Source organism: Lepidochelys kempii, chromosome 2 (assembly GCF_965140265.1).
Source record: "Lepidochelys kempii isolate rLepKem1 chromosome 2, rLepKem1.hap2, whole genome shotgun sequence".
NCBI lineage: Eukaryota > Metazoa > Chordata > Testudines > Cheloniidae > Lepidochelys > Lepidochelys kempii.
The window spans coordinates 89468660-89592802 of NC_133257.1; the positions used below are offsets into that span (position 1 = coordinate 89468660).

General features: G+C 42.8%; 1 protein-coding gene across 2 annotated transcripts; it reads left to right on the plus strand.

Moving 5' to 3' along the window:
* The first annotated feature begins 6307 nt into the window (after positions 1-6307).
* RAB31 (RAB31, member RAS oncogene family) lies at positions 6308-105520 on the plus strand. 2 transcript variants are annotated; one of them, XM_073331604.1, is made up of 7 exons: positions 6308-6575; positions 58313-58392; positions 62699-62780; positions 86561-86632; positions 87905-88011; positions 92257-92366; positions 101350-105520. In XM_073331604.1, exons 1-7 carry the CDS (start codon positions 6537-6539, stop codon positions 101445-101447), a joined length of 588 nt encoding a protein of 195 aa, XP_073187705.1. In that variant the 5' UTR covers positions 6308-6536; the 3' UTR covers positions 101448-105520. The 2 variants fall into 2 exon arrangements, with proteins under 2 accessions (XP_073187705.1, XP_073187706.1); XM_073331605.1 differs by lacking the exon at positions 6308-6575 and adding an exon at positions 62233-62390.
* Positions 105521-124143: the final 18623 nt, after the last annotated feature.

Here is a 124143-nt window from a genome sequence, read left to right on the forward strand (position 1 = left end):
ATTTTTTCAAATCTGCAGTGAAAGTGTTCTTAAAACAAACATGTGCTGGGTCATCATCCAAGACTGATATAATATGAAATACATGGCTGAATGCGGGTAAAACAGAGCAGGAAACTTACTATTCTCTCCCAAGAAGTTCAGTCAAAATTTAATTAACACATTATTTTTTTAACAAGCGTCATCAGCATGTCCTCTGGAATGGTGGCCGAAGCATGAACAGGCATACAAATGTTTAGCATATCTGTTCACGTAAATACCTTACAATGCCGGCTACAGAAGTGCTATGCAAATGCCTGTTCTCACTTTCAGGTGACATTGTAAATAAGAAGCAGGCAACAGTATCTCAAGTAAATGTAAACAAACTTGTTTGTCTTAGCAATTGGCTGAAGAAGAAGTAGGACTGAGTGGACTTGTAGGCTCTGAAGTTTTACATTGTTTTGTTTTTGAGTGGAGCTATGTAACAAAAAAAATCTACATTTGTAGGTTTCACTTTCATGATAAAGAGATTGCATTATGGTATTTGTATGAGGTGAATTGAAAAATACTATTTCTTTTGTTTATCATTTTTACAGTGCAAATATTTGTAATAAAAGTAATATGAAGTGAGCACTGTACACTTTGTATTCTGTGTTGTAACTGAAATCAATATATTTGAAAATGTAGAAAAACATCCAAAATATTTAATAAATTTCAATTGGTATTCTATTGTTTAACAGTGCAATTAAAACTGTGATTAATTTTTTAAATCACAATTAATTTTTTTGAGTTAATCGCATGAGTTAACTGTGAATAATTGACAGCCCTAGATGAAATGTATTTGGAAGATCCCTTTTAGGAAATGATTGTGGAGAAATTTCTCATCCGTATGCTTCTATAGAAAACCACACATAAACATGCATTTACCGACTTACCACCTCCAATCTACTTTGAAGCTAAAGCCCTAATTGGTAGTACCCAAACTGGCTGTCTACAGAAGAAATCTGTTATCTCTACTTGGAAGTACACACATTAGAAGATTCTTTGAGAATAAAACTTTTAGCCTTATTTTTATGCCGTTTTCATATTTTACAATGTTTAGTTTAATTAAAAGGAGGAATTGTGGATGCTTTCCTTTCACTTGGCAATAAACACAGGTTTCTACATCAAAAATAAAGCTCTTGGTGTGGGCTGGCTTCTCAGTTAATACTACTTTAATATACTATCCTGAGAAATTTACTTCTAGAAAGTTACTGAGATGCTGTTCAGTGGAATCATCTGTAGTTTACTATGGGATTTTCATTGGGCAGCTCTTTGGGTAGATTGAAAGATGGGCAGATGTTATTGTTTTGTCACTGCTGCAAGGCTTGACATAATACTTGCATATAACTCTGTCTTCCTCACCACCCCAATCCCAGGGCATGGAGTCTGCAGAAGTTGTACATTGCCCTTCCCCCTCCTAACCACTGCCTCACAGAATGTTATGCTACAAAAGCAGTGAGCCGGGCAAAGGGAGGGGCAGAAAGCATGCCAGCCATGCCAGAGATTACCACCCACATATGCCTGATGGACTCTCTTGAGATAATCATTGATGTGACATTTCAAACAGTGCTCAATAAGAGTCGGCTGAAGACTGCTCTAGGAAGGAAAAATAGCAACAGAGAAATCTGGGGCTGCAACCTTGAAGGGTCACTTTTAATGAGACTCCTGATTTAAAATATGCATTGGCTACATTAAATCTCAGCAACTTCTCTGCTTGTTTTGCTCTTTACATTACAAGCATGCATGTGCACATGCACTTTGTATTGATTGTAACTTGAGAAAAGTGGCCAACATAAGTATTTTTATTTAGATTGTACAGCAAAGAGTATTGATAATTGGATGCTGAGCCTTTCACCACCAGGCTGTTGTTCTGAATTCAGCCCACATCAGTAGAGGCTGAAACAACTTAATGGCTGTTTGATGGACTAAGTGAAATCATATTCATTCACTGATTTGATTGGGGTACATCAGCTATGAATTTGGCCTATGATGCCCAAGTCACAGAAATCAACACAGTAATTAATCTAAATTGGCACACTAGAGGCCAGGGACTGAATGGAGACTGAACTACCCCTGCAGCATTAAAAGTAGTTCCTCTAGCTTGGGGCTGAGGCACATGGTGCAGGAGAGTGAGAAGGTTTCACTGCTGGTCTCTAGCTATATTGTGTATTACCTGTTCTGTGGCTTAACAGAGGGCAACAGTCTTTAGTTTGTGAATTTGGCACTTTTCACAAGCACAGCATTTACAAAAGCAAAAATCCACAGCTGCTTTGAGAACTGCACAAACCCTTTAGGCAGTAGCATGAAGCGTCTTCATTGGATTTTATTTAAAGAAAACCCCAAACTGGATTTTCAGCAATATCAACTACTTTGCCTAAGAAAGTCTTTCCTTACTTGAGGGGGAGCTGCCCAGCAGGTTCAGGGGTCTCAGAACAGCACAAAAGAACAGTAGGAGTGGAGAAATTTCTATGGCCCTGGATATGCCCCCTTCACTCCCAAATGCATAAGTGCTCCTGAGGCAGTGGATAAAGGATAGCTTCCCTCTCCCCTGAAGAATGGTTGCAGACGCTTCCTCCTCTCTAGTCCTTTCCCCTGGGTTTTCCTGGTGGACGGAGTGATTGGGCCATATATGTTATTTCTGTGCAATGAACGACAGTGATGTTGGAATATGATGTGATTCCAAAAGAAAAGTAAATTTTGGTAGGTTGGAGCTTCTCATTCGACCAGTGTTTAATGGAAGAGTCACTGGGTTACTGGGCCTAATTTCCCTTTCATTCCTGTGAAAATCAGGAGTATCAGAAGTTAAGAGAATTGCGTAAGTTTCAAACCTATGTAAGTGAAAGGAGAATCAGGACTTCAGATTCCTTCCATGTCTGTGCTGTGTTTCTGTAGTACAAGAGGCTTGGGACTCAGGATGAGGACAATCTGTTTCTAATCAGCAGGAAAATTTAAAAATGTAAAAGAAAACGTCTCAAGGTTATAAACTATAGCTTAACCACTGGATTTTGGATAGTCTGTACAGTCTGAACCACAAGTTGCTCTTATTCCCCTGTTTCTGCTGACCTGAGCAGCTTGCTCTGTTACTGTTGCTCTTCATTTAATAGATTTGGTACTTTCTAGGGATCCCATCTTTAATATTTCTAGCTAAGTCATTATATTGTGCATTTGTGTATTTTACTTGTCCTTGGAAATACATATTTAAAAACACTTATTACTACACATAATGAGTTAACTTGCCTCCTGGTCTATGTATTGGGAACAAGAGCTGGGAAGGCAGCATATAGCAGGATGGCCTGGGAGTTTAACTCACCAGTGATGAGGAGGGAGAACTTTTTAGTGTCAGGAAGACACTTGCCAAGAACCAAGAAGGAAAGCAGCAGTGGGAGAGAGGAGGTCATCAAGGAACTGGGATGGACCACAGCAGTTTAGGGAGCTGAATGGACATAAGGCTGGATTTATGTCTGCATCTGTCACCCACAAAAGAGAGAAATCAGGGGTCCTAGTAAGTGCCTCACAAGTGTCAAGTCATTCTCACACCATCCCTGTGGGTGAAATACTAGTTAGAGAAATATTATTATTCCTATTTTACAGATGGGGAAACTGAGGCACAGAGAAGTTAAGTGTTTTGTCCAAGGTCACACAGCAAGTCTGTGGTAGATTCAGAAAGAGAATCCAGCTTTCTTGACTCTCAGTCTTGTCCCTAATCACAAGACTATCCCTTCTCCTTTCTGAGGGGCTTGCTGCTCTTAATCAGTGCTACCCTCCCCCAATAGCTAGCACTATATTGAATATAAACACAAGAGATTGGCCTGAATCAACCTTCCAAACCCAAATATCCCCCCATGCCCTCACATCTGGAGCCAGATCAAAACCTTGTGGCTTGAGTCCAACTCCAAGGCCCTAGTTCTCTCACTCCTGTGTAAATCAGGAATTCCACGGATGAAATCAGTGGAATTATACTGGTCTAAAACCAGGTAAATGAAAAGAGAATTGGACCTTACTAGTCTATGGAAACTGAGTAAAGGATTTCAGAAGGAGAAAGAAGATTATTTGAAATGCTTAAGAAATACCTCTGAAAAACTGATTTGCTTTTTCATGTAATGTGCAAAAAGCAAAATACAGTAGTGTATAAAGAAGCAAGGCAAGACATTATTTTAAAACACTGGAAATCTTGTAATTATTAATCAAAGTAAGCTGACACAAAAGGAAAAAGTAAACCTTTAGGGTTGTAAGACTTGTTTTCCTTCAGCTTCCCCAGAATTTAAAAACACTGAAACATGACAAATTCCTCAAAAATTTTTCCTGACCACAGCTCCTTGCATGCAGACAAACACAGAGGTTATGCCAGTTCCTGGAAGAGGGAATGTCATTAGCTGTTCTTAATCCTTAAGTATGGGTCTGTATGTGTAGTTTTTTTTTCTCTCTCTCTTTTTGTCCCTATGTAGATTGGCTTGATTTTGATATATTTTAATGTAATCTTTAGTGTTGCATTATTATTGTCAAAACAGATAGTCAAGGATAGAACTGATGATAATCACTTAGCAAAAATAATCAGTTAGATATTACCAGGGTTTTGTGAAAGTGGTGGCATTGTGTTTAAATGTGAAAATGTTCACCATTTTATACCAAGTGAATTTCAGAGGTTTAAACTGATTTGTGTGTCCACTCAGGAGTTTGCACAGATTTAACTAAACCCATTAAAAAAAGCAATTTAAGCTAAATGGTGCAGCTTCTGCAGGTAGACCAGCCCAGAATGTGTACAGTTAAGCACATTTGTAATTCTTTGCAGTAATTCTTACTGATTATTATTCTCATGGCAGTAAATATTTATACAATACCCCTAAGGTTATTCCTACTGATTGTTTTAGTAACAGTAGATTACTGTTTCTGAGGAACAGTTTATGCTAAAAGAGCCACTTTTAGAAAAGGAGAGGATATGACAGAGGTCTATAAAATCATGACTTATGTGGAGAAAGTAAAGAAGGAAGTGTTATTTATTCCTTCTCATAACACAAGAACTAGGAATCACCAAATGAAATTAATAGGCAGCAGGTTTAAAACAAACAAAAGGAATATTTCTTCATACAATGCATAACGTGGAACTCTTTGCCAGAGGACATTGTGAAGGCCAAGACTATAACAGGGTTCAAGAAAGAACTAGATAAGTTCATGGAGGATAGGTCCATCAATGGTTATTAGACAGGATGGGCAGGAATGGTATCCCTAGCCTCTCTTTGCCAGAAGCTGGAAATGGGCGACAGGGGATGGATCACTGGATGATTGCCTGTTCTGTTCCTTCTCTCTGAAGCATCTGGCATTGGCCACTGTCAGAAGACAAGATACTGGGCTAGATGGACCTTTGGTCTGACCCAGTATGGCCATTCTTATGTTCTTAAGGGAATCCCAAGAAGGAATGGGGCCAAAACGTAGATTATATTAATTACATTGTCATTTCTTTTGCAAAATGCAAAAGTTATCTTAAAATGAACCATCCATCTAACTGTTTGCTGTGCTGGAACCTATGGGGCATTACTGGTTGAGAACCCTTGGTGAAACAAGAGACAGGAGAGGAGAAGGTAACAGAACAAAAATCTCTCCTCTACAAAAGTTTCCTTGTGCAAAAAACAAACACACAAAAAGCTTTCCCCTCCCAGTGATATAAAACATATTTTATTCTATTCTTACATCTCGCCCACTCCTGTTGTCCCTAATCTGAATGCCTTGTCATTTGCAGATCTGCCAGCCAAGTCTCAGTGACTGTCGAGGGAGACTCCTGTATTTGGGATTTACTACTCAAGCAGGTTTCAGAGTAGCAGCCGTGTTAGTCTGTATCCGCAAAAAGAAAAGGAGGACTTGTGGCACCTTAGAGACTAACCCATTTATTTGAGCATGAGCTTTCGTGAGCTACAGCTCAGTTCACGGTGAAGTGAGCTGTAGCTCAGGAGAGCTCATGCTCAAATAAATGGGTTAGTCTCTAAGGTGCCACAAGTCCTCCTTTTCTTATTACTCGAGCACTTTTTATAGCTTCTAACTCCAGGACGGTTTTTCTGCATGCATTTGTAGGCTCTCCCCCATCAGTTTTGCACCTCTCCCCCTAACTTCACCCTCGCATTTTGTGACAGCCCCCTGGCTGGTCGAACCCGCGCGGTGCACAATGGTTGGGGACCAGGCGAGGGCACGCCTGGCCCCGCAAATGCGAGCTGCCATTGCCGGGGGGGCGGGGGGGGGAGGTGTCCTGGTGCCCGCAGGGAGCACAGCAGCAGAGTCCCCAAGAGAGAAACCGGCGCTCCTCCAGTCTGCCGAAGTGGAGAGATCTGTGAGCGTGCGTTGGCTTGGGCTGGGGGGAAGCACCAAAAAGGACGAGGAGGAGTTGGGAGGAGCTGCCCATGTGACCGGCGGCGGCTCAGGCTGTGGGGGCTGCCCAGAAAGTGCTGCAGCTGCTTTTCCGTTCCCTGCTCGGGAGAGCCGGCCGGGGCGTGACCCCGCCGGACAATGCGAAGCGGCTTCTCCCCGAGCAGATGATGGCGATACGAGAACTGAAAGTGTGTCTGCTCGGAGTGAGTAGCAGCGCCGCGGCGTGCGCCGGGCGGGTGGAGGGGCTCGGCTGGGGCAGAGCCCGCTTGCCAAAGGGCAGACGCCGCCGGGGGCGGGGGCTCCCCGCAGTACAGGCTCACGAGAGAGAGACCAGGCTGCCCGCCGCCCTGGGAGGCTCCCCGGGAAGTTTGCGCCGAGTTCCCTGCAAACGGACTTTCTTTGTCCCTGGCTCTTCTTTGTGCCTGGCTTGGCTGAGCCCGCGATAGAGGGAGCTGCTTGGGCCCGCCCGCTTCCGCTCTTGGGCTGTGCCCCGGGGAAAGGCATTTGCGGGGAGGTTGTTGTGCTAAGGATGTGGGCAGCTGGGCATTTTTTCCTCCCGATTGTCTGTGGTCTCGCTCCACGGCTCCCTCACCCCCTTCAGTTCCCTTCTGCGCCAGGTGGGGCACTGAATGTTCTGTTTCCTGGAAGACACCATTTCCAGCTGGGACAAGGGCCTGCCGCACACCCCCAAACCCACGGACCGCTGTATGGACCTTTGCCAGCCACTGCCCCGCGCTAAGTGTCTCTCCAGACATGGGTTGGGGTGTGGGTGTGTTAATTATCGGACTTTTAATGCTCCAGAGTTCAATGCACAGCTCCAGGGTGCTAGTGGATTAAGTGGAAGGAAGCTTTGTGGTACACAAAAAGAAAAGGAGGACTTGGGGCACCTTAGAGACTAACCAATTTATTTGAGCATGAGCTTTCGTGAGCTACAGCTCACTTCATCGGATCATACACAGAGATCATACCAGCTAAATAATAGATCCCACTCAGCTGAAAAAGTGCTTGTCTCTCCCTTTTTGAGGGTTTTATTACCTGGCTGTGGTAAATTCCTTCGGACTGAAACTTGGTATACAACATACCAGGTTCCTGGGTGGGATTTTTCTTTCCAAAAGGAGATAAACTTGGCTGTTGAAATGAGATGCTGTTTATAGAGCCATGAAGGTTAACCTCTCTCTCTCTCTCTCTCTCTCTCTGTCATCATAAATTTTCATAGATCATTTGAAGTGAAAGAATTTAACTGCTTTTTGTTTACCTTTTGTCTTTCACTTACCTTGAATGAGGAAAATGATCATTAGTCCATGTTAATTTTTGTTTCTAGTGATTTTCACTTTCTGATTCTTAACTACTAGCCAAGGCTGCAATGTTTGGGCAGGAAACAGTGAAGGAGAAGTTTTAAATCCAAACTATTATTTCCATTTAAATTTTAAAAGTGAATCTCATACATAAAAGCAAAACTTAAAATTTTGCTGGAATCTGTTACTTTTGACAGTGTTCCTTTGAACCTCTTGATTACCCAGTCCTTAATACTTGCCAGATACTGTCTACATAATCTAAACGATTCTTGTGGGACACGGGGCACCTAACAACATCTGATTTACTTTCACAACACACTCCTGGGTTGCTCTTAGAGCTTGCAACAAACTAGGATAGATAAAGAATTCTTACAGAAGAATGTCTCTTCTCTAGTGTAAGCAAGACTTAAGTTAGAAACTTTTGACAAATGGCCTGTAATTATTACCATTTGTCTAACTGAACCAATGTTAACAAGGGTTAACAAGATTTTTCAAAATCATTGTAGTGTAGAGAAGGCATTATTGTTACCCCATGTCATCGCTCGTTTCAGATACCCCTAAACAAGATTTTTCGCTCGTTTCAGATACCCCTAAACAAGATTTTTCGTGGTGTTTGATGTGTGCATGACTTCAGTGGAGTTACTAAAACTTGGTCTAATGAACTCATAACAGAAGTTTCATTCTGTATAATAGTAATTTCTTTTTGCTTCTTCTCTTTCTGCATTTGAAACAATAATGTGCTTAGGTTTGTGATTTTGATCTACTCTCTGCCATTCACAAAAATAACTTTGCATTAAAATGTGCTGATGAAATTACTCTATGAATGTTAGATAAGCACAGCATGCAAAAATTCAGAGCTTTTGAGAGTCTCTGTAATAGCGTTTCATGTAAGTTTTAAAAACAACATGTCATATGTATGGATACAAAGATTTTATATCATATCCCCATGAAACCGAGAATAGCTTTATAAACTTAGATATGTACAGTGAACTATTTTAATGCAATATAAATCAGTTGCCACTTTAAAAAACACTCGCTGGCCAAATTCTTTAGTGCCTTGGTGTTGGCATTCACACCAGTAGAAAGTAGATACTGAAGAGTTTTGCCCAAAGTAGTTGCCAATAAACATTCTTCTGTCCCCAATGAAAATCTCCACATTCATCTTTAAAATTGTATAGATGCAAAAGTAAACGCAGTTTACTCAAACTTGAGAAGTCTGTGTTAGAACAAGCAGATGCTTCTTTCCCCCCACAAACAGCAAATCCTGTAATCTTGGTGTTTATAAAGGCAGAAGCAGTCTTACGAAATGACATTCCTCTTGCAGTAAATTTATTGCTATTTTGTAACATTAAATGTAAGAGTTCTGTAGGATTTTTGTTGTTGTTTTGTTTGTTCTAAAGCAAGGAGAAGATCATACAGAACAACTACATGTGCTGTGAATTCAAAACTATTCAATACATTCACAAAAAACTTAGGGTAGCAGAGGAAACATTTAAGAAAACATGAAGAACTACAGTTACATCAGCCTTGTAGTTACTGAGAGGAGGTTCCCTCCTGAGTCTTAGTACATTTTAGTTCTACAAAACCATTCACTGCTGGTCATAGTCATCTCACTTACCATGGAAGCTGGCAGTCAATTTTTCCAAGACTTCAAAAGGCTTCATCTGACAGATCCACTGGCTAACTGCAGAGACAGATTTCCAGAATTGGCCAGTTGAGTGCCTGCCAGTGAGAACAAGTTCATCCATTAATCTTTTGGTCTACTTAAAAGAGCTCTCTGAAGGATGCCATTCCAAAATAGAGCCTGACAAAAGGAACCTCAGAGTTATCTTTTTAATAATTCCTAGGATCTGGTTTCATATGCGTTATGAAATGGGAGGGTCCAGCAGCAATGTATCCAGTAGGCCATAATAAAATCTGGTAATCAATACAATCTGAGGCGCCTAAATCCTATAAAACAGGCAAATCCTTAAGCAAGGAATTGCAAGAAACTGAGATCCTGGGAGCTTCAAGTCAGATTTTGAACCCATCTTCCTCCTCCATTTGTGAAAATAGCTCTAGATTACATTTCTCAATCAGACTACAGAGGAAGACCTCTCTTGTCCTATCCCAAACCATTACAGCGTACAAACCTAGATAGCGCAACGCATCTGAAATCTGTCTGTAGCTGTCCAGCTGACAATTCCCTTTTGGGAACTTTCAGCTGGCATAGAGCAAAACCAGCTCCTGCACAATTTGCAAACTTTCCACCCCAGTGTAGAAGGTGTGTGTTGTGGGAGAGACCAGAGCCATCCACCAGCCTCAGCTGACCATTAGATTCATAGATTCATAGATATTTAGGTCAGAAAGGACCATTATGATCATCTACTCTGATCTCCTGCACAACGCAGGCCACAGAATTTCACCCACCACTCCTGCAAAAAACCTCTCACCTATGTCTGTGCTATTGAAGTCCTCAAATTGTGGTTTTCAAGACTTCAAGGAGCAGAGAATCTTCCAGCAAGTGACCCGTGCCCCATGCTACAGAGGACGGCGAAAAACCTCCAGGGCCTCTTCCAATCTGCCCTGGAGGAAAATTCCTTCCCAACCCCAAATATGGCGATCAGCTAAACCCTGAGCATATGGGCAAGATTCATCAGCCAGATACTACAGAAAATTCTTTCCTGGGTAACTCAGATCGCACCCCATCTAATATCCCATCACAGGCCATTGGGCCTATTTACCATGAATATTTAATTACCAAAACCATGTTATCCCATCATACCATCTCCTCCATAAACTTATCAAGTTTAATCTTAAAGCCAGATAGATCTTTTAGGGACAACAGCCAGCTATTGTGAACTACAGCAGCATTCCATAGCTGGGGCTGGAGCCACTGTACGAGAAATGGAGACCCGTAACTGGTTCCTTGATGTCCCAGTCCTCCTGCACTGAGCGCATCTTGGCACAGGAGAGAATCTGGCCCAACGTTCTTGATGTGAATGTACTGAAACTCAGATTTGGGGATCCAGGCTATGTTTCACCATTTACTCATCAAAAGTGAGTAGCTCATTGTTTTTAAAACACCTGGGTAGAAGGAAAAGGCTTGATTTCTTGCAGTCTCCACCCCATGATGCTCAGGAACGTGTGCAGTGCAGTACTGTAAGGTGACAGGAGAAATCTCCCTCCTTTTATGAGAAACCTTTAGACCAGGGTTTCTCAACCTGTGGGTGGTACCCAAAACTGGGTTGCCAGAATGTTTCAAAGGGTCACGTAGCAGCTTCTGTCCCACAGAGCTGGCTGGGCTCACCTCCCTGCTCCAGGCACAGCAACCTCTGGGATCCCAGTGCCACTCAGGTTTGGCCCAGCCAACATGGTAACAGGAATCCAGGTGGGCCAAATTTGAGTGAGTGGCACTGCAACTCCATGAACCAGGTCACAACTCCATTCTCATAACTTTGGTCCAGTCAAGGGGCAAGGGCCAAACATGAGCAGCGCTGCAATCCCAAAGGTTGCAACACCCAGAGCCGAGAGCCAAGCCCAGCCAGCCCTCCTGCATAGTAGCTGCAGGAGCTGCCACTGTGGGGTGAGTGCCAGAGAGGACTCATCCTACCTCCCCCACCCAGCCCGGAGGCAGGACCCAAATGAAACCACCCCAGGCAGGGCATCCACCCCACACAATTTACTGGGTTGCAACAGGCCATAAACATTTACAAATTGGTCCTGAGCCCAAAAAGATTGAAAACCACTGCTTTAGACAACGTTTTAAGACTACATGCTACTGGAGGATGGGCCCCCATGTGGTGTCTAATGGAGTGAGAAACATGAGAAATGAACAGAAGAGTGATGAAAGGGAACCACAGGGCAAAGCTGTCCTAATCTAACCCAAATTTCATAGAATCATAGAATATCAGGGTTGGAAGGGACCTCAGGAGGTCATCTTGTCCAACCCCCTGCTCAAAACAGGACCAAATCCCCAATTTTTGCCCCAGATCCCTAAATGGCCCCCTCAAGGATTAAACTCACAACCCTGGGTTTAGCAGGCCAATGCTCAAAACACTGAGCTATCCCTCCCCCCAAATTTGTACATAGGTTAATTTTATACATAGGTTAATTTTAGGATTAGGCTCTGAGCTGCTGGTATCCTTCCTTGTTGAGCACAGATTCATAGATTCCTGTCCCGAAGGGGCCATTATGATTATCTAGTCTGACCTGCTGTGCAGCACAGGCCATAGAACTTCCCAAAATAGTTCCTGGAGCAGATCTTTTAGAGAAACATCCAATCTCGATTTAAAAATTGCCAGTGATGGAGAATCCACCATGATGCTTGGTAATTGTTCCAGTGGTTAATTACCCTCACGGTTAAAAAATGTATGCCTGATTTCCAATCTGAATTTGTCTAGCCTCAACTTCCAGCCATGGAGTGGTGCTTTGTTCCTCATGATTCAGTGAGAAGAAATAATTTGAGGGGAAGCAGGTTGTGCTTGCTGGTGGGCTGTCAAGGACATTGCACCTCACTAATGTTGCAAGGTATTGAGCAGCTAGCTGTGAATTATCCTGTTTTCTTAGAACTCTTGGGGACATTTCAATGTGCGTGGCCCCATGCCCGCCTCTTCTCTTGCTTTCTTCTAAGTAGAGGTGTTACAGCTGAGTATGCTATTACTCCTGGATAGCAGTATGAATAATATAAAATAGCCTTGGCACACATATTTTGCAAATACTAGGTTGCACTTAAGCATGTATGCCATGGTCATGCCCTGTCTTTGCCCCTATAAGCACTTCATGTTCACTTCCTCCTATACACCAGTCCTCAGAGATTTGCTTGAGTTACCTAGTTCTGTGCAGAGAAATCTAAACAATATAGAGGCCGTTCTGCACAGGTGCTGAGTAAATCGTGAATGCTTGTACTTTGGATCTCTACTCTTCTTTCTGCAGCCTGTAGGATTGAGGTATAGCTTCTTGCCAAGTTCTGACGTAACTGCTGTGTGGCAACTACTAACAAGATTTCTAGCCTTTGGACTGAGGCTGTGCTCCTTGACTTTTGTTGCATTTTAGGGAAACTGTTAGCTTGCCCTGGTGGGGCTTCAGGAGGTTGCTTATTAGTTTTCATCTGCTGTAACCTACCTGCTCCTCTGCTTTCTTTATTTACCAAGTTTTTACGTTGTTATGTTTGGGCATGTGTTGCATGTACAGTACTGTACAGGTGTATCAACTTCCAGTGTACACATATGCAGACTATAAAAAAGTGGTCAGAATTCTTTGATAATTTAGGTAATCTGGAACACGTTGTTAATTTTAGTAAGGATAAAATCTCTCTGGCATTCCAAACGCGATGACATGATAAACTAAGGGAAAAAATAGGGCCTGGGCTGCAATCGAATGTGGAGCCGTTTTTCTGTAGCAAAATCTTTCTGTAAAAACTTGAAACAATTAATGTACCTTTTAATTTAGCCATTACATTGAAAGTGTCTCTCTGAATATCTTTAAATTATACTAGTGTTTAAAAAACAACTGAACATATTAACTCTGATCTGCCTCCAAAAACTGTTATGTTATAGAGTTGCCATCCGTGGAGTGAGGGGCCGGGGTGGGGAAATGGGGCACGGGGGGGGGGGGGGGTCCATCCCTGGAGCAAGAGGCCAGTGTGGGGAAATCAGGGCACAACAGGGTGGGGAGGTTGGGGAGGGGAAATCAGAGCACAGCGGGGCAGGGAGGTTGGTTTCTGGAGTGAGGGGCTTGGGAAATCGAGACACAGCGGGGCAGGCAGGTTCGTTCCTGGAGTGAGGGGCTGGGGAAATCGGGGCACAGTGGGGTGGGGGAGCCCATCCCTGAAGCAAGGGGCCAGGGTTGGGAAATCGGGGCACAGAAGGGCAGTGGGGGGCAGACAGGTTACCTGGTTCCCCCCCCCCCCCCCCCGGACAGCGCCAGTATCTACTTTGGAGCCCGGTCTGGGAGTCAGCCAGTTCTCTCTGTCAGGCTGGGGGTGGGAAGAGCAGAGCCGCTCCTCCAGGCTCCAGCAGCAGCTGCTGCTTTTCCCAGATGCTTTTAGTCAGACACAGCTGACCGGACGCTGCCAGTTTCCCTTTTCAACTGGATGTTCCACTTGAAAACCAGACACCTGGCAACCCTAGGTTGTACAACGGTAGCCCAGAGGTCTTTGTCAGGATTGGGGCCCCATTGTGCTAGGCACTGTACAAACATTAAATAAAAGAGTCCTTGCCGGAAAGAGTTTACAATCTGAGGACCCAGTCCTGCAATTGGCTCTATGGAGGCGGATCTTTATGCTGACATGGGATCCCAACGAAGTCAATGGGGCTCCAGATGGGTGCAGGGGTCCATCCACACATAATCAATTGTAGGTTTGTGGCATAAAGAGGAACAAAATGTAACGGATGGGTGCAGAAAACAAGAGTGGAAGTGAAAGGATTCCAAGATTATGTCTATTAGCTAAATGTAGATTTCATTAGGTTTTTTATTTATTTACTGAATAGCAAGATGAGTGAACAAGAGAGACTGAATCACCGATAGGCTATTTTCCAGTCAGTGATTCATCACTACCTTTTGTTCACTCATCCATGGGTGGCGGGTATCATAGGCTGGGGAAGCCTGTGCCTTACCACCAGCCAGGTGTAGCCCCGTCCATACTCCGCCCCAGGCTCCCTCCTACTTCCTGCTCTGGCCACTTTTCCCAGTTCCCCTGTGCCGTGGCCCCGGCTCCTTTTTAATAAGCCTGATGAAACATTTTTATAAAGGGTCAGATTCAAATTTTCATGTCAGTGTAGTGTTGGACATTGAACAATGAATATGATAAACCCAGAATGCTTCAGAATCCAGAATTTTCTGTCTTAAATGCTTTTCTGAACAGGTTCCAACACTTCTTATTATTATTCATTTCTTCCCAAAGTTTTGGGAGGAATTATTTAGTAAAATGACTCAATTACATTATGACCTGAAACATCCTTCAAGGAAAAAATAAACAGAGGCCACATTCTGCTCTCAGTTACACCTGTGCAACCTGACTGAACACACTAGGCCCTGGTCTACAACTACAGACTTATGTCGATTATAACTACGTCACACACGGATGTGGAAAATCCACCCCCCTGAGCGTGCAGTTATTTATACTGACCTAACTCCTGGTGTAGACAGAGCCTCTCGGGGAGGTGGAGTACCTACGCCGATGGGAGAAGCTCTCCGTTTGGTGTAGATAACGTCCTCACTAAGCTTTACAGTGGTACGGCTGCACGTGTAGTTCTGTAAGTGTGGACAAGCTGTAGGTTTGCACCATCATAACAGAAGGCAGAAGTGGGCCCACAAGATTTTTCACCACTTACCAGTAACCAGACTAGAAAAGGGATTCCTTTGTACAGCAGTTTGTTGTTCACAGAACTGTGTGATGCTCAGTGCATAACATGCATTTCTGAGCTCTTGATTTTACTAGTTTACTAGCTGAGGGCCTGCCATGTGATGGGGTTATAATGAATAAATTGTATGCAAGTTGTGGTTATTCTGCATGTTAAATCATATTACTACATTTTGGTTTCCAGATTATTGCAAAGTGCTTGTGTGTTTTTGCTGTTGTACCTTTCCATCTTCTCAGGGTTTGTTGTTTTTCTTTCTTAGTAATTTAGAAACAATTAAATTCCATCTTTCCACCAAAAGGAGGAATTGGAATAAATAGTAAACTCCAGTTTCTAGACACCACTTGCATGTCACCTATGGCTTTGCTAAGGAAACTCATGCTCAGGAAAATTTAATGGAGCAAACTGAAGCATTCCCTGTAAGAAATTATTCTGTAAATTCTCTTGACCATTATGTCAAGATGGTCACCAGATGACTGACTGAAAAACCAAAAAGAAAAGGAGTACTTGTGGCACCTTAGAGGCTAACCAATTTATTTGAGCATGAGCTTTCGTGAGCTACAGCTCACTTCATCGGATGCATACCGTGGAAACTGCAGCAGACTTTATATACACACAGAGATCATGAAACAATACCTCCTCCCACCCCACTGTCCTGTTGGTAATAGCTTATCTAAAGTGATCATCAAGTTGGGCCATTTCCAGCACAAATCCAGGTTTTCTCACCCTCCACCCCCCCACCAGGAGAGTGAGTTTGTGTGTGGGGGGGTGGAGGGTGAGAAAACCTGGATTTGTGCTGGAAATGGCCCAACTTGATGATCACTTTAGATAAGCTATTACCAGCAGGACAGTGGGGTGGGAGGAGGTATTGTTTCATGATCTCTGTGTGTATATAAAGTCTGCTGCAGTTTCCACGGTATGCATCCGATGAAGTGAGCTGTAGCTCACGAAAGCTCATGCTCAAATAAATTGGTTAGCCTCTAAGGTGCCACAAGTACTCCTTTTCTTTTTGCGAATACAGACTAACACGGCTGTTACTCTGAAACCTGAAAAACCAAAGCCACTCTTCACATTTACAGATCAAGAGCTTTTGATTTGTGTGATTTATCCTTATCATTCAATAATACTTTTTCCTTTAAGGGCAACCAGAAAGGAAAATATTTTTTCCCTAAGGACATATCTTTATAATTGTAGAAAGACCTGTCAATCATTCAGTTCTGGTTTAATTCTTTTCTTTAAAACATAGTTACATGTTTGGGGCTGGGGAGGAGGGAGAAAAAAAGAAAAACCTCCAAAAGGCAGCTTACAGAGAGAGAGCAGATCTCTAAAAAGACATAACATTAAAAGACATAACATTAACATTAAGCAGAACTACCCTCACTGATAGGGTGTTTTGTGTTGTTTTTCTCCTTAAAATGGAATCTAAGCAGTGCTCTCGAGCTTTTCAAACGTTCATGCACACCTCAGGGCTTGAATATGTGCAAACTCAGATATGTGCAGGTAAAACCCAATTTGTGCAAATGTATCAGTATGTGCACGTGCAAAGCAAGGGTTGCGTGTGTGCTTTGGACCTTGCCAATGGGCAACTTGGACATGCACACATACATGCATACGGTGTGCAACCCTTGCTTTACACATACACATTCAAGCACAGATTAGGATTCTTTATACTACATTTAAGTTTGCATGCTTGCAAGCCCTGAGGTGCACATGATTGGTTGAAATCAGGACCTTTATGGCCATAATGTTTAGATACATTTTTTTCCTCCTTTAAAATTTTATCAATTAATAGGTGTACATTTAAGGGTGTATTTTCCTATTCAAACTTCTGCATTCACTACACAAAGGAGTGAAAAATGATTTATATGTTAATGAAAATTTCTTCCAAGAAGTTGTTGCCTATTCTTATTAGTGATCAAGCGGCCAGATAATTGCAATGTATGCAATTAATGTGTTTGCCCAATTAGCCTGCGACAAGGGCACAACCCACTGGAATTAGTCATGTTAATGCTAAACCAATAATGGGAAGAAAGAAGTTAAAATTTTGTTCATTTTTAACTGTAGAGAAGGGTCTGTTTAATCATAACTGGATTAGGGCTTTACGGCAAAGACCTTTACTAGCTGAACAGTGTGAAGGGAGCATGCTGCTATGGGATTCCCAGGAGGAATTTATCTGACCGCCCAGAATTCCCCTTAGGACATCCCGACAGTTAATGCTTCAGTGGCACTGGCAGCTCTGCCATAATTAAAACAGATGCATTGTGCGCTCCTGTCTCCCTGGTCAGTGTTATGGGGGTGAGTAGACACGGACCCTTTTCTGATAGGCTCCTGGCAGCCCTTGCAGGGAGTAGTGGCCCCATGCTTCAGCCACATTGTGACTGGCTCGTGAGCTGGGATGCAAAGGCAAGGCTTCTTATGTGCTTCTCTTCTCTCTCTCATACATTTGAGCCCACAGTCTGGTTCTCAATACATACTTTGACAGTATTAATGAACTAACATCTACTGATTGACTGCCTACTATATGATTTTGACAGACAAAATGGCTAACTATCTTATGATTTCTGACTCCTTTACATAGAAGATGAGGGGAATTACAAACGATTTGGTTACTAGATGGGCTTCAGGTACCACATGCTGGGTACTAACGCAAGAGGACTCATAAGTTTCTAAAACTAAACTGGCTCTTTATTAAGAGAATTATCTAAAGAGGGTGACGAGACAGCAAGTATGAAAAATCGGGACAGAGAGAGAGAGAGAGAGAGAGAGTGTGTGTGTGTGTGTGTAAGTAGGTGCCTATATAAGAAAAAGCCCTGAATATTGGGACTGTAAAATCGGGACATCTGGTCACCCTAATCGAAAGAGATGCTGTAACTGTTACAAAGAATACTACATATTTATTCTGGGAGGATGTTACACTTCAGCGTTGTTCTGACAGCTTGGGTTCTACAGTGACAATGGCCATATAAGTACCTAGGTAAATGGACAGAAAGAGGTCACAAAGGAGGCACTAGACTAGGATAACCTTGAGTGCTTTAATCACATGGGAATGAAAAAAAAAACAACTAGGGCTTCTTTTGGTAACTTCGTTGTGTCCGTTCCCATGAGTTTAATATTTCACTAATTTAAATTTTCATTGTTCTCTCTATTCTGTGACATACCAGTAAATACATTATTTAAGATGATTTGGGTTTTGTCTGTGGAAGCTTGGTACTCAAAAGAAAATGAAGTGCCCTCTTGAGACAATGTGTGTGACAGCATCTGCATGGTTTAAGGGTCTGGAGAAGGCAGTGCAGACTTCTATCTGGAACAGTGCCTCAGATGGGCCCAAAGGTCTCAGTGAGTGATGTGCAGGAGGAGGAACAAATGACTCAAAGGTACAAGGTATTATAAGACAATTTCAGAAGAAAGGCTGCGGACTGAATAGGTCTAAAATTAGCAACTCTGTGCTGTTAGAATGGAAATCTAGAAAACCCTGTGTGTCCTTTTTATATGTAGAACCTTAGTGGCTTCTGGAAACTTGTTTTATAATTCCTGTAGTAGGAAGGTGTCAGGTATTATAGTAAATAAATCCCAAATTGCTACTAAGCTAGGATGAAAACAGAGGTAGAAACAAATTGATTGGTAACACTTGTAGGCCTTTGAATAACAATTTGTTGTTTTATAACATGTTATGTGCTAATTCGCAGGTGAAATAATACAAAAATAGAGCCAGGCATGAAAAATACCTTAGAAATCCATTTTTTGCTGCTGAACTTTTGTAAATAATGGCTTAACTGTCTCCTTAATAAAGTTTAATATTTAACTCCTTGCTACATGATGCCCTGTGATTCTCAGTGTTACATGTTGCTGAAGCCACAGATGCTGCATCCTTTTTTCCCCTGTTTGACCCAATCCACCAAAGCAAAAAACAAATCAAGTTCCTAAGAGTATACTATAAATACTCGATTTTTTTATTGTTTAACCCAGTGTTTCTTAGTAGATGGGATTGCAACAGCCCTGGGGGTCATGAGTTAGTGAGTTCTGAGTTCTGTTACAGTCTAAAGCATAGAAAATCTTGCTCCCCACTTCCCACCTTTCCTAATCAAGTATTCTCTGTTAACCTCTCAAAACACACCCACAAATAAATTATATAGGCTAATCATGGTTGCAGTAGCCTGGACTCTTACTTGGGTGTTGCCACTAGCCACGCTTTTATCTGCACAGAAAAACCTTTCCCCTGAGTTAAGCAGTGCTTTCAGCCTGGATTAGCTGGCCTGTCTGGGGTTAGAGCCTAGGTTCCACTTTCACTCAGGTGGTAACCCAACCATTTTGCAGTGACAACACAGGCTAAGTCACCTGAATGCTGATAGTCTTCCAGTGCCTTCCCACAGTTCCCCTTGTGTTCAGAAGGGTCGAGCAGCACCCCCCGGCACTTTAGAAAGTCAGCGCCTGTGTCAAAGAGTGTCCATAATTTTGCATACAGTGTTTTTACATACATTTCATAGTGATATTAATGACTAGTGTGTTATTAGTTTTCAAATGATATATTACAAAACACCTTTTAAATAAATCACAACAGTGTGTGAGGTATATTGAGCTAGTCAGGCCAGCTAAAACTTACTGTTACATACCAGGGAGCCCCTTACCATCTGGCATTGGGTGCTCTTAGGATACCCCTGTTTGCTCTAGTCTGATGTGGGGGTTTGTCCAATCATGCCATAGGATCTGTGTCTTTTACTTTTCCCAAATAACTCTATGATAGAGAGGATATAAAGCACACTTAACCTTACCGTTGGGCTCATAGGAATAATGTTCTTCCCTGTCTGGCTGACCTTTAAAGGCAATGATTTAATTCCATCAATATAAATCCAAGGAGATTTGCAATTAATATTCTAAGATATGTTAGTAAAATCCCACTCTTTGGAATTACTTCTTTGTATTTGAATAATTTAGCATCGACTGGTCTCCCTTTTCCATTTTTTGTCGTCTTCTCACCCCCGAAGTATTCAACAGCTTTTTATCTGTGGGTGAAAAGTGCTATGAGAGTGCAAAATATTTTTTATACAAAATGCATACACACTGTAGGATCTGAATTATAAATGCAATGGGAATTCCTTCTAAACTTCCTTTAAAATATGTCCAAGGAGTCTTGTCAACTGACATAATTTTGCTAAACAAATATGATTAAGTGTTCCAGAAAGCTTGATTTTGCTTTCTTCTCTAAGAGCTTGTCTACACAAACATTATGTTCATGGCAAAAGGGGATGTAGTCTGCCATGTCCGTATGGACCCTGCTGACCCACACTTACAGTACTTTAGTGTGCTTTGATGTAGTCACTTTTCAGAGAGGGATAAATCAAAGTGCACAAAGGGACTGTTAGTTCACGTCAGTAGTATATCACATGGACACTAAGCCCTGGTCTACACTGTAGGGGAGGAGCGATCTAAGTTATGCAATTTCAGCTACATGAATAACGTAGCTGAAGTCGATGTACTTAGATCGACTTACTGTGGTGTCTTCACCGCGGTGAGTTGACTGCTGCCGCTCCCCCATCGACTCTGCCTATACCTCTCGCAGTGGTGGAGTACAGGAGTTGACGGGAGATTGCTCGGGGATCGATTTATCGCGTCTAGGCTAGACGCGATAAATCGAACCTCACTGGATCAATCGCTGTTTGCCGATCCGGCGGCTAGTGTAGACATACCCTGAGTGTGTGGCAGGCTAATGCAGAGCAGATTTACACCCGAACTTGCTACAAATTACATTTTCATGAAGATAGGCCCTAAGGCACCTTCTAGGCTATGAAAACTGAATTTAACAATTTTTGTTAAACTTGGTAGCACCTCAAGCCCATTATAATGCAGGTGAAGTCCACTCTGCATGGATGTGGCTGAGATGTGTAATAACTAGATTTATGTTTCTGTTTACTGAAGAAGAACCTGATTTAGTTTTGTATTTGAAATTCAGTGTTGTGGATGAAAGGAGAGGATCGATTTCATGCTTTGACAGAAAAAAGTCTAATTTTTAAGATGAGAAAGATTTAATGCAATTATGTGTGCTATACTCAATATGCAAAACATGCACTTTCAGGACATTCAGTGGGGCCAGGTTTTCACTGTCGGCCTAGATGACTTATTTTAGATTTAGTAAAACAACAGACAAATAACCAATATAAAATATCCATGACAGAGAAAGGAGAATAGTACGTATTCTCAACAATATTCACTCAACAAGCTCCTCCATCTCAAATCTTCTAACAGCACTACCCAAACACAGTGGTGCCAAAACATTTCCTGTTATGCCCCCCCTTACTAGTAGGGTGGCCAGGTGTCTGGTTTTCAACCGGAAAGTCCAGTTGAAAAGAAAGCCTGATGGTGTCTGGTCAGATCTACTGACTGGACACCAAAAGTATGGTTACTGTGGTTGGGGGAGGTGCCGGTCATCACCTGTGCCAGCCCCTACTTAGCCGTGGCCACCTCCTACCTGCATTGGGTGGCTGCAGCTCCCAGCCCCGGCTCTGCAGGCGAGTCCCACCTGATCGGGGCAGGGAGTGGGGGAGACAGAAAAGCAGTGAGCGACGGAGGGAGGGGGAAAGAGGAGTGAAAAGCGGGCCAGGTCCTGGGACGGGAAGGGGCAGGGCAGGGAGGGGGCAGGTCCTCGGTAGGATTGCCTACCCAGAGACAACGACACAAACCCAAAGACCCTTGCCCTGCCCCCTGCCCTGCTCTCTCCTTGAGGCCACGCCCGTGTCCTGCCCCTTCTCTGAGGTCACGTCCCCCCACTCAGTCCATCCCCTCTCCCTTCATCGCTCGCTCTCCCCCACCCTCATTCACTTTCACGAGGGTGGGGCAGGGGGTTGGGATGCGGGAGGAGGTGCGGGGTGCAGGCTCTGGGAGGGAGTTTGCGTGCGGGGTGTGAGCTCTAGGCTGGGGCAGGGTCTTAGGGTGTGGGAGGGGGTGCAGGGTGTGAGCTCTGGGAGGGAGTTTGGGTGCAGGACGGGGTAAGGGGTCGGACTCTGGGAGGGAGTTTGGGTGTGGGCTCTAGGCTGGGGCAGGGAGTTGGGGTCCAGGAGGGGGTCAGCGCTTATCTCGGGCAGCTCCTGAAAGTGACTGGCACATCCCTCTGGCAGTGGCTTCTAGGCGGGGGGGTCAGGGAGGGTCTCCACGTGCTGCTACCCATGGGTACCGCCCCCGCAGCTCCCATTAGCTGCAGTTCCCAGCCAATGGGAGCTGTGGAGTTGGCACTTGGGCAGGCGGGGGCAGCGTGCAGAGACTCTCCCCCCCATCCCCCCCAGGAGCCGCAGAGACGGTGCCAGCCGCTTCCGGAAGGGGCATGAAGCCAAGGCAGGTAAGGGAGTCTGCCTTAGTCCCGCTGCCGCACTGGACTGTTAGTGCCCAAAATCTCCCGGTTTGGCTGAAGTAGCCTCTGGGAGATAAGAGTGTGATTCCAGTGGACTCCTGGCGAAACTGGAAGGGTTGGCAACCCGGGGGGAAGGGGAGGTTCCAGTACTTCTGCCGGAGTGTCCGTTTTTTAAATATTACAAAGTTGGCAACCCTACTTACAGTAAAGGAATCTGCCTGTGCCCCCACCACCCCGCTCCATTACAGCACAGTTGGCTCAGCAGAGGAGCTTGGGCTGGCTGCAGAGCTGGGCTAGAGGCAGAGCTGGCCTGGGGGTGGAGAGGGAATGAAGGCACAGCTGGACTGAGGGCAGAGTGGAACTGTGACTGGGGCTGGAGCTGGGCTGGGGGTGGAGCAAGGGGCGGAGTGGAGCTGTGGCTGGGGCTAGAGCTAGGCTGGGGGGGCGGAGCTGGGTGGTGCTCCCACCTGGCCTGGGCCCATGCCGCATGCCCCCTGAACCTTTGCCCCACAGTTTGGGGACCATTGCGCTAGCAAAATATGAGGCAGTTCTTACATTTAAAGGTACACTACCCAGAGAATAAAATGTTGTGGCAATCACCATGAGAGGTAAATTACTTTACATGACCCGAATAAAATGATTGTCCTATGAACAGGCCTCCTAAAACAGTGTCATGTTTTAACAAATAGTCCAGTGAGCATGTCCACTGAAGCTGGCACAGGGTAGCAGAAGCCATCTTAAATTTTCCTTAAGGGCTGCTGACAGAGGCTGCCAAGGCTATGCACTGAAAGTTGAAACAGCTCATCCCTTGGCATTTGGACTCTGTGACCCTGCCCTCCAAGAGAAGAGAAATTGCAGCCAGTTTTCCTTCATGGCATTCTCCTTCTAATGGACTTTCCACCACTGAAGGCCTACACCAGGATTTACATTTGCGGAAGCCACTGTAAAACAGTGCTCTGTCTAGCTCTTAACATGCAGATTGCACGTCCTAATCTGTATAACTGCCATTTGGTTGCTTACTAAACTTTAGAGCAGATTTAAAACATCTGCTCAAATTTTATAACATCATTGAATAGCCAAAGAAGGGTGGTGAGAGAGAAAGAAAGAACTTCCCCTGTCCGCTGCTAATCACGCAGATTGGACATCTTTTCCTCATCTCTGCCTGGTTTTTGGACACTGTGGGCCTGATTCTCCAGTGCCCAGCACATTGTCAGGGCTGGATTTCTCATGTTCACTATGGCCACTTTACACACAGTGTAAAGGCAGCATATAGTGGGTGTAAATATACTTTCTCTCCCTTTAAAGTTCTTTTACACTGCTTTAGCCATGTAAATGAGACTAAGACCCTACCATTCTGATATAGTAACATTTTACACCCACTTTGCATGGTATAAATAACTGCACAAGGTACAGGGTAATAAAGAAGCAGAACCAATCAGTGCTGTTTTTCCTCCTTTCCCCTCAACTTCTTAACTTATAACAGTAGAGAGAGATTTCTAAGCCCTATACTGCTGAAACATTTTATAAGCTCTCCCCATTGTGCTTTAAACAATTTTGAACATCAGAAGAAAAAAATATCGATTGAGTTTAAGGATGCAGTTGGTAAAATTGGACAAGAGGCTGATTCATCACACAGCCTGATGTAAGCAAAGAAAATTGTCTAAATCTACAATCGCAAGGCTCAAGGGAAGGCTGGAGCCACCAGTAGTAGTCACACAAAAGCTGCACATTGATCAGCTGAACAAATTACTCTGATTTTGTTGTAGCTATTTTTAAATGTAAGTGCTAGACTGTGGTTTTTTATTTCTTAGATGGTGTAGTATACTGTGTAGGATTTTATTGCTTCTCTTTGGGCTGCAAAACTACTTAGCAGTGCAGCACATAAAAGTAAATATTAAATGTACGTGAATTCCGGCTGTCAAACAAGTTATGTTCCAAAGTTAATGTTTTTTTTTCTTTGTCAGCAGAGTGATAAAATGTTGCTGATGTCATTGAGTGTCTCAGTAGGCCTTGACATTCTTTGCCATCCAGAACTAAGCCAACTGTCAAATTCTTTTGCAGAAAATGGCTCTTATGATAAAACATCTAGTATGATTGCACATATAACTAAAAACACTCTGGGCTGGATTCTCATTCATGCTAAGGCCCCAGTATACTGTCATATTGATGTAAAAGAGCCTTAAAGTAGGTGTTGTATATTGCACTTTTTTGCCCCATGAATTTATGTTTGCTACAGGGTTAAACAGGTATAATTCAGACACCATGGCTTAGATACCAGGCTGTGTTCCAGCTATAGTCAGCCCAACTTGGTGGGAGGTGGGGGTTTGAATGTAGCCTTAAACCACCAATATGTCCTCCTACTGCACCTCTCCAATACTGAGACCTGTTGTGTACCAGGTCAGTCCCTGGCATAGAGCAGAGCAGCTTTAAGACTTCTCTGTGTTATACTGGCCTGGAAGGGACCATTGCAGCCACTAAGGATTGCCTGGCATAGATTCCCTGGACATGCCTACTCCCTGCTCCTGGGGCTGTGTTACCTGAGCATTCCCTTATACAACCGGAATCCTCAGATAACTGGATATGCGGGCTTTATAGCTGCTATGTGCCATCAGAGCAATAAAAATCAGCCATTGCCCTGGTGCAGGATCATACCCAAGAGTGGGGCCAAATTCATCCTTGATGTATCTCCTTTGAAGTAAGTGGAGTTGTACCAAGGATGAGATTCGCTTTTGGCATTTCAATATGTCGTAAGTATTTGATTTAGAAAAATGTTCTCTGCGCTGTTTTCAGTATAGATTTGTTGACTCTCATGCTGGCCTTGAGGTCTACTGTTCGTCAGTGAAGAAGCTGTCCTTTCTATCCCCATTGTTGAAGGAAAGTGGTTTGTGGTTGTAGCTGGGTAGCTACCCCACTCCTAAAATAGAAGGGGTTAAAAGCAGCCCTGGAGAGGGCTGTGGCTGGGGATGGCTGATTGGAGAAGCAGCCGCAGCTGGGCCACGCCCCAGTCAGGCCCCCACTGGTATAAAAAGGCTGTGAGCCAGAGGCCCAAGGAGTTTCTCTCCAGGCTGGGAGAGAGCAGGGCCTGCCTGTCTGACAGGGTACTGAGGGTGGTGCAATGTTGGGAGAGGAGCGGGGGGCACTCCAGGGTGGCAACTCCCCAGGCTGTAGGGCCTGGTCCATCGCCCATAGAGGTACTGGGAGGAAGGCAGCATGTCTGAACCCCCTTGTCTATGATGAGTGGTCTTTACAAGGCAGTCTGCCACAGGGAGCAGGAGCTTGGTGATGACTGGCAGTAGCCCAGACTGAGGCAAGGTGGGGATAGTGGGTTGGGGGTTCCCCAGGATGGGGCGACCCAGAGGCAGAGTGTGGGGATACTGCTGGGGAGAGAACCCCAGAGAAAGGGGCATCGGGGTCTGTGAGGGACACGGGGGCCAGAGCTGTGCGGATCACCGGCCTGGCAGAGGGTGTTCCATGCGGGAAAAGAGCTAATTCCCACTGACCAGCAGGAGGTAACGCAGGGGTGAGTCCTACACTTTTACAATGGTCTAGCACTGTTTTAAAGTAGGAATATGGGATGTGTTTATGCATACCAGGTGAGGGCCCTCTGCCATCCAGAGAAGTAAATGTTCTGGAAATCTTTGCATGAAATCTTGTCTGTTGATGTGAACCACTTACAATACACCAGGGCACAGTTCCAGACTGTGGCTTGGTAGAGGTGGGATGCTGCTTACAACTGCAGGGAATCTAGGAATGAGGAAAGAAAGGGAGAATCTGCCCAGAAAGAACTGATTTCCCTTATTAAACAAGTCTGTTTTTTAAAAGTACATGGAGTCCAAGGTGATCTTTTGTAAGAGTCATAAAAACAATATTTGGAATATATTTCAGTAAGTATGACGTGCACATGAAGCCTCCCACTGCACAGCTTTAATTTAGGGCAGGCAATCAGCCCTTAGGTGGCATATAATCCCCTTTGCAACATTATGCTGATAATCTTCATTTAAACAGTTCTTCAACATACCACAAACAATAATTCTCCCATACGGTACACATAGGTCATTTTCTCTGTTCTCTGCTCTGCCGCTACCCCGCCCCCCCACGACATAGTTATTGTGACCACTACAAGGAAAATCGTACTCTGTTTCTGTTATTAGTCCATCAACAGGAGGGACTTCAGGTTTGTGTTCCACACTTAACCTCTTTAACCTTCATGACTCAAGCAACACAGAGTAATGTGTGATGTTTAAGGACTTTCTCTAACAATTGTTCTGTCTACTGAGCACGGAACTTGTTTTTTCTGCAGGAGTGTGCTGTGTCCCATTGCATAACAGCATACATGGGCACTAGAAAGAGAGCGAGTGGCTCACTTTTAGGCACAAAAATAGATATTCTATAAAACCCTGTGTTAGAAACTAGCCATTTATTTTCACTAGTGTTGATGAAGAAAGGTTTTTGCTAAATGCTAGTATAGGAGTGGAACCATCAATGGATCCGTGTCTAGTTGGCAGCCAGTACCAAGCGGAGTGCCCCAAGGGTCAGTCCTGGGGCTGGTTTTGTTCAGTATCTTCATTAATGATCTGGAAGATGGTGTGGATTGCACCCTCAGCAAGTTTGTAGATGATACTAAACTGGGAGGAGTGGTAGGGATAAGATACAGAGGGACGCAGACAATTTAGAGGATTGACCAAAAGAAATCTGAGGTTCGACAACGGCAGAGTCCTGCACTTAGGACGGAAGAATCCCATGCACTGCTACAGATTAGGACCGAGTGTCTAGGCAGCAGTTCTGCAGAAAAGGACCTAGGGGTTACAGTGGATGAGAAGCTGGATGAGAGTCAACAGTGTGCCCTTGTTGCCAAGAAAGCTAATGGCATTTTGGGCTGTATAAGTAGGAGCATTGCCAGCACATTGAGGGTTGTGACCATTCCCCTCTATTCGGCATTGGTGAGGCCTCATCCGGAGTACTGTGCCCAGTTTTGGGCCCCACACTACAAGAAGGATGTGGAAAAATTGAAAAGAGTCCAGTGGATGGCAATGAAAATGATTAGGGGGCTGGAGCACATGATTTATGAGAAGAGGCTGAGGGAACTGGGATTATTTAGTCTGCGGAAGAGAAGAATGAGGGGAGATTTGATAACTGCTTTCAACTATCTGAAAGGCAGTTCCAAAGAGGATGGTTCTAGACTGTTCTCAGTGGTACCAGATGACAGAACAAGGAGTAATGGTCTCAAGTTGCAATGGGGGAGGTTTAGGTTGGATATTAGGAAAAACTTCCTCACTAGGAGGATGGTGAAGCACTGGAATGTGTTACCTAGGGAGGTGGTGGAATCTCCTCCCTTAGAGGTTTTTAAGGTTGGGTTTGACAAAGCCCTGGCTGGGATGATTTAGTTGGGGATTGGTCCCGCTTTGAGCAGCGGGTTGGACTAGATGACCTCCTGAGATCCCTTCCAACCCTGATATTTTATGATCCTATGAACATTAAAGCCCCGACTGAGCAAAGTACTTAAGCATGTGCTTAACTTTAAACACATGAGTAATCCCTGCTCAGCAAAACACTTGAGCACAACATATAAATTAAGCATTTGAGAACACAGCCTTTGCATTTCATAGTAAGAGCAGCACAGTAACTGAATGGGACAGTGTTTACTACATATAGGTAGTAGATTTAAAACATATATTCAGAGCTCAAGATTAACATTTCTGGTTGGTAGTGTATACTTTCCTTTTTAAGACAGTGTCCAGGTTGTTGGGCTTTAAAACTAATTTTGATAGATGCTACGTATTGTGGGCCTTATATTGGTTGAATCTTCTGAGACATCTTGTTAAACTGATCTTTGTTGCAGAGCTAAATTAAAATATCCGCAACGACCTCCAATTACCCAATATATTGTGTATCCCATTGTACGTGGGCTTTAGGATAGGAGATAACAAGAACTCCAGTTCGCTGAGAATAGATACACATAATATCAAGGTATTTTTAAGGCAACAACAAAGATCTTTGAGAAGTACAAATTATAGGTGTCTGTAAAGATCTGAGTTCCAGTACCTGACAAATAATATGGTATGATAATTTGAAGACCTAACAATCTTGTCTGTGTCCCTTTAATTTTTAAAGTAACATTTGTATCTTGGAAGGGAGTGGAACAATGTAGTCTTAAATTCTTTGATGCTTCTTGGTGTGAAATTCTGCTCCTGTACGTAGAGGGAACATTCTAAACATTAAAGAACAGGACTGGGAGATAAGACTCCTGGGTTTTGTTTCTGATGTGCCATTGATTTGCTGTTACTTCAGGCAAGTCACTTAGGCCAAAATTGTGTCAAATGAGTGGTGCACCTCACCTCTTAAAATCAGGCCCTAAGTGTCTCATGTTGGGCCCCCAGAACCGAGCCTCTCAAAGTTAGAGGATACCGTAGAATATTTTGGTCTTAATCTGCTTCATTTTCTCCATCTGTTAACTGGCTATAATATTTGCCCACATTTGTTGCTTGACATTATTATTATTATTAAATGTTTGACATCCTCAGATGAAAGTTTCTGTGTAAGTGAAAAGAAATATTATCTTGGACTTTGGTTCTTGATAAGGTGCTGAGTGCCCTTAACACCCTCAAAATGAAGTTGAGAGTATTCTAAAAGTTGCAGAATTGACTCTGTGGTCTGTTTGCTCAGCGGGCCAGTCCTCTGTTTGGGCTGCAGGGCCATCTGAGATGCTTGCTTTACCTGGTCTGGTAAAGTGAGGTGAAATCTGGGTTCTCTCTCCATTGCTTTGTCCTCAGAGCCGCCTATACAGGAAAGCTTCTTCCCCTAGCCCCTGTGAGAATTGTGTGACCACGTTTCCCTCCTTCTGTAGGCCAGGGGGAAGGGGAAGGAACCTGAGGCCTGATCTACAGTGCACAATTAAGTTGACCTATATTTGATCGACGTACAGCCACCGCAGTAATTACTGTGTTTTTTCATGTCCACACTACTATCCTTCTGCTGGTGGTGCGCATCCTCACCAGGGGCACTTGCACTGACTTAAGTGGGGCAGTGTGGGGGCCTGAGAGCCTCTCAGTGCTGGGCAGCCGGGCTCCCAGCTGGGAGCTCAGCGTGGAGCTCACAGCCCAGGCTCTGAGTGCCAGGCAGCTGTGCTCCTATCTGGGAGCTTGGCACGGAGCTGGCAGCCGGGCTCCCAGCTGGGAGTTCCATGTGATGCTGACTGGTGATGTAAGTACCGCAATGTCTGCACAGACAGTGTATCACCCTAACTACATCAACCTAAGCTCTATGCCTCTTGTGGAGCTGGAGTTATTAGTGGGGGACTTACAACTGCGGGAGCAACACTGTTGTGTAGACCCTTACAGAATTAAGTTGACGTAAGCTGCCTTCCTCTGTAGTGTAGAACTGGTCTGAGTGACTGACCCTGCCTTGCCACATGGTTTGAGTTGAGAAATGGGGTGTGATGGTAACATAAGCAGAAAATGAGGATATTTATAGAGGCAAAGTGAGAAAGAATGATGGGAAAGGGAGAAACATTATTGGAGACAGAATGTGGAGGGGAGGTGTGGGGGAACTGTGGGATTGAGTGAGGAAGAGAAGGAGCAAGAGATTGAGGGGAATGGGGAATAGAGATGTACATAAAGACTGAGTGCCTGGAGAGAAAGTGTGAGAGAATAGAGGGAAAGGAGAGGAAAAACATCACAGAGCCAAATATCAGAACAGTAGAACAGAGGGAGGAATATTAAGGAAAAATAAGACTGAGACACTGAATAAACAAAGACACATCAAGATATACATTAGAAGGAAAGAAGAAAACAAGTGTAACAGGACAAAGGGAAAGGAAGAATGACATCAAGGGAGATTATTTGCAGTAATTAAACATTCAGACATGATGTTTATATTGCATTAAAATCAAGCTGTATCTTTTGAGTAGCTGAGAACATTTTGTCGTAGGACTCTGCAGAACACACAGATTTGGTACAGAAAGAGGAATTCTGGTACAGTAACTCCTCGCTTAACGGTGTAGTTATGTTGCTGAAAAATGCGACTTTAAGCGAAACTATGTTAAGTGAATCCAATTTCCCCATAAGAATTAATGTAAATGTGGGGGTTAGGTTCCAGGGAAATCTTTTTCACCAGATAAAAAACTAATATATATACACAGTATAAGTTTTAAACAAACAATTTAATACTGTACACAGCAATGATGATTGTGAAGCTTGGTTTAAGTGGTGAAGTTAGAGGGTGGGATATTTCCCAGGGAATGCTTTACTGCTAAATGATGAACTAGCGCTCGGCTGAGCCCTCAAGGGTTAACACGTTGTTAATGTTGCCTCACGCTCTAGAAGGCGGTGCGAATGGACGGAGGGGAGACAGCATGGCAGACAGACACACACACTGTGTGTGTGTGACAGATGTGCATTGCCCCTTTAAGTATGCTGACACCACACTCTAACTACATTGCCTTTAAAAAGATCAGGAAGTTGAGACAGCAGCTGCGGCCAGCTTTCTCCCCAGCTCTCTCCATCCTGAGCCCTGTTGTGTCTCTATCCTGCTCTATATGGAGAAGGGGTGGGCAGGGGTAGGGCGACACCCTGACATTAGTCCCCTTCTTCCCCCCTCCCCTGCACAGCAAGCAGGGAGCAGCTCCTAGGCAGAGGCAGGAGCAGCACATGGCAGTGGTGGGAGGGACAGCTGAACTGCCAGCAATTGATAGCCTGCTGGGCAGCTGCTGCACAGGGAATTTAGGGGAGCTGATTGGGGGGTTGCCGGTCCACCCTGGGTCCAAGCCCCCACCAGCTAGCTCCAATAGGCTGCTCTTTCTGCAAGCAGTGGACAAAGCAGGCGGCTGCCAAACAACGTTATAAGGGAGCATTGCACAACTTTAAATGATCTTGTTCCCTAATTGATCAGCAACTGTAACAAAACAATGTTAACTGGGAAGACTTTAAGTGAGGAGTTACTGTAGAAAGTCATGGGCCCCTCGAGATACTGTCCAGGATACTTGTGCCTGTCAGTCACCTCCCTCCTCTTGCTTGTGGACAGCAATAACTTTGGACTTGATCCTGCAAGGTGCTCAGCACTCTTGCCCCACTCCAAGAAAGCACTTCAGGTGTATGAGTAGTCCCCATTGGCTTTACTGCTGTGCTGGATCAGGCCAGACTGCTCAGCAATTTGCAGGATTGAGTCTATTCTGCTTTGGAGTGAGAGCCAATCCACTTTTTGTTATGGCTTGGGCAAATGTGTCTTTTGAGCCGAGATTCCTAATTGTACTAAATTAAATGTCTTAGCATTGCCATTTGAAATTACAGCCCAGTGTATTTAAGATGAGATCTGTAAAGTCTTTTTACTTTTGATCTTTGGTTGGTCTTGTCTCTTGTTTCAGAGCTCAAAAGAGAAATACTGGCTGGGAATATTCAATCTTTGCTCTGTGAGTCAAATATTCAGTTGTCTAACATCTGATTATTTTTGTGCTAGGTGTAGCAGTTTGGAAGGTACCTCTCTCTGTGTGTGTGTGTGTGTGTGTGTGTGTCTCTCTCTTTATTTAAAGGTATTCCCCTTAAAAACCTAATTCTGTTTTTATGATGGGACCCATTCTGCAAGGTCTTGAACTCTCTCCATTCCTGTTGAAGTCAGTAAGAAGTTGAGAGCACAAAGTTATAAATGAACTTTGTTATAATTACTGCACAAAACCATTCCACTTGATTAACCTTAATTCCTAACATTTATTTAGATTCAGTGTAACCTCTAAGTGTCCATTGCCTGCTCTGGGTATCCATTCTGTAAATTAAAATACACAATATCAAGGACTGCTCCTCTCACCTTGACACAGATAAATATCCACCAACTAATAGGTGGATAATGAAATAAATCCAACGCCCTCTAAGACTGAGCCAACTCCCTCCCCTAGAGCCGAAGAAAAAGGCAGGCTTAGCAGTGTGTCTGGAAGGATGATAAATCCAGGTTCTGGCAAGTGTGGGGGAGCGATTACCAAGGTCATGGAACCTTCACAGAGTACGTCCTACCAGCAGCTCCATCCCATTTACAGCAGTAGCAAGAAGATTCTAGCTCAGGCACCTCCATTGATTGTATCTGTTGGTTTTTTTCCATTGTGGACTCCGGATTTCAGGGCTTGATAGATCAGCTAAAAAGAAATCACTTTGGGTTTTACACTAACCATCCAAGTCTTAGCCCAAGAGCTAATTTGTCTTCGGAAAATATGAACAAAATTATCCATATTGCCACTGCATACAGTTTGCTTTTTATGATTCACATATGTAAATTAGGATAGGAGCTTTGGCATAAAACCATGGACCAAATTCTCAGCCCCTGTTTGTCCTCTAGGTGCTTCCGGAGCAGCACAAGGGGGCTGGAGTCTGGCTGCATTTGGCCAGAAGAGAATTCCTCCAGTACAGGGAAATACTCCTCTAGTGTAAAGCTGGAGGAGCCAACCTCACCACCTGCTTAGCAAAGAGAAAGTCAGGAAGGGAGGGAGTCTGATGAGAGTGGGAAAAGACCATTTCCCTCGGGCAGTTCTGAGCTGGTACATGGTCCCTTAGGGATAAGGGTAGGTCTGCACTTGGAGATAGAGGTGTGACTCCCAGCTTGAGTGGACGTACATGCGCTTGCTCTCATTGAGCTAGTGTACTAATAACGGTGTAGCCAAGTGTATGTGTATGTACTTGGGTGGCTAGCCCAAGCCCAGGCCGTGGCTTAGGCTAGCCACCCGAGTACATGCTTGGGGGTTCTGGCTGGGATTGTACTTGGGGCAGTGAGCCTGTGCTTCTGATTGCCACTGCCGGTGCTACCGCAGCTACTCTATTTTTCGTGTGCTGGTTCAGTGAGGACTAGTACAAGTATGTCTTTGGGAGTATGTCAAACACCACCCATTTGTGGCACCAAAACGAGAAGTCACTTGAGAAACACATCCCTAGCTCCAAGGGTAGACGTATCCTAAGGGCTCCACTAACTCATGTCAGGGCTGGGGCTTGAGTAGCTTGAGAATCAGGGTGCCATAACCAGTTCTGTTTTTAAGGGGAATGCCTTTAAATAACCTCACGGTGATGCCCCTCGCCCCCACCTGCATACCTTGGTGCAGAAGAGAATCTGGTCTTTCATTTTCAGATAGCACTTGAATAACTTCTAATGATATGAATTTTTCCCTTTTGTTCAATATTGAAATATCAGTTAATCAAATTGATGGCAAGTGCTCGACTGCAGTTTTTATACTGAATTATTTAAAGTTCATTGGACATAGTGTCCAGTTTTCAAATGTTGCACTTACAAAATGTGCATGGAGTTTACTGTGAAAAACCCACTTTGCTCTTCGAAGCAGGGACAATGTCTTCATATGTGTCTGTGCAGAGCCTACCCAGTGGGGCTTTGATCCTAACAGAGGCCTCTGGGGACTACCTGATATAAATGTTTAATAATAATATAATAATGTATACATATTGATTAAGTAATTCATGCAAAAGCCCTCAATTTTTCATATCAGTTTTCATGCACTAAAGCTGTTTTGTGCACAGAGCAGGTGTTTACTCAATTTTTATTCAGCAGGTGAAACTTAGGAGCCTATGTCTTAAAAATTTGGCCCATGATTATGAGATTTGACAATGAAGGAGGTAAAGTGGTGCACTTTAGAGAAAACTCTTGTCAGGCTGCAAGTCAGAACAAAAGTTAAACATTTGTCAGGATGGTGGTGTTCCTTAATGTGTGTTAATGGCTTTGCTAACTTGAAAGACTCAGGTTGTGTATGTACTTAGGCCAAAACCTTAATTTAGTTTCTGTGATCACTGTAACAAATGCCAATTAACTAAATAGTTATGCTTGTGTGCGCGCACACTGGAGAGATAATAAACTACAATCAATATTAATTAACATTGGAAATGTGAGGTAGCTTGCAAGTTGCTTCACAGCACATTTTCCTTCCTTACAGTTTTCAAATTCAGGACCAAATACAGACGTTCTTCAGCAGTTTTACTCAGTGGTTACTCACATGAATTCTCATTGAATTTAATGGGAGTTGGCCTGAATAAGATCCCGAGGGTGAGTTTTTGGGGAATAAAGATGGTGGTACTTTTCACAACAGGTAGTGATCAATGGCTTCATGTCTAGTTGGCAGCCGATATCAAGTGGAGTGCCCCAAGGGTTGGTCCTGGGGCCGGTTTTGTTCAATATCTTCATTAATGATCTGGAGGATGGTGTGGATTGCACTCAGCAAATTTGCAGATGATACTAAACTAGGAGGAGTGGTAGATACGCTGGAGGGCAGGGATAGGATACAGAGGGACCTAGACAAATTGGAGGATTGGGCCAAAAGAAATCTGAGGTTCAACAAGGATAAGTGCAGGGTCCTGCACTTAGGACGGAAGAACTCAATGCACCGCTACAGACTAGGGACCAAATGGCTAGGCAGCAGTTCTGCAGAAAAGGACCTAGGGGTGACAGTGGACAAGAAGCTGGATATGAGTGTGCCCTTGTTGCCAAGAAGGCCAATGGCATTTTGGGATTATAAATAGGGGCATAGCCAGCAGATCGAGGGACATGATCGTTCCCCTCTATTCGACATTGGTGAGGCCTCATCTGGAGTACTGTGTCCAGTTTTGGGTCCCGCACTACAAGAAGGATGTGGATAAATTGGAGAGAGTCCAGCGAAGGACAACAAAAATGATTAGGGGTCTGGAACACATGACTTATGAGGAGAGGCTGAGGGAACTGGGATTGTTTAGTCTGCAGAAGAGAAAAATGAGGGGGGATTTGATAGCTGCTTTCAACTACCTGAGAGGTAGTTCCAGAGAGGATGGTTCTAGACTATTCTCAGTGGTGGTAGAGGACAGGACAAGGAGTAATGGTTTCAAGTTGCAGTGGGGGAGGTTTAGGTTGGATATTAGGAAAATCTTTTTCACTAGGAGGGTGGTGAAACACTGGAATGCGTTACCTAGGGAGTTGGTAGAATCTCCTTCCTTAGAAGTTTGTAAGGTCAGGCTTGACAAAGCCCTGGCTGGGATGATTTAATAGGGGATTGGTCCTGCTTTGAGCAGGGGGTTTGACTAAATGACCTCCTGAGGTCCCTTCCAACCCTGATATTCTATGATTCTGTGATTTTTTTTTTTCCAAGCTCTGCCCATGCAAATAACTCTCCCCAGGTGAGTTGCAGTAGATTGTAGAGATGTTCAGAATATGATTATATGTGCTCTCCAAGCTCCACTGGGCTCCTTAAGGGTGGCTTCCCCTTGTGGGGGTTTGAATATACCTACAGACTCATAGACTGTAAGGTCAGAAGGGACCATTATGATCGTCTAGTCTGACCTCCTGCACAACACAGGCCACAGAATCTCACCCACCCACTCCTGTAATAAACCCTTAACCTATGTCTGAGCTATTGAAGTCCTCAAATTGAAGTCCACCTTCAAGGTGCAGAGAATTCTCCAGCAAGTGACCCGTGCTCCACGCTGCAGAGGAAGCAAAAAACCCCAAGAGCCTCTGCCAATCTGCCCTCAAGGAAAATTCCTTCCCAACCCTAAATATGGCGATCAGCTAAACCAGGGGTTCTCAAACTGGGGGTTAGGACCCCTCAGGGGCTCATGAGGTTATTACATGGGGGGGTTACGAGCGGTCAGCCTCCACCCAAATCCTCGCTTTGCCTCCAGCATGTATAATGGGGTTAAATATGCAAAAAAGTATTTTTCATTTATAAGGGGGGGTCGCACAAAGAGGCTTGCTGTGTGAAAGGGGTCACCAATACTGAAGTTTGAGAACCACTGAGCTAAACCCTGAACATGTGGGCAAGACTCACCAACCAAACACCCAGGAAAGAATTATCTTTAGTAACTCGGATCCCACCCCATCTAACATCCCATCACAGGCCACTGGGCATATTTACCGCTAATAGTCAAAGATCCATTACCGGTAACTGCCAAAATTAGGCTATCCCATCATACTATCCCCTCCATAAACTTATCAAGCTTATTCTTGAAGCCAGGTATGTATTTTGGCCCCCACTGTTCCCCTTGGAAGGCTGTTCCAGAACTTCACTCCTCTGATGATTAAAAACCTTGGTCTAATTTCAAGTCTAAACTTCCTGATGGCCAATTTATATCGATTTGTTCTTGTGTCCACATTGGTACTAAGCTTAGAAAATTCCTCTCCCTCCCTGGTATTTATCCCTCTGATGTATTTATAGAGAGCAATCGTATCTCCCCATAGCCTTCTTTTGGTTAGGCTAAACAAGCCAAGCTCTTTGAGTCTCCTTTCATAAGACAGGTTTTCCATTCCTCGGATCATCCTAGTAGCCCTTCTCTGTGCCTGTTCCAGTTTGAATTCATCCTTCTTAAACATGGAAGACCAGAACTGCACACAGTATTCCAGATGAGGTCTCACAAGTGCCTTGTATAATGGTACTAACACCTCCTTATCTCTACTGGAAATACCTCGCCTGATGCATCCCAAGACCACATTAGCTTTTTTCACGGCCGTATCTCATTGGCAGCTCATAGTCATCCTGTGATCAACCGATACTCCAAGATCCTTCTCCTCCTCTGTTACTTCCAAGTGATACGTCCCCATCTTATAATAAAAATTCTTGTTATTAATCCCTAAATGCATGACCTTGCACTTTTCACTATTAAATTTCATCCTATTACTATTACTCCAGTTTACAATGTCATCCAGATCTTCCTGTATGATATCCCAGTCCTTCTCTATATTGGCAAGACCTCCCAGCTTTGTGTCATCTGCAAACTTTATTAGCTCACACCCACTTTTTGTGCCAAGGTCAGTAATAAAAAGATTAAATAAGGTAGGTCCCAAAACCGATCCCTGAGGAACTCAACTAGTAACCTCCCTCCAGCCTGACAGTTCACTTTTCATTATGACCCATTGTAGTCTCCCCTTCTACCAGTTCCTTATCCACCTTTCTATTTTCATATAGATTCCCATCTTTTCCAATTTAACTAATAATTCCCTATGTGGAACCGTATCAAATGCCTTACTGAAATCGAGGTAAATTAGATCCACTGCATTTCCTTTGTCTAAAAAGTCTGTTACCTTCTCAAAGAAGATCAGGTTGGTTTGGCACGATCTACCTTTTGTAAAACCATCTTGCATTTTGTCCCAATTACCATTGACCCCAATTACCATTGACCAATGTCCTTAATCACTTTCTTCTTCAAAATTTTTTCCAAGACCTTGCATACTACACATGTGAAACTAACAGGCCTGTAGTTACCCAGATCACTTTTTCCTTTCTTAAAAATAGGAAATATGTTAGCAATTCTCCAGTCATATGGTACAACCCCTGAGTTTACAGATTCATTAAAAATTCTTGCTAATGGGCTTGCAATTTCATGTGCCAGTTCCTTTAATATTCTTGGATGAAGATTATCTGGGCCCCCTGATTTAGTCCCATTAAACTATTTCAGTTTGGCTTCTACCTTGGATGTGATAATATCTACCTCCATATCCTCATTCCCATTTGTCATCCTGCCATTATCCCTAAGCTCCTCATTAGCATCTCTGAGATGCTTAGTCTACAACTCCTGCCTATGATTTTTTCCCCCTTTCTTGGGATGCAGGCTTCTCATAGTTTCTTCAACTTTGACTTGAAGTAATGCCAGGCCTCCTCTGCCTTTAGATCCACAAGTTCTTCAGTCCAATCCACTTCCCTAACTAATTTCCCTAATTTTTTAAAGTTAGCCATTTTGAAATAAAACCCGAGTCACAGATCTATTTTTGTTTATCCTGCCATTTAGTTTGAACTGAATTAGCTCAAGATTGTTCAAACCAAGGTTGTCCCCTACAACCATTTCTTCTGCAGTCCTCACCACTCACCAAAACCAAATCTAAAATGGCATCCCCTCTAGTCAGTTCAGCAACTACTTGATGAAGGAATCCATCGGCTATCGCATCTAGGAAAATCTGAGCCCTATTATTATTACTAGCACTTGTCCTCCAGTCTATATCTGAGAAGTTAGTCTCCTATGATCACACAATTCCCATTAGTATTTACTCAATTAAAAACATTAAAGAAGTCTCTATCCATATCCAAATCAGATCCCGGCGGTCTACAGCACACCCCAAGCACTACCCCAGGGGAGGCTCTAGTAGCTTTCTTCCCCGATGTGATTTTTGCCCAGACAGACTCTGTCTTATCCATTCCATCTGTCTTTATAGTCTACCTCATCATTGATATACAATGCTACTCCACCACCTTTGCCTTTATTTCTGTCTTTCCTAAACAGCACATACCCTTCAATAGCTGTACTCCAGTCATGACGACTATTCCACCATGTTTCTGTTATCCCTAGAATACCTGGTTTCACTTCCTGCACCAGTAGCTCTAGTTCCTCCATTTTGTTACCTAGGCTCCTCGCATTGGTGTAAAAACATCTTAATTTTTGCTGTTTGGCCTCGCTCACATTCTTCACCCAATTAGGCACAGACATTCTACTGCCAGTATCACCTATTAGACTGGTATGTACACTACCCTTCCTCCTTATGTCCATTCTCCTACCCCCAGCTGTATCCTTTCTTACTTCGTTTTCTTCCCTCTCAATGCTAAAATCCGGCGTGGAGATTACCTGGACATCTCCCAACCATCTCCCCCAAATTTCTTGTTTAAAGCTCTCTGAATCAGTTGTGCCAGGCTCCATCCTAGAAGTCTATTTCCCTCCCTACTCAGGTGAAGTCCATCCCGAGGGAACAGTCCTCTGTCCATGAATGCCTCCCAGGGGCCATACATCCCAAAGCCCTCCTTATAGCACCTCTGCCTGAGCCATCTGTTGATCATCATAATCTTGTCCCACCTTTGTTGCCCTTCTCTAGGAACAGGCAGAATCCCACTGAAGGTCACCTGAGCCTCTATTTCCTTAAGCATCTTCCCCAGCCTGGCATAGTCTCCCTTGATACGTTCCAGCAAGAATCTAGCTGTATCATTTGTTCCCACATGAAGGACAATCAGTGGATTCTTTCCTGCTCCCGTTAGGATCCTCTTCAGCCTCAGGTCCACATCTGTATCTTAGCACCTGGCAGACAGCACACCCTTCTGTTCTCTGGATCAGCTCTGGTTACAGGCCGGTCTGTCCTTCTCAATAAGGAGTCCCCAATCACGTAGACCGGCCTTTTCCTGGTGATGGTGCGATTCTCCAGTCTATCCCCTGTTCCCTCTGGCTGCAAGTTCTCTCGATTCCTATTCTCCCTTGTAATCCTCTTCAAGTTCTGCTTAGCTCCTGGGGCTTGCTCCTAATTTTTTGGGGAGGAAAAATAAATGATGGAGCTCATCCAAACACCACCCATTTGTGGCACCAAAATGAGAAGCCACCCACAGTGAATTGTGCAGATCTGTAACCCTCCCTCTCCTTTCTTATATGAGAAATTAACTATTTAATGTGGACATTTAAATCATCATTGGACATCTGAGTTAACCCCTCAGATTTTCACACCTCTTAGGGCTAGTATTTTAGGCTTTCTGCCAATTCACATAGACAGAATGTGCAATGGCTACATGTTAGTTTTCGTGTTTTCTTTGCAACGGTAACAACTAGCAACTTCCTTTTTTTCATGAAAGCTGAGTGTCTGGAGAAGAAGATAGTAGCTTCAGAGAGGTCTTGGTGTGATGTATGGGCATGTACTGACTGTTTCTGAGCACTAGTAAGAGACTGAATAGCTACTTATTAAGGATATCAGGATTTGGCCCTCAGTGTACTAAGGACAACTATAAGACTTGGAGGTTTTAAACTAAAAACAAAGAGCAGAACTTTGATCTCCTTAATGGTCTGGAAGTCACATTTGGCAAAACCAGGCAGAAGACATAAGAATGGCCTTACTGGGTCAGACCAAGGGTCCATCTAGCCCAGTATCCTGTCGGCCAACAGTGGCCAGTGCCAGGTGCCCCAGAGGGAATGAACAGAACAGGTAATCATCAAGTGATCCATCCCCGGTCGCTCATTCCCAGCTTCTGGCAAACAGAGGCTAGGGACACCATTCCTGCCCATCCTGGCTAATAGCCATTGATGGACCTATCCTCCATGAATTTATCTAGTTCTTTTTTGAACCCTGTTATGGTCCTGGCCTTCACAACATCCTCTGGATGATATAAGCCCTGGTGACCACCTGCTGCCATGGTGGCCGCATTTGAGAAACACTAGGAGCCTGGGGTCTGCCATCATATTACATCATTGCGAGGGAAGGCTCATCACCTTTTAATTAAGACCAATATAGTTATTTTCATTGAGACATCCATCAAAGACACATAGTTGCAAGAGAGCAAGAGCACAGGAGAATGGGCGAGCTTTGGCTGAGGTTTTGCTGGGCAGACCTTGCAATGAGCAAAAGAGTTAAAGGACTCCAGGGTGATGGAGTATGTGGAGTGGAGAGATAGAGAAGAGGGGACTTAGAGCAGTGAATGTTGATGGATTAGAAGTAATGGATTGGGGAAAAGGAGGAGGCAGGTGAGAAATGTTGGAAGACACAAGGTGGTGGTCAGATGGGGAATTCAACAGTGCAGAGCCAGTGGGAGAGCTGATCCAGGGTTGCAGGTTAAATGAGGAGGTGAGTTTAAGAAGACAAGAGGCTAGGGTTCAGATGGTAACTTGGTTTGTATAAAGTTTCCACTTGTTTATCAGACCCTAGATAACTAAAATTTTTCATGTTCACTCTCTTGACTGGTACATCTCTGTATGTCAACAGGGACCTGCTTTGTAGAGAAGCTCAGATGATGAACCAAAAAGATCTGATTCTTTTGTGAACGTGATTCCACAAAGTGCAGCAAGTGTACAACATTGTTACATTTTGATTTTGTTTCCCTCTGATTGTGTTGACACGCAGAGTAACCCTCCAGTCAGCAAACTTATGTTTGAGGATGTGTGACATCCCTCCACAACCACCAGGTGCTATTCACAATCACAAGGTCCCCATGGCAATTACAACAATTGCTCACATGGAAAAATAGTTAGGAAAGTCAGAGTTTTTAGCTGTCTTGTAGACAATAAGTGATTTGTCCTTTCTGGAAAAAGTTAATTGCACGCTCTCCTTGTACTTTTATTTTCATCTCTACCTTACATGTGGCCCGATCCTCTCTCTTCCTTTACCCCCTGTTCATGCTTCCTTACTCTTTGTCCCCTTTTCCTGCTATCTCTATGTACATGCTTCCCTGACACTTGGTTTCTTTTTCTCCTGAATACACTGTATGTTGCTGGTCCCTTTACTCACCTTGCTATCCTGGATGTACTGTCTAGCTGTCTAATTTCCTCCATTCTTTGTGCTGTTATGGCAGGTGTCATGAGGGAGTGCTAATACACAGTTAACAGTTTTTAGCTGTTTTAGCTGGGGAAGCACTGTCCAGTCTTTGCAGAAGTGCTGCATTGTTAGCTTTGTGATGGAGTTTCTTTTGTAGGCAGCTGTGGCAAGCAGCAGGAGTTAGCTCTGTGCCTTCATCTCTAACTAGAATCAATTCTTGAGGCAGAGTTGCTCACTGGGAATCAGATGTTGGTGTTTTGTCTGAAACAGAGGATTGCTTGTGTGCTGTTTGTGACCACCTCTGTTCAAGGACTGGTGTATATAGTGCAAAATAAACAAGTTGAGCTAAGAATATACCCAGATTTCATGTCACTACTTCTGATGGAAAGCTGACCTGCAAGGCACTGGACATCTGATATTGAATGGGTAGCAAGATTCTGCTCTTTATTTTCAACTTAAAACTCTCTAGCAGGGATGGTTATTGCACTGAATTTGCAGTATGTGTGGGTGGGTGGGAAGGGAAATGTGTAAGAAAAAGTTCCAGCAAATTAGCTGGAAATATGCAATAGCTTGTAAATAATGAATATGCAATAGCTTGTTAATGAATATTGATTGCAGACTGTCTCTCGGGTCCACACACAGCTTAGCAAAACAATTCGGTAAACTGGCATTTTCTACAGTGCGTTGCAGTGCTCAAAGAAATATAAAATTGAAAAAAATAGGTTTTTGGCTGTAATGCATGAGTTTTATAAATTGCTTACTTGGGGCATTCCAAAGATGTTACATCCACAGACAATCTGCAGTGCTAAGTTGTGAAAAAAAATTTTAATATCTGTATTTTACATTGTTGCTGTTTTTGAGAGATTTTTGAAGAAGTTTGTTGAAGTAGCCCGGGCATCAGTCCATAGGCCACGTCACCTCCATCTATCACGCTTCTGTTTTGACTGGTCTTTATTTTACACTTGGAAGGCTTTAAAATGGCCTTACAGGTAACGCTGGTCAGAAATGTTGCAATGAAACAAGGTTCATTGGAAAATACAGGTCTTTCAAGCCCAGAATTTCTCGCAAAAGCAAGTAGTGTTTGATGAACCACAGAAACCTGACTGGTTCCCTGTCCGTTAACTTGGCGGACTCTGGGACAGCCCCAACGTGTAGTCTGTTCTGGGGCTAGGAACCTAGCGCTTTGAAGATCTGAGGCTCTGGAGCAGTCCCACCGTGCAGATTGCCATGGGTTGGGAACTCCAGGGCTTCCAGGCTCTCGCAGCAGAGCAGGGAGCATGACACCTCTGGCTCTAACTCGGGTTTGGCTTTTGGCTCTGTAGCTGGAAGCCCGAGAAGTACCATCTCAAGTTATGGCTCTCAGTTTATGGCTCCAGCCCAGCAGTTTCCAGTGAATCATTTCAGTGAGCAGCTGCTGGAGATTGGGAAGCACACTTTGTTTTGGTAATGAGAATTTTGTGAATCCCTTGGCTTTTAAGACATTTTAAGAATGTCATAGGTCCATTGCAATAGACCTCTGCCAGTTGTTGCCAGCTGAGGATCTGGCCGTTGGTGAGTAGCTTCCATTTCTATGTAAGCATGTAAATCAAAGTAACCCTTCACTTTGGAGTTAAGACACAGTGACAATCTCCTTGGGTCAGGGAGTAGAGCTGGGCTGGAAACACTTTTTGAGATTTCATAATTTCTCCTTTTCCATCTCAGGAGGAAACCAAAACCTTTTGAAGTCATTTTTTTGTGAAAAATGAGACACCATGTGCCCCTCCCTAGAATAGCCAGGTTGTCAGGGCCCTCTGGTGGCATATTGGAGATCCAAGTTTAAGTCTTTAGTCTGCCTCATTTGGACCAGGGACTTGAAGCTACATATCTCAGGTGAGTATCCGAACCACCAAGCTATTGGATATTCTGGGGTGGGTCTCTCTTTTTGACCAGAAATTCCTCCCTGGACCCGAGAAACCTTTCTCATCAAAACTGGCATGTTCCTGTGAAAAATTTCAGTTTTGACGAATTGATGTTTTCCAATGAAAAACCATTTAATCAAAAAATTCCTGACCATCAGGGAGTAGGAGTCTGCATCTCAACTGTTAGTTTTGGTTTCTCTGTTTTTAATGTGTGCATCTTAAAATTAAAACAAATCTGAGGACTCCTAGTTTATTTAATCAGAATGCCATAAGCTAGCAGGACCAGATGGATCAGAGAACACTGCATGGAGAACTGCTTGTAAAAAAGAGTGACTGCTTCCAGAAGCCTGTTAGTCCACCTAACTATTTTCAGTCTCCCAGTGCAACTCCAGATGTCTGCCATACATGTAATACAGCTAGCAAGCATGGACATCTTGAAACTGATGCCTCAGTTAAGATTTTAGGACAATGTTAGGTAACCTTAGAAGCATTTTGAACAGAAATTTTTGCATTATGTGTCCATCTCTGTATACCCTGCAATGAACGCTGCTAGGAAAGTGAATTTATTTTTAATATTAGCTGTTGAGCCAGACATCTTCAATAGTTTCCATCTCTCTCCCATGGACATTACAGGTTGCAATAGGATGTCAGAACAGTTTAAGGCTTAGTGGCCTGAGAAGCAGAGGGGCACCGTTGGTATTTATTTTTTTATATTTATAATTTTCAGAAAAGATTGCAAATGTATATATGGATATAAAATGCACAGATACTAGATTATATCCGTTTCCTCCCACCTTTTGTATGTCACTAGTTTTTAAGTTCTTAGTGTCAGGGTCTGTCTTCATATTTGCTTATACAATTCCTAGTACAATGGGGCCCCAATCATGCTTGAGGTCTCTGGGCATTACTTTAATATATAACAATGAGATGATGATAAATAACATTGCCATATTCCCAGGAAGAAGGAAAGATTATTTTTCTCTATGGGAGAGCAAAAGACACACAAGTATTAAGGAATGTCATAAGTGAAGTTATTGTCCCTCAAGAGATTCCCTGACTAATGAGAGGGATATAGTGATGGGAAGATATGTAAGCATTTCCTGAGAGATTGTTAAAATTACAAAATAAGCCACACAAACCTGCAACATGGCAGAACAGACAAAATTATCCATACTACTTCTAAGTAAAGAAGATAGTCAAGAAACTATACATGCATGAGTTTACTCACATAGTGGGATGTACAGATTGTATGTGAAAGAAAACTACATGTTGAATAATCACACACAAGAAAGGGTGCCAAAACTTTGCAACAGATGTCCAGCCTAGAGGGCTGTGTGAGATCTAGAGATATGGACATGCATATAGACACTATCCAGCACTCAGGCAAAAATGCCCGATTTGCTCTAAGTGTAACCATTTTGCTAACCAGTGCAAATACTGTAAAAGAAAAACACAGCAAAGGAAACCAATGTGCATTGAATCCATATAGCAACTGCACCAGTAGACAAAGGCTGGTCTATATCAAATGAACACCAATGGCTTACAAAATGGCCTTGGATGCTGACTCCCCAGCTGTGTATTTAGACCCATATATGGTCCTCATCACTGTAGAAGTGGAGTACTTTACTATTATTAATGGATTTTAGTCTCACAACACTCCTGACAGGTAGATTTATAATCCTCATTTAACACACAGAACTGAGACACAGGAGGTTAAGAGCAGGGTCGTACAGAAACTCTGTAGCTGAGTCAGGAATTGAACCCAGTTTTTTCAAGTCTCAAGCCACTGACTTAACCACAAGACCATCATTCCTCCCTAGGGTACAGCTGGACAGATGACGAGGCAGACAAATGTGCTTGAAAGCAAGAATTGCAGTTCCTATTTCTACAGGGAAAAAATATCACTTCACTCTGCAACATGAGAGAGAAGTAAGCTTGGCTTTGTAACTATTACAGGGCATAGAACACCTATTTCAGGCCTGGAATCAGGCCAGCAATTGAAAATAATAAATACGTGGTTTTGACTCAAAACTTTACTGAAGAAATATACAGACTTAGTTGAAGGACAGGAAAAGTGATATTATATACTAAATTACTGTAAACAAAGATATACAACATATCATACATGCAGCCAGGAATGTACATGTGGTGCTGATGGACAGACTACTGAAAGAATTACAGTGTTTCTTGTCAGGAGATGTAATTGAATAAGTGGAGGAACCTACAGAATAAGAACATCCTCATTGACACAGAATCAAATCTGGATCGCTGTGCTTGTACTTTGACCCCCCCAAGGGATTGAATGCCAGCATTAGAAGGGAGCATTATCACATACCAGCTAGACATGAAATCCTGGGAGAGAAGGCATGTGCCAAATTTTTCATCATTTTTGATGCATCAAATGGCTTTGGGTAAATCCCTCTTACATAGGAGAGTAAACAACTGTGCATTTAACAGGCCATTAAGCAGGCACTGTTTCCACTGCCACACTTGCAGCCAACTGTCCCGGGATTGGAGCGGAGTCCGAGAGAGCAAGAGAACTGTGAGAGACAGCGAGAGCCCAAGAAAAAGCTGCAGAAGCAGCAGCATGAACTGGCGGTGGTGGAGTGGAGAGGCATAGGGGACTTCCCAGGGGTGAGGGGGGATAGACCCTGGGGTGCCAGTTCCACAGGGAACCCCGACCAAATCTCCAGCCTGCTCAAAGGCAGTGAGGTAGGCATCCACATCTCCTCCCCACCCTTAACCACAGGCAGCAATTAGAGAACTATGCAGCAACTCTTGCACAGCATTGGTGGTGTAAGACCGTGCCTAATCTGGTGTGGCACTCTACATACCAAGAATACAATGCCAGGCATGTACAAGTTCTGCAGAGTGCCAGGGATAATGAATAAAGTGCCAATTCCAGAAAATAGGACTCTTATTTGGAAGAAATTCTGTCAAAGTATAAAGATGGTTCTTTTTTATAAAGAGGTAAGGACATGCTGAGTAATTAAAGTTCTATGTGAGAGATGGCTATAGAGATAAAAGATCATCCTCCACTGGGGAATGCAGAGATTGCCCCACTCCCAGAGTCGGAGCAGGAGGTGCTGCTCAGTGAGTAGATTCTTGTCTGTTTCACACAAGCCACTCAAAAATAAATAAATAAAATAAATCTTCTCTGAGAAGAGCACGACATACTCTTAAATGTCCTTTGCATCCACACTGGGCCAGATGGAAAAATGAACTTTTAAAAAATAAATAAAAATAACCCTCACTTTGAAATATATGTTCTTTTGACTGTGGAAGCAAAGAGTTAGGGCACCTGAGCATAGGTTCTCCTCATGATGGCAGACTCAGTTTAAGGGCATAGACTCCTTTTACCTTCATGAGTCAGAGGTGAAAGACAGCAGGTCAGTCTAAAGGTTGCTCTTGGATTTTCACCTGTCCATTTAATCTGTAGTGGTATTTGCTGATTTGACACATCTACAGATGGAAGCACTTTGAATGCAGCAGAAGCTATTTCTAATTCTCACTAAGCACTACTGCTAACGACCGCATTCTCTCTGGGACAGTTCCAGAACACACCTGTTGAATCCCCTGGTCTCCTGGAGGGTGGTAAGTTACGCCTCCAGTAGAGCCTTCAGACCAACCAGTAAAACAAAATTGTTTGTGAACAGAGAGGCTGTGTTTAAGACTGGTTTCAGAGTAACAGCCGTGTTAGTCTGTATTCGCAAAAAGAAAAGGAGTACTTGTGGCACCTTAGAGACTAACCAATTTATTAGAGCATAAGCTTTCGTGAGCTACAGCTCACTTCATCAGATGCATATCGTGGAAACTGCAGCAGACTTTATATATACACAGAGAATATGAACCAATACCTCCTCCCACCCCACTGTCCTGCTGGTAATAGCATTGGTTCATATTCTCTGTGTATATATAAAGTCTGCTGCAGTTTCCACGATATGCATCTGATGAAGTGAGCTGTAGCTCATGAAAGCTTATGCTCTAATAAATTGGTTAGTCTCTAAGGTGCCACAAGTACTCCTTTTCTTTTTGTGTTTAAGACTAGTGCAAGTTTACTGGGCAGAATGGTTCTTTGATTAAAAAATTGTGGTCAGGAGTCTATAGTGCATAACTCATGTATTTTTACACAACCGATAAATATCCAGTCAGGTTCAAATGCTCTTCAAGTTGCCTACTAGAGCCTTTCAAAGTTTCTCCAGGAGCACAAGTGTATTAGTAAAAAATTGCAATGCTGCCTGTTTCTGCTCATCTGGGTAACCATTAAACATTACTGCTAATGTCAGGCATAGAGTACTAGGGCAGGCAGCAAATGGAAAAGCTTTATTTTATTATCATTTGGAGTGGGAGTTAGAAGGTATAGCAGCTCCATGAGAGAAAAGGTAGCCATGTTCCTGACACTCCTCTCAGCTGCTGTGTGGTGATGGATGGGCATCTTTGCAAACAGGATGCAGAATGAGTGACTCAAGAATATTGAGTGCCAGAAACTGGATAGGAAGCTGTGTTCAATATGGAAATCAGCCTTGATCAGAGCTTAAGATGGGTTTCTGGAAAAGTCTACTAATGCTTTCTGATGTGGCATGGCAATTTGCTTGCTTGTAGCTAATAAGCTGCTAATCAGCCACCAATATTACAGTGTGATTGCACTCTACATAGTTACAACTACTGTGAATTTTTATATGCCAGAGACCATTAAAATGTTGCCATGAGCTAATGGGAATGGCTTAGGGGTTGCAATAGAAGCTATAAATCATAGGCTAAAGTACAGCCAAATTCCACAGTGGAAAGAGCAGATATTTTGATGTGCAAAAGCTCAACTGCCAAGTCTGGTCTAGCTGTATTATATAACAGCATCTGGTAGAGCAGCTAGAATGAAAGGTCTCTCAACATTTCCATTTTTGAAGAAACTCATTGATTTCCCCCCCTTCCTCCACAAGGTTAAATGCTGTCCTTCCATATTGTAAACTTGGCATACAGGTTGCCTGTCCAGAGGCAGATTTTGTTTCAATTTAAAAATGATGTACCGGTAAATTGTCTTGAAATTATGGGTGGCAAATGTTGTCGATAGCTACCGGTGTGGTGCTCCGCTCTTGTTCGATGATAACAGTCGGCTGTGTGCGTGTTCCCTCTGTGTGCTGTCCCAACTCTGCGCAGATAACTAACACAGCAGACCCCGAGAGAACCCCCAAAAACCACAAACTCTAGTAAGGTACAAAGGAACCTGAGCCAGGTTTATTGTCATACGAAGCACGGTAATAGTTCCCTATAGACTCTACAGGGCATACTACGAATTTTTGCTCCCTGGTAATAGACATAGCTCAGTCAGTGGCGGGACACTCCACTGCCCCCTAGGCTGGTCAAAGATATGCACTCCGGGACCTACTTTTATACCGTTGCAGGACTGGTTACTCATCATAGTTCAAACGAATCTATCCATCATGTTGTCCTTTTGACCCTGTCTTTAAGATGAACCTGCCTGTTCCTTGTTATGTCTATGGAGTGTCTTGCCACCGTCTTGGCACAAGTTCCTCTCATTAGCACGTGTGTGTGTGTGCCTCTAACAACCTTTTCTTGCCAACTTCTGTGAGTGGGACCTGCCTCTGGCTCACAGCCCAGCTTTGCTTATCACTGCCTGGAGGTACTTTGGTTCAGGCCTCAGACTGGGCCTCTGATACAAGAATTTGTTTCAGGGCCTCCTCTTACTACAGCAAAAAAGGGTTGTTTTTTTTTCTTCTGACAATTTCAACTTTTTAATATTTGCTTTATGTAAGAAAAATTTTACCTAAATAGATGAAATTTTACCACTTAAAAAGAGGGCCACCACTCCCTTTATCACATTGGTGAATGAAGCTCCAGTGGTGTGACAAAGAAGAGAATTTGGTTTAAACAGTCTACAGAATAGACTAGTGGCTCTGTTATTTGTCAATCTGTATTGAAACTGCCAAGATGGCATGAACATGAGACTGAAAACCAGGAACTCTTGAATTCTAATGCCAGCTTCCACGCTGAGGTGTGGGCCCAATCTGGCTCCCATTGAAATCAATGAGAATGCTGTCAGTGGGAGCAGAATCGTGTCCTCACTCTGATGTTGGACAAGTCACTCAATCTCTTCATGTCTGAATACGGTAACAATACTTACTTGACTCCAGGGTTTGTCATGAAGATTCATTAACACATTTGCCACAACCACTGCTGGTGCAGATAGGTATATTTTGCACTTGTCTCTGCCAGCCTGGTCCATTAACCCCCAAAGTAGGAGGGCAGATGGCTGTACTACCTCAAGGTTTTGACTGGGGTGGGCAATGCTAATTTCTACTTTGGGTGCGATGGGAGCTACGCCAATAGAGTCTGCCTAAGAGTTGCAATGAATCAGCTCATCACCTGCGTACATTAGCCACACTCTTTCCTTGGCCAGTGTAAGGTAATGTGTCACTCGTGTAGTAGGCTCCCAGCCAATCCACAAGCCAGGAACTGGTCAAGTGACTCCCAGAAGGGGTATATGAGCACCACAGGAGGACCAGCAGCTCAGTCTGCTCAAGGCTACTCCAGGGCTTGGAACTCTCTCCTGTCTGATGATGGCAACAGACTCCCCAGGCATTAGCCTGCTCTCAGCCCTGCTCTTGCTGGGCTCTGCTCCCAGTCCTGTTCCAGCCCTGCTCCAGCCTTGCTCCACCCTTGCCCTGGACTCCTGATTCTGGCTCTGACCACTAGGTCTGACTGCTCCAGCTTGGACCACTAGGAATGATCATCGCCCATCCCAGCTGCTGATAGCTAGTGCCTCCTGCTTGTAGGGCTAAGCTGGTTGGCTGCAAGCCTCCTGATGGAGGGGAGTACAAAAGCTCCTTGTGCCCTTGCAACTGTGTCATTGGCCGGACTTTAATCCGCTGAGTTGGCTGGACTTTAATCCACTGAGGTGCCTCGTCCAGGGAACACCATCATAGACTCTCCTTGAGAGTATAATCCAACTGTAGAAATCCATAGAGAGAATCCTATTAACTTCAATGCAAGTTGGGTCCGGCACTGAATTTGGCTCAGTGTTTGTAAAGAGCTTTGAAGTGCTCTCTCATTTCAAAGTATTACTAATGTTGAAAAATAGATGCTGTATATGTACTCTAGCTGCTATTAGTAACTATTACTAGGCATTAACATCCTCTGATTTTTCAGGGTTTGGTACTTCAGCTTTTTCAAACTGAAATTTGCTAGATTTAATTTGTAGGGCCAAATTCTGCCCCAAGTTAAAACAGAGGTGGGGTGTGGGGGGGGAGGGATGCAGGGTCTCATGCCTTCCCCCCCAGATTGCTCATCACATCATGCTGCAGGGCCCCCTCCCTTCAGAGCAGCTGAGTCAGCGAGCTGTGTTGTGCAGGGAAAGGCAGAGGCAGGAGCAGAGGAACTGCTTGGAGCTGCACAGAGGGGCTGCTGCTTTCCCAGAGGGGTGGGGTGGGGCGGGGCTGCTTTCTGATAGGGGAGGGTTGCTACAAGGAGGGGCATGACTTGAGCTGTACTGGGGTTGTGCCCTCCCACTGTCAGGAGGCACGGGTCATTTACCCAGTGCAGAATTTGTCTCTACAAATCTTGTGGCACCCTGTACCTCAAAGTAGCACCCTGGAGCCCCCGTATTCACCACTGTCACGTAATTATGATATGTTTTGTACAAAGTATGCCTTTTGAGTACTTGTTTTGATCTGTTGAACATTATTCTGTTGGATTGTGTGTGCTATCTTTATATGTGAAGTTATAGAGCATTATATGTGTTGCCAAAATATGTTGGACAGCCAAGCTTTCAGTTGCAACAAAGGACCCGCCAGACATGTGCTGATGGCCCATTAAAGGGAATCCACTCTCCCAACAGCCATCCCAGAGACTTCTCAGAGAGAACACATGCGCAATGGAGACTGTTTGACCTAGGGTTGCCAACCCTCCGGGATTGCCAGGAGTTTGCCAGAATCTGCCTCAATCTCCCAGTTGCTATTGAAAGCAATCCAAGAGATTTTAATAGGCCAAAAGTCCAGTTAGTGGTGCAGTAGGGCTAAGGCAGGCTCCCTACCTGCCCTGGCTCCGCATAGCTCCCGGAAGCGGCCAGCATGTCTGGCTCAGGGGTGGTCAGGGGGTCTCTGTGTGCTGTCCCTGCCCCAACTCTGCAGCTTCGTGGCCAATGGGACCTGTGGGGGCAGCACCTGCAGGTAGGGGAAGCGCGCAGAGCTGCCTGGCTGCCCCTGAGCCTAGGAGCTGGATCTGCTGGCCGCTTCTGGGAGCCACTTGAGGTAAGTGCTGCCCGGCCGGAGCCTGCACCCCTCATCCCCTCCTGCATCCAACTCCCTGCTCCATCCCTCAGCCCCCTCCTGCACCCAAATTCCCTCGCAGAGCCCACACCCCCTCCCACACCCCAACCTTCTGCCCCAGCCCTGAGCCCTCTCTTGCTCCCAAACTCCATCCCACACCCAAACACCCTCCCAGAACCGGCACCCCAAATCCCTTCCTGTACTCCAACCCCATGCCCCAGCCTGGTGAAAGTGAGAGAGGGTGGGGGAAAGCGAGCAATGGAGGGAGGGGGAATGGAGGGAGTGGGGGCGGAGCCTCAGAAAAGGGGATGGGCAGGGGCATGACCTTGGGGAGAAGTTGGTGTGGGGCAGGGGGCAAGGGTGTTTGGGTTTGTGCGATTAGACAGTTGGCAACCCTAGCTTGACCAATGTGGAGTGCCTGATTCCCTACATCACAACAAAGATCTTTCTAGCAAGCTGGAAGAAAATATAAGAGGAGAAAGGCCCAGCAATGATGTCACATCTACTCCCCTACCGCAACTCAACACCTGGAAGAACATCTGGAGGACAAAGACTTTGAAATGGGGAAGGGTGGTCCCAGGCTGGAATATAATCCCAGCCTGTGTATTAAGGAACTGTAACCTGCTTGTACCATCTGTCTGGGTGAGAGAAACTGTATGATTCGGCTCTTGCTTAGACTAAAAGTTTTAGATTTAGAAAGCGGGTTTACGTTCTATTTTCTTAAGGTAACTATCTCCAGAGGTGAAAGTAAGCCTCCCCCCCCCCCCCCCGGACCCCTTAAGTTACTTTCACCCCTGACTATCTCTGACCACTTATAATCACTTAAAATCTGTCTTTCTGTAGTTAATAAATCTGTTTTATATTTTATCTAAACCAGTGAGTTTTGGTTGAAGGGCTTAGGAAATCTCAGCTCAGGTTAACAAGGGCTGTTGCACATCCACTACCCTTTTGTTGGAGTGGCAAACTAGGTAGTGAACTTACGCTGGTCAGGCTTCTGACCAAGGGGTGCCGGAATAGGGGGAGACAAGGGGCCATGGCCTTCCCACTTTTGAAAGTGGACTGTCCTGGTCCATCCACTTTTTGCCTTGGGCCCAGCCTCCTGCTCCTTCTCTTTCCTCTGCGGCCCTGACCACCAGCCTGGCTGGAAGCCGGAGCCTGGCCTGGGTAAGTGTGGCCAAGGGAACCCAGGCAGCTGTTGGGAGCTGCGGGCCCTCCACCTGCTGGGGATGGGGGTGGGGTCCTGAAAGCAGCCCCCAGCCTGTGTCCTTTACTCCCAAGGCAGATGGAGAGTCTGTGGCTCCGCATAGCTGCCTGGGTGGCTCTTACTATGGCCTGGGTGTGGCTCTTTGGCCCCTGAGGCCCTGTCCACAGGCCAGGCCAGAAGCAGGAGTTGGGTAGGGGTAAGAGATGTGCAGGCAGCTGTGGAGACCTGCAGACCCTCCACCTGCCCTGGGCGAGGCACCCAAGGGGCAGAGACATGGGCTGGGGGCCACTCTCAGGGCCCCCCACCACCACCCAGGGCAGGTTGAGCATTCATGGCTCCCCAGCCCCACTCTGGTTTCCAGGTTGGCTGGGGGGGGGCAGGGCAGGGCCACAGAAGGGCAGGGCCTGCCCCCCCACCCCCCACCTGTTAGGACAAATCCACTGCCCCTTCTTCTGACCAGTGCAAGGCTGGGCAGCTGGGGGGGATTGGCTGGAGCCTCCCTATTGATGGTTCATGAATGGCAAGGAGATCATTTATGTAACTCAGTTGGATGTGTCCCTGCCTGTGGATGTCTGTGTAAGTGCAGTACTTGCCAGAGGTTTGTAGCTTGCCATCAGCATCACAGTGTGAGGGATATCCCAGGTTGGTCGGTTTTGGAGGGCTCTGCGGTACTACAGACCAGGTTGCATCCCAGTCACACCCATATATAAAGCTTTTTTTAACAATCCACGTTTTTTAACCAAAATGGGAAGTTAGTCACAGGATCTCCTGTGGTTCCAAAGCAAGCTGTTTTTTCAATGTGTGTGTTCTTATGCAGGTTCTTTTATGTAAAATATTGTGCAGTATTCTTGTGTATTTGTGTTTGCAAAACCCCATAGTCATAGATGGATTCTTACCTAATTCATCTTCTATAAAAAACCCACCCATTGCTTGGAAAGAGACGGTAGTCAAGAATAAAACAATTGCTACTGCATCTTATATAATTATGAGACTGCTGTTTAGTGAGCAGTCATATGTGTAGTTTCTTTGTGAGATTGGTGCTTGTACCATTTCAGATGGAAGAATAATTAAGGTAAACTCTTTAGGCTCTTCAGTATATGTTTGTAAATTGCCCAGCACACTAGGCCCTTCACCTGGCTGAGGTCTCTGGATGCTACTGCATTATAAAGGTTAAATAATAAGGCCCCACTTATGCAAGTGAGTAACTCCCTAGTCCAGTTGAACTCCTTGGGCTACTCACATTCTTAAACATTTGCAGGATTGAGGCCTAGATTTATGTTTTAAAAAAAAAACCTCTCTCTCCTCCAAATTTAAACTAAGGAAATAGAGGAAGTCAAGGTTTTTTTTAACTTTCCTTGCCTCTGTATGGAGACTTAGTACAGTGGATGGTTACACCAATCAGCTGTCCGTCCTTGGAATGTGACTTCAGAAATATATTGGACTCTTACTTTCTCTAATCTTCACTTATACTTGTGATATATTATAAGCAATTTATGCGTAAATTCCTGTTAGTTTGTAAATTGGCTGCTAAAATCCAGTAATCCTACTTGAGGCTGTATATTTCCAGCATTTTCCTTTACAGTGATGTGAGCATAGAGGAGCCAGATTGTGTGGTGTTCTGTGTATGTTTAAGTATCAGGGTACAGAAGCTTCCGGGTATGTCTGTTCAGCAGCTGGGAGCACGCCTTCAACTTTGAGAGAGCAGGATTCTGTGAGTCAAGTTGAAGTGTGTTCAGTATGGGAGGGTAGCAGCCAGGAGCTATCCACATTTTGAATAAAAACTGGCCTGTCTCATGAGATTTCCAGATCAGTTTTGCAGAGCAGAGGGAGACTTGGATAAAATTCTGAACTCTGTGTACTTCTCCCACTGAACAGTGAGAGGTTCACTTGATGCTATTGAACCTCTCCTTTCTCCTGTTTGCTTATGTCCATACATCTTAGTTTATATTTACATTATGGATGTGTTTATGCTGGGGTGACTAGTGATGACTAAGTATTGTGAAAAAGAAGCAAGGTAAAAAGCAAAACATGACATTAATCCCATGAGCCATGCACCTAATATCCTTCCTTAAGCATAACTTGTTAAAATGAGAGTAAATAAATTCTGCATGCACCCCAGGCATGTGTCAAATATCCCTTTAACTAGAACAAACTTTGTCCTGGATCCCTTGTCACATGGAGTTGTATTTTTTTGTGATTATTTTAAAGAACAAGTTGCCTTTTCCCCCCTCATCAGAGCTCCCCTATTTTACAAGGATGATGACTTCTGAGTAAGTACAGACTCCATTCCTTAGGGTGCAGTTTGATTCCTGGGGGCAGATGCTCAGCTGCTGTAAATTGTCCTAACTCCATCAAAGTCAATAGAGCTGTGGCAGCTTACACGAGCTGATGATTTGCCATCTGGTGTGCGTAGTATGTTTTAATATGTATAGCCACACAGTCTGTCTAAAACAACCAGATTACATGAGTTATGAAAATTGGCAAAGTGCAGAGCTCAGTGAACTGAAGAATAAGGTTGTTGGTGTTACCTGCTTGAACAAATCCTGTTTAGGGTCTGTCCCTGGTGGCAAGACAAGGAACATCCTCAGATCTGAGGGAACAAGGTTTATGGACAGAAGAGCAATACAGCAGGGCAAAGTCCTAAAGCAGATGGTAGCAGAAGTATTTTCTACTGCTCTAGTCTTGACACTATTTTAATGGAATGCATATTACTTGCCAGTAAGCAGCAGATGCCATCACAAGCTGGGACTTCTCCCACCTGCTTCGTTGCAACAATCCTGCCTTCTTTAGCCTCTGCAAGGTTTGTCTGAAAGGCGATGGTTACTCTATGTTTAGTAAACTTGATTGACTCTGCTTTGCAATAAACTATTTCTACTAGTTTTCCAGAGTGGTGTATGGAATGTTCACACATCCCAATCCACTTTCCAAGTGTGGTGGAGCAGGAGGGTGCCCCATTGGACAGGTGCATGAGAATATATTAAAAATTGTCCAGATAATTTTAAAACTAGCTATGGAATGATGGTCAACATTTTATTCCCCTCCCCCACAAATGCTGCTCTAAATATATTCTGAGGGCTAGTCAAAGCAGTCACAAGGGTACAGACTGAGAGCAAGTGCCTTTAGGCTGGAGGCTACTTGAATGCAGTCTGGGTGGCTGGACACATATCTAAGTTTAGCTGCAATTGCTGTGAAGGATGTAAGAGAAATAGAAACCACTAAAGCTTGGTTAATGTAAATGAGAAGTGGGGAAAATCTAAGACTTTAAAATTGGTCAAAGAACTAATTAACATCCTCTTACAAAATGAGACAAGCTCCAAATTCAGCTTGTAGATGCCACAGCCCTGCCAAAGACCAAATCCCTCTCTTTTGTGAGCTGTAATTGGACTTGCCACTGGCCTATTAAGGCAGCTGGAAATAAATATGTATGGCACTGAGGTGGCATCAGGTCTAGTGTCTAATTTTAAACTCTGGAGAGGAAACAACTTAGCCACAAAAGGGAAATGCAATTCCGCTGTGCTCCGTTTGGTTTTCTAAAGCACGGTTAAAATCTGGAATAATTATATTATTCAGTAAAAAGAAAAGGAGTACTAGTGGCACCTCAGAGACTAACCAATTTATTTGAGCATAAGCTTTCGTGAGCTACAGCTCACTTCAGCGGATGCATTCAGTGGAAAATATTATTCAGTGTTGCCACGGAGGACTTCAGTGTGCTGTGCTGTCCTGGGTTTGGTGACTCTGCAGCAACATCAGATGGAAATGATAATGAAGGTGAATTCTGGGGATAATAACAATGTTTGTGGCTATTGACTGGAATCTGCTAGGCTAGTTTTAAATACTGTTGCTCTCTTTTGAACTTTGTATATCGATTGCACATTGCAGATAAACAACAATCTGTGCTTAGTGAATATTTATTATGACTTGGAAGCAGACTAAGTAAGGACAGCCTTGGATTAGAGATGAGAGTTTAAATGATGCTTTTCTAGTAAGCAAGGTTTTCCCACCCTTGATTCTTATACTTTTATTTAAACAAGTGAGAGGGAGTCTAAATATTTGGATTTCTTTTTTCCATCTTTGAAAAAGAAGATCTAGGTCTGCAAAAATGATTACAGAAAAAACACAGCCAAGTTTTCTGTGTTATTTCTATGGTGCCAATAGCATTGCCCTGCCTCAATTTGGAAACCTGTCAATTATATATTAAATGGTTTTAGAAATCTGGACACAAATTGAACTTATTGATCATGGGACTGATTCAATTTCAATGCAATCAGTCGGAGTCTTTCCCACTGACATTTTAATGAGTTGGATTGGGCCTTGGCTCTCGTTGTTAATGTCCATTCAGTAAATGGAAGGGTCTGGATTAATACCTTTTCAACCTCTAGAAAAAGCCCTGTACATTTCTACTGTAGCCTAAGGAATCCCCCTATTTACTTACATCTCCCTGTACTACTTAAGGTTCTATGGAGTGGTCAAGAAGTACTGGAAAATGCATTTTTGGCAGGAAGTCTTGCTGCAGTATAATGCAAGGAACTTCTTTCCTTCCCTATTTTATCCAGAGGTTCTGAATATGCTTCATATGCAGTACTCCTCATATTTATCCCTACTGACTGGGAAGAATGATGAGACTGGTACCCAGTAATGAAAACAGGCTCTCCCACATAGCAATGCAGACAGCAACCACTGAGACACTTGTCCTTCTGTTTTTATTAATACATTCAGTTTCATAGACTCCATAATGCATCCTACAAGTGCATTTCTAGGGGATTATTGCATATCTTGGGTGGTTAAAGTCACTCAGTCCTTGGCTTCGTACCTTATTAAAAGCACCTGAGAGATTCTGTAAATGCTGAGAAAGGCACTTATTTATCTCATAATAAATAGCTAACAAAGTCTTTTCATTTTGGAAGTATACTTACTTGGGCCATCCTTCCTCCAGCCCCACAACTAATTTGCTGCAAGTTGGTTTTGCTCAGCAAAGTAACTATGGATTTTAACATGCAGTGTTTATTTTATTTTGAATGAGTAAATAGCTAAATGTAAACTTTTATAATCAGTGACAATTTATGAATGTAAACTCCCCCACCCCCCACCAAAAAAAGAGTTGAGGTTGTAAAAGGATGGAATTTTAGAAATGCAGAAGAGTTAAATGAATAACTCCAGTTATGATGATGACACTTACAAAAACAGTTAATGAACTATTTTCTTTTTAAACGCTTAACCTGCTCCACTTGCCTGTAGAGTAAGTTTGTTTTTTTGGTTGAAGGGAAAAAAAAAGTGCTGATTAATAATTCCTATTACCACCTGAACAGTGAATTTTTCTACTGAAGTTCAGATATCTGTACCTTGTGAATTTATTGTTCTTCCTTTCATTTGCAGGATACTGGGGTTGGGAAATCAAGTATAGTTTGTCGATTTGTCCAGGATCATTTTGATCACAATATTAGCCCTACTATTGGGTAAGTACCCTGTATAATCTTTTCCTTGGAATGTTTCACTGCTGCCAAAATCATTGTCATACTTCTATCTCAAGTGTCTTCTCCTCCCCATGTTAAGTTCCCTACATTTCCCCCTCACTTCTTTGATGCCCTGTTCTGCACTCCACTAACTTCCCTTTGTGTGTGTGTGTGTGTGTGTGTCTTGCCTCACTCTCTGCTTACGTTATTCGTTACATTTAGAATAGCCTCTCCATTAATATTGACCAAGTTTTTCTTCCTTCTCAACAACTCCTGAACACTCACCTGATTTGTGAAGCTGTCATGAACACACATCACCACTGTGTTTTGTATTGTACAGACTCATGACTGGAAGCTTTTTACCCTCTAAGCTCTGAGTACAACTATGAAGTAATATAAATAATGCTAGGTTTGGGTCTGCTCTGTGGGTGATGATACATATGCCACTAAATGTCCCCTTTCAATGTGCTAGAGTGACTAGGAAACCTGAGTAATTCAGGACCAGATTGTTCAGTTCTCACGGAAAGCAGAATAGGACGTGAGGCCAAATTATGCTCTTATAACTAAATATGGAGTTGTTCTAGATTTGCACCAATGTAAATGAACAGAACCTGAGTTGTTGTTGTTTCCTATTCTAGGGGCCATGGACCCAGTAAATTCAGATAAATTAATTTGTTACCACTCTCCTTTTAAGTTATCCTCCTCTTTATGGTAGCACCAATCCCTCACCAACAGCCTCTTAGCTCCGGCTGTTGCACTGTGTAAGTTTCCTTTTTACTTGTCAAGAGCTTCTAGTTTCAAATGATGTCTTGGACTGTACAACACTGATGTAGGTCTCAAAATATAGGACTAAATTCAGCCTTGACATAAGTGTGTTCAGTTTCCATTGAAGTCAATAGAATTTGCACTTAACTCCAGGGCTGAATCTGAACTTTTGAATTTAAGAAACCGTGACCTATTCTAAATGATGTTCACCAACACACCTACAACAAAGTAATGGTATTAAGAATTTTACTATTGAAGGATTCCTTAGAGTTCTAAAGTGTAGGTACTGTCAGACAAGGTATAAGTATTAAAAGTACCTACTTTCACATGCAGCAAAGCTCTCTTCTATTCCTGAGAATTCTGCACCAAAAAATTAAAACTTTCTGCAAATTTTATTTGTCAATAAATAAACGTGGAGGCTCCAGCATGGCAGTGGGGAGCATAAGGCCGCTGGCTGCACGAAGGTGGGAGATCACCCTGCAATTGCCCCCCCCTCGGGAAACAATCCTTACACAGCACAAGGGCTGGTCCTGTCCCTTTGCACCAGGCATGAGCAGGCAGGCTCAGCCTGGCAGGATCTAAGTGTGGAGAGGCTCAGTGTGGGAGGATCCAGGTGAGGGGTCAGAGGGTTCTGTGTGGGGCAATCTGGGTGCAGGCAACTCAGTGCGGGGGCCAGGTGTGGAGGAATCTTGATGCAGAGTGGCACATTGAGTGGTTCCAGCTGCAGGGGCAATGGGACGCTGCAGGGGGATCCAGGTGCAGGTGGTTGGGGCTCAGCAGGGAGGTATGGGTGTAGGAGGATAGGGCTCAGCAGTGGGGGGTCTGGGTGTGGGGGAATCAGTAGGGTGGGTCCAGGTGTAGCTGGTTGGGGCTCAGTGGGATGGGGGTCTGGGTGTGGGGGGCTCATGGGGTGATCCAGGTGGAAAGGGGGTGGGGCTCATCAGAGTGAGGGTTCAAGTGCAGGGGGTGGTCTGGATTCAGGAGGTGAAGCTCGGTTGGTTGGAAGGTGCGGGGGGATAAGGCTCGGTGGTGGGTTCTGGATACACATTTAGTGGATATGGGAGCAGCTCCCCATACAGTGACCCTTCCCCCTGTGGTTGAGGAGCAGTGGGGGAAGGGGGGTCAGTGCAGAGCTTCCTGAAGCCAGGGAAGGTTTCTAGGGGTGGGTCTGACCTGGCCCTGGCCACTTCTTGCAGGGAAGAGCAAGTTCTGACCTCCCTCACCCCCAGCGAGCTAAGACTTGCAGCTGAGTCCGGTGCAGGATAGAAGCCACTGGCAAGGGCGTTCCCAGCCCTACCCCCAGCAGTAATGTACCACTCCGCCAGCTGCTCCAGGCACCCAAAATTATGCGCCCGTGCTGCTGGGGAGGGGCACGTGACCAAGCTTGTGGCTTCCCTTTGTGTCCCCATCAGAAAGCTTTTTTTTCTGTGAAGAAAAGAAATCTGCTGGGCACATGAATTCTGCATGCACGCAGTAGTGCAAAATTCCCCCATGAGTAGAATTTTTTCTAGGTTTATATTGCATCACATTCTCAGGTTTTAATAAGACCGGACAATACATCATAATCAGACCAAATATAATTCATCTGCATCTATTTTTCACAGAAACTGCAGAACTTCTAAACCGAAAGCATCACAAGCTAGCTCCTGTCAGTCATTTAACTGGGTTTAATTCAGAGTTCTCCTCTTTCCAACACTTATCTCCAAATCCTCAGCCCTGCATCAATTGGAAAACTTTGAAGACACTTGACTTCCCTACGGCTGAGGAAGCTAATACACCTTGTCCGTAAAGGAATTATTTGGGTGTGAACAGTTGCTCTTGTTTTGCAATTTTATTTATTTCATATCTACTTTAATATCATTATGAAAAGTAAGCTTTTTTTGTGTGTGATGTTGAGGTGGCTAAAAGCTTTCAGCTGTAACCCACTGACCTTTGCCTTGGGATGCACAATTGGAATCTCAGCTGGGGATTTTATGACCAGATTCCAATACAGTTTTGGATGACTGAATTTAGCAAATGGAGGAAGGTAGGCGGAGAGGAGGGGGCAAGGAAGAACATCATCACTAGCAGTATTGATTAGGAAGACATTTGCTCATAGTGATTAAATTAATGGGAACCTGAGTGGTCCTTTAGTTCTAAACCACTATCAATCCTTTATCAAAGTAAAGATATTCTACCCATATGAGAAGAAAAGACAAATTTTTCATAATTGTCATGTTTAGGGGAAAAAGATTTTATATTTGGAAAAAAAAACCAAAACCCACTTTGGCCCATTAGTGTACTGAGTTAAATATTACTAATGTGTTTTGTTACCTTATGTTTTCTAAGTAGGACAACTACGTAGGTAAGGGTTTGTGTTTTTTTGCCAAATGAAGTAATGTTCTAAATCCACAATTCTAGTAACCTCCTGTAGCTGCTGGTGTTCTGAACTTCCTGTTTTCAAAGCTGTGAAGTGTTGCATAATATGGAGAGCAAAAGAGTGATAGTTGGAAACATACAACCTCAAAATAACCAAAGAAAATACTGTTCTTCCTGTGTTACTTCATCTTTTTGTATCCAATGGAACACTGTTTGAATTGAGCAATTTACAGATGGCCATCCAGGGAACCTCTTGTGTATCTTTCCTAGAAAATGTTTCGAAAACACATGCCATGTGATGTAATCTGGTGTATTTCTAATGCAAAACACATCCTATCAGATGCATCTTTATACATCAGGGATAAAAGTTATCTTTGCAGGAATGGTTCAGCAGTGTCTAGAAAGAAACACAATTCTACCAGAGCCTGGGCAATCTCTTTCAGGCCTCCTTCAGCTCAAACACTGTTGTACAGAGCAAACCTATAAATGTCTAGCCTTCTTTCTTAAAGGGATACAATTTTGAAAACATCACATTTCTCTCTGAAAAAATTCTACCTATTATTGTTAGAAGTAACAACTAACATTACGGTGCCCAAGATTGGAGGGGATTGGGGCTAGGACTTTTTGGTGTGTTTACTTTGTACTTTTGGCAACACTTTGTGTATAGTCTGTTCAGCTGTTTTGTTGCTAGTCACTTACTTTTCCTGTCTCCTACACTAGCATGATGAAATCACTCATTCACTGCTTGGTGGGGTGATAACATGTACACTCATCCCACTCCTTGCAAGAGGATGTTCACCAGGATCAGCAACAACAACAAAAAGAACCTGAAGTGCCAGCTGCCCAATGGACAGGCATGTGCACAGAGAAGAAAGGAGGTATGGGCCCCAGGCACGTTTGGTGCTGGTGCTCTTGAGCCTAACCAGAAGGATCCCTCTAAACCTCACCAGAGGAACAGAAAAATCCTAATTTGCATAAGCATAAATAAATCCAGGGGATATTACTGAACGGACGCTCAACCAGAAAATGACTTTTTCCCACTCTTAGTGGCATGGCCTAACCAAACAAACCTGCCCAAAGTCTAGAGTTGATATATATTTGGAATATTGATCCAGTGAATTTCATTTGTTAACCTCACAGTGAGTTTGGATCTGAACAACAAACAGTTGGTACTTTCTCATTTCAGTGCATCCTTCATGACTAAAACTGTGCCTTGTGGGAATGAGCTTCATAAATTTCTGATCTGGGATACAGCTGGTCAGGAGCGGGTGAGTATCACTGTGATATGTTCTGTTAAAATATTTAATACTTGTATGCCACTTCTCATCTTCACAGGTCTTTAACAAACATGTTCAATGAATTCTCACACTACCTTGTGAAGTATGTCTCAGAAACTAAGTATTACTATTCCCATTTCACAGATGGGAAAACAGAAGCAAGCAGGTTAAGTGACTTGCCTAAAAGCAGAGACCACTGGATCAAGTTTAAACTCCTGCCCTCTTCTACAAAGCCCTGTGGAACTCTGCTTCTGCCTGTATATTGATTTACAGGCTGATTCTGATCTTACTCTGGAGGGTCACATTCTTTGACCGCACTTGCACACACCACAGCCACGACTCCCTGCAACACCTCCCTTCATCCCCGCCATTCTCCCATCTACCACATGTCTGGAGCTCTGTGTGGTCCTCCATTTCCCCCTTTCTTGAATGCCCCTGCATTATCCATTTTCCCCAAGGCAGGGGCTTTGTGTGTTTTCCCTCATTTTCCCCCTCTGCCAAATGGCAGGGGTTGTGTGTGCTCTCCATTTCCTCTTCCCCACATGCCAGCAGGGATGCTGGAACAATTTGTATAGTGGGGATGCTGAGAGATATTGAATCAAACTGTAACCCCTGCACATGATGGAAACCACTTCAAGCCAAGGGATGTGGCAGCATCCATAGTTCCAGCACATATGCATACCAGCAACCCACATTTTCCCCTCCCATTCTGTGCACCCCCATTTCCCGCCACTATTGTTTGTTTTCTGTCTGGGAGATAAATCATTCAGGGTGTCAGCATTTTAAAACTGTACTGGGACCTTGATCAGAGCTGAGATGAGGAGCATTGTTATGCTGGATGGCATTAATGGCTGTCATCAGCCAGTTATTTGATTTATAAGCCACGACAATGGTGGCTGAAGCTGTGTTGGTTCTGCTAACCAGATGCCAGGGCTCCACCTGTCCCCCATTTTCTCCTTCCTGTTTTCTAGTTTTCACCAAAATCGGTAGAATTCTGCCTTCTCATGTTTATAACTTCCCTTGAAGTTTTGGAATTTGATGGGATGCAGCATTCCAAAGTTTTCACATTATGTACAAACACAATCAGAAAAATGCCATTGAGCATCTGGTCATACTTGATATGACCACTACCTAGGGAGTTGTGAAAAGGGGATATTGTGTATGCCAGGTCTATGACTCCTGGGAATTCCCCTATACTGGGCCAAAATCCAGGTAATCAGTTAAGCTGGCTTCACTGAATGCCCTCTGTGCACTGTCAGAATGACACATAAGAGGGATGGGAAGCAAGCTGAAGAAGGGTTTTGTGCAGCAGGATTTGGCCCAGTGGATTTATACTGGTAAGAAGCGATCAAGCTCCTAGCTTCTTATCACACTATCCCATTGCCTTCTCTGCTCTGCTAATAATGCCAGTTTAAGCCTTGATGTCCTGTTTGTCTGCCTAAAATTGTCTCTTTGCCCTTTTGCATGCTGCCTTTATGTATAAAATTTCTTGCACCCTGGAAATGAAGAGGGGAATAAATTATCTGTAGAATCCCACTATCCCTACAAACACTCTGATCTACTTCTTCCTTACTGTTTGAGGCCAACTTTGTATCACCTCTGACTTGTTCAGCTGGGATTTTGCTACGCTTCTCCCTGTGATGTACTCAAGGTATATGGCTTCAGCTAGCCCTGCTCCACATTTGGATGGGTTATCTGTGAAACCCATTTTCCTCAGGGTATCCTGCTTCAGCCTCTTCCAGATGTGTCCCCTAGTCTTGGCTGTGTATGATCACATTGTGCAAGTAAGTGTATACCTGGCACGTGGGCGTAATAGCTTATCAATGAGGCATTGGAAGGTTTCTGGTGCCCCATGCAATCCAAAAGGGAGGAACCTGTACTGGTCTAGGCCTTCTGGTGTAGAAAAAGCAGTCTCCTCCTTGGCAGCTTCTGCTAGAGGGATTTGCCAATAGCCTTTGAACAGGTTGAGGGTAGACAAGAATCTTGCTTTTCCCAACTGGTCTGAGCTCATCTATCTGAGGTACGGGGTAGGAAACAAACTGGCACAACTCATTTAATTTTCAGAAGTCATTGTAGGACCTTATGGTACCATCTGGTTTAGTTATCAGAATGATTGGGCTGGACCACTAACTATGGAAAACTTTGAAACGCTGCTCCAACATCTTAATTTCTGTACTTATTTCCTCCCTTTTATCCTCAGGGATCCGGTATGGTTTAAGCTTTACATTCACTCCTGGATTCGTGATGTGCTTCTGTGGTTCTGGCTGGCTTCTCTGAAAACATACCTTGGTTTCATTCAATCATCTTGACAACTTCTAGAAGCTGTACAGGGATAACTCTGGAGATATTTTGACTCATTCCTGAGGCTTATCTTCCCGCAGTAGTGTCTCTAGGGTGACCATATAAGTTTCTATGCATTGCCAGGGCTTGAATAGGTTAATGTGATAGTTTGCTCCTGCTTTGGCCTCTATTACTTTGTATGGCCTCTGCCATCTGGCCAGTTGCTTGCTTTCCACTGTGGGCACCAACACCTTTGTCTGATCAGAAGTCTGGAATTTCTAAACCCTTGCTTGTCAATTATAATAGACTTGTTGGTCTTCCGTGGCTTTTTCCATATGTTCCTGCCCTACTGGGATGACTTGGGATATTCTGTCCTGCATCTGCATGACCTGTTCAATGACATTGGTTCCTTGATTAGGCTGTTCCTTCCAATCTTCCTTGGCAATGTCCAATATGCCACAGGCACGATGACGATGTAAGTAGGGTGACCAGATGTCCTGATATTAGGGGTGCATTGTCTTATTTAGGCAACCTATTACCCCTCTCCTCCGGTCCTGGTATTTCACACTTTGTATCTGGTCACCCTACTGGTTACTTCCCTTATAGCAAACATTGGGTAGAGTAGCAAGATATCCTAGTTTTTTCCATCTTGACTTGCTACTTTCTGTATCATGCTCTTCAGTGTTCCGCTGAAGCGTTTGACCAGGCCATCAGTCCGGATAGTAAACTGAAGTGCATAGGGCCTGTATTCAATGTATCACACACAGCTCCTTCGTCAACTTTGATACTAAGGGAATCTCTTAATCTATCAGAATCTCCTTGGATATTTCCATTACCATCTCATAGTAGGGCTTCTGGTCCTCTCCACACAGGAGTGAGGCCAGGAGTCACACAAGGCTGTTTTTCCAAACATGAGGTGATATGCCTTGATGTCATCTGTCATCTTCTGTAGGTAGCTGCTAGCCTTTAAGGATTGAGTTCCATCATGACCACCTCCTGTAGTAGTCAGGGCGTTAGCGGTCTCACTACTTCCTGTAGGGTGGCTTGGTCCTGTGTTGCCTGGTTTATGAGCAGTTAGTTTGTCTGTTATATTTGTACAGACTTCTGCTGTGCAGCCACCTGGACTCTGGTAACATCCTGTTGTGCTGCAGTGCCCTGCACCAGCAGCTTCACCGTGTCATCCATTCTCCGGAATGGTTTCTGGGATAGTCTGCTGTGCCAAATCCCACCTCTGATGCCATATGTGGCAACACACCTTTCACAGTGTCAAAACTCAGTGTTTCTCTCTCTGGCGTTGAGGGCAGAGGAGGGGCCTGGAGTAAATCACACCTGCTTCAGAGGTTTGATTCTTAAGGTTGGTTTATTGACAGGGTAGGCCCTAGAAGTTTCTTTAAACAAAAAATGTTTCCTAACTTCCCTGGAGTAGTGCCTCCAATAGTTCTAAGGCTACGTTTGTCACGGGTATTTTTAGTAAAAGTCACGGACAGGTCATGGGCAATAAACAAAAATTCACGGCCTGTGACCTGTCCATGACTTATCAAAAGTACCAGTGAATAAAACTTGGGGGGGCGGGCAAGGGCAGTGGCATGTGGCCTGGGAGCCCAGCAGCAGAGGTTGGGTGTGGGAGGGGGCAGAGGGTTGGGGCACAGGATGGGATGAGGTGGGCTCTGGTCAGCGCTTACCTGGGGGGCTCCCTGGAAGCAGTAACATCCTCCTCGCTCAGCTGCTAGGTGGAGGCGTGGCCAGGGAGCTCTGCATGCTGCCTCTGCCTGCCGGCACTGCACCTGCAGCTCCCATTGGCCGCCTCCCAACCAATGGGAGCTGTGGGGGCAGTGCCTGGGGCAGAGGCAGCATGCAGAGCTGCCTGGCCACGCCTCTGCCTAGCAGCTGAGCGAGGGGGATGTTGCCACTTCTGGGGAGCCCCCCAGGTAAGTGCCAATTAGAGCCTGCCTCACTCTCTCGTGCCCCAACCCCCTCCCATACCCAAACTCGGCTGCAAGGGCCCAAGATTGTCCCAGCAGCAGTGCCTGGAACGGGGGCTGCCTGAGCTGCCCCTGAGCAAGTTGCACCAGCCTCTGCAAAAGTCACAGAGATTACAGAATCAGTGACTTCCGTGACAAACTTGCAGCCTTACTGGTAACCAGTTGCCCACTCTGGGCCCAGTTATTGTGGGAACCAAGGCCCCCTTCCCAAACAGAAATGCAAGATTTCCTTTATAGAGAAAACAGCTGTTTAGAAGCCTTTTTCCCCTTACTGCACACAACCCTTCTGCAGCTTGCTTCTCTTCTCTCTCTCACTGGAAGAGGTTTTCAAAGATCAGAGGCTGCCCTTAATTGGATTCAGGTGTCCATGATTAACTTGAGGTAACCTCTTTCAGTTCATAGGAAAAAGGGCTTTGACCATTCTAACATTAATATGTCTGCTTTAGCTACTCTTTTAGAACTGTCAAGTCTGACTTTGTCACAGCTGATAAACCCCCAAACAACACAATCCATTGTTCCATCATGATGTATGCCTGCTCTAACTGGGAAACTGCATACTTTTACTGGTGTCACTCCTGATTTTTCTCCTCCATCTTCTTTATTGTCCCCTGTGTAGTAGCATGTCTGAAACTAGATGGTAAACTCCTCCACGCAGGTATCTTACTTTTTTTTAAAAAAATTGCATCATAAGGCACCTCGCATGCACTTTTTCTAACTGTTCAGGCTCACTTCCTGTTCTTAAGAACAAAATTACTTACATATTTTTCTCAGTGTTTTGGTTTGGCTTAATTCTTCTAAATTTAAGTCCAAATGTGGGAACACGTGTGTGCGTACATTATAATCAGGGCCTGGTGCCTTCTGCATTTCCACAGCTGCCCAAACTGGTGCCACATCTGCGCCCTGATACAGAAAGCTCTTCTACTGCTTTCCCACTCACCCTGGTTTCAAAAAAAGCAGAATGGTCATGTGCTGACCACCACTTGGTTCACTCTGACTCTAATCAGAGGTCTATTCACCCTGCCTTTCACTCTACTCCACACAACCCCCAAAGCCACCACGCCTTTTCACATGTGGACGTGTAATAGGAGAAAATACAAGAAGATGGACTGTCCCTACATCCCCCAGGGGTGCTGGAACAATTTGTATAGTGGGGGTGCTGAGAGCCATTGAACCAGACTGTAAACCCTGCATACAATGGAAACTACTTCAAGCCAGGGGGTGCGGAAGCACCCCTAGTTCCAGCACCGATGCATCCCCTGAAGATTTCATGGCAAGGCAGGAATAGAAGCAGCTGCACTTAACTCTCCTCCCCCTAGCAGAGTAAGTAGTGGCAGGAGAGGGGAGGACGCCCCCAGTCTCTATCAACTAGAAGGATTGAGTTCCTTCTCCCTCACCCCTCCAGGCTCTGCAGTCAGAAATGCATATGACTGCAGAACAAAGCCCTTCCGGGGGGTTCAGCTAAAGTGACAGTTAAGACCTACAGACAATAGTTCTGACAGGAGCTAATAATAACAACCATACTTAATAGTTCCTCATCCATCCGTCTCACTGTTCTTTACAATGAGGCATAAGTAATATCTCTATTTAACAGGTGGAGAAACTGATAGAGAGCTTCAAGTAAAAAAAAAATTCAAAACTTGGGCAGACTCAGATAGTCATGCAAGCACTCCGCTGGGGCTCAAGTCTGTTGGGCTAATTAGAGCTGGCATTTGGCTGTGCCCAAGTTGTCTGAGCAACTAGTTCTGGCTACACCAGGCCACTGAAAAGCTTAATCTAAAAGTATAAATATAGCATAGATTAATTTTCTTCCTTAGGAGTTTACAGAAAATGTAGCACATCTTAAAGAAGTAAACAGCAGGCCTGTTCCTCCATAACATCTTCAGGAGCAGTTCTGTGTTTGTCCTTCTGCACCCCCAACTTCTTTCCTTCTCTGCCTTTGATCCTGCAGTGGCATTTGAATCAATATTTGGGCTTCCTCTTGTAGGGTGACCAGATGTCCCAATTTTATAGGGACAGTCCCGTTATTCGGGGCTTTGTCGTATATAGGCGCCAATTGCCCAATCCTGATTTTTCTCACTTGCTATGTGGTCACCCTGTCCTCTTGCCTCCTCATCCTCGCCCATCTTCTTCCCATCATGTCTAAAACTAGCCTGCATTTAGACTGCTTACCAGTAGGTGTCCAGACCTCATTAGCAGATGCAATTTTGTCATGTGTAGTAACATTTAGCATCTGGTGGTAATTTCCAATCACCTCTGAGAAGCCAGGATGCTTGTATGGATGCTTTAGGAAATCCCACTGAGCACTGGAAACTCAGATGGGCATCCAAATGGCTGTTTGTATCAGCTCAAACTTTTGGAAACTTTGGCCACAGTGTGTATGAAAAACTGGAGCAGGAGAAGCAGTTCAGCACAGTCACCCCACAGGCCGGCCAGCCAGAGCTTGGTCACAGAAAACCAGATTACCGCAAAAGTCAACACTTAACAAAAGCTATTTCCCTCAACCACAGGGTGTTTTACTCAGACTCACAGCTACAGCTATATGGGAACCAGAATTTCCTTTTAGCAGGAAATCCTGCAATTTCAAAATTTATTTTAGTTCCGAATCAGAACAAATTGCCAAATTTCAAACTTTCCCACAAAGCAAATTTTTTGAAAAATTTCATTTTGGGTCAATTGAAGCATTTCCTTTCAAAGTGGAAATGTTTCATTACAATTTCAATTTTTAAAATTTATATTTTAGAATATAAATTACAATATAAAACATTTTCAAAACAAAGTCTCCATTCCAATAAGGTCCAACCTTATCAAAATGCTTACTCAGTTTTTTTCAAAACAAAAATTTAATCAGAATAAACACATTCCTGTGGCAAGGTTTGAATTGGACAAAACGGGCATTTTCTGTTGGAAAATTGTAACAAGCTGTACTTGCAGCCTTTCCCCAGACATCTTTCTTCCTGTTCCTGAAGCAATTACTTTTGTAGCCCTGCCCTGGAGTGCCTGTGGGAGCCTGAGTTACTATTAACTCCTCATTTGACAGGAGTGCCAAGTGACTGCTTCACATTCCACTTCTGCAGCATTTAAGCACAAAGTGTGAAAAGCTGCTGTAGTTTCCCTTTTCAGAACCCCTGACCAATCAAAGCAGCTGCCTAAGAGGAAAGAAGTTTTATCTCTGCATTTCTTCAGGGGTGGAGGGAGGAGAGAATGGTGTAGTCAGAACAAAGCAGCTTAGAAAAAAGATGGAAAAAACAAACAATGAGAAATGTCCATGCCTAACCTATAACAATCTGCCCCTGAGCTTGGACTGAGTATTAGCAACACAGCTCTGCCCCTAATTTATGAAGTGGATTTAAAAAAAATAAAAAGAGCCTGCATAAGTAACGCTAGATGGAAAATTCCAGTTCCTAAATCTGCATTTCTAATATAAAATGTTTTAATAAAAGCCTACAACAATTTTTTGCAGTATGATGTGAGTGTTAGAAAATGGGCTTCAGAAGCAGACTTCCTGCCTTGACAGGGGTAGGAGTGAATGCTCAGTTTGTTGTACAGTGGATGCGCTGAGCTTCCAGAGAGACTTCTGGCAGCGCTGCATGACTTCCAGTACCACTTATTGAGGAGAGTGTAGGTTGTTTTGTCAGAAAAAAAATGAGCTGTTGCACCATCCTTCCCTTTCTAGTGAGGAGGATTTGAAACCTCAGCAGCATATTTAAAAACATCCCTTTGCTTCTCCCTGTTTAAGTATCAATCTCTGATGTCCCAGTTTCTGTGATCACATGCTGTCAAATGATCCCACTTATTCCACTTTCCAGAGTGTCACTTTTCCTCCAGCTTGCCTTTTTTCCTTAGTGCTTTTCTTCAAATCTGCAGTGCTGCCCTGAACTGCATGGCTAAAATTCGTGACAGTTTTGTTATGGTGAGCAAATATTACAACCTACAACCAATCTCATCTCAAGTTAGCTAAGGATGTTTTTATTAGTGTGTATTTCAGTTTGTGATGCCATAAGTAGTTTCTAATTACAATGCTTTTGTCTGTATGCCTTGGGCTGCTGCTAATTTTCCATTTTGCCAGCCTGACGAATATTGTGGCAGCCAGAAGGCTATGTTTCCAAGACAAGGAAATGTATGTATACACTTTTTTGCTACTGTTTTTTAGTAAAAGGGCATCTAGGTGTTTGAGCCCAGCTAGAACTCATGCGCAGGGGTTTTTTCATAATTCCATATGCAATAACTTCATAAGTGGCTAAAAAGACCAATCCAAATGGATGTAGCTTTTACTCACGCTTTTACTCACAGGGACTTCTTCTCCAGTCTCTCCCACACCCACAAGTCGCTATCCACGCTTTGTGCATAGATTCCAAGGCAAGAAGGGACCATTGTGATTATCTAGTCTGACCTGCTATATAACTTAAGACAAAAACTTCCCCCAAATAATTCCTAGAGCAGATCTTTTAGAAAAACATCCAATCTTGATTTAAAAGTTGCCAGTGATGGAGAATCCACCAAGACCCTTGGTAAATTGTGCCAGGGGTTAATTAACCTCATTAAAAATGCACTCCTTATTTCCAGTTTGAATTTGTCTAGCTTCAACTTCCAGCCATTGGATGCTCCCGTCACTTAGCAAAATTCTATTCCCTGATTTCGCTGCCAGCTCATGGACATCCAGCAGGACGTGCTCAAGAGAAACTGTACCTTTCTAGTCCTCCCTTTTCCCTGCTTGAGAATCAGAAGCTAGAACCCTGCTTTCACTCAGTTTCCTTCCTAATAATGCAGCACTATGCACTAAACAACTACAGACTTTTCCTAGCTCATTTGAATTCTTTCCCACTTGCTGAGACACTTCTGGGTTTCTTCTGAACAGAGAATGAGATATTGTCTCTTGCCCTCCTTTACAGCAACAGGGTTTTTGCCACAGGGTTCTTGCTCTGTCAGAGCCTGGAAAGTATAAATCTAACTCATTGAAATCAGTGTTTAAATACCTTTTAAGATGTGGGCCCTAGTTAATAACTTATCCTCAGAATACACAGACCTTGAGTTAGAGTTCAGACTTGTCCTATTCCTGGACTTTAGCTTTATTGGAACTCAAACATAATAATACAATGTAGCATAATCTAAGGGCTTGTCTTCAGTGCAGAATTAACTCAAGTTATAAATGAAGTGTTGCCCCTACCTTGAATTCCATTCTCAAGCAAACCCCTTAGCTTGAGTACTCTCGTCCTTTAAACATAAGTTGTCTGGGTGTAAAGGCTAAAGCTCAAGAGAGCACTTGTCAGCTGCTAACACAATCTGTGATGTTAAGCCAATTTGTTTAGCTTCAGTGCTATTTCATGACCACTCTCACTCAAGATGGCCTAACTCAAATGTAGATAACTCAAGTTAACTCTTCAGTGAAGACAACCTGAGCCCTGTCCCTAGGGCTTCAGACTAGGACCTCTTCTACCCTTTCTCTAGAAAGCAGCTCTCACCTTCTATATACCTTGCATGTTGTTAATTGTTAACAAGCCATATCTGCCATAACAAATATACAGATTTATGCAGGCTAACAGCTGGTGCTAAGGTAGGACAACAGATGAGTTCTGTCACAATTTCATGTTTGTTTGTTTTTGTTTTATTTTGTTGGGGTGGGGAGGGAATGTCATCAGAATAAATAAGCAAATAAAGGCAACATGGCATTTCCACTTGTAAGACTGATCATAAAACTAGGTAACTACTTTGAAGTGTGTGTGTGTCTCTGTGTGTGTGTGTGTATATATATATATATTCATTAAACAACAACCCAAAACCTCACATGCAGCCTACGAAAGAACAATAATTCAGAATAAAGATTTAATGTCACTAGATGTTTCACTTAATGACTGATCTTGATAAGGGCTGAACACTGTCATTTCTACAGTATTTCAAAGCTTTGTTTTCTGCTTATTTTAAATATCCTCTCCTAAAATGCTGGTATATTTTTTTTTCTTTTGCTGCAAGAACTCTTATCTTTTGGAGGCAATGTATATGAGTGAATAAGAGGCTTTTTCAGTCAACTCTGACAAATGAATAAGAAAACGCTGGACTGGGTTGATAGACTAGCAATCACCTATAAAGATTTCTTAAATAAATTTTTCTGTCCTATTGAACTTTGGGTCCAGAAGAAGATGAGTAATCTGTACATACTTGTGGGAGTGACATCTACTGATTTTCAAATCTTTGTAAAATACTGATATATACAACTATTTTTAAAAGTTTCCTTAGTACTAGAATTACAGCCCTGTGTTGTATGGAGGGAAAACTACTCAAGGTTATAAAATGCTAAATCATATCTGTGAATGGCATGCATGCATAACATTTTCCATTCACTCTTTGCCAGCTGGGAATGTTAGGAATTTCCCATCTCACCAACCCCTCCACTGTCTGTGTGAGAAGCTTACATTTCAGGATAATCTACTTATTGTTTCTATTTCTTTTCCATAACTCCTCTCCAACACCTAAGATTTTAAACAGTATTTCTGTGGTAGGCCATAGCATCAGAGAAGATAAGACACTGCACTAAAACTGATCTGGGCAATGTCTGAAGTATAGCTAAGGCGTCTGGCCTAGCCCCCTTGGGTAAGACATAAGTATTCAGAGAATAAGTTGACAAGAATGAAAAGGAAAATCTAGGCCCGAGATACTCCACCTCTGATTCTAGAAACATTTGCAGATGCTTAAAAGGGCACCTGCTGAATTTAGCCTCGTTTAGTTTGCTTCAAGCTCCTCTGTTTGGTCTTAGATGCAACAAAGATCAAAGAAGTGATCACCTACTGCCTGATGCAGTTTATAATGGGGTGGCAAGGTCTTATGCTGCCCCCTGCTAGTTGGAAGTTGTGTGGAAATGCTGACTGGCTCCTGCTGATTATGTGGCTGTTGCAAGGGTTTTCCTCCAGGGCCTCTCCGCCCAAAGTGCCACTCGTATCTCCCATATTATCCACGGTGTGATTCACAAGTTGCACCTGCCACTGACACTGTTATCAGTAAGAGAAAACTGAGTGCTGTTCTATGCTACACCGATTGTTAACAGTTGTAAAAGTCCGAAACGGCAGTGCAGGATTAGTGTAGAGTAGGGGACATTCCAGCAATATCTCTTTTGCTCTAGCCATGTCCCCATCAGCAGGGGGTGGCATAGGAGTCTCTACTTTGGCTGTGTGCTTCAGAAGGATTCCCCTGGCACAGGCTGGATACACCAACTCTATAGACAGAATTACCTCTGTATCTGGCATTCATCCAACTGCTACTGGAATACTGTATCCAGGTCTGGTGTCACAATTCAAGGACATTGATAAATTAAAGAGAGCTCCCAGAAGAGCAAAGAGAATGATTAAAGGACGTGAAAACATATCTGAGTGATAGACTGAAGGAGCTCAATCTGTTTAGTTTAACAAAGAGAATATTAAGGGGTGACTTGATCACAGTCTAAGTACCTATATGGGGCATAGTAATATGCTGGTGATGATGATGATAAAAGGCTCTTCAGTCCACTCTAGACAATTTCAGACTAGAAATAAAGTGCAACATTTTAACAGTTTGGTCAATTAACCATTGGAACAGTTTACCAATGGTTGTGGTAGATTCTCCATCAGTGGAAATCGTAAAATCAAATTGAATGTTTTTCTAAAAGATATAGAAGTGTAGAGCTGGAAGGAACCTTGAGAAGTCATCCAGCCCATCCCCCTGTACTGAATCAAGATGAAGTAAACCTCCTAGCCCATCCTGAACAGGTCCAACTGGTTCTTAAAGCCCTCCAATGACAGGGATTCCACAACCTCCCTTGGAAGCCTATTCCAGAGCTTAATTGTCTTTACAGTTGGAAAGTTTTTTTCCTAATAGCTAACCTAAATCTCCACTGCTGCAGATTAAGCCCATTATTTTTCCTCCTACCTTCAGCGAAGAACAATTGATCACCATACCCTTAATAACCACCATTAACATTTTTGAAGACTGTTACCGGATCCCATACCTCACTTGTCTTTTCTCAAGGCTACACATGCCCAGTTTTTTTTAACCTTTCCTCCTCGGTCAGGATTTCTAAACCTTTTATCATTTTTGTTGCTCTCTTTTGAACTCTCTCCAGTTTATTCACCTCTTTCCTAAAGTGTTGCTCCCAGAACTGGACACATTATTCTAACTGAGGTCTTACCAATGCTGAGAGTTCTGGCCCCTTGGAAGAGTGGGACAGTTATACAATACACCCCATGATGATATTAGTCTTTTTTGCAACTGCATCACATTGTTGGCCCATTTAATTTGTGATCCACTATAACCTTCAGATCCTTTTCAGCAATACTACAGCCTAGCCAGTTATTCCCCATTTTGTAGTTGTGCATTTGGTCTTTCCTTCCTAAATGAAGTACTTTGCTCTCGTCTTTGACAGGTTTCAGAGTAGCAGCCGTATTAGTCTGTATCCGCAAAAAGAAAAGGAGTACTTGTGGCACCTTAGAGACTAACAAATTTATCTGAGCATAGCTCACGAAAGCTTATGCTCAAATAAATTTGTTAGTCTCTAAGGTGCCACAAATACTCCTTTTCTTTTTGTCTTTATTGAGTTTCATCTTGTTGAATTCAGACCAATTCTCCAATTTGTCAAGGTTGTTTTGAATTCTAATCCTGTCCTCCAAAGTGCTTGCCACCTCTACCAACTTGCTGTCATCTGAAAATTTTATATGTATACTCTCCATTCCGTTATCTAAGTTATTAATGGAAAAATTGAACAGTGCCAGACCCAGGACTGACCCTTGTGAGACCTCACTAGGTACGGCAGTTCATATGTAATATATTGCAGTTCAAACAGGAATTAATTCAGGGAAGTCCTATGGGCTGTGTTATACAAGAGGTTAGACTAGATTATTACAATGGCCTCTTCTGGTTTTATAATCTATGAATCTATAAATTAGTCACACTGGAGAATCTGGCCCTATGCTTCTGTCCCCCAACTACCACATTGCTGTGCAGATACTACAGTGAAGATTGCAATAGAAATGCCTATAAATAAATATAAAAATGGTCCATAGGGATGCTTGGAATTGCTGTTAGTGGAGTCAGTACCTCACTGACATTCAGCATGGAAGAAGCTGCGGGATAACAGAGACTGAAGGAGCTCTACAAAGCTACTGTTGTACTCTCTTTCTGAGCTTTTTTAATCACTGCTCAGGGTATGCAGCAAAGCTTGTATGGGATTTAGGAAAGCCACCTTTGCTCCCCTCTTATTCTGGGCTGATCTGCACTGCACAAGTTAGAGCCGCCTTAGTGCTGCCCTAAATTACACAAATTGCCAGCAACACCCAGGGGCCAGAACCGCAGCTAGAGTGTAGGAAACCACTGGCCACTCCCCTTTTCCCTGACCACTCCATGTGAGAAGGGGTGGTGGTGTAGGAACCATGATAGCAGCTCTATGCCACTGGAGGAGAGCTTCTGATGACTGGTTAACAGAGACTGCTTAAGGCAGTCTGCAGCCCTAGCATAACAGAAGGGCAGCGGGGCCGAATTTAAGTGAGTGGTGTTGTGACCTGGTGCACAGAGTCACAGCACCACTCAGGTTTGGCCCAGTCGTCCCTCCATCATGGCCAAATCTCCCATCCTAGGCAGATCCCTGGCTTGCCTGTAGCTAGAGTGGCCTCTACTGGTCATGTTGTCTTTGGGGCAGCTTTCCACCAAAAGGAGCAGAGATAAAATTACCCTAATGCATTGCAGGATGTGGCCCCTTGTAGTTTTCAACTTTATGGTAAATTATTAGAATCAGAAATGCAGAATCATAAAATCCTGGTTATAAAAATGCTAATTTCCAATAGTTAATCCCACATGATTTAAAGTTTCATACGCTACTATTTTTCTTGTCACTCATTTTGGGCCTCTGTCCCACATTTGGTCCTTGGCAGGTTGCACATTAGTATTTTGTATTCTCATACTTAGTTTGGCACGAGTATTTCATTTGGGTAATTAAGCTAGCAGAAGATCCAATAAGACTTTTTTAAAGTAATTTCTGGAAAGGTTAGTATTAGAAAACACAAAATTATTTGCATAATTATTAATTATATAGTGTAAGCTTTTAAAATCAGTGCTTCTGATAAAATATTTACACTTTTTAAAAGGTCCATTATTGCATAAAGTAATGAAGATTTTTTCCAAAGAACCATTTTTTAACTCTTATTGATTTATTTATTGTTACACGGTGTCTTTTCATGTTTTCTAGTGGAGAAAAGCACATTCTGTTAATTTGTGGAGAGAGGGAATCTTGGTTTCCTAATAGCTGAGTCTCATTAGTGGTACTATGCCATAGTGTTTTTATAACACTTTTATAAGGTGATCTGAAAGCAGTGACAAAATAAGTTTAGGTTAATTTTCTTTTCATCTGTTAGAGTATTCTGTGCTGTGATTATGATGGTATGATTACTAGCCCATTTCAGTTTCTTAATGAAATGGTTTAAAGGTAGCTTTCTCTCACCGATCTTGGGAAACTATAATAAGGTATGCTATTTTAATAACTTGAGCTAATGTGAAACATGATAAAATCACCAGGCAAGATTTTCAAATAGGAATTTAAAATTAGGCCTCTAAATCCAATAAATAACCTTATTTTCAGAAATGCTAGAACATTAGATCACTTATTTAGGTGCCTAAATAGGCCTTTAGGATCCTAAACTTTAAGCTTGTGGTTTTTTTAAATCTGGGCCACTGTTTCTTTTTTTTTTTTTTTTAACTGTTTTATGTCTAAAAAATATTAGTATAAAATAATGAAGGAAATAACCATATTGTGAGCTGAGAAAGCTGGCAAGCCTGGAAGTTCTTAAGAATAGAAGGTCACAGCTGAAATATAAGGGTGGGAATTTCAGAGGCAGTGTGCACTTCTCTGGCACTTTTGGAGCGCTCAGCCTTGCAAGAAATGGGAGTATTAAATGAATGAATTTACCTTAAAGAGTAGTGGAAACTTCCTGCTATAAACTGTCTCTCCAGTTGCAAAATATATTTTATCAAGCCACCTTTATCATTAAAATGTCATGATTATACAGTTGACTAATTCATATGAATGGTATTTTCAAAACGTTTTTCAGGAATCTTTTCAAAATGGCAATTTTTGTAACTTCCTCAGAGTCTAATTAAGTGAATTTTTCTGTAGTTAAGGCAGTAGCAAAAATCACTGCAGATTCACATTAAGAAGATCTGTCTAGCAGAGATGTATACTAAAATAATTGTGAAGGTATAGAATGGTCAGTTTCCTAACACCGGCCCAGTGAATAAGTAGGTTTGAATGTCTCAATGGATTTCTTATTCAGATATAGGTGAATTGTTTTACGTCCACCATTGATAGCCTAAGTGCTGATGGCTAAAATGTACACTAGAGCACTCACCTTCTAATTTGAAACCCACTTTTTAATAAAAAGTGGCACCTAACAGATGAGAGAGATATTAATACTCTTCAGTGTGACCTGCAGAGAAAAAAGTTTGAACTTGTGCTTTTTTTATTGTGTTTGGACGTACAAAGACGGCCGGAACAGTTTATTGCAAAAACAAACTAACAAAAAAAAAGGGGTGGAGAAGAGTTCTTGGTTTTTACATTTATGAATTCAGGTGTTGGTCTACACTTGAAGACTCTGTGGTGACTGTAGAACTAGTGAAATGATGACATCACACGAGACTGAGGGATTGAATGCGGAAGGGATTTTTCATTAACCAAAAGCCTAATGAGCTTTTGAAACAAAAGATGTCTTTGTTAAACATCCAACTCTTTTGATGAAGGTATGGCAGTTCACAACAAACACAAGACCTCTGCAAGAAGTCCTCCAGTGAAACTAGGGGAGACCAGTCTTGACTTTCTTGGTATTTTTGAAGTAAAAGATGACAACACAGGGGCCCCTCTTAAAGAACAAACAAACTTTGAGGCTTCCTTTATATTATGAGCTAGGTGACACCTTGTTATGGGATTGTGAACTGATAGGTGTAGACTCACCCTTCAATTAACATAACTGTTAGTCTAAGCCCTACCTAGACAAAGTGTGTGTGAACCCACCCAGGAGCGGTTGTCAAATATTGTTTTGGGTAGGATGTGTGTGTGTGTGTGTGAGCGAGAGAGAGAGAGATTGTGATGGCAGAACACAAAGAAACTGAGGAGAGACAAGAAACCCTAAGCTGCTCCTTTAGGCTATGTCTACACTGCAATTAAAAACCTAGAGCTGGCCCATGCCAGCTGATTTGGGCTTAGGGGTTGTTTAATTGTAATATAGCTGTTTGGACTTAGGCTGGAGCCCAGGCTCTAGGATCTTGCATGGTGAAGGGTCCCAGAGCTTGGGCTGCAGCCCAAGCCTGAACATCTATACTGGAATTAAACAGCCCCTTTTTCAGAGCTAGGGTGACCAGATAGCAAGTGTAAAAAAATCGGGACAGAGGGTGTGGGGGGTAATAGGTGCCTATATAAGAAAAAGCCCCCAAAATTGGGACTGTCCCTTTAAAATCAGGACATCTGGTCACCCTAGTCAGAGCCCCACAAGCCTGAGTCAGCTGGCATGGCCACCCTTGTCTAATTGCAGTGTTGACATACCCTGAAAGCATGGTGGCTGACCTGAAAGAAACCTGAGGAGGAGTTTTTGGGTCAGGGTGAAGGCCGAAGAGTGCTTTTGATGCTGTAAATAAGTGATCACCAGTCGATCACGATCAACTGGTCAATCCTGGAGACTCTCCCAGGCCATAGGTTTTCCTGGTTTCAGAATGGCTACAACCTATGCTCTGTGCCAGAATTTTAGGATGCAGTTGTCCTGGGAACATTGGTTGAAGAACCAAAGCAGCCAGCTTTTGAGCCTCACTGAAGTAGGACCTCTATATGGATATAATTCAGATGTGGAGCCTTTCTATTTTCAAAAGCATTATGGCGGTGTCCAGCTTTTTGTCTGAAAAAGGAGCATCAAGTGTGAATCCACACTAGAGCATAACTCTTTTCTGTAACCTCAGTTTTGATTGCATGACTGAAAGACTTATCCAAGTTCTGTGTGTGGCCATTAGCCACTGGTTGGGATGTGATAACATTTGCAGTGACTGGAAACTCCTTTTTGCTGAGGCTGGAAAGTCTTTTGATGGTCTGCTAAGCTTTCCAGCTAGAATGAGTAAAGACCACGTTTGTGACTCTTTCTCTCTCCATCGAGTGCACTGGGTTTGATCCAGCAATTGAATGAATGTTATTCTTACTAACAGCCTCCTGTTCATTACCAGCAGATTTAAATTCCTGATAGAGCTTAACTGCTTCTGATGATCACCCAGGTGTATGCGGTCAGTGATAGCTTCTACAGATTGATTTCTTAGCAGCTACCTGAATTAATTTGCAGAAAACTTGATAGGAATAATTTATATTGGCTGGTCATGTCAAGTCCAGGTCAACCAGTTTGTTGACAGACATTTCTAGTTCTGCTTGAAAGACCTCCCACCGAGCTTTCTGAAAATTCCACAGGGCTTTCTGTATACTATTTGTTATTGATATTCACAGGCCCATGGTGATCAAAGACAGCCAATGGTGAGCGTTTGAAAAAACTTTAAGCATCTTCTCCTCTATGATCACTGCTGGTGGTTGCCCATGAGATGAAAAGGAGATGCTGGATGAAAAGCCTGTTGGCCATCTGCTACTGTGAAAGCTTAGCCTTTGCTTTGGGTCACAGAGGAGTTGTAGGTCAGTGACAATGCCCACTCCATCAGACTCTGTCCATCTGAGTTGTTGTCAGAGTATCCCCAGTTGACATGGCAGGAATTAAAGTTGTCATAATAGGTCAAAGGACCTGGAAAGGTGGGCAGCATGGGGGTTGACCAGTTAACTGACAGAGGCTTATGGCCATTAATCAGTGTAAGCTCATTCACCTTTTATAGCATTCTATTCTACAATGCCATTCGGACCAGATGTCAATACGGTGAGAGCGGCCAGCCCTTCTCTAACATAAAATGCCATCCCATACTGGTTGTGATGGGGATGAGCCAGGAACTGAAAGATGCATGTTGGTGGTGGAGTGTATCTCCTGAAGCAAGATTTCATTTGCTTCAAAGTTTATAGCTAGATGGATGAGGATATCCCTTTTCATCACCAATATCCCTCAATATTAAAATGCAGGATCTTGAGAACTGGCCCCAGTGCTAGCGTCTGCATTGAAAGGGGTCTCATTGGAGGACAGCTCTTTGGGCTTATTGTCTTTTGGAACTTGAGCCTGTGTTCTGCATTTTATCTGCTTTTATTTCACTTCATGCCGCTCACCCAGGGATTGCCATGAAAAGACAGTAAACATATCCTCCTGGATTAGGCTTAATGGGCTGCTGACTGGCATGGCCACAGTAGCTGCTACAATGCAGAAATTTAGCTCATCCTTTTTTTCCCCACAATGTGACCATGAGGCAACAATGCAGACGGTCAAACATGTGGTGGAGGAGTGCACAATTAGAAGATAGGAGGGTGGACGGCAACACCTTGCTACCTCTGATGATGTAGCAGTTAGATGGCGGAACAACCTAGATACTGACTTGTGACACTTACGAAAGACGATGATGATCCGGGTTCCCACTGTGTCTCCTGGGCTAATTTTCTGGAATGCTAAGCATTTGAGATTAACTACCTGGCTTCTGGAATTAGTGTATTGATTACTAGCCAAGAACTGTTTCCAAGCTTAGGCATATTTTGTTATCTAGATAAAAATGAATCAGCATGTATATAGACATGTAGAGTTTCTACAAGGGTTCAGACCAACAAGGCCTTGTGTATTCTCTGTCAGGTTGGACCTGCATTCTGCAACAAGGCCCCCCTAGTTTCTGAGATGCTCTAGTGTTTTTTCATGGGAAAAAACAGACTGGAAATTCTGCAGCAGTGTCAAGAAAATGAAAATTGTGGAGGGGAGATACTGAATTAAACATGAAAACAAATCCAATCTGTAGAAGATCAGACAGCCCCCCTCATCTGTTACAGGTGTCTGGAGGGAAGATGAGAGTATGTTGTATCAGATTGGAAAATCTTTGGGCACAGAATTTGGGCCTGATCCTCCACTGCCTTGAACATGGTTTAGTTGGTTACAACTTTGCAAAGAGAATATAAAATCTGACCAAATCAAAATTTTACTTCAACTCTGAGCTAGGGCTGGCTGGAAAACAAGTTCCATTTGTGAAAAAATTCACAATTTGTTTTTGTTCTGCATCTAAATGAAATGGAGACCTTTTGAGGCTTTTTTTCACCAATTTTTTTAAAAAAAGAAAATCGAAGCCCCACCAACCCCAAAATAGCCAATAGCACAGTGGTTAGGATACTCCCCTGGAATGTGTGAAAACCAGAAGAGTGCCTAAGCCACTGGACTATTGACTATTTTAGGATTTCTCTCTCCATCTCTCTTTCCACCCCACAAGAAAGGTTATGCTGAACCTGAGAAACCTTTGTATGAAAACCAATATGTTCCTGCAAAAAGATTTGGTTTGGACAAATTGGTGTTTGAAAAAACATTTCATCAAAAAATTCCCAACCAGATCTATCCTACTAATAGTACCTTTTTCTTATATAGTGCTTTTCATCAATAGATCTCAAACCGCTTTGCAATCTTTAACTTATTTATCCTCACAACACCCCTGTGAGGTAGGAAAGTGCTCTTATCCCTGTTCTTATCCCCATTTTACAGATGGGAAGCTGAGGCACAGACAAAGTGAGTTAACAAAAGCCACACTGGAAGTCATGGGAATTGAACCTAGCTCTTTCACAGTCTGGGCCTGTGCCTGAACCACTGGACAATACTTCCTCTCTACTCAGTTTTTTAGAAGTGTAAATGATACAAGACATAGGAAACTGGAAAGATCAGACCTTCTTGTCCTCTTGTGTGTTTTTAAAGTGTTATATACACTGCAACAAAACCTCTGTCCTTGTCTCCGTGGGTCCCACATTTCCTGGCAGATTTTGCTAGCCTCAGAGGCTCACTGTAACCCTCCACGTAACCCTTCTCTCGCTAGAGACAAGGGTCACAGTCTACTGAGCCATTTTCATCATAAGCCCGCAAGGGAGGTGGAGGAGAAGCTATCCTTCCTTGCACAGTCTCTGTTGTCTCCCAGTCTCAGTGATTAGTCGGGTTGGGGGGCAATGGGGGAAGCTTGGGCCCACCCTCTACTCCAGGCTCCAGCCCAGGGACCCTAATAGTATCAGCTATGGTAGCTCTGACCTTTTAGAAATATGACACGTACTATTCCCTGGGCTACTTCCCACAGCAGCCCCTACTTCCTCAAGTTCCACTTCACCCTTACCTCAGGGCCGCATTCCTTGTGCCTGATATGGTGTGTACTGCTCAGTCTCTCCAACAGCACAGCTTCCTCCCACAGCTCCTAACATCCACCCCCACCTGACTGGCTGGGAGGCTTTTAACTAGTTTCAGACAGTACCTGATTGGCTTCAGGTGTCCCCTAGCATTCTCCCTGCCTTCTGGAAAGTGCTTAATTGGCCCCAGGTGTCTTAATTGACCTGGAGCAGCTGCCATTTAACTTATCCTCATACCAGGGATTTGTTTAGCTTGGAGCTAATATATCAATCTCCCACTACTTTTCTATAGCCATCTGGTCTTGCCCCGTAACAACACCTTTGTATTATATTAACCTTGCAAATTTTCCAGTCAAGGCACAAAATTGGCTTGTCTGCCCTTGACCATGATGCATGTTGATCATAAAGATGTGTCTTACTTGTATGTCAAAAAAATTACTCACCTGGGAGAGTGAACAAGCAGTAATCTGCAAGATGATGCTGGATAAATAAATAATACATTATTTTGTGGCTACAATGAGATTAAAAAGACTGAACAAATTTTTCAAGGAAGATTATTTTAGTTATATATAAGAATCAGTCTTAGGTGAATAAGCAAAAAGGCTTCCTTTCTCTGTACTAGCATAAGTTTAAATTCTAAACCAGCTATGTTGTGTTTACTCTTGTAACCAAATAAAAGTGTAGCTGTTTTTGTACAGCCATTTTATAGTAATCATTTTTATCCTTTCTTTTAAAAAAGCTGTTCCTTGAAATTAAAGCTGTAGTGAAAAGAAATTAAATTTAAAAGAACTTGTATCTTCTAAATATAGATGCAGTGCAAGATGACTGTATGTCAGCTATTTACAATAGAGGCTCAAATTAAATGTATGCCCCAAATTAACAAACAGAGTAAGAGGACCAAAAAAAGATGGGTTAGAGGCAAAAAGGTCCTTTACAAATTGGAAGTTAAATCCTACTGAGGAAAATAGAAAGGAGCATAAACTAGTCAAGTGTAAAAGTATAATTAGGAAGGCCAAAAAAGAATTTGAAAAGTAATTAGACAAAGGTTCAAAGCCACAAATGTTTTAAGTACAGCAGAAGCAGGAAGCCTGCCAAACAATCACTGGGGCCACTGGATGATCGAGGTGCTAATGGAGCACTCAAAGATAAGGCCATTGCAGAGAAGCTAAATGAATTATTTGCCTCAGTCTTCGCTGTAGAGGATTGAGGGAGATTTCCACACCTGTACCATTCTTTTTAGGTGACAAATCTCAGGAACTTTCCCAGATTAAGGTATCAAGAGGAAGTTTTGGAATAAATTGGTAAATTAAACAGTAATAAGTCATCAAGACCAGATGGTATTCACCCAAGAGTTCTGAAGGAACTCAAATATGAATTTGCAGAACTACTAAGTGTGGTATGTAACCAATTATTTAAATCAGCTTCTGTACCAGATGACTAGAGAATAATAGCTAATGTGACACCATTTAAAAAAAAAAAAGGCTCCAAAGGTGATCCTGGCAATTACAGGCTTGTAAGCCTAACTTCAACACCAGGCAAATTGGTTGAAACTGTGGTAAAGAACAGAGTAATCATGACACATAAATGAACACAATTTGTTGGGGGAAGAGTCAATATGGCTTTTGTAAAGGGAAATCATCCCTTTGAGGGGGTCAACAAACTTGTGGAAAAGGGTGATCCAGTGGATATAGAATACTTGGACTTTCAGAAAGTCTTTGACAAAGTCCCTCACCAAAGGCTCTTAAACAAAGTAAACAGTCATGGGATAAGAGAGAAGATCCTCTCATGGATCAGTAACTGGTTAAAAGAAAGAAAACAAAGGGTAGGAAGAAATGGTCAGTTTTCACAATGGAGAGAGGCAAATAGTGGTGTCCCCCCAGTATCTGTACTGGGACCAGTGCTGTTCAACATACTCATAAATGATTTGGAAAAGGGGGTAAAGAGTGAGGTGGCAAAGTTTGCAGACAATACAAAATTACTCAAGATAGTTAAGTCCAAAGCAGACTGCGAAGAGTTACAAAGGGGTCTCACAAAACTGGGTGAGTGGCCAACAAAATGGCAGATGAAATTAAATGTTGATAAATGCACAGTGGAAAACATAATCCCAACTATACATACTAAATAATGGGATCTAAATTAGCAGTCGCCACACAAGAAAGATCTTGGAGTCGTTGTGAACAGTTCTCTGAAAACATCTGCTGTATGTGTAGCAAGAGTCAAAAAATCTAACAGAATGTTAGGAACCATTAGGAAAGGGATAGATAATAAGACAGAAAATATCATAATACCATGGTACACTGACACCTGGAATACTGCTTGCAGTTCTGGTCATCTCATCTCAAAAAAGATATATTGGAATTGGAAAAGGTACAGAGAAGGACATCAAAAATGATTAGGGGTATAGAATAGCTTCCATATGAGGAGAGATTAAAAAGACTGGGATTTGTCATTTTAGAAAAGAGATGACTACGAGGTAATATGATAGAGGTCTATGAAATTGTGAATGGGGTGGAGAAAGTGAATAAGGGAGTTTTGTTTACTCTTTCTCATAACACAAGAACCAGGGTCACCAAATAAAATTAATAGGCAGCAGGTTTAAAACAAACAAAAGGAAGTACTTCACACAATGAACAATTAACCTGTAGAACTCATTACTGAGGATGTTGAGAAGGCCAAAAGTATAACTGGGTCTAAAAAAGGACTAGATAAGTTCCTGGAGAATAGGTCCATCAGTGGCTGTTAGCCAAGATGGTCAGGGATGCAACCCCATGCTCTGTGTGTCCCCAGCTTCTGATTGCCAGAGGCTGGAAGTGGACGACAGGGATGGATCACTCAATGATTGCCTGTTCTGTTCATTTTCTCTGGAGCACCTGGCATTGGCCACTGTTGGAAGAGAGAATACTGAACTAGACAGACCATTGGTCTGACCCAGTATGGCTGTTCTTATGTTCTTGAATTTCTCCCCAAAGCCTTTTTCACACCGATCATGTACTATGCTTCAAAAAACAAAAAAAACAAAAGAACCCAAAACACGGCAAGAAAAATATGTAGAACTCAATGTGCTAATTGTATGAGTCCAACAGAATAAAGAACAGCCCTTTTTAGAGGTCTGATTGAAACTAAAACTGGGCAAACGTTCAAGAAGCTCACTCTCTCTCTGATGAAAGAATATGATGCAATCATGGCATGTCTTTGTGACCTGGCACCATGCAAAACTTTAATTGATTTATGATGTTTTGTTGGTCTTTTAACAGTTTCATTCCTTGGCACCAATGTACTACCGAGGATCAGCAGCAGCTGTTATAGTATATGATATCACAAAACAGGTAAAGCTTTCTGTTTGCAATTCCTATATAATATATAGTTTGGTTAATGACTTAATGTATTGGCAAAGCTGTGGTGGAAGCGCCATTCCCTGAGTCATTTAAAAATGGACTAAACAAAACTCCGGAAATTATACTGCAGGGGAAAATTCTGAATTTGCCTCTTTGAGATGGACAAGATGACCTACTGGATTTTTCCCATATCTAATTTCTACTACTAAAAAACATCAACTATTTTATAAACTGGAAATTAATCTTTTAAAAATGTGGCTACAAGCTTGCATTTGCAGTCTGAGAGCTGAATTCTTCTAGGGTTGCTTTACTTTGAAACAAAGCAATGAAATAATCTTTGGCTCAACATTATTAATTGAAATGGAAGTGTATTTTCAGCTGATAAAGTAGCCCTGTTCACATGTCATCCAGCTGCAGATCCTTGCCCTGCCCTAATGAGAAATTGCTACTCTTAAAATCCAAAGAATAAAATTTTGATTTTAAAAGAAATCCCAGGTGATGGAAGCTGAGTTATAGAATAAGCATTAGTGGATGAATGGTTGCAATATTTTACTTATCTGTTTCTTCTCTCCTGCCAATTGAATGATTTACTTTCAGCACTGAAGGCCTGGCTCTGTTCACCAGTGCATTAGTGTAATGACCCATTGCTGCATTAGGGTTGCCAACCCTCCAAGATTGTCCTTGAGTCTCCAGGAATTAAAGATTAATCTTTAATTAATGATTATGTCATATGATAAGACCTCCAGAAATATGTCCAACCAAATTTGGCAACCCTAGCTGACACTGGTCATGGCTGCATAGCAGTACCATAGGTTGTAATTTTTAACTGAAATGACTCATAGTTGGTCAGAAAGTCTGTAGACCTTGTGAAGGTGGAACTTAGTCCTGAGTCATCCTTATTCAGAATGTGCAGCAACTTTCATTCTCTGTAAGGTTAATATTCAAGTATTGCATAGTATTGTGGGATGTACCTTATTTCCCAAATGCTAGGCCATACTCTTCCCTCAGAGGTTCATGCACAACTTCCATTGATTTCAGCAGAAGCTACACATGCATTTCTGAGGAGAAAATTTGGCTTGATGGATTAATGCAGTTGAGAACTAATCTGAGGTTCAGTAACATCAATCATGCCTTTTAATGAGAGCCCTGGAAATCATTGTCACATGAGGGCTTTCTGTGTGCCCTTCCTGTAACTTCAAAAAAATGACTGTGTCTGTCAATCAAGGAGATCCTGCTAGATGTTTCTTTATGTATTCGGTTTAGGATTCATTTCATACTTTGAAGAAATGGGTAAAAGAATTAAAAGAACATGGTCCTGAAAATATTGTCATGGCCATCGCTGGAAACAAATGTGATCTTTCTGATCTCAGGTAATGTATCTATTTGGTATTAGAATGCTGTTTGGTATGCACTGCTTTCCTCCCTCATCAACCATGTTTGTATCGTCATCTGTAGTTAGGGTTGCCAACCCTCCAGGATTATCCTGGAGGCGCCAGGAATTAAGAGATTAATCTTTAATTAAAGATTATGTCATGTGATGAAACCTCCAGGAATACATCCAACCAAAACCCTACTGCTACTCATGGTGGAGGCCCCCATTGAAATCAATATCTTTTATTTCAATTATTCAGGATCAGGTCCCGACGAACAGCAGCATCACATCCTCCAAAATATTTTACTCTGAATTCCCTTTTTTGCTGCACTTCCGCTGCTTTGACCAGAGTTGCAGGATGTCAGATGTTGCTTCTGTGCAGGCTGCCGCGGGCTCTGGCACATTACACTGATGGATACAATACGGGACTTTTCATTCTGTTGTACTATAACTAGTTCCAGCGTATACCGCATGCATAGCTCAAAAGTGCTTGATTAACACTGGAGTGCGAGAAATTCTGTGTTTTAATCAAATGAAGGGTTAGTGCCAGGTGCAGGATGATAGCCTTATTGCAGAAAATACATTTGCAAGAACATAAGGGCTCTTACGATCCTCAAATAACGGACTTATGTCCTAGGTGTGAGGAGAAGGACTCTCCTTAGAGCGGGGTCTCAAACTCAAATGACCACGAGGGCCATGTGAGGACTAGTACATTGGCCCGAGGGCCACACCACTGACCACCCCCCCACCAGCTGCCTCGCCCCCACTCCACCCCTTCCATGAGGCCCCACCCCAACTCTGCCCTCTCCCTGCCCCCAGGGGGTGTAGGAGGGGTGCAGGGTGCATCAGGGGACTCAGGGCAGGGGGTTGGGGTGCAGGAGGGGTGTGGGGTGTAGCCGGGGGCACAGGGCAGGGGGTCAGGGTGCCGGGTGCAGCAGGGGGCTCAGGGCAGAGGTCAGGGTGCAGGAGGGGTGTGGGGTGCGGCGTGCGGCAGGGGGCTCAGGGAAGGGGTTTGGGGTGCAGGAGGGGTGTGGAGTGCGGCAGGGGGCTCAGGGCAGGGGGTTCAGCTGCAGGAGGAGTTTGGGGGCCTGCCCTGCCCCCACGCTGCTCCGGGAAGCAGCTGGGACCTGGGGGTGGGGTGGGGCACGGGGGTCTGTGTGTTGCCTTGGCCGCGCCTCCAGGTACCTCCCCTGAAGCTCCCATTGACCGGGAATGGGGAACTGCGGCCAATGGGAGCTTCGGGGGAGGTACCTAGAGGAGCAGCCAGGGCAACACACAGACCCCTGTGCCCCCCTCCCCTCCCCAGGTCCCAGCTGCTTCCTGGTGCGGCGTGGGGGCAGGGCAGGGAGGGAGCCTGCCCTGCTCCCGGTGCGCGCCGGGCCGGAGCCGCTCTAGGTAAACGCTGTGGGGGGTGGGGTTTTAGTCTTTCGTGTTTTAGTCTTAAGGTTTACTTCATTAGAAATGGCTTAAGGTAAAATATATGTATCAACCTATCGCATTAATTCCACTGAATAGAAAATACAAATACTTGTGTGCAAGGGGATTTAAAAAATATAATGTAACTAATGAGGGCACACATGAGCAACCTGCTATTTCTACATGACTTTTGGCAGCTCTGTTTATCTTTATGGAATTTTTACCAGTTACTTTGCCAAAAATGGTCTGCCAGACACTAGAGTCTATCAGCCATTGTTATGGCAAATGTGAATGGAGGCAAAAGAGGACAGGCTGAACAAAGTTCCACTCATCTTGATTCATCTGCCTCCATTACCACAGGCGCTAATACGGGAAGAAATGACTGGGGAAAAATAGAGGAACAGATTTGACTTCCACTAGCAAAGGGCTAATATAGTTTCCTCTGGTACTTCTAACAATGACCACGTTACCCTTCTGTGGTGGTGGTTTGTTTTGTTTTATTTCTTTTTTACAGATCTCTAATATATAGGTGCTAGCTGCCAACCTAGAATCAAGACATCCAAAAGACATGTGGTTATTCTTTGTATTATTATTATGTGGCCATCAACAGTTCTTGGCACTTTGCTGAAATAAATTCCTTCCCTCTGGCTTCCAGGGAATATTGTCTTTGAGAATGGAGATTTTTATTAAAATCTTTACAATTTTGTTATTGGCTTTAGAATTTAGAGTGGATTTGTTTTTTAAAAATATTTTATATTGGAATTTCTACCCTCTGATTGATGGATAATAACCTGGACACAATCACAGAATCTCTGTTGAAAGAGCTCAGATCAGAATGTTATTTAAATAAATAAGCTACTTTGCCCACCAGTGACAAAACCACTGTTAAATTTTTGGGGTAATATAGATACCAAATGCCATAACCTTCCACTGATACTGGGTTTTCCTCTCTAAAAATTGAGATACCTTCTGAAATTTTGGTTCTCTGGAGTACTCCAAATGCCAGGTCAGGAAATCCCAAGCTTTACATTCAGGCCCTTTACGCTGTCCATAGAAAACATTTTCTATTTAAATAAATATTTTTAGAAGCTTTAAACTGTATATGCTGAGGTTTTTTTAACTGCAAACAATTTAGTCAACATCTTTCAAAACAGGTATTCTCTCTCCAGGGCTCCTAAGTCCAAACCTTCTCAACTCCCTTCTAATCCTCTGCTCATCTCTTGGCTCTTGCTCCCACTTAGTTTATGTTTACTCACCTCTTCACTTAGAATAAATTGCTTGAGGAACAAACTCTCATATTTTGGACAAAGTAAAGTCATTGCAATACTGACACCTAGATTATCATTGTAGAAAGAAGCAACTGACAGACCTTATGTCGATGTAGGATCAAGCATAGTGGAGCATCCTCTCCTCCATGCCCTCTCCCCTTACACCATGGCTGGGGGAGCTGGCATAGGAGAAGGCAGAGCTGTATCCACCTGCTTTCCACAAGTGGAGAGTTCCTTGCACAAGGGGAATTCTCCACTGGCTGTCACCAGCTATTTTAAAGCCTCTTTGCACCATTTATGTGGCACAAACTAACCTTTGTGGACTGGAGAATCTGGCCCTAAGATTCTTGTTTCCAGTATGGAAACAAGTGGCTTGCATGCTTCTGTTAAAATCAACCACAATCTGCTGCCACTTATAAACAGCTAAACATGTGATCCTTTCAATCCAACTTCATTTACAATAGCCAAAAACCATCCTGTTTGTGTGTTCACTTTGGACAATCCTGTTTGTGGGCTGAATCTTCAGAGCTGGATGCGCTTTCTCTAATGTTTTATGCAACTCTTCTCATGCATTTTTGTCAATTGGGAGGGAAAAAAAGATGGACAGCAGTTAAAGATCATTTCTTTTCTGTGGGTGGGTGAGGTTCGGTGGCGTGCCATGTGCAGGAGGTCAGACTAGATGATCATGATGGTCCCTTCTGACCTTAAAGCCTATTAGTCTTCAAAACTTGGTCTTGGCACCAGTCCCCAAAATCCTTATCAACGATTCAGATTGATATCTTGATATTTGAATGTGAACAACTAGATAGAAACCACCACCACCACCACCAAAAGTATGTTTTTTATAGAATCAAAACATGTTAAATCATTTCTATCTAGGCTGTGTTTAAGATTTTTTTTATGCTTTGTGAGAAGAAGTTTTAAATTTCTGCAATATATATTATTGTAATAGGCTGGCACTATTTGCCTGAAACACCCCCATCCTGTTAGCAGTGTTTTGGTGAGAAAAGGTTAAATTGATTATTCTGTGACATAGGCAGCTGGCTCATAATCCCACCTGAATATAAGAAAAGTAGCTTTTTGAGAGACAGAAGAATTAGGGTGTGTGCTGCGCAGTCCTGAGGGAGGAACCCTGACAGTAGCCATGCCTAGGGAGGTGATAAATGTTACGACTATCAATAATGTTATGCTGTCGCATTCAAAAATTCATACAAAAATGTGGAAGGAAACAAAGGATTACGATTTTGAGACTACATCACCACATCTCAGGGAATCAAGCCCTATGTTGTGAAATATTTTGCAAAAGATTTAATGAGCTTTTACATCTTGGGTCTGCTTATACTAAATTACATGGCAAAATTCACATGGACTTCAGTGGAAGCAGGACTGAGACTCTTAAATATTTATCATTTGAGAAGCAAGGAATGTCAGCACCAGGAGAAGATCCAAACTTGTGCAGTTGAAACTAGGAACAATGTGAATTAAGATGTCTTTCAGAATGATGTTTGTTTTTTTAATAAATAGACACTAATTTGTTTGCTTTCAAAAACTTTTTTTAGGGAGGTACCTATGAAGGATGCCAAAGAATATGCAGAATCTATAGGTGCAATTGTTGTTGAAACCAGTGCAAAGAATGCTATTAACATTGAGGAACTCTTTCAAGGCATCAGTAAGTACATTTACAAGTTTCTTGTTGATGTTGTTTGGAGTCCTTTTGAAAATGATCGTCCATATATTCATGCAAAAATGTCTTTCTCCATGAAGAGGAAAACACCTGAGGCAGTAGTGTGTCCACTGCTTATGAAAATATAGAACTAATGTGACTGGGGTCCCAGTGGGGGCCAGCTGAAGTCACTTAGTTAGGGTGAACTGTAAAGAATGGCACAGATAATCCCCAAAGATGGTGGATGTTTTCAATACTTAAATTTATCAAGACAGAATAAAAACAGCTTCTTTATTACCTCACTGTTTGTCCAGAAACCAACAACACAGTTCCCTTAAAGTAACCCAGTCTCAGGCCTCCATTCAGGTACCCAAGTCAAATATGATGATTTCTGAAAAATTTATTTCGTCATATAAAAGAAAAGGTTCTACCAATCCCAAAGGATCAGACACATTACCTCCCAGGTTAATGAATATTCCAGATCCCACCCAAATACAGACTACAGCCAATTCTTATTAAGTAAACTAACATTTATTAAAAAAGAAAAGGGAGAGAGTATGGTTAAAAGATCAATATACATACAGACATGAGTTCAGTCCTTGAGGTTTAGATACATAGCAGAGATGGTGAGCTTTGCAGTTGCAAAGAGTTCCTTTAGAATTTAGTTCATAGGTTATAGTCCAATGTCCAATATGATATCCAGGGTGTACCAGCTTAAGTGGAATCTCATCTTGTGACTCAAACTTCCCCTGATGAAGCTTAAGCAGATCTGAGATTAAAAGGATCAGGACCCAAGGATCTTCTATACAATTTCTGGTCTTCTTTGACAAGTTGGAGTCCCTTGGGGAAAAATAGGCCCTTATTTCCTAAGCATCATTGTTAGTTATTCACAAAGATTAACATAAGGCAATTTATCCATCAGGCAGTCTATCACCAGTACGTAGCTATACGAAATAACATAAGACAATTGCCTGTTCCTCCACCATTCACTGATGATTTGCTTCCTTTTCAAAGAGAGATGAATACAGAAATATCCCATGCTTACACTTAATTTAAATGCTAGGATGTTCTTTTGATCTTTGAATGATCAGAATACAGCATAGACAGGAACTGTTGATTACATTGTTGACCACTGCCCATATATATGTAAATACACAAAAACACAAACGTTATCTCCCCACATGTCTTTAAGGGTTGAATTTGAGTAATTTATTCTGCAGGATGTTTAGCCCTTTCTAGCCATGTGTCACAACTAACAATAACTTTGACTAGACTAGAATAGGACATAACTTGGGTAGGTGCTATATAAGCATCTCCCACATAGCTCTTTCAGTGTATCTAAATCCTAACCTGTATCCATGCATAAACTGCTGTAGGGCAGGTAACTGTTGATCTAAGGGCTTGTCTACGTTACCCGCTAGATCAACAGGCAGCGATGGATCCAGCGGGTGGAGTGGGGGGTGTCAATTTATCACACCTAGGCTAGATGCGATAAATCGACCGCCGAGCACTCTCCGGTCAACTCCGGTACTCCACCGGAGTGAGAGGCACAGGCGGACTCGACGGGGGAGCGTCAGCTATCGACTCACTGCAGTGAAGACACCGTGGTGAGTACATCTGAGTACATCGACTTCAGCTACATTATTCACGTAGCTGAAGTTGTGTAACTTAGATTGATCCCTACCCCCACAGTTTAGACCAGACCTAATTGTCATTTTGTTGGGGTTTTTATGTGGAGGCATATTTCTGGGTGACTAGGATAAGTAGAAATAGTCATTTTCATTGGATCCAGCACAAGTTTTCTCCCCAGGATTGTTAAAGGGGAAGAAATTAATATTGCTAGAAAGGAAAGGAGAACATCCCATACTCATTTTTCATTCCAAGAATTCCACTGTCATCAGCCCCTGAATAAAAACAGGATATAAAACATATTCCACCCCACCTCATCTCTCTCTGTTGCCTTATGACCGCTTCCTTTTTTCTCTCAATCTGAGTATAGGATAAATAGATGTGTGCTATGTTTCTTTGCTCCTCGCAAATCACACCATCCACTAAACATTGCTGGAGAAGCTATTGACCAATTATTTCACTTGAACAGGATGTGTCTGAAAATGTTAACTGATGAGAACTGAAATTCCCAGTACAATGATTTTTGCCTGTTATACCTTTCAGAAGGTTTGTAATTCATCTGGTTTGGAGAACCAGTCCCTGACCCAGTTTAGTTTGCTTGATTGTCTATGTCCAATATAACCTGTTATCAGTAGGTATGAATGTGCTAATACAAAAACTCACACCTGTTGCATAATTTAATCATTAATAATTAGTTTATCCCTTTGATAGGTAATGCTACAATGGGTAGCAATGACAACCCCCTAATAACAGCTATATTTGATGTAGAAAATCAGTTAAACTGAAATTAACATCTACTAGTTTCCAAGCATATGCATTAAATATCCTAGATAATCTTTTGGATACATGGAAAGATTGTCTCAGTGGGCATACTTGTGACCTTACCAGAACTCAGAAGAGAGAAAGGAGAAAGTTTGTAGGTGTTTAGTATATGAATGTGGAATCGATAGCGCATATATATGTGAACACAGCAAAAGATGGTATATTGCCATAAATAACATGCTAAAACAGCTGGATAAAACAAATATTGTCATGGCGTACAGGTCTCAAACCCAGCCTATAGGGTTCATAGGAACAACTACACTCCAACCCTCCACCTGGCAGCCTGCTGTTAAGGGCTTATCTGGGACCCATGAAGTCTAGCCCCAGTGTGAGGTTCTGCCCCTGAGGTCCAATTGGTGGTGGCCCAGAGTGGCTGATTGGTCCACTGGCCCTACTTAAGCCAGCAGCAGGAGCAGGAAGCTGTTTGAACAATCGGGCTCCACCCTGCTCCTGTGCCTTGATTTCCTGGCATCTGATTTGTGGTTCCTCGTGTCCAGTGTGGCTCCTGCCTCTGACTGTCTGGCATCCCAACCTACCCTGACTTTTATTCCAAGACTTGTGGTTCTGATCTCCAGTTTGTCTCCTGCCTCTGACCTCTAGGTATCCTTACCTTTTCAATTCCTGTCTCATGGCTGTGGGCTCTGGCTCTGACTACTAGTTCTGGCTCCCCAGAACCTGGCCGTTGCCCACATGTTTTATGACCCCTCTTTTTGCCCATTTCTTCCTCCCATGGTTGTCCTTATTGAACTTGTGTGTTTCAGCTAAATGGGGGAATACAATGAACCTATGCATGGGGTCCTTACTCCCTCCCATGGAGCTGTGCTTGGTGCCTGGCTCCAGTGCAGACTTGCTATTTAAGGTGATGACTTTAGTTATTGTGTCTGCTACCGCAGAGGTTCAATTTCTAAACTTCCCCATTGAGGTGGGCCACAGCACCCGTGCTCCAGTCCTAAAAGAAGGAGTGTCAGAAAGTATTGGAAGTGCAATCAGAAGTATTGCAGTGCCATTAAGAAGTGCTGGAACAGCCTTCCAAAGCATTCTGGCCCCACTTGAGCCCTGCCCAGCAGTCATGTAGCCGTAACCTGCAACAGCAGTTTCATATCTATTCTGCAGCCTAGCTGGGATAATTCTGTCTGTCTCTGCACATTTTCAGTGCACAACCCATTTTCCTGCACCATGTGCTGGGGAAATTACTCATCAAAAAGCGTTATTAAACAGAACAAACCGTTCAAACCATAGTGTTTCTGTAAAGAAGGTACAAGGGAGGTGAGCTGTAAAAACTCCCACAAAAAAACATGCACACATTTATGTTAATTAAACCAGCTATGTACAAAGACACAAAACTAGAGTAGAGGCCGCACAAATCAGGAGTGAGGAATGCTCAGTAACGTAATAAAAACCCAAACCCTATGAATTTCCAAAAATACAGTAGGAACAGGAAACTCAATAGACAGCAACAGAAGAACTAAAACAGGTATGAACAAAAAAATATTTAGTATTTTGTTCCGTGTAAAAGAACTGTAACAGCTTATATCCAAGGCAGTGATGAAAATCCATAATTTTAGGGCCTGTGTTTAACACATGGGTTGTGTGAAGTAATAGCTATTGTACTCGTGTCTTTGCAAGGATGTAAACCTTTTTTCCTTAAATTGAACTGTAAGGAACTTTCAGCCTTCCACAGACAGAGTCTTGCACAGTCCCATGTTACAATCTATAATCTTATTACAAATACCCAGGGGTTTATACTTGAAGCTAATTATTGGGCTTATTTTGCAAGAGCAGAACCTTGGATAATTCTCTGGACAGCCTCATTCTTAAATTTCTGTGTTTTAGTATTTTTAAAAATGTACATGTATTATTATTTTGGTAACACTGGCGCAATACTGTTTACAACTGAGTATCAGATTCAAAAGGGAGCTTTATTAGGTCTACAGGGCATCTTTGGGAACTGATTTTACTCATGCAGCTGCTCCCTCCAAAGGGGACCCTTTCTCTGTGTTCCTGGCCCTTTTGTTGTCCCCCAGTCCTTGTTCTCTCCCTCTTGCTCCCTGCCCTACACACTAGAACCTCAGAGTTAGGAACAGGCCAGTCAACCACACAGCTCATTTGGAAGCGGAAGTACGCAATCAGGCAGCAGCAGAGACAAAAAAAGGCCGAAAAAAAAAAGCACACACAGTACGGTACTGTGTTAAACGTAAACTACTACAAAAATAAACAGAAAGCAGCATTTTTCTTCTGCATAGTACAGTTTCAAAGCTGTGTTACGTCAGTGTTCTGATGTAATCTTTTGAAATAACTACTATAACATTTTGTTCAGAGTTACGAACATTTCGGAGTTACGAACAACCTCCATTCCCGAGGTGTTCATAACTCTGAGCTTCTACTGTATTTCTTTCCTTTCTACACCATTTCACTTTGCCCTCTCCCAGCCCCTAATTTCCCCATCTCTTGCCTCTTGCACCCTCACATTGACAGCCTCTGAACTTAAGCTCCCAGAATTCTGGCTCTTTACCCTGTTAGTCTGTAGTTCAGGAGTAGAAGTCAGAATGTTGTCGGATTTTGGAGTATACCCTGGACTGTCATTCTGGGCAGCTCCAGCCCAATTCCAGCACACTTGAGAACGGAATAGAGTTGATTTGATGCTCCCCCTTTGCCAAACTGAGGAGTTACATGACAGAGGCTTAACTATGTTAACATTCCTGCTCCTGAACTATCTTTGGTTGCCTCAGTTTTTCATGCACCAAGCCATGCCCACTTGAGGATCTCAAGACTCAGGCATCTGTGTCTAGAAGTGCATGTTTATAAAACAGCCTGAGTGTATAAAATAAAAAATGAAATAAAGCTGTTTGTCTGAAGGCTTTTTTATGTGTACTACTTCTCCACATATAAAAAATCCTCTAAACGCTAATCAAATATTCCAGTAATTAAAATGACAAAACCTACTTTTAAAGCAGAGCACTTAGAAACAGCAGTGATGCAAACTACAGAAAACTTAAGGTTGATTGGATCACTCCAGTAGAAGCATACAAAAGTTCCAGATTTCTCCAGTTCCAATTCAAGAGTTCTTGGACAAATGCATTTATATTTCTTCTTCTCTGTGAACCTGTTTGTTTCATCTGGACTTCTAAAGCATTATATCTATTTGGTCCAGCCAACTGGTTACACCATGGTAATATATATTCTTCTCTACAATACTTGGAGAGGAGATGAGGTCTGTGGTCTGGATTGATATTTCTGTTTAAGGAACAGAACAGTTCCATCTCTTCTGATGGTATATTGTGAACAGAAATGACCAAGCAGGGCAGTTCTGGTTTGATGGTAATTAGTCATTTTTAAAAACTGTTTCAGTGAATGCATTTGTCCATGAGACTAGTGTTACTAGATTGCTAGTCCAGAATATAGCTCTCTTAACATTATCTACAGAACATCTATAGCATAGATGGCATCAATTTAGGCTTCCCAACACATGTAATGTGCTTCACCCCTGTTCTGGAGGGGCAACCTAAACAGATAAGAGAGTAATTTATTCTGTAAACCAATTCAGTTCTTGATTTCTCTGCTGATCCTGCTTAGTATCCAAACTAAATCCAGTTGGGGTTTTGTGATATGGACACTATGTCTATTAAGAAATGAATGGAGACCACCAAATATCTTTCATATAGTTAAAACTTGTGGTCACCACTGACTTGAATTTGCAGCTAGGGCTCATCTTTCCCCTACTAATCATCTGGATCTTTTTGTCAGCTCTCTAAAACATTCATTATGTGTTACTGCGTCTGCTATGAGATTACCAATTAAAGAGTCCTGAAATAGACAATGCTATGAGCCCAAGTATCTTATTTTCTTTCTAAAGTCTGCCAAACAGATTTCAGGCTCTAATCATATTCTCCAGCTCATCTACTTTGTAATGGAGAGATGTTTTCTCTGATTAACCCTTGCTCCATACTCTGAATACTAGAAGAGACTGACCTCAGTTTATTTCTCACATTGTGAGATTGATTCTATCTCAATACATTGAATTTTACACTAGTGTAACTCAATTGACTTCACCGTTGTTACTCGTGATAACTCACTCAGATCCTAGGAGTCCCTTGAGCAGAGACAAGTTTCTTGATAAGATTAAAAATATTTAGTTCCACAGTATCATCTGGATTTAACAAAATCTTGGCAATAATGCTGATGGGAAAACTTGCATACCAAAAAAATATCAAAACCACAAGACTGAAAAGGAGTTTGAAACTTTGTTGCCTTTTATTGAATTAACAGAACAACAACAACAACAACATAGATTCTCCATAAACTTACTCTACTTGTTGCACTTTAATTTATGACAGCACCAATCGCAGCATGTGTAGGTATTTATTTTTTGTATTATTTCCAATTGTTATTGTATTTTATATTGATATGAAAAACCAATAATAAAATAAAGGCAATTCCAGCTTGGAGTATTGTGTCCTATTCTGAACTGGACAAAATAATTGCTAACTTTGGTCAGCCTGCAACATTCTCCTCCAATGGCTTCTTATTGGGTGTGATAGTTCAGGATACTCACAGGTTTAAACTCACTAGTACTGTGAAGCTCAGGCTGAAAAATAGATAGAACCAACATAGTAAAGTGTTTACAGTGGATTTCTGAAACTGTCTCTAAATGAACTTCCACCTCTACACTCTCCTCTTCAACTTGTTGTTCAAAGATCCAAACCTTGAGAAAACATTTGCTTAATGGTATATTATGGAAATTAAGTTTACACATTCCAACATTCTTAACTGTATTAGGCTCCCAGAAAAACTGGCAGGGCTCCAGGGTCAACTGGAACCAAGTTCAAATACTTTAGAAACATCATGAGCTCAGTGCAGTTGTTTTTCTCCATGTTTCCAAAATGTTATTATCGCCCTCTTGGGAAGCCTTTCTCAAATATTAAGCTCTTCTTTTTATAACACCTAGAATACCATCCTCAGTGCCACCATACACTAGCCAAACTCATTCATGTAACATTCTTACCTGCTGCCATGAGAGCCAGCAGGTTCTTACTTTCCCTAATTCTAGACCCTAGTTTTCACACGAGTCACTCCTGATATGCCTGCATTGAATGACCAGGCTTGTTAGTTGCAACATAGTTAATGGGCATATTCTGTCACCTGTATGCAGCTCGCCGAGAAACAGAAGTCACAGCAGAATTGAAGAGGCATACAGGAAGAGACTTAAAGCAGCAGGCCCTTGCCATGCATTAGAACCCCAGTTAGGACTGAAACTTTTGTTGTTGTTGTTAAATTCAAATACGTTTAAATAAGAATCAAGAACCTGGGCTTATTAGACAAGAAAAATCATCTGCTGTGGGAGCTGAGGGGACCAAGAAACAGAGGGAGGGATTCTATTAAAAGAATGGTTTTGTTTCACCTTTCCATTTATTGTTCATGTTTGCTTGTTTACAATGCTTTTGTGCTTTGGAGAGCTCTGGGGTACAATAAACGTATGCATTGAAAACGTAGATGATTTAAACTCTTGCTAAACTAGAACTATTTTTGTTCAAGTGGGAGAGATAACAGAACCTGTGCCTTTTAATAGTCTTACAAGTTCTTAATAAAATATCTTTCCTCATTGAAGTAAATGTGTAACAATTATAGTGTTACAAGTGCTTGCCTCTATATATATCCATGGTACGCCCACACCTTGAATACTGCATGCAGATATAGTCACCCCATCTCAAAAAAGATATATTGGACTTGGAAAAGGTTCAGAAAAGGGCAACAAAAATGATTAGGGGTATGGAATGGCTGTCATATGAGGAGAGATTTAAAAGACTGGGACTTTTCAGCTTGGAAAAGAGATGACTAAGGGGGGATATGATAGAGGTCTATGAAATCATGACTGGTGTAGAGAAAGTAAATAAGGAAGTGTTGTTTACTACTCCTCATAACACAAGAACTAGGGGCCACCAAATGAAATTAATAGGCAGCAGGTTTAAAACAAACAAAAGGAAGTATTTTTTCACACAACCCACAGTCAACCTGTGGAACTCGTTGCCAGAGGATGTTGCGAAGGCCAAGACTATAACAGGGTTCAAATAAGAACTAGATAAATTCATGGAGGATAGGTCCATCAGTGGCTATGAGCCAGGATGGGTAGGGATGGTGTCCCTAGCCTCTGTTTGCCAGAAGCTGGGAATGGGCGACAGCATGGCTCACTTGATGATTACCTGTTCTGTTCATTCCCTCAGGGGCACCTGGCGTTGGCCACTGTCAGAAGACAAGATACTGGGCTAGATGGACCTTTGGTCTGACCCAGTATGGCTGTTCTTATGTTCTAAATGTCCCCAATTGACAATCAGTATATATTTTTTAAAATGGGACAAAGCCTCCTTTTACATATCAAGATATAAACTAAAGAAATAAGCTAGAAACTACATGGAAAACAGTTGTTTCACATTCAAATCTGACTTAAATAGTTAAATTGCAAACTAAGCAATTATTTACTAATATCTCTGTGTGTTTTTCTACAGCAGAGTATTTAATTCAGTATTTTCTTTATATATTTTAGGTCGACAAATTCCACCCTTGGACTCTCATGAAAATGGCAACAATGGAGCAATCAAACTTGGAAAGCAGACTACACAGACAACTAGAAGGTGCTGCTGACCCAACATGGCTTGTTTTGATTTACTTGAAAAAAATAAAATAAAATGCCATTTGCTTATTCATTGAGCAAAGGGCTTCACAACCTCAGAAGCATGGCACCTTGCCTTGAAAGCAATCGTTTCAATACTGTGTGCCAATAAAAATGCAAGGATCATAAGCAGAAAGGATTTTGCAAAAATGGAAAATCCTCCCTAGAATCCTGCCAAAATTCCTGAGTCAAATTACTCCAATTCTCTGTTTAAACCAATGACTGTTAATTTTTTTTAAATAAAATGGCTTTTTACATAGAAACGTTAGATTTGCTGTAAAATCTCTCCTCTTACATGAGAGTGGACTCAATGTGTTTTAAATTCATCTTTAGAGGAATATAGTGCATACGATTTAAAACCTGAACTTTGGGCTGCATACTTCTCTGCCTTTGCTTTTAGCCAGGCTCCTTTTCTGTGACTTTTCTCGAGCTGTAGTTTTGTCAGATGGTTTGATCAACCATCATCAAGAAATGGATTGAAGTTGAGAACTAGAAAAATGGATCCAACATGAGAGAGAGCCCAGTTTTTACAGGTTGTGAATCAGGACAGAATTTGGCCCAACAGGTGATGGCTAGCCTGGCAAAATGTCAGCTGAGAGACACACTTTCTGCAATCTGCATGTACCTGAAGGATGGAATTTCCACCGAGGAAGAGGAATTGTTTAGGATGGCTGTAAGCAGATGGAGCTCCCGTTCTGGTCCAGAAATAATCTACACCCCACCCACTACATTTAGTCAAAATGTACTCACTTTCCAGGGCTTAGGTCTTTTTAATAACAATTGCAACAAAATGCAAACAGCAACCTAAGCCTGTCTGTTGCTAGGATTTCCTGCAGATACTTCACTCCCCTAGGCCACCATGCCGTCTGCCCAAAGAGGCATCCCACCTCCTTCATCTCCAAGATGGAGTCACACCTGCCACAATGAGTCAGCAGAAATCCATTCTTGTTTCCCTCCAGGGTTCCATCAATGGATTAATCCTGCCGCCTGCTGTTAGTGTTATAAGAGAGTACGGTATAGTCTGATCTCATGGGGATGAAATTATGTAGATTTTTCTAAAGGTGCAGTGTGTTCAATTGTGGAATTGTCTGCCCAGGTGGTTTGGAAGTGGTATGGAACACTCTTTGCTTGAGACATTTAAAACTAGATTGAACAAAGCACGAGAAAACACAGTGCAGAGAAAAATCCAGTATTTGGAGTTATGGACTAGGTGACCTAAAACTGTTGGTCTGTTCTATCTGTAATGTTTTGGTTCTGTGATTGATAGAGTAAGTAAATTATTTTTTTCTCTTCTCCACTAAATTTAATGATGAGCTAAAGCAGAGTAAGAAATTTAAATTATGGAATCAAAAGCCAAATTCATTGTACAACATGATACATTTTTGCTTGTTAGAAACATTTGACCTTTTAGCACATTTGTTATACAACAGTGGAGGAGTTAATTGAACAGTAAACACAAGAGAAAAATTATGTCCAACTAAGGAGAGAGAATATATATCATTTACCAGCAGGATGTAGCTGGAACTACATACTTATAAAGAAAAACAGATTCTTATTGTTTTGTTGTGAGTCAATGCAGTGGCAGAGGTAGTCTGGGGGAGGGAGGGTGACTGCTACACCGTAGTAGCTGATAGGTGTATGGGTGCCACCTTTTAAAGCCAATGGGAATAATTGAAAGTGGCACCACCAGTGACTCCCTAGCTCCACCACTCCTTAAAGCTTGGCTCTGCTACTGAGTGAAGGTGGTGGTAAGATAGTATTGATTATTTAGGGCTTGGTCCAAACCTGATTGAAGTCCATGGGAATCTTTCCATTGACTTCAGTGGGACTTGGATCAGGCCCGTAGTCATTGTAGTGCTAACTTATTTACTGGGCTAAAGAAATACTGAACTGATCAACAACACAAATTAATGTTACTTAAGGGACTAATGTTCATCTTGCTACAGGCAGCTCCGCTTACTAAGCATAAAAAGGCAGAGTCTACAGCTAGCTACGTATTAGGGAAAGATGGCAACGCTATTTACAAGTGTTCATTTTTTAATAAAATGTATATTGGTTTTGTGCTATATTAGTCATGCATAAAACTGATTTTTAACTTGTTTTCATAAACCTAAATGTGGTCAACTTCATTTTCACATGACATCTCAAACCCATTAAAATCTGCTTGAGATGGCTGTAAGCTTCTTCAGGCAATTCTACAGTTGCCTTGTAATCTCAGATTTAAATAAGAACTGGGAAACGATGGCAATCTGTGTGATATAGATTTTGTATTAAAGTGCATAACCAGCTTTCACAGCTAGCATTGAGTTATATGTGGATCAGAAACAGATCTGAGTCTTCTTATGTTATATAGTTTGAAGTTAGAAATTGTGGAGAGAACTTTCTGGCTGATACAGACTTGCAAAATTCTAGCATTTCCAAAGCAGGTTTACATTAGATATTTTTACATTTCAGGAGGCCAAATCCTGAAGTCCTTATTCTGTTTTTATTCAATCAGATCTCTTAAGTCAATACAAGTTTTGGCTGAATACTGTTTCAGAATTTGGGCTGTGGTCAGTTTCAGTATGAAGGCAGAGATGAGAGAATAACAGGTCACTGTAATATACAGTGTACCTATGGTTTTCTTTGGATGCAAGAGTAGCCCCCAACTGTTATTCCTAACAGCCAGTGTTTTTTCAGTCTTGAAATGTTGTTTTATTCTGTATTTTGGAATGAGGTTATGGCTTGGTTTAGGAGCGTATATGTTTGATAAATCATGATGTTAGCTTTTTGTGGTTGCTCTTTTTGTTTGTGAAATGTTGCCATTCTTTTTAAATACTTGGAAAAATTACAGAATACCAAAAATTAACTCAGAGTCATAAGTCTCAACAGCAACTATAATTCTAACCGATCGTAGTTTAAAAAACTGGCTAGTTTAAAAACTAAAAAAGCTACTATACAGAAGATCTGAATCTATAACGAATCTCCTCAATAATAATAATGCAGCACTTCTGTGTGAGCCAGCTAGACTGGACTTGTCAAGAGACTGGCTTCAGCAGGACAGCCAGTAGCGGGGCTAAAGCATAAGCTGCAATTTGAGTATGTTATATGGAGTCTTTGTATGCACCATAGCTCAAGACTGTGACCATCCAGTTGCAAAGTGGCATGTTTTCTGGTATGTCATGAATAAGTTACTTTAGAAAAATTGTATTAAGGAATAGTTTCCATATATGCTGTGTGTATGTGTAGATATATAAATATAGTTTTATATTTTGTTATAGTGACACACAGTACTTTTTTCACTGCTATATCTGGTTCACATATACGGCATATTGTATTCTGTAATTATGTATATCATTAGTGATCATTTCACCTTTATGAATTTAAGGTTGAAGATAGAAGGTAGCAATAAGAGGGAGATATATGTAGGTACATTGTTGACTTGCCATTTTAAAGCATTAAATGGCATATTACTGAATATAAGTTTGCCATGCAGGACAAGGAAATCTGGAGAAACAATTATGATCCATTAGCTGGCACCAGTAGGTGCAAAAGTCATACCCTCAAAAATGAGATTAATTAGCTGATTATTTTTATTTGTGGTACAACAGGTCAGTCTGAAGTGCTGCATCGTAACATACGTCTACATTATTTAATAACAAAAACTACCTATCATTATTTCCCAATTTTATGTTGCTCTTCAGTGTACGTGGTATTTATCATGACTAGATAGCTTGTACATGAAAGCACTCTGATTCATTATCAGACCTTGATTACATTGATTATATATGTTACTATCCTACCCTTAATTATTTAAACCAGATCCAGTGACCAAATGTCAGTGTAAAGTTGTGTGCTAAGTACTATCACTCTGTTTGTTTATGTAAGGGCTTTGACTGGGCTGGACCCACTCGCTGCATGTATGGGATGCTGCAATCTGTTAATACTTTATCTTATGTTTACACATTAATTGTATAATATCTAATAAGATTTTTGCCTAAAATGTAGTTTTGTTTTTATTTAACCTACAGTGATTAATACTAATAAATATTTTAAATACTTCTGATTTTGAAACATCTCTGGGTTCAATAGAACAAACAAAAAAGTCACAGATCTCCAGAACAACATGATAAAGCTCTCATGTCTTTTTGTGGCATTTGTGAAGAGGGCTATCACAAAGTCCATGCGCTGCTCAACTCTCCCTCCCTGTTCTTTACCAGGACTTTGGAGCAACAGAAGTAACACTGCACACCCCTACAGTCAATCCATCCATCCATCAATCAATACGTAAATATATCATAGATTTTACATAAGGCTCATTGCATTCTGGACAGGATATTTTAGCTAATTCTAGTTAGGCAGTTTGGATGCATATATCAGTAGTCCTTTACATTATTACAGTCCTGTATTCTAGGACTTTTTATGATCTGGGATCCTACATTTGTTTGTGAAGTTTACTAACTTAAAAAACCCCCATATTTCCATATGAACACGACAGATTTTATTCCCTGTGTTTGAAGCAAATTGTTGACATTTCATACTTCAAAAGTACTCCAACTTCAATCTCCTTTTGCAAGGAGTGTCATTCTGCTCATAGCTGTGACCTTGTAAGAGATCAGGACAAAAAGTCTGATGAAATACTTTGTGTTTACTTCCGACCTCCACCCCCTCATTCTTATCTGTTAAAGTGTTGAGGCTATTACCAGGTTGTGAAATGTGCATACCCCTGAAAGGCAAACCTTAAGCTCAGCATCAGGCATTGTTTTCTCCTTGACTATGTAATCTTCTTAAAAGCATTAAAACATGAGTGGAAGGGTAAAATGGCTAAAAGTAGTTGTATAAATGCCTCTAATAATTAATGACGGTGAGTTCTTAAGGATTCAGTTTTAATAATAGATATATTTGTGCATAGCAGTGTTCTTGATCATTACTAAGATCAGCTTTTGTTTAGGTAAATTATTAAACTTCTGGACCAGTGATGACTTGATTGCTTATTTGGACATTGTCTTTCACTACAAAAATTAAATTCTTTACTGGAAACCATGTTATTAGCGGCCAGGCAACAAAGGGTGTGAGAGTCAAAAAGGATATACAGTAGTCAATATACTAGTTTTTTTATGCTGAAAAGCTGAATTCAAATGTTCTCTCCATATTAAGTATTTTTCATATTGCAAAAATGTTCATATTTCTACTCTCTTGATTCTGCAAATCTACCATGCAGTTTGGCTCACTACGTTGGCCCCCCCCACTGTTCCTCAGACGTTCTTGTCAACTGCTGGAAATGGCCCACCTTGATTATCACTACAAAAGGTCCTCCTCCCCCCCCCACCCCCCCCCGCTCTCCTGCTGGTAATAGCTCACCTTACCTGATCACTCTCGTAACAGTGTCTATGGTAACACCCATTGTTTCATGTTCTCTGTGTATATAAATCTCTCCACTGTATTTTCCACTGAATGCATCCCATGAAGTGAGCCATAGCTCATGAAAACTTATGCTCAAATAAATTCGTTAGTCTCTAAGGTGCCACAAGTACTCCTTTCTTTTTACATTGGCTCTGTACCTTTCCAAACTGTGTCTGGTCAGCACTATGTGCTTCAGCCAGTATGAGCACTAATACATTATAACAACGACAGGGCCTGGGTGTATTTTTGTTTTTGATAATAAAGAGTAATTATTAAGGATTAACCATAACCAGCTGACAAGATTTGAAACACAGCAGTCCTAGTCTACCTTTAATGCTAAATTGTGTTTAACATCGTGTTTCTTAACACATGGTCTAACACAGTGTCCAAGTGTAGACAAGTAGGGTAATATGCTGGAAGGATTTGTGGAAGCTCCTTGGTAAATTTCTGCTGCCAAATTAAAAAGAGGGTTGAGGTGATTTGGCAGCCTTTGACGGATTTTCCTTCTCTGAATATTGCTAACATGCCTCTGAACAGGGATTACTTTTATCCCTGAGGCTCATAAAGGTGATTTAGAGAAGGATGTTTTTCTTTTGAAAAGTACCAGACTAGTTTTCTGAGCAAGGATACACCAGTTGCCTTAAAAGGTCTGTGCCCCCCTCTCATTTCCAACAATACATGCCAAACACTGTGCTGTACTGTTATACTGTTGTATACTCTGTTGTATATTGTAGGGGGAAAATATAAATGTTTCCAATGAAGTGCACTTAATTGTAAGATTATTTGCCTAGTGGTGTTGCCCCCTTGATTATTTTAAATGTTTTGTTTAAATTGGAAGATAAATTAGTTGCCTCCCCACTTCCACCGTCGTCGTCTTCTCTTCAAGTACAGCACTCCTGGGACGTAGGATTTATTACATACTAAGAGGGGGACATTTTTGTGGGAGTTTCTTGATTCCCTCCCATTTTGTGGGAGTTTGTGGCAGACTTGATTGGCAGAGGTAAGTTACCACTTTGATGCCTAAATATTCAGGGTTGGGAAAAGTGGGCATATTCTGCTTGTCCAAGCAACCTGATTGTTGGGGGGTAGGGTTGGAGTTGCATAACGTCTTGCTTTTGGTAATTTTTGTCTCTGAAAATTAATGAATGAATGAGTTTATGTCAAAATTTCTGCTTTGGTGTTTGAAATATGGTGAAATTTCGGTTGAAACAACTTGTACAATTAAAAGTCTACACTTGTGATCTTCAACGTGTAAATATTTTGCTGACAAACACCCAATGAAAGACGCAATGTGTATCTGAGTGAAAGAACAATGATTGCAACATGGATGACATGGTGCATTTCGAAATCCTTTCCCAGTCTGCTAGCTCTGTAGAAATTAAGTTATCAGCAAGCCTAGAATTATTTCTGAATATCACAAATGTAATCCCTGCTAACATTCATCATTAATTTACAGTGTAAATATTTACCACAAAAAACATTCAATGAATGCTAAGGATCTGCTGTAAACCCAAAGAAAAACATACATTCACAGTTAAGGCTTAATTTCTGTTGTGCTAGATATTCTTTGCAATGTGCAAGATATTCCTGGGAACGTTCCTTTTAGAGACTCCATTAGCCTCCTAGGTTTTGCTGCTGCAGCCATTATTCATTGTTCTGAGAGGGCACTTCCCCTCTGAAGGCGGCAATGTGGATGTTATGTGGGCATCTAAACCAAGACATCTTCCCTGTGTTGGAGTCTTTGAAACTAAAAACATGATCAGTCTATCTGGGGCAAAGATTCCTCAGTACGAGACGTTTCTTAAAGGAAGATGGCATGGTTTTGTGACCATTTTGAATACGCAAAGGAATTTTAAGGCTTCCCAGTGAGGTGGATAGGTGAACTCAAAATGATCCAGTTTTATTTGAGTCCAGAAAAAGGCCTCTCAGCAGACACATTAGTTTCCTAACATCACCAGGACCTAACCTGCTGAAGTGTTTTTTGTTAATTATGCTTGAGAAATGTTTTGTTATTTTGTTTCAAAATGCCAAAGTTTTGATTTTTTGGGGGTAGAATTCCTGGAGAGGGAATGCTTTGCATGGAAGCAGGACAAAATTGGAAGAGTCACTTTTGCTAAAAGAAAACCCTTGCACTTGCAAAGTGTCGACCTGCAGAAGAAGAAAGAAACGGTGATGCTGTAGAAGGTTTCCTGTGCTGTGTGTGGCAGTCCATTGGAGCGGGGGATGTGGAGGGAATGCAGGGGTGTTGTGCAAAACGTAAAATTTGGGGCTGAATAAAACAAGGGAATTCAAATTTTAAATGATAAAAAAAGAAATGGATACAAACCTGACAAATATGTGTCAAATGGATTTGCACTGACTGATTTGAAACCACAGCATGTAGTGTATTCTGAAGTGCTGGCTACTGAGGATATAAAGGCTTAAAAGTAATGAAATGGCCATCACTGAAAAAACCTGAACTGAAGGATTTTTTTTTAGGGGATATCTGATGCCTTGCAAAATCAACAAGACTTGAGTCCTCAGGCTATCAGTGCCAGCATGTAGGCATTTATCTGGTATCTATTCGAAGCACAGAACAGTGAAAAGTGCATGTCACTGCAGAAAATTGCATCCTTCCCTGTGTGATAGGCATGGTTTAAAAAAATGATAGGGCCTGGAGCAGCTACCAGATTGGAAACAGAACCTTTGTCAACTGACATTATTTCACATCATGTCAGAGACAGGGATGAGGATGTCTGAGGGCAATGGCTTTCAAAACTCAGCAAAAATGACTACTGTACTTAGCAAATCAGCTTGATGAGTCAGCTAATGTCACTGGTGCTTCACAGGATCTAGAGTTTGTGCGGTCTGTTTCTGATAGCTCTGTTGGAGATAACTTACTTTTTTGTAAAGCCTTGCCAGAGTGCACAAAAAGAAACTCTTATTTAGGCCATTTCAGGGAGCAAAGATTTCCACATTCAACCTGCATTACACTGGAGATTTTCTCACCTCCTACATCAGGGGTTCTCAAACTGAGGGTCGGGACCCCTCAAGGGGTCGCGAGGTTATTACATGTGGGGTTGCGAGCTGTCAGTCTCCTCCCCAAATCCCGTTTTGCCTCCAGTATTTGTAATGATGTTAAATATACAAAAAAGTGTTTTAATTTATGAGGGGGGTCGCACTCAGGGGCTTGCTATGTGAAAGGGGTAACCACTACAAAAGTTTGAGAACCACTGTTCTATATGGTACTGCGAGGCATAATTAAATCCTGACTGTAAAAGTGCTAAGTAAGTGAAAAGCATTATTTAGGCAAAAGTGGCTTTTTTGATTTCACAAACATTCACATAATAGAAAATGTGCAGTGTGAAAATGTGTCACTTTTTTTTAGTCTCCCAAATGTTGCCATGTATGGAAGTTTTAGAACATTTAAAACAGGCACATTTTTATCAAAATGTTTATTACCATGCCTATTTTCCCAGAAACTGATCTAGTTATTAAGGGGCCAGATCCAGAGGTGTTCAGAGCAGTGCTAAGATACCTGGAGGTACGGCATAACTCCTTTGGCCCTGATTCTCCACTGTGTCCAAGCCAGGGCCAGCCCTAGACCAACTGGCGCCCCAGGTGAGGAGCATCTTTGATGCCCCCCCTCCATTTGTTAAATGTTTGAATACCTTATTTTTTATTGCATTTGTAGCCCATTTCACGACTTTGATGCACAATTTGCATGCATGATTTATCCCTGTCAAATAAGACTATAAATTTGCACACTAGGATCTGTAAATCTGTATTTATTCATGCCATATATAAGCAAATAAAAAGTCATTTCCTCTAAACTTATAGAAACTTTTTAATATTAAGAATAACTGAAATGTACTAACATCAAGAAATTGAACTGTGCACCAACATTAGGTGGACCAGTATTGAATAGTGCTTTCTGTACTGGGCTCTGAAGGCTTCTTTGGGGGCATCTTTTATTTTCTATGTGGGAAAACAGACAGTATTAGGGAGCTCAAAAGACTATGTTCCGCAGTCTTAGAAAGTCATCAAACATTACGTGGTAAGCATGGCAAAAGAAGTAACAGTATATCTTTTATATTGTTGTGTAAATAGGAGTTTGACAGATATCTCTGGAGTATCATTAAATATGTCCTTTGTTAGTCGCTACTTACACTCTTCAAGTCGTAAAACAAAAGTACACTTTCACAATTGTACACTAAAACAAGGTTCATGATATCACAGCTGGGCTGTCACTTCAATTCAGTTCGTTCTGATATCTCACTGACTGACTGGCGATGTCCCGCCCCTTATATACCTGCGAGGGTGTGGCTGACACTGCATTCTAGGAAGTTCGAGGAAAATCTAGTTCTCAGAAAGCTGGAAGGTTCCACGAGATTCTACAACAGTCCAGAACATTCTAGGAGGTCAGTGAAAAATGAATCCAGATACGAATACCTGAAACATTTTACTTCAAACATTCTAGTCTCCCTTTTGTCGCTAACAACAAAATCAGCACCCCGAGCCCTGCACCCCCAAAGCCTGTCACCCCAGGTGGTCCCCTGCCCCTAAATCTGGTCCTGGTCCAAGCTGCGGAGAGTAGCAGCAGCAGCAAGCCAATTCTGGCTCCTTGATCCTTACCAGCCCAGCAGCAGATATTAGAGCAGCAGAAAAGACTGGCTTACGATCCCAGTAAAGGATCAGGTGCAGTGGAGTTACTCTGACATATCCTCTCCTTCTTTTTATGCCTCTGCAAGGGGAATACTCCATCTGCTATCTGAGATACAAAGTAGCCTTATTTCAGAGGAACAGCCGTGTTAGTCTGTATTCGCAAAAAGAAAAGGAGTACTTGTGGCACCTTAGAGACTAACCAATTTATTTGAGCATGAGCTTTCGTGAGCTACAGCTCACTTCATCAGATGTTTACCGTGGAAACTGCAGCAGACTTTATATACACACAGAAATCATGAAACAATACCTCCTCCCACCCCACTGTCCTGCTGGTAATAGCTTATCTAAAGTGATCAACAGGTGGGACATTTCCAGCACAAATCCAGGTTTTCTCACCCTCCACCCCCCCACACAAATTCACTCTCCTGCTGGTGCTAGCCCATCCAAAGTGACAACTCTTTACATAATCAAGTCGGGCTATTTCCTGCATAGATCAAGGTTTTCTCACATCCCCCCCACCCCCATACACACACAAACTCACTCTCCTGCTGGTAATAGCTCATCTAAACTGACCATTCTCCAGGTTTAAATCCAAGTTAAACCAGAACATCTGGGGGGGGGGGTAGGAAAAAACAAGAGGAAACAGGCTACCTTGCATAATGACTTAGCCACTCCCAGTCTCTATTTAAGCCTAAATTAATAGTATCCAATTTGCAAATGAATTCCAATTCAGCAGTTTCTCGCTGGAGTCTGGATTTGAAGTTTTTTTGTTTTAAGATAGCGACCTTCATGTCTGTGATTGCGTGACCAGAGAGATTGAAGTGTTCTCCGACTGGTTTATGAATGTTATAATTCTTGACATCTGATTTGTGTCCATTTATTCTTTTACGTAGAGACTGTCCAGTTTGACCAATGTACATGGTAGACAGTAGACAGGACAATTTGGCCTACTAGGTTTTCCTTTCCTACTTCCTTTTATGCTGGTTAATTAAGCCTCCCTCTAATGTAGACTTTTGAAGGCAAGATTCTGATCTACAAGACGACCTGTTTATTTTTATATAATTTCCTTCTTAATCTCTGTGCTTCCTGATTTCAGTTAAGAAATTGGAATCAAGAATGTGACTGTATTCTTGTATATCTGTATTTTGTATATCTTCTACCCCCCATAGCTCTGTTCCCGTGGCCTGATGAAGAAAGGGAATGTTTGATTCAACAGTAGGTGTAAATTGCAACCACTGCTCCTTGGGTTTAGTGTGCGGATGCTGGGCAAAACTGGTGACCTGTGATATGCAAAAGGTAAGACTAGATGATCTGTGTGATGTTGCACTCCATATGTTTATGGAAATATGCTTATGAGTATAAATATAATGTAACTGGAATATGCTTAATGCAAAAGGTCTCTTGTAAGGTATCATTACAAAGCTTATAATCTACTGAGTGTGTTCATCCTATTTGTATGAATGTATCGTTCTTGTATCTGAAGCTAGAAATATGAAGTGTTACTCTGAACTCCTATTGTAACTCTGCAAAGTGTGGGCCATTAATGGTGGCTTGGATGCCTGATGGCTCCCATCAACTAGGACAATTGGTTGTAAATGGCTCTGTTTACTTGGATGCCTTCCTGTGCGTCAGGCCAGGAAGAATGAAGGCTTGGCATCTCACAGGACATGTGACCATGTCATCTGGTACTGGAATCCATCTTAAACCTGGTGCTTTTCCATTTAGAAGGAGCGGTGGGGATCCAGAGAGACAAAAGATTCCCACCTTGTGCCATAGCTATATAAACGGTTGGAACAGAACAAAGGAAGTTCCAGTCATGAGAAATCCCCTAGTTACCACCTGAGCTGGTGTTAACAAGAACTGTACCGGGGAAAGGAGTGGGACCAGACTAGGAAGGAGTCCAGTCTGTGAAAGAAGCTTATTGGAACATCTCCGAGGATGAGATTTTATCTGTAATCAGTTTTTTAATGTATTAGGCTTAGACTTGCGTGTTTTGTTTTACTTTGCTTGGTAACTTACTTTGTTCTGTCTGTTATTATTTGGAACCACTTAAATCCTACTTTTTCTACTTAATAAAATCACTTCTGCTTATTAATTAATCCAGAGTAAGTAATTAATACCTGGGGGAGCAAACAGCGGTGCATATCTCTATATCAGTGTTATGAGTTTACCCTGTATAAGCTTTATACAGAGTAAAATGGATTTATTTGGGGTTTGGATCCCATTGGGAGCTGGATGTCTGGGTGCTAGGGACAGGAGCACTTGCAGTTTTCAGTTAAGTCTGCAGCTTTGGGCGCGTGGGTCAGACCCTGGGTCTGTGTTGCAGCTGATTAGTGTATCTGGCTCAACAAGACAGAGTTCTGGAGGCCCAAACTGGCAGAGAAAATGGACTCACAGGTAGTCTCCGCACATCAAGTGACAGTCCCAAGGGGGTTTCTGTGACCAAACCCATGATAATCTGGTGATCCCTTCTGGTCTTAAACTCTATGACTCAAACCAGGGTAGCTGTATCCCCATGTGTGTCCACTTGGGAGAGTGAGAGTACTTGAACTCCCATACTCCAGTGCTTCTGTCGGAGAAAGGCAGTTTTAGCTGTTGGTCAGGATCCGCTGGGGTCTTGCTGGTGGAGGTTGCAGAGGGCTCTGCTGAACCGGCACATCCCATTCCCAATCCCTTCAGACAGCACTGGCCACTTTTGGGGCTGCAAGAAGGGTGGGTTTCACGGGTACCTTATGATGGTCCAAGCCTCCCAGTAAAGCAACTGTAGAAAAATTTAGTTTCTTTATATGGTTATCTAGTATCTGCTGATAGCAAAACAGAGTGATTGATTAGATTTCACTAGCTACTCAAATCCTATTAAGGGGACATGTGGGACCAAGACAGTTACACTTTAAAAGCATAAAAGCCCATGTTGTCTTAATGTTTTAAGCTCCTGGCTCTTTATCTTGGGTTCATTCCACTTGATTTACCACTGTACAAATAAAGAGTTGGGAACCCTGAAGGTTACATTATGGTGATCCACTCAAGTGAGCTAATTCTTGAATTTAAGAGGCATTTCATTTAATATTCTCCCCAGTCAGATTTCAACAGAACAAAAGCCTCATGAATTATAAACTGGCAAGGCCTACACCTCACACCAATAGCAGGGAAATAGAGGTTACTGAACCCTATTAAAACTATTTGAATCAGTGGCCCATATGAGACATGCAGAAACCTCCATCCAGCTAAATTTTCCCTCCAGAATATGAACGTAAAAGATTTAAAATATAATTTCTCATTGGAGACAAACTTAAAGGAAAATACCTGAATATATGTCCTATCCTGTGTCACTGAATTACTAACGATTACTCACACCCTCTGAAATCATGATCTAGGAATTTTGGAGACAAGTCTCCTGAAGTATGGGCTCTATTCTAAATAGTGAGTCTGAAAAAATGGAATAATGGGACTCTGTTTTAGGCAGTCTTCATTCTGGCATTACCTAGTTTATGAGTGCTTGACTTTGCAACCTTAATAACGATCTTTCAACTTTTTTTTAAAAGTATAATAGGCATGTAGGCTTAGAAACAATGTAGTGTATGTTGAGTAAACGGAGTCAATGTATAGGAGTGAAGATTGAAAGGGTTTAAGAGGGAGCATGAAGGGAACTAATGGTTGTGGACTGGGAGGCAGAGTTTATGGCTGCTATCCTAAATAAGTGTTCCAAAGCTTTGTACACATTCCGAATGCCTGGCCACACAGAAAGAACTCTTATGGAATTTTTTTTTCTGTGACTCCGCAACGCATCAAAACAAAGTCTCAAGGAAGAATACGCTAGTCCTCGCTTATGCACAATATATCAATTGCATGTTTCAGCCTAACAGGTTCTCAATGGTATCACTTGCACAGTAGCTCCATAAATAATTAAACCCAAGGTTGTCAAAGATCCCATCAATAAAACTATACAGGCTTTTCCCTGGCTGCCTAAGGAATGAACATTTCATAAATAGTCTGTCAGGTAAAAATGCAGACCTATAAGCCTAGTCAATGACTAGTTAAATGCAAACATGGAACACATTTGCAACAAACCGAATTTGGAAAATTACAGAAACCTTGTCTTTGGCCCACAATGTATTGACTGAATTTTAAATTAAAAGCAAAGATATTACCTGTAACATTCCATTTCTAGTAAATTAGTAATATTGGCCAACAACTCATCCTGCACTTGTCTAGAACCAGCCTTTCTGAATACCTGTCTGTTTTTTACCACAGCATAACTGTGACAGGATCCCCGGGTGCAACCTGGGACTGTGGGACTGCTGTGCCCCCTTAACTCTTTAGCCTGGGCTGTCTCTCACAATGCTTTGCTAGTGACAAGCAGCAAACCCCTCCAAGTGCTATTGCTCAGCACAACCGCATGTGGAGCCCAGGGGTGAAAGTAAGTTAAAGGACTTACCGATACGTCGGCATGCTGAGCAGGGGGCGTGGCCTCAACCGGAAGAGGCAGGGCCTTAAATCCCCGGGCCCTTTAAATCTTGATTTAAAGGGTCCGGGGCTCCAGTTGCAGTAGTGGCAGCTGGGAGCCCTAGGCCCTTTAAATCACCTCCGAGCTACCAGCTGCAGAGGCGGCTGAGAGCCCCGGGGCTCGGGGGCGATTTAAAGGGTCCAGGGCTCCAGCTGCCACTACCGCAGTGGAACCCCAGGCCCTTTAAATCACTGAGGGCCCTGGGGGCTCCCAGCTGCCACCGCTACCCCGGGGCTCTGGCAGAGCTTTAAAGGGCCTGGGGCTCCGCTGTGGTAGCGGCTGCCAGAGCTCTGAGCCCTTAAAATCCCCGCCTGAGCCCTGCTGCCCGAGCCCTGGGGTAGCGGTGGCCGGGCTCCATTGGGGATTTAAAGGACCCCAGGGATCCAGCTGCTGCTACCGCCCCGGCCCTTTAAATCCCCTCCGGAGCCCTGCTGCTGCTACCCCAGGGCTCGGGCAGCAGGGCTTAGGCGGGGATTTAAAAGGTTTGGGGCTCCAGCAGCTGCTACCGCCCCAGACCTTTAAATCCCCACGAGAGCCCTCACTGTGTTCTGTTTTATACCGTTAGTCCATGTGTTTGGAGAACATAATCCCAGGCATGTCTGGTGGGCATTGCTGAGTCACCAGGCAAGGTTGAGCAATTTCCCTGGTGTGGACTTGTGCAAGTGAGTCATTGAATTGTAACTCCCTTGCAGGACAATTGCTGTTGATGGTTGTTTGACACTCTGCCCGGGCACTGGTTAGCTCCCTTGTCCTTGTCTCGGGGGATCTAATATCTGGGCAATTCCCTAACTCACAGCATATTTTAGTGACAACTATAAAACACATTATCATAATGTCATATACATTAATGAATAAATATTTATATGGAACAGTGGGTTTCAGCAGATCATAACCTTTCCCCTGATACCTCACATAGAATCACAGAACTGGAAGGGACCTTGAGAGGTCATCTAGTCCAGTCCCTTTGCCTGCTTTATGTTCAATATCACAATTAGATATAGATGAGGAATATGGGGGCTACAGGATGCTCCCCCGAGGTATAGAGTGTTACAACAACAGCGACAGAATAGCCAGTGACTGCTTACAATATTATTGAGTGTAGAGTAATAGTAGAGATACCTTTTTAGGCTCTGATCCTGCAAATAGGCATGTTTAACTTAATGCATGTGACTATTCTTACTGGCTTCATTGGGACTACTCACATGTACAATTAAACATGCACATAAGTGTTGGCAGAATTGGGGCCCATAGATATCATAACTGTTATTGATACAATTGACCAGTCAGTTTTTCATAAAATCATTAAATTAGTTGGTATAAAACTTGGATGAAACTGGTCTTCCTTGGTCAGCAGTTATTTAGCCAACAGTTGATCTGTCAGCACAGGCTAATATTTCATTCATATGCTGATAATATATATTTATTTTAAAATGATCTCTGTATGCATTCTGCTACCTCTGTGCCGTTTGTTTGCCTAAGTGATGTCAGGGCCTGGCTTTCCACAGTTTTCCTACAGCATAAAGTGTAGTGAGAAGTTGCTTTACTAATGGTATGTTTTACTCAATGGATCTGCTCCCCCTATATATTAGGTCACAGCTCTGCTTAATTTAGTGACAAAAATAAGGGCTCTTTACATTTTTGTTTGTCTTCTCCTGTAAGTACTGCAGAGCCTACACACTTTTGGGAGGGAGGTTGTGATTCCACTCATTCTCAAATACAATCAACAGAATTGGTAACTGAACTGCAACCGCAGCTCCATATTACACATTCAAATAAGGCCTGATCCAGTGCTCATTGAATTCAATGGAAAGACTCGTTGATTTTAATACGATGTGGCTCAGACCCTTGGGAATGTGCAGGCCACGGCAGATACTTAGTTGCACCTCTGCAACCCCTTTGACCACTAAGGAGGACTGTGGACATAATTTGAAGACAATCAAACTCAGCTGCACTAACTACTTGTGAAAGCAGAATGTGACCCAATACACAGGTGAAACCAAGGGCAGAATGAGCATTACAGATTATTAGATGTCGGAGAAGGAAATCTGCAGCTTGACTTCCAGACACCAGTGTGAGTTTTCAAGGTTGCCACTTAGAAAAAACAGAGTTTTATTTGTTAATATATCAAATTTGTTAAGAAAATTATATGTTTGGACAGTACCTGGCACTGTAGAGTCCTTGTCCATGACCTTGTCTGATCTGGATACCAGCTTCACTCACCTACTTATTTTACTTTGTCTTTTGGTTGCTCTATAATCCTGCTTTTATTCATTGTGAGAAATGTAAGCGTTTGGCCAGAGTCTAGTCTAGCAAACTGCTTGTCTCTGCGCAGATTAAAAGAGTGGGAACCGAACTCCAGTTTTAGCTCTGTTATGCTAGCTGCCTATCAGATTCAGCATTAACCTCAAGTTGCTCCTCTTAATTTATAAAGGTCTTCAGAAGGTTGATCCACACTATCTGGTTGAGCTGAGAGCTTCGATCTGGTCACCCTTTAGGCTGTGTCCACCCTAGACTTATTTCCTTAAAATTTTCTGACAAAGCAACTACCAGTAATTTTAACCCTTGTATCTAACACTACTCAGAGTTTGACATGGTGGTTAAAATACTGTTAGCCACCATTGCTACAGTCGTAGTGGAACTAAACCAGTAGTAACAAAGTGAGAAATTTTAAGAAAAAAGCTGGTAAAGACAAGGCCTTCGACTCTCAGTTGCCAACGGAGTTATTTTGATACTGGTCTGCTTGTTTCATTATTACTTTAATTGGCTACAGTGCATGGCTATTTCTTCACCTATTTAGCATGTTCTCCTCAGAACACCGTGCAGAGTGCCAAGTATCATAAATCTTGTGTAATACTCATGCAGTTGGCAGCCCTATTGCACATTCCCACACCTAAGCCCTCACTCCCTAGTTGTAAGAGCCCAGGGACTAAAACCTGTGTCTGCAGAACATAGGACTGTTGCTATTCCCACACAGGGGTGGTGAGTTGTGTGGGCCGTGGTGCCCGGGCCCCAGGAATATTCAGGGCTCAGGGGCCTGGCTTCACCAATGTTCGGAGCCAGGTCTCTCCGCTGGCCCTGTCTGCCACCCCCGCGCGGCTCCCCCGGAGTGTCCCCTGGCCCCTGCCTGCAGCCCCTGCATGCCTCCCCTGGGCCCCAGAGCATCCCTGCCTCAAGTGGGCGGCTGCCCTGCCGCTCTGCACTGCACTCCCTCGCCACTGCCCGCTGCTGCCTACTACACAAGAGCGGCGCCGGCGGCAGGCTGAGGTGGCTGCTGCACCTGCGGAGGGAGGCGGGAAGAAGGCGAGCACATGACTGGCAGCCCTCCCCTCCCCCGGCACCCACCACAGGGGGGGCGAGGGGGCTTCCTTGACCTGAGAGGGGCCCAGCCACTAGGAGCACGTGCAGTGATGGTGCCGGGTGAGTGTGCTGCCAGGGGGGAAAAGGGGGCCCCTCCCCCGGAGCTCGCTGCTGCCAGCGAAGGAGAGGGATGGGGGGACTGTGGAGTCCTCCACTCTGGTCTCAGCCCCGGGGCAGCCTGCCTGCACCCCAAACTCCTCATCCCCAGCCCTGCTCTACGCCAGAGCCCTCACCCCCAGCCAGAGCCCTCAGCCCCCTCCTGCACCGTGAAATCCTCATCCCTGGCCCCACCCAGCAGCCCGCACCCCAACCCTCTGCCCTAGCCCCAGCCACAGCCCTCATCCCCCCACACCCCAACCCTCTGTCCTAGCCGTGAGCACCCCCCCCACACCCCAAACCCCTCATCCTCAACCCCACTGCAGAGCCCGCACCCCCCAGCCAGAGCCTTCATCCACCCCACCCCACATTGTGCAATATAGGGAAACTATTAAATGCTAACTGTTTCCAGTCCATTTTTGCATGATTTTAAAAAATATATATTGGCTTACAAGGCAGGTGTGTGTGTGTGTGTGTGTATCGGGGAGGGGACAGCTTGGACCCATTCTGGACAGCACCAAAAATTATACAAACTTGCTGCCTCTGTTCCCACAAGTGCCACTGGGAGTTCATGCAAAGACATAGCCAGGGAACACTATGGAGAGTAGGCGCAGCAGGATGTATTGCCCAAGAGAGCCAGGGTGACAGTACCCTGAGGTCCTCTGATTGGCCAAGCACCTGAATTAACCCCACGGGTTGGCCCAGAAAGTTGTCTGAGAAACCACACAGACTTTGGCTTGCCTTGTCTCCTGATCTCTGGCTCCAGCCTGTCTTTGAGCCTGATTTCTGCCTCTGATGTCCAGTCTCCAACTCCAGCCTGACTCTGATTCCTGCCTCCTGACCTCCAGTCTCTGATCCCGGCCTGAGTTTGACCCCTGACCCTTGTTTATGGAACCTGGCCCTTGTGATTCCTCCAACTCCTGCTGGGTGACTGTCATCTCTGGGAGGCAGACCTCAGCTTAGATGTGACCATTAGGCCATACTGCCTACACCTTCATCCCTTACACTAGTTATACCAGCAGCCCCAGAACTCACCACTCCCACCTATCCCAGCAGCTCTAATAGCCCTTCAGCTACATCTAAATACCTCTGAGCACCCCAGCAGCCACAGATGATCCAGCATCCATCCTACAACAACCCCTCGTAACCAGCAAATATTCACCACACAGCTATCCCAGGCACTCTACCACTCACAGGTAGCCTTGTACCTCTAGCTACTACAGCACCCACTCACCCACCTATCCCCCACCCAGATGCCAGCTACCCTCATACTCCCTTCAGCACACACCCACTTACCAGTGTTTGTGCGGCTTCATGTCTTATGGAGCAACTACCGGGAGGAAGGATGTGTAGACCATAAACTCAAATTTATGGCCATATGCAAATTATCTTATTAAATAATTTTGCATGAAGTGTTCCTCATGGCGCCGTGCAAAAATTGGCAGCAATGACTATCCTGCCCCACAGGTTTATGAGATACAACTGACATTTTTTTCACCATTTAAATCCAAACTAAAAATGAAGGGCTTAATTGTGCCAGTGGTAGCTGGCAGTTTTGAAGACTGATGTCAATGGGAGTTGCACCCATATGCAGGAAGGCTGCATTGGGCCCATAACCTATATCCTCTTTAGAAAGAAGAGAATGCAAAAATTCCTACGGTAAAACCTATGGTTTCTGCCATCGGAACTAAATGAGAATCTCCAGTAATTAAAAGTGGTATTGAAAGACTTAGATCCTCTTTGTGATTACCAAAAAATATTTAATGTGATCTGATAATCCAGGGATTGGCAACCTTTGGCCCACGGCCCACCAGGGTAAGCCCCCTGGTGGGCCAGGACGGTTTGTTTACCTGCCGCTCTGCAGGTTTGGCCGATCGCAGCTCCTGCTGGTCACGGTTCGCTGCTCCAGGCTGATGGTGGCTGCGAGAAGCGGCAGCTAGCACATTCCTCGGCCCGCACCACTGCCCACAGCCCCCATTAGCCTGGAGCGGCAAACCGCAGCCAGTGGGAGCTGCGATTGGCCGAATCTGCGGACGCTGCAGGTAAACAAACTGGCCCAGCCTGCCACGGGGTGTACCCTAGTGGGCCGCATGCCAAAGGTTACCGATCCCTGTGATAATCCATCCGGTGCACACAGGGAAGTGGTGCACAGCTAGTAAATTACATACTCAGTAGTCAATTGTCTATTTCCATCCGCAAAGCATGTGCAATAAAAGCATCAGTTTCTGAACATCTGGCTAACAATGTATTACCTCAACAACTTTCTCCTTTTTTCATTTGACAAACATGGATGTATCCCTGACTTTCTAATGACAGGTTTCAGAGTAGCAGCCGCGTTAGTCTGTATTTGCAAAAAGAAAAGGAGTACTAGTGGCACCTCAGAGACTAAGCAATTTATTTGAGCATAAGCTTTTGTGAGTTACAGCTCACTTCATCGGATGCATTCAGTGGAAAATACAGTGAGGAGATTTATATACACACACTACAAAAGGTTTTCTCCCCCCCCCCCACTCTCCTGCTGGTAATAGCTCATCTTAAGTGATCAATCTCCTTACAGTGTGTATGATAACACCCATTGTTTTATGTTCTGTGTGTATATAAATCTCCTCACTGTATTTTTCACTGAATGCATCCGATGAAGTGAGCTGTAGCTCACGAAAGCATATGCTCAAATAAATTGGTTAGTCTCTAAGGTGCCCCTAGTACTCCTTTTCTTTTTGACTTTCTAATAGATTTCAGCACAATGGAAATGGATGTCGGGTTAGTGGAATAGGGTTGATTCATTAACTGTTGCTTTAGAACCAGTAGATGGAAGCAATAAAAATGTTATTGCCTGATTCCTTCATGAAAACCTCTTTCATACTTTAAGCAAAAATTAGCATCAAACTAATGGATTAAAAAGGGGGCCCAACTGAAGTCAGTGAAAGAACTACTTTTGTCTTTAATGAGAGCAGGAGGAGGTCCCAAATATTAGAAATATTAAGTTACATTGAACTTTAGATCCATGCTATTTGACAGAACCCCTTTAACTGTTATCTTACTAATTATTTCACAGGTGTGTATTTTTTTTTTTTTGCCAGTTGAATATTATAATTATATTGTATGTTTATTAATGCCACTATTATAAAAATAAATACATAGTGGTTGAAAAAACCTACAGGATATTTAACAAACCATTTTTGTAGACTGGTAAATAAATTATTTTTAAATAATGTTATAAATCTATGGTAATAGTGTGGACTTAAGATTTATCTTTGATTTACAATACAGCAAAGCAGCCTAAAACTGCACTGTGAGCTCATAAGCAACCAAGTAAATTACAGCAATAGTACACTGTAAATCATATGTATCCCAGGCATAACTTTATATTTCAGAAGACAACAAATAGCAGCAGGTCAGCAAGGCCCCAGAGATTTGAATTTTGTATTTGAACAAAAGAGAGAACATTAACAAGTAAAGGTTCTTACATAATTCCAATAATCCACCCACACTGCACCTCTGTACCAATTTTGCTATTACTACAAGTCTAGTGAACCCTACAAGAATCACATAATTCATCTATGCTTGCTTTGCTACATCTCCCACCCAGGCACAATCCATTCACTCACTCTTAGCATGATGATGGTGGGAATGAAAAAAAAAATCATATTCACACCTCAACAAATACTACATCTATCTCAGATGCAGCCACATATAACAAGGTGTCGGTGGTGGAAACCATGATTGCAAATGTGTATAATCTGTAGCCATATTAAGGAGAGACATCAACAGGACATAATCCCAACCTTTCTTCCCCTCAGTGTTTTGTTTTGATGATTTGCCTCTAAGAACTTGAAAATGGAAGGTATTTATTTCTTCTGAATTTACTTATTATTACTTTGAATGTGTGCAATTTGATATTTTGTATCCTTTCAAAAGGAGAAAGGATGAAATGGTGGGAATGGAACAGTCTGTGGCAGTTGAAATTTTACAATTGTTCCTCAACTCTTGGTCCTTAGAAAATTAGGCCTTTGGAGTTCTGCAAATAGGGACAAATCTGACTAATTGGGAGGCCATCAGGGTATTTCTTTCAGTCAAGAAGGCAATGACATGACAAAAATTCTGAGCTATTGGAATTTTGAGGGGCTAGGTGTCTCCTCTGGACAGCTTACAGTATGTGTTGAGATTTGGTGGATTAATGAATACAAAGAAGAATAAAGGGGAAGGAGGGAATGTAATAGAGGAAGTATCCATGTAAAGAAGAGAAAAATAAAATACATGACAGAGAAGATATGTTCACCTACCAGTCTGTGTGTACCTAGAACTGAGGGAGAAAAACATACACTGGAAAAATATTAGGAAAAAGTGGAAAACTCTTAATAGACATTGATCAAGAGACCACTTGAAATGTTTTACTGTAAATAAATTCAGTACAGTCCTCATCTGGTTTGGGAGGGTTTGAATGGATTATGGTTGTTCATGTTATTTTAATAATATTTTGATTAAGCCTTATTTTCTTCTATAATGTTAGTAAATAATGTTATCCTATGTCTTGTTATTCACTGAGAGTATTGTTTTTAAGTACAAGTATCAAATGCAAACCTTAGAAAGGAGCAGGGAAGGCAATGGAAAAATTCTGAGCTGATTGGAATTTTGAGGGGCTAGTTGTCTCCTCTGGACAGATTACAGTATGTGTTGAGCTTTGG

Coding starts and splice junctions, on each gene's coding strand:
- RAB31 (XM_073331604.1), top strand. CDS start 6,537: ATGATGGCGATACGAGAACTGAAAGTGTGTCTGCTCGGA. Junction 6,576..58,312: donor TGAAAGTGTGTCTGCTCGGA/GTGAGTAGCAGC, acceptor TTTCATTTGCAG/GATACTGGGGTTGGGAAATC. Junction 88,012..92,256: donor TGTGATCTTTCTGATCTCAG/GTAATGTATCTA, acceptor AACTTTTTTTAG/GGAGGTACCTATGAAGGATG.